Below are 144,179 nucleotides of genomic sequence, written 5' to 3'. Positions count from 1 at the left end.
AGGTGACGTCTTCTCTATAGTGAGGAGAATACACAATGATATCAGTGACTACAGGTGACGTCTTCTCTATAGTGAGGAGAATACACATTGATATCAGTGACTACAGGTGACGTCTTCTCTATAGTGAGGGGAATACACAATAATATCAGTGACTACAGGTGACGTCTTCTCTATAGTGAGGAGAATACACAATGATATCAGTGATTACAGGTGATGTCTTCTCTATAGTGAGGAGAATACACAATGATATCAGTGATTACAGGTGACGTCTTCTCTATAGTGAGGAGAATACACAATGATATCAGTGATTACAGGTGACGTCTTCTCTATAGTGAGGAGAATACACAATGATATCAGTGATTACAGGTGACGTCTTCTCTATAGTGAGGAGAATACACAATGATATCAGTGACTACAGGTGACGTCTTCTCTATAGTGAGGGGAATACACAATGATATCAGTGACTACAGGTGACGTCTTCTCTATAGTGAGAATACACAATGACATCAGTGACTATGGGTGACGTCTTTTCTATAGTGAGGAGAATACACAATGATATCAGTGATTACAGGTGACGTCTTCTCTATAGTGAGGAGAATACACAATGATATCAGTGACTACAGGTGACGTCTTCTCTATAGTGAGGAGAATACACATTGATATCAGTGACTACAGGTGACGTCTTCTCTATAGTGAGGGGAATACACAATAATATCAGTGACTACAGGTGACGTCTTCTCTATAGTGAGGAGAATACACAATGATATCAGTGATTACAGGTGACGTCTTCTCTATAGTGAGGAGAATACACAATGATATCAGTGATTACAGGTGACGTCTTCTCTATAGTGAGGAGAATACACAATGATATCAGTGATTACAGGTGACGTCTTCTCTATAGTGAGGAGAATACACAATGATATCAGTGACTACAGGTGACGTCTTCTCTATAGTCTTTCCTTATCTAATTCAGCTGGTACATACCGCTAGGATTTGTTCCAGCTAAATCTTCTCTCTGCAGAACTTGATGCCCAGACGTCTCCTCACTATGTCAGCGCATTCTGATCCTCTATATGAAAACAATAATTATTATAATACTGCCAAACACTGTATTCTTTGCATATAATACTGGCACACACCCTCTGAATATAATTCTGACACACTGTACCCCCTGAATATACAACACACTGTACCCTCTGAATATAATACCGCCATACACTGTACCCTCTGAATATAATACTATCACACACTTTGCCCTCTAAATATAATACTACCACACACTGCACCCTCTGAATATAATACTACTACACACTGTGCCCTCTAAATTTAATACTACCAAACACTGCACCCTCTGAATATAATACTATCACACACTGCACCCTCTAAATATAATACTATCACACACTGCACCCTCTAAATATAATACTATCACACACTGCACCCTCTAAATATAATACTATCACACACTGCACCCACTGAATATAATACTATCACACACTGTACCCACTGAATATAATACTACCACACACTGCACCCTCTAAATATAATACTATCACACACTGCACCCTCTAAATATAATACTATCACACACTGCACCCTCTAAATATAATACTATCACACACTGCACCCACTGAATATAATACTATCACACACTGTACCCACTGAATATAATACTATCACACACTGCACCCTCTAAATATAATACTATCACACACTGCACCCACTGAATATAATACTATCACACACTGCACCCTCTAAATATAATACTATCACACACTGTACCCACTGAATATAATACTACCACACACTGTGCCCTCTAAATTTAATACTACCAAACACTGCACCCTCTGAATATAATACTATCACACACTGCACCTTCAAAATATAATACTATCACAGACTGCACCCTCTAAATATAATACTATCACACAATGCACCCTCTAAATATAATACTATCACACACTGCACCCACTGAATATAATACTACCACACACTGTGCCCTCTAAATCTAATACTACCACACAGTGCATTCTCTGAATATAACTTGCTGTGCAGTGCACCCTCTTGAGTAAAATACCGTAATGTATTGTGGCCCCTAAAAAACTTACCACCCCAGAAATACCTCATAATATACACTATACTTCTGAAAGGCAAAACACTCTGTGCCTTCACATATAGTAATAATGCCCCATCTTGTGCCCCTACATATAATAATTATGACCTGTCCTGTTCCCCCCACATAATAATGCCCTCTGTGCTGTGCCCCTCACATATAATGCTCCTGTCATGTGCCCCACACATTTAATGCCCCCTGTGCTGTGCCCTTCACATATAATGCCCCCATTCTTTGTCCCTCACATATAATGCCTCCATCATGCGCCCCTCATATATAAAGCCCCCATCATGCGTCCTGCACATATAATGCCCCCATCATGCGTCCCGCATATAATGCCCCCTGTGCTGTGCCCCTCACATATAATGCCCCCATCATGCGCCCCTCACATATAATGCCCCCTGTGCTGTGCCCTTCACATATAAAGCCCCATGTCCTGTCCCCTCAGGGGGCATTATATGTGAGGGGCACAGCACAGGGGGCATTATATGTTTGGAGCACATGACAGGAACATTATATGTGAGGGGCACAGCACAGGGGACATTATATGTGAGGGGCGCATGATGGGGGCATTATATGTGAGGGGCACAGCACAGGGGGCATTATATGTGAGGGGCACATGATGGGGGCATTATATGTGAAGGGCACAGCACAGGGGGCATTATATATGAGGGGCGCATGATGGGGGCATTATATGTGAGGGGCAAAGAATGGGGGCATTATATGTGAGGGCCACATGACAGGAGCATTATATGTGAGGGGCACAGCACAGAGGGCATTATATGTGAGGGACGCATGATGGGGAATTATATGTGAGGGGCACAGCACAGGGGGCAATATATGGGAGGGGCACAGCACAGGGGGCATTATAAGTGTGGGGCACAGAACAGGGGGCATTATATCATATATTGCCCCCCTGTGCTGTGCCCCACACATATAATTTATATGTGTGGCACAGCACAGGGGGCATTATATGTGAGGGGCACAGCACAGGGGGCATTATATGTGGGGGGCACAGCACAGGGGGCATTATATGTGAGGGGCACAGCACAGGGGGCATTATATGTGGGGGGCACAGGACAGGGGGCATTATATGATATAATGCCCCCTGTTCTGTGCCCCACACATATAATGCCCCCTGTGCTGTGCCCCACACATATAATTTATATGTGTGGCACAGCACAGTGGGCATTATGTGAGGGGCACAGCACAGGGGACATTATATGTGAAGGGCACAGGACAGGGGGCCCCCCTGTCATGTGCTCTTCATATATAATGCCCCCTGTGCTTTGCCCTGCAGACCCTCATTAAATATTCCCTTTTCTCTGACCCCTCCCCCTCTCCTCCTAACAGTGGCGCATATCCTCTTTCCCTAATCCCCTGGGCCCTGAGCATACCCTTACTTACAGTATGCAGGCCGCGGGGACGGGTCCTCCAGGCGCCGGTGCAATGATGTGACGTCATCGCGCCGGCCTTTAGTGGATCTCGTCCCCGCAGCTCACACATTGTGCACAGCGTGTGTGTAAAGTTAGTGAATGGTGGAGCCGGAGCTTACAGCTTCGGCTCCACCATGCTAGGGAGCGGGGGGGCAGCAATCTGGGGGGGGGGGGGCAATTGCCCCGTTGCCCCCCCCCCCCTGGATCCGCCACTGCTTCCATGTGGACCTGATCCTAGTACAAGGACCAGTAGGATAACATTTGGAAGATGGCGAGATCAAAAACCATGGATCGCAAAAAGACCATGGAGATGCAGCGCCGTCCTCATAAGAATACTCTTAGAACAAGTGTTCAAATGTTTTATTGATCAGTGCAACATAAGTTTCGAACCCGACCCGGGTTCTTCGTCAGTCGACGGATACATTACTAGTGCAAGTGAGGCAATTTAAAACACTTATTTTCATTCACTTCCAGTTTGCCCGGGTCACAAAGTTACGTAAATGTCACAAAAAAAACACAGTCATTTTATACAGGTATATAATTAATTACAAGCTTTTACCATATAACAAAGTATTCTTATTTATTTACATTATTTGAATTTGGTTTTTATGTAAGTTTACAGCAGAATGATGCGTTTGTAGCGCATGCGCAGAACTGTACTGATCTTGTCGGTGATATGGATGTCACTGTGTTATTCAGAAGGTGTAAATGCTCTGATCGGTAAGTTATAGAATGGTTCCAGTGATTTCATTCAACCCTCTGGGAGTGATCATAGACAATTTGTATATCCAATATACCTCCCTTTTCTTTAAAGTTTCAAAACGGTTGGCTATATCTTCTTTTATTTGTTAGATGGGAATGATCTTAATCGGATTCATGTCCAGGGGATGAAGGATGGCGCAGTGTCGGGATACTCTGTGCCACTGAAATTTCTTTTTTCTGTTCTGCCGATGTTTATTCATCCGGCAGTGGAGTGGCTGCGTGGTTCTCCCCACATACTACATCCCACACTGACATTCTATGACAAAAGAAGATTGGCACGTAAGTCTGTTTTTTATTTTAAAGGATTCTCCTGTTTCTGTGGACGTTATTTCTATAGCCTTGTGTTTGATTTATTGGCAACACAGACACCGTCTAGTATTGCAGGGGTAGCTACCTGCCGGTAGATCTGAATTATTCTTATTTTCTCTGTGTTGCTTGATCTGGCTGGGAGCTAGAAAGTTTTAGTTTTTTCAGATCAAGCAAAACAGAGAAAGTAAGAACAATTCAGATCTCCCGGCGGTAGCTACCGCTGCAATACTAGACGGTGTCTGTGTTGCCAATAAATCAAACACAAGGCTATAGAAATAACGTCCACAGAAAAAGGAGAATCCTTTAACCCCTTAAGGACCCAGTGTTTTTCAGTTTTTGGACTTTCGTTTTTCCTCCTTGCCTTTAAAAGATCATAATTCTTTCAATTTTGCACCTAAAAATCCATAAGAAGGCTTATTTTTTGCACCACCAATTCTACTTTGTAATGACATCAGTCATTTTACCCAAAAATCTACAACGAAATGGGGAAAATAAATCATTGTGCGACAAAATTAAAGAAAAAAAATGCCATTTTGCACATTTTGGGGGGCTTCCGTTTCTACACAGTAAATTTTTTGGTTAACATGACACCTTATTATTCTGTAGGTCCATACGATTAAAATGATGCCGTAATTATATAGGTTTGATTTTGTCGCACTTCTGAAAAAAATCATAACTACATGCAGGAAAATTTATATGTTTAAAATTGTCATCTTCTGGCCCCTAAAACTTTTTTATTTTTCCACGTGTGGAGCAGTATGAGGGCTCATTTTTTGTGCAGTGATCTGAAGTTTTTGCGGTACCATTTTTGTATTGATCGGACTTATTGATCATGATATAAAAAGTGACCAAAAATACGCTATTTTGGACTTTGGAATTCTTTTGCGCGTATGCCATTGACTGTGCGGTTTAATTACCGATATATTTTTATAATTCAGACATTTCTGCATGTGGTAATACCACATTTATTTATTTTTTTACACTTTTTTTTAAATGGGAAAAGGGGGGTGATTCAAACTTTTATTAGGGAAAGGGTTAAATGATCTTTATTAACTTTTTTTTTGCAATGTTATAGCCCTTATAGGGGGCTATAACACTGCACACACTGATCTTTTACATTGATCATGGTTATCCCATAGGATAACATTGATCAATGATTCTGCCAATTGACTGCTCATGCCTGGATCTCAGGCACTTAGCAGTAATTCGGGACAGGACACAAGGAGGCAGGTAGGGGCGATCCCGAACAGTCCCCTGAACTAACCAGCAGCAGCTTAGTTTCACTTTAGACGCAGCGATTAACTTTGAGTGCCACGCGCTATTAGCCACAGGTCCAGGCCGCTATTAGAGGCCGGGCCCGACCCGCTATGCTGCACACCGTGGCCACGCATTATAGAAAGGGAGCGGACTCAGGGCGTACAGGTAAAATAAAAAACAGACTTACGTGCCAATCTTCTTTTGTAATCTGTCATAGAAAGTCAGTGTGGGATGTAGTATGTGGGGAGAACCACGCAGCCACTCCACTGCCGTATGAATAAACATCGTCAGAACATAAAAAAGAAATTTCAGTGGCACGGAGTATCCCGACACTGCGCCATCCTTCATCCCCTGGACATGAATCCGATTAAGATCATTCCCATCGAACAAATAAAAGAAGATATAGCCAACCGTTTTGAAACTTTAACCTGTTAAGGACCCAGGGCGTACGGGGAACCTCCTGACACCCTGGTACTTAAGGACCCAGGACGTACCTGTACGCCCGTGGGAATTTCGGTTCCCGCCGCACGCCGACTGGACCGGGGTGACTGCTGATATCGATCAGCAGGCACCCCGTGCAAATGCCGAGGGGGGGTCATCAGACCCCCCCATGTCGGCGATCGCCGCAAATTGCAGGTGTGATTCCGGTGATGCGGGTCACGTGTGACCCACTGACCCGGAGATACATTGTGATCACCTCCTGTATCTATGGGGAGGTGGCGATTTCGTCAACCCCCCGCCCCCCCCAGGATCGCCGGACAATAGCAGCCGGCAGGGGAGGGGTTAATAACCTCTTCTTGCTGCTCTGCCAGCTAACTGAGTTCAGTCAGCGGGCAGAGCTGCAAGAAGGAGCCAGGGACCCCCCCCCCTCTCTGACCAGATCGGAGCCAGTCAGGGAAGAAGACCCCCTCGTTAGAGCAGGGAAAGAATACACTAAAGAGACAGGTAGGACTGTAAAAAATAAAATAAAATCCCCCCTGACCCCCTAATAGGTCCCCAAGGGTCTGCTGCAGTTTTTTCAGCATGACCCAGGCCCTATTAAAGGTTTAGGGCGCTGCATTTGGCCCCCCCATTTTTTTTTGGGCCGCAGCTTTTCCCCCCCATATATAACAATGTGTGATTTATATTCAAACACCGTTATATCTAAAGTTCCACCAAGTTACCCCCCTCCCCCCGTAGAAAGGAGGCGATTGCTCGCTGGGCATTTTCGGCGGTGGAGGCATACGCATTACTTGCCTCCGACTCTGTCAGCGAGGACGAGGAAGATCCTACATTCCTGTGTTCTTTCTCGTCCTCCTCATCATCTAGTACTCATGTCCCCTGTACAGTGGCGGAGATGCCGCCAGGCGAGGCCATGCACTCCCCATGAAAGTGATCGAGTGGCCGGCATTAGTACGAGTGGCCATGCCGCTCGTCCTATGAGTCCGACCCCCCCAGACAAGTGTGCCAGAGCCCCCTTCCGGTGAACCTGTCTGGAGATTCCCAGAGGGTTATCGGCCACGGATTCCTGAGTTGTTGGCGACTCCGGAATCCGGATTGACCAGGCTGGATTCACTGAAATTGACTATATCAGTTATTTATTCAGTGACAGCTTGGTCAATCTGATGGTGGAGCAGACAAATCTGTAGGCCTAGCAGTTCATCGCCCACCACCCAGATTCTTTTTTGGCCAGGTCGAATGAATGGTACGCCATTGATGCAGCAGAAATGAGGACATTTTGGGGCCTCGTGCTGCATATGGGCCTGGTCAAAAAGTCAAGTGTCAGACAGTACTGGAGCGGGGACATCCTATACAAGACCCCACTTTACAGTATGGTCATGACATGGAAGCGGTTCAAGGCCATTCGGAAATGCCTGCATTATGCAGATAATGAGGCATGTCCCCCCCGAAGTGATCCTGCCTATGACCGGCTTTACAAAGTGAGGCCGGTGATCTATCAATTTAGGGCCAAATTTTTGGAGGCTTACGTACTGCTCAGAGAACTCTCGGTAGATGAGTCTTTTATCAGTTTTAAGGGGAGACTCATCTTCCGCCAGTATATTCCCTCGAAGGGGGCGCGGTATGGCGAGAAGCTCTACAAACTTTGTGAGAGTACCTCCGGGTACACTTACAAGTTTAGATATATTTAGTATATGAGGGACGAGATTCCCGTATTGAACCCCCAGAATGTTCCCCCACTCTGGGTGTTAGTGGGAAAATCGTTTGGGACCTTGTGCACCCATTGCTGGATAAGGGTTACCACGTGTACATGGACAACTTATATACCAGCATCCCTCTGTTCACATCCCTTGCTGCCAGATCCACGTCCGCTTGTGGGACCGTGCGGAAGAACCAGAGAGGCCTCCATCTAAATTTGATCCAGACACTTATGCCTAAGGGTCCCGTGGGTCCCCAGAGTCCCGTGCCCTCACCCATGAAAACCTGTTGCTGGTCAGGTATAAGAATAAGAGGGCTGACCTTATGCTCACCACAATTCATGTTAACGGCAGCACCCCTGTCCCTGTGCGAGGAACCACAACACCGGTCCTTAAGCCTGATTGTATTCTGGACTACAATCGGTATATGGGGGGAGTTTATCTTTCTGATCAAGTCTTCAAGCCATACATGGCCATGCGTAAAACACGAGTATGGTACAAAAAAGTTGCGGTCTACATGGTACAGGTTGCCATGTACAACTTTTTTGTACTGTACCAGAACGCTGGCAACACAGGGACATACCTTCAGTTCCAAGAAAAAGTCCTAAAGGTCCTGATCTTTGCCGACCGGGAAAGAGCATGCCGGACTTCCCAAGGAACTGAAGTTATAGGTGCCAGGATCGTCCCCGGCCAACACTTTCCAGGTGAAGTCCCCCACAATGGAAAGATCCATGAAAAAATGCAGAGTGTGTTACAAGAGGGGGATACGGAAGGACAAGAGGGGATACGGAAGGACAGGAGGGGGATACAGAAGGACACCAACACTCAATGTGACACTTGCCCTGATCATCCGGGCCTCTGCATTAAGGATTGGTTCACTTCCATGCAGTACTAAATTTTTCCTCTTCATTTAAATTTTCCATAATTTGACCCCAATGTACCAAGTCCAGAGTACATTCCAAATTTTAACCCCATAAAAACCACTAAATTGCCCAAAAAACACTTTTATAAAAAACTAAAAACTGATAAGACCTCTGAGGGTATTTTTTCCACCAATGGGTCACTGAGTCACTATCATCGGGGACTTTTTTATGTTGCCTCAAATACGCAGCACTCTCTCTCCACCTGAGCGGGGTGCGCATTTGAAGCAACAGGTTAGGGACGGCCACACAAATCACATTCCCAGAATGATGATTCAGAGCATAGGGTTTGGGGTGGGCATATTTTTTAGTTTTGGCTATGCTCTGGGTCATCATTCTGGGAGCATAATCTTTTTTATGATTTTACGTCCCACTGCACCCCACTTTAGTTAGTGTACCCCATTTTAGTAATTGTCCCATGTAACATTTAGTAATTACCCCATGTAACGCTCCTTAAGGGGGGGTTCCGCTGTTCTGGCTCAAGGCCCCTGACTGTGCTCCTGCTCCTCCGAGACCGGTGTGCACCCGCAGAGCTGCTAACATCCAGATATGAGGCATGTTCTTACTCCAAAGAAATGTATTTACAAATTTACAGTGACATTTTCTCCTGTTACCACTTGTGAAAATGAAAAATTTGGGGTAACCCCAGCATTTTAGTGTAAAAAAATTAAAAATTTTCCTTTTCACATCCCACTTAAGGAACATTTATCAAACACCTGTGGGGTGTTAAGGCTCAATGGACCCCTTGTTACGTTCCTTGAGAGGTGTAGTTTCCAAAATAGTATGCCACGTGTTTTTTTGCTGTTCTGGCACCATAGGGGCTCCCTAAATGGGACATGCCCCCCAAACCATTTCAGCAAAATTTGCTTTCCAAAAGCCAAACGTGACTCCTTCTCTTCTGAGCATTGTAGTGCGCCCGCAGTGCACTTGATGTCCACACATAGGGTATTTCCATACTCAGAAGAGATAGGGTTACACATTTTGGGGGTCATTTCTCCTATTTCACCTTGTAACAAATTTAAAATCATTTACACATCCAAAGTCATCAAACACCTGTGAGGTGTTAAGGCTCACTGTACCCCTTGTTATGTTCCTTGAGGGGTGTAGTTTCCAAAATGGTATGCCATGTGGTTTTTATTTTTTGCTGTCCTGGCACCATAGGGGCTTCTTAAATGGGACATGCCCCCCAAAAAACCATTTAAGCAAAATTAGCATTCCAAAGCCAAATGTGACTCCTTCTCTTCTGAGCATTGCAGTGCGCCCACAGTGCACTTGATGTCCACAAATGGGGTATTGCCATACTCCATACAAAATTTGGGGGAAAACTAGCATTTTAGTGAAAAAAAATTATTTACACATCCAACTTTAACGAAAAGTCGTCAAACACCTGTGGGGTGTTAAGGCTCACTGGACCCCTTGTTACGCTCCTTGAGGGGTGTAGTTTCCAAAATAGTATGCCAAGTGTTTTTGTTTTTTTGCTGTTCTGGCACCATAGGGGCTTCCTAAATGTGACATGCCCCCCAAAAACCATTTCAGAAAAACTCGCTCTCCAAAATCCCACTGTCGCTCCTTCCCTTCTGAGCCCTCTAGTGCACCCACCGAACACTTTACATACACATATGAGGTATTTCCTTACTCGAGAGAAATTGGGCTACACATTTTATGAAGATTTCTCTCCTTTTACCCCTTGTAGAAATTCAATAACTGGGTCTACAAGTACATGTCAGTGTAAAAAATCCACTTCAAAACTGAACTGGTCCCTGAAAAATTCAGATTTTGAAAATTTTGTGAAAAATTAGAAAATTGCTGCTGAACTTTGAAGCCTCTGATGTCTTCCAAAAGTAAAAACATCTCAACTTTATGATGCAAACATAAAATAGACATATTGTAAATGTGAATCAATATATAATTTATTTGGAATATCACTTTTCCTTACAAGCAGAGAGCTTCAAAGTTAAAAAAAAATGCTAAATGTTCAATTTTTCATCAAATTTTGGAATTTTTCACAAAGAAATGATGCAAATATCTACAAAATTTTACCACTAACATAAAGTAGACTATGTTACGAAAAAACTATCTCGGAATCAGAATGAAAGGTAAAAGCACCCCAGAGTTATTAATGCTTAACCCTTTAAGGACATGCGCCGTAAATGTACGGCGCTGCATAGCACCTCTTAGTGTACAGCGCTGTGATGCGACGAGGCTGTGATACAAGCGCAGGAGGACCCGCCGGTAATGGCGGACATCAGGTATCATGCTGATGTCTGCCATTAACCCCTCAGGTGCCATGATCAATACAGATCACAGCATTTGCGGCAGTGCGGCACTTATAATGGCTGATCTGATTGCCCGCGGCACTGCCACGGGGATCAGATCTGCCAAGATGGTGGACAGAGGTCCCCTCACCTGCCTCCCGTCCGTCTACCGGGGTCTTCTGCACTGATCTGCCTTCCAGCAGACCAGAGCAGAAGATCGCCGATCATACTGATCAGTGCAATGCCCTAAGTATAGCACTGAACAGTATTAGCAATCTAATGATTGGTATAAATAGTCCCCTATGGGGACTAAAAAAGTGTAAAATAAATGTAAAAAAAAGTATTAAAAAAAAGTTTTAAAAAATTGAAAAATCCCCTCCCCAATAAAGTTTTTCATCACCCTTTTCCCCCATATTAATACATAAAAGCGTAAAAAAAACAATAAATAATAGACATATTTGGTATGGTTGCATGTGGAAATGTCCGAACTATAAAAATATGTTAATGATCCCCTACGGCGAATGGAGTAAACTTAAAAAAAAAAAAAAGTCAAAAATGTCACATCAAACTGCAAAAATTTTTTATAAAAAGCGATCAAAAAGTCACAAATACGCAAATCTAGTACCAAAACAAACGACAGATCATGCTGCAAAATATGAGACATCACAAATCACAAATACAGTAAAATAAGAAAGGTGGTCAAATTAGGGCAATTTTAAACATACTGATTTTGTAAAAAAAAGTTAGAGATTTTTTTAAAGCAGGACAATAATTGAAATGTATGTAACCATGGGTATCATTTTAATCGCATTGACCCAGAGAATTAAGAAAACATGTATTTTTTACCGTAAAGTGTACAGCGCAAAAACGAAGCCCCCCAAATTTTCAAAATTATGATTTAAGTAAAAATTTCCTTACACAAAAATGTTTTGGGGGGGGGGTTACCATACATTTAAGGGTAAAATGAGTGATGTCATTACAAAGTGCAACTGGTCACACAAAAACAAGCCTCATATGGGCCTGGGAATGGAAATATAAAAGACTTATATAAATTACAGTTATATTTTAGAAGGCGAAGAGGAAAAAACAAAAAATGCTAAAATGAAATGGGCTGAGTCCTTAAGGGGTTAAAGTGACAGTGGTCAGATGTGCAAAAAATGGCCGGGTCCTAAACTGAAAATTGGCTGGGTCCTTAGGGGGTTTAAGAAAAGATTGTCTACGATCACTATGAAATCATTGGAACCATTCTATAACTTACCGATCAGAGCATTTACACCTTCTGAATAACACAGTGACATCCATATCACCGACAAGATCAGTACAGTTCTGCGCATGCGCTACAAATGCATCATTCTGCTGTAAACTTACATAAAAACCAAATTCAAATAATGTAAATAAATAAGAATACTTTGTTATATGGTAAAAGCTTGTAATTAATTATATACCTGTGTTTTTTATTTGACATTTACGTAACTTTGTGACCCGGGGAAACTGGAAGTGAATGAAAATAAGTGTTTTAAATTGCCTCACTTGCACTAGTAATGTATCCGTTGACTGACGAAGAACCCGGGTCGGGTTCGAAACTTATGTTGCACCGATCAATAAAACGTTTGAACACTTGTTCTAAGAGTATTCTTATGAGGACGGCGCTGCTCTATATCTGACCAGGAGACACAATGGTGTATGACCTGTGCTGATATCATGTGACTAGATTCTCTATCTCACCAGGAGACACAACAGTGTATGACCTGTGCTGATATCATGTGACTAGATTCTCTATCTCACCAGGAGACACAACAGTGTATGACCTGTACTGATACCATGTGACTAGATTCTATATCTGACGAGGAGACACAACAGTGTATGACCTGTACTGATATCATGTGACTAGATTCTATATCTGACGAGGAGACACAACAGTGTATGACCTGTGCTGATACCATGTGACTAGATTCTCTATCTCACCAGGAGACACAACAGTGTATGACCTGTACTGATACCATGTGACTAGATTCTATATCTGACGAGGAGACACAACAGTGTATGACCTGTACTGATACCATGTGACTAGATTCTATATCTGACGAGGAGACACAACAGTGTATGACCTGTACTGATATCATGTGACTAGATTCTATATCTGACGAGGAGACACAACAGTGTATGACCTGTACTGATACCATGTGACTAGATTCTATATCTGACGAGGAGATATGACCTGTACTGATATCATGTGACTAGATTTTATATCTGACCAAGAGACACATCTACACTTTGCTGCATTGCTCATACAATGGTTGTGTCATCCGTTTTCGCAGGTGTTGTTGCAGTGATCGGTCACCCCCTATGGCAGACATCCGATCATCAGCTCTGGATCCGCTGTCTCTTTTTCTCGGTTGTAGTCGCTTCTCAATGATGTCCTCTCTGCTCCCAACAACTCCTAAGCCTAGTAAGGTACCACTTGGCCTAGCAAGACGATTTGCACATTTTGTCATTTTTTACCTTGTCACATATTATTAGTGACACAGATTCAGTGCGAGAACATATGATATATATATATATATATATATATATATATATATATATTAGGGTAGCACAATATGGGGAAAAATATTGTGATTATGGGATCTCAATACAAAAAATTGTGAAATCCTCCCATTTTATGTCCAATGTCTCCAAATTTAATGTCCACACCCTGATGACATCTCTCCCACCATGCCACATCTCCCCCTCCCCCCAAGTAACATATCTCCCCCACCTCTCCCCCCATGTTAACTCTCCCCCAAGTCACCTCTCCCTCCAATGTCACCTCCCCCCTCAAGTAACCTCTCCCCCCCAATGTCACCTCTCCCCCCCAATGTCACCTCTCCCCTCCAATGTCACCTCCCCCCCCCATTGTCACCTCTCCCCTCCAATGTCACCTCTCCCCCCCAATGTCACCTCTCCCCAATGTCTCCTCTCTTCCCCCATGTCTCCTCTCTCTTCCCCCATGTCTCATCTCACTCCCCCCGTCTCATCTCTCCGCCCCCATGTCTCATCTCTGTCCCCCCAATGTCTCATCTCTCTCCCCCCAGGTCTCATCTCTCTCTCCCCCCATGTCTCATCTCACTCCCCCCCATGTCTCATCTCTCTCCCCCCCAGGTCTAATCTCACTCCCCCCACCCATGTCTCATCTCTCCCCCCCCCATGTCTCATCTCTTTCCCCCCAGGTCTCATCTCACTCTCCCCCCATGTCTCATCTCTGCCCCCCCAGGTCTCATCTCACTCCCCCCCCCATGTCTCATCTCTTTCCCCCCCATGTCTCATCTTTCTCCCCCATGTCTCATCTCTCTCTCCCCCCCCATGTTTCATCTCTCCCCCCCCATGTTTCATCTCTCCCCCCCATGTCTTATCTCCCCCCCCCCCATGTCTCATCTCCCCCCCCCATGTCTCATCTCTCCCCCACCAGGTCTCATCTCACCCCCCCCCCATGTCTCATCTCTCTCCCCCCCCCATGCCTCATCTCTGCCCCCCCAGGTCTCATCTCTCTCCCCCCCCAAGGTAACCTCCCATCATGTGACATCTCTCCACCATGTGACATCTCCTCCCCATGTCACCTCTCTCTTTCTCCCCAATGTCACATCCACCCCCCCCCCCGGTTGTCACATCTCCTCCATTACTGTTGCGGGAGTTGTAGTTTTGCAACAGCTGGAGGCATCCTAATTGGGAAACACTGACTTAGCATTTAAATATCCGAGGCAAATTTTTTGACATATCGCAAAAATCGCGATGCGGTTGCAATATATTATGCGGCCCTAATATATATCAAACAAAAAATTCTGCACAGAGAAGCCTATAGGGCAATGGAGTGAGTGCGGCACATGCGGGTACCTGCGACCCATACAACACCACGCGGTCTGGGTCACCATTTAATATGAATAACATCTCAGGTAATACAAAATAATATGGTCATTAGTCTATAGGACTGGATGCTGAAACCTCATGATAAAGCGAACGCTCGACCGCCCCCCCCCCCCCGATCATCTTATGCGGATGACCGCCTTGCAGATCTGGTGCTCAGCATATGGATCCATCTTGTCTACTGCGGCACAACCACCTGTACAGTGATGACCATCCACAAGGTGTACCCCATCTATAAAGCACCGTAGTCACATTATAAGGACAATAATCAGTCAATAAATCACAACACAAGTGATAACTCATCTTACAGAGTCCGGTGAGGAAAACTGCAAAGTAAACATGGAGGTAGAGAATGGGTATAAAATACCAGGTGAAGGCAAGTGTCCCCCGGGGAGGCTGTACAGTCAGGGTGTATACAGTATATATACAGTGGGGATCAAAAGTTTGGGCACCCCAGGTAAAAATTTGTATTAATGTGCATAAAGAAGCCAAGGAAAGATGGAAAAATCTCCAAAAGGCATCAAATTACAGATTAGATATTCTTATAATATGTCACCAAAAGTTACATTTTATTTCTATCATTTACACTTTCAAAATAACCGAAAACAAAAAAATGGCTACTGCAAATGTTTGTGCACCCTGCAGAGTTAATATCTTGTACTGCCTCCATTGGCAAGTATCACAGCTTGTAAACACTTTTTGTAGCAGCCAAGAGTCTTTCAATTCTTGTTTGAGGTATCTTTGCCCATTCTTCCTTACAAAAGTCTTCCAGTTCTTTGAGATTTCTGGGCTGTCTGTCATGCACTGCTCTTTTAAGGTCTATCCATAGATTTTCAATTATGTTGAGGTCAGGAGATTGTGAAGGCCATGGTAAAACCTTCAGTTTACGCCTCTTGATGTAATCCCCCGTGGATTTCGAGGTGTGTTTAGGATCATTATCCATTTGTAGAAGCCATCCTCTCTTTAACTTTCACAGATGGCATCAAGTTTAAGTTTATCAAATTTACTGAAATTTTATTGAATACATTTTTCCTTCTACTCGTGAGAAGTTCCCTGTGCCACTGGCTGCAGTACAACCCCAAAGCATGATTGATCCACCCCCATGCTTAACAGTTGGACAGAGGTTCTTTTCATTAAATTCTGTTCCCCTTCTTCTCCAAACGTACCTTTGCTCATTACAGCCAAAAAGTTCAATTTCAACCTCATCGGTCCACAGAACTTGTTTCCAAAATGCATCAGGCTTGTCTATATGTTCATTTGCAAAGTTCAAACGCTGATTTTTGTGGTGAGGACGTAGAAGAGGTTTTCTTCTGATGACTCTTCCATGAAGACCATATTTGTACAAGTATCTCCTTATAGTGGAATAGTGTACCACAACTCCAGTGTCTGCCAGATCTTTCTGGAGGGATTGTGCAGTCAAATGTGGGTTTTGAATTGTTTTTCTCACAATCCTGCGAGCTGTTCTGTCTGATATTTTTCTTGGTCTTCCAGATCTTGCTTTAATTTCCACTGTTCCTGATGACTACCAATTCTTAATTACATTCCGAACAGAGGATATTGACATCTGAAAACATTTTGCTATCTTCTTATAGCCTTCTCCAGCTTTGTGAGCGTCAACTATTTTCAGTTTCAGATTTCTAGACAACTGCTTAGAAGAACCCATGGTGCTGATTGTTGGGGCAAGGTCAGATGAGTCTGGGCATTTAAAACTTTGAGATTGACATCACGTGGTCTTCCCAGATGATGATTGAGAAGAATCCATGACACTGGCCGGTCTCAGCTTTGCAAAGGGGGCAGTGCATGCTATAAATTCTGCAGGGTGCCCAATCTTTTGCAGATGCCATTTTTTTGTTTTCTGTTATTTTGAAAGTGTAAATGATGGAAATAAAATGTAACTTTTGGTGACATATTATAAGAATGTCTAATCTGTAATTTGATGCCTTTTGGAGAATTTTACATCTTTCCTTGGCTTCTTTATGCACATTAATACAAATTTTTTCCTGGGGTGCCCAAACTTTTGATCCCCACTGTACAGTCCCCCCGGTGAGGCTGTACAGTCAGGGTGTATACAGTACGTATACAGTCCCCCCGGTGAGGCTGTACAGTCAGGGTGTATACAGTATACATACAGTCCCCCAGGTGAGGCTGTACAGTCAGGGTGTATACAGTATATATACAGTCCCCCCGGTGAGGCTTTACAGTCAGGGTGTATACAGTATATATACAGTCCCCCCGGTGAGGCTGTACAGTCAGGGTGTATACAGTATATATACAGTCCCCCCGGTGAGGCTGTACAGTCAGGGTGTATACAGTATATATACAGTCCCCCCGGTGAGGCTGTACAGTCAGGGTGTATACAGTATAAATACAGTCCCCTCGGTGAGGCTGTACAGTCAGGGTGTATACAGTATATATATACAGTCCCCTCGGTGAGGCTCTACAGTCAGGGTGTATACAATATAAATACAGTCCCCCGGTGAGGCTGTACAGTCAGGGTGTATACAGTATATATACAGTCCCCCCGGTGAGGCTGTACAATCAGGGTGTATACAGAATATATGTAGTCCCCCCGGTGAGGCTGTAGAGTCAGGGTGTATACAGTATATATACAGTCCCCCTGTGAGGCTGTACTGTCAGGGTGTATACAGTATATATACAGTCCCCCCGGTGAGGCTGTACAGTCAGGGTGTATACAGTATATATACAGTCCCCCCGGTGAGGCTGTACAGTCAGGGTGTATACAGTATATATACAGTCCCCCCGGTGAGGCTGTACAGTCAGGGTGTATACAGTATATATACAGTCCCCCGGTGAGGCTGTACAATCAGGGTGTATACAGTATATATACAGTCCCCCGATGAGGCTGTACAGTCAGGGTGTATACAGTATATATACAGTCCCCCCGGTGAGGCTGTACAGTCAGGGTGTATACAGTATATATACAGTCCCCCGGTGAGGCTGTACAATCAGGGTGTATACAGTATATATACAGTCCCCCCGGTGAGGCTGTACAGTCAGGGTGTATACAGTATAAATACAGTCCCCTCGGTGAGGCTGTACAGTCAGGGTGTATAGAGTATATAGCTCCTGCCCTTGGTCACCACACAGTGTACACTCTTCTGCTTGCTCAAGGATCAGCTCATTATATTAGTTAACCCTTTCCTGAGCCGGACATGTTCCCTGTATAGAGGAAACGCCTTTTTTTACTCCCTTTTCATGGTGGTTGTTTGCAGACTGTACCCCTTTATCTCTTTTCATGGTGGTTGTTTGCAGACTGTACCCCCTTATCTCTTTTCATGGAGGTTGTTTGCAGACTGTACCCCTTTATCTCTTTTCATGGAGGTTGTTTGCAGACTGTACCCCTTTATCTCTTTTCATGGAGGTTGTTTGCAGACTGTACCCCTTTATCTCTTTTCATGGTAGTTGTTTGCAGACTGTACCCCTTTATCTCTTTTCATGGAGGTTGTTTGCAGACTGTACCCCTTTATCTCTTTTCATGGAGGTTGTTTGCAGACTGTACTGTACCCCTTTATCTCTTTTCATGGCGGTTGTTTGCAGACTGCACCCCTTTATCTCTTTTCATGGAGGTTGTTTGCAGACTGTACCCCTTTATCTCTTTTCATGGTAGTTGTTTGCAGACTGTACCCCTTTATCTCTTTTCATGGAGGTTGTTTGCAGACTGTACCCCTTTATCTCTTTTCATGGAGGTTGTTTGCAGACTGTACTGTACCCCTTTATCTCTTTTCATGGCGGTTGTTTGCAGACTGCACCCCTTTATCTCTTTTCATGGAGGTTGTTTGCAGACTGTACCCCTTTATCTCTTTTCATGGTAGTTGTTTGCAGACTGTACCCCTTTATCTCTTTTCAAGGTAGTTGTTTGCAGACTGTACCCCTTTATCTCTTTTCATGGCAGTTGTTTGCAGACTGTACCCCTTTATCTCTTTTCATGGAGGTTGTTTGCAGACTGTACCCCCTTATCTCTTTTCATGGAGGTTGTTTGCAGACTGTACCCCTTTATCTCTTTTCATGGAGGTTGTTTGCAGACTGTACCCCTTTATCTCTTTTCATGGAGGTTGTTTGCAGACTGTACCCCTTTATCTCTTTTCATGGTAGTTGTTTGCAGACTGTACCCCTTTATCTCTTTTCATGGAGGTTGTTTGCAGACTGTACCCCTTTATCTCTTTTCATGGAGGTTGTTTGCAGACTGTACTGTACCCCTTTATCTCTTTTCATGGCGGTTGTTTGCAGACTGCACCCCTTTATCTCTTTTCATGGAGGTTGTTTGCAGACTGTACCCCTTTATCTCTTTTCATGGTAGTTGTTTGCAGACTGTACCCCTTTATCTCTTTTCATGGTGGTTGTTTGCAGACTGTACCCCTTTATCTCTTTTCATGGTAGTTGTTTGCAGACTGTACCCCTTTATCTCTTTTCATGGCAGTTGTTTGCAGACTGTACCCCTTTATCTCTTTTCATGGAGGTTGTTTGCAGACTGTACCCCTTTATCTCTTTTCATGGAGGTTGTTTGCAGACTGTACCCCTTTATCTCTTTTCATGGTAGTTGTTTGCAGACTGTACCCCTTTATCTCTTTTCATGGCGGTTGTTTGCAGACTGTACCCCTTTATCTCTTTTCATGGAGGTTGTTTGCAGACTGTACCCCTTTATCTCTTTTCATGGTGGTTGTTTGCAGACTGTACCCCTTTATCTCTTTTCATGGCAGTTGTTTGCAGACTGTACCCCTTTATCTCTTTTCATGGAGGTTGTTTGCAGACTGTACCCCTTTATTTCTTTTCATGGTAGTTGTTTGCAGACTGTACCCCTTTATCTCTTTTCATGGCAGTTGTTTGCAGACTGTACCCCTTTATCTCTTTTCATGGAGGTTGTTTGCAGACTGTACCCCTTTATCTCTTTTCATGGAGGTTGTTTGCAGACTGTACCCCTTTATCTCTTTTCATGGTAGTTGTTTGCAGACTGTACCCCTTTATCTCTTTTCATGGCGGTTGTTTGCAGACTGTACCCCTTTATCTCTTTTCATGGAGGTTGTTTGCAGACTGTACCCCTTTATCTCTTTTCATGGTGGTTGTTTGCAGACTGTACCCCTTTATCTCTTTTCATGGTGGTTGTTTGCAGACTGTACCCCTTTATCTCTTTTCATAGCGGTTGTTTGCAGACTGTACCCCTTTATCTCTTTTCATGGTGGTTGTTTGCAGACTGTACCCCCTTATCTCTTTTCATGGTAGTTGTTTGCAGACTGTACCCCTTTATCTCTTTTCATGGTAGTTGTTTGCAGACTGTACCCCTTTATCTCTTTTCATGGCAATTGTTTGCAGACTGTACCCCTTTAACTCTTTTCATGGCAGTTGTTTGCAGACTGTACCCCTTTAACTCTTTTCATGGCAGTTGTTTGCAGACTGTACCCCTTTATCTCTTTTCATGGTGGTTGTTTGCAGACTGTACCCCTTTATCTCTTTTCATGGTGGTTGTTTGCAGACTGTACCCCTTTATCTCTTTTCATAGCGGTTGTTTGCAGACTGTACCCCTTTATCTCTTTTCATGGTAGTTGTTTGCAGACTGTACCCCTTTATCTCTTTTCATGGTAGTTGTTTGCAGACTGTACCCCTTTATCTCTTTTCATGGTAGTTGTTTGCAGACTGTACCCCTTTATCTCTTTTCATGGCAATTGTTTGCAGACTGTACCCCTTTAACTCTTTTCATGGTGGTTGTTTGCAGACTGTACCCCTTTAACTCTTTTCATGGTAGTTGTTTGCAGACTGTACCCCTTTATCTCTTTTCATGGCAGTTGTTTGCAGACTGTACCCCTTTATCGCTTTTCATGGTGGTTGTTTGCAGACTGTACCCCTTTATCTCTTTTCATAGCGGTTGTTTGCAGACTGTACCCCTTTATCTCTTTTCATGGCAGTTGTTTGCAGACTGTACCCCTTTATCGCTTTTCATGGTGGTTGTTTGCAGACTGTACCCCTTTATCTCTTTTCATGGTGGTTGTTTGCAGACTGTACCCCTTTATCTCTTTTCATGGTAGTTGTTTGCAGACTGTACCCCTTTATCTCTTTTCATAGTAGTTGTTTGCAGACTGTACCCCCTTATCTCTTTTCATGGCAGTTGTTTGCAGACTGTACCCCTTTATCTCTTTTCATGGCAATTGTTTGCAGACTGTACCCCTTTAACTCTTTTCATGGCAGTCGTTTGCAGACTGTACCCCTTTAACTCTTTTCATGGCAGTTGTTTGCAGACTGTACCCCTTTATCTCTTTTCATGGCGGTTGTTTGCAGACTGTACCCCTTTATCTCTTTTCATGGCAGTTGTTTGCAGACTGTACCCCTTTATCTCTTTTCATGGTAGTTGTTTGCAGACTGTACCCCTTTATCTCTTTTCATAGTGGTTGTTTGCAGACTGTACCCCTTTAACTTTTCATGGCGGTTGTTTGCAGACTGTACCCCTTTATCTCTTTTCATGGCGGTTGTTTGCAGACTGTACCCCTTTATCTCTTTTCATGGTGGTTGTTTGCAGACTGTACCCCTTTATCTCTTTTCATGGCGGTTGTTTGCAGACTGTACCCCTTTATCTCTTTTCATGGTGGTTGTTTGCAGACTGTACCCCTTTATCTCTTTTCATAGCGGTTGTTTGCAGACTGTACCCCTTTATCTCTTTTCATGGTGGTTGTTTGCAGACTGTACCCCTTTATCTCTTTTCATGGTGGTTGTCTGCAGACTGTACCCCTTTATCTCTTTTCATGGTGGTTGTTTGCAGACTGTACCCCTTTATCTCTTTTCATGGTGGTTGTTTGCAGACTGTACCCCTTTATCTCTTTTCATGGTGGTTGTTTGCAGACTGTACCCCTTTATCTCTTTTCATGGTAGTTGTTTGCAGACTGTACCCCTTTATCTCTTTTCATGGTGGTTGTTTGCAGACTGTACCCCTTTATCTCTTTTCATGGTGGTTGTTTGCAGACTGTACCCCTTTATCTCTTTTCATGGTGGTTGTTTGCAGACTGTACCCCTTTATCTCTTTTCATGGTGGTTGTTTGCAGACTGTACCCCTTTATCTCTTTTCATGGTGGTTGTTTGCATACTGTACCCCTTTATCTCTTTTCATGGTGGTTGTTTGCAGACTGTACCCCTTTATCCCTCTTCATGGCGGTTGTTTGCAGACTGTACCCCTTTATCTCTTTTCATGGAAGTTGTTTGCAGACTGTACCCCTTTATCTCTTTTCATGGCAGTTGTTTGCAGACTGTACCCCTTTATTTCTTTTCATGGTGGTTGTTTGCAGACTGTACCCCTTTATCTCTTTTCATGGAAGTTGTTTGCAGACTGTACCCCTTTATCTCTTTTCATAGTGGTTGTTTGCAGACTGTACCCCTTTATCTCTTTTCATGGCAGTTGTTTGCAGACTGTACCCCTTTATTTCTTTTCATGGTGGTTGTTTGCAGACTGTACCCCTTTATCTCTTTTCATGGAAGTTGTTTGCAGACTGTACCCCTTTATCTCTTTTCATAGTGGTTGTTTGCAGACTGTACCCCTTTATCTCCAGACGGTTTTCATAGTGGTTGTTTACAGACTGTACCCCTTTTTCTCTTTTCATGGTGGTTGTTTGAAGCCTGTACCCCTTTATCTCTTTTCATGGTGGTTGTTTGCAGACTGTACCCCTTTATCTCTTTTCATGGTGGTTGTTTGCAGACTGTACCCCTTTATCTCTTTTCATGGTGGTTGTTTGCAGACTGTACCCCTTTATCTCTTTTCCTGGCGAATGTTTGCAGACTGTACCCCTTTATCTCTGTTCATGGTGGTTGTTTGCAGACTGTACCCCTTTATCTCTTTTCATGGCAGTTGTTTGCAGACTGTACCCCCTTATCTCTTTTCATGGTGGTTGTTTGCAGACTGTACCCCTTTATCTCTTTTCATGGTGGTTGTTTGCAGACTGTACCCCTTTATCGCTTTTCATGGTGGTTGTTTGCAGACTGTACCCCTTTATCTCTTTTCATGGTAGTTGTTTGCAGACTGTACCCCTTTATCTCTTTTCATGGTAGTTGTTTGCAGACTGTACCCCTTTATCTCTTTTCATGGTGGTTGTTTGCAGACTGTACCCCTTTATCTCTTTTCATGGTGGTTGTTTGCAGACTGTACCCCCTTATCTCTTTTCATGGAAGTTGTTTGCAGACTGTACCCCTTTATCTCTTTTCATGGAAGTTGTTTGCAGACTGTACCCCTTTATCTCTTTTCATGGTAGTTGTTTGCAGACTGTACCCCTTTATCTCTTTTCATGATGGTTGTTTGCAGACTGTACCCCTTATCTCTTTTCATGGTGGTTATTTGCAGACTATACCCCTTTATCTCTTTTCATAGTGGTTGTTTGCAGACTGTACCCCTTTATCTCTTTTCATGGCAGTTGTTTGCAGACTGTACCCCCTTATCTCTTTTCATGGTGGTTGTTTGCAGACTGTACCCCTTTATCTCTTTTCATGGTGGTTGTTTGCAGACTGTACCCCTTTATCTCTTTTCATGGTAGTTGTTTGCAGACTGTACCCCTTTATCTCTTTTCATGGCAGTTGTTTGCAGACTGTACCCCTTTATCTCTTTTCATGGTGGTTGTTTGCAGACTGTACCCCTTTATCTCTTTTCATGGTAGTTGTTTGCAGACTGTACCCCTTTATCTCTTTTCATGGTAGTTGTTTGCAGACTGTACCCCTTTATCTCTTTTCATGGTAGTTGTTTGCAGACTGTACCCCTTTATCTCTTTTCATGGTGGTTGTTTGCAGACTGTATCCCTTTATCTCTTTTCATGATGGTTGTTTGCAGACTGTACCCCTTTATCTCTTTTCATAGCGGTTGTTTGCAGACTGTACCCCTTTAACTCTTTTCATGGCAGTTGTTTGCAGACTGTACCCCTTTATCTCTTTTCATGGTGGTTGTTTGCAGACTGTACCCCTTTATCTCTTTTCATGGTGGTTGTTTGCAGACTGTACCCCTTTATCTCTTTTCATAGCGGTTGTTTGCAGACTGTACCCCTTTAACTCTTTTCATGGCAGTTGTTTGCAGACTGTACCCCTTTATCTCTTTTCATGGTGGTTGTTTGCAGACTGTACCCCTTTATCTCTTTTCATGATGGTTGTTTGCAGACTGTACCCCTTTATCTCTTTTCATAGCGGTTGTTTGCAGACTGTACCCCTTTAACTCTTTTCATGGCAGTTGTTTGCAGACTGTACCCCTTTATCTCTTTTCATGGTGGTTGTTTGCAGACTGTACCCCTTTATCTCTTTTCATGGTAGTTGTTTGCAGACTGTACCCCTTTATCTCTTTTCATGGCGGTTGTTTGCAGACTGTACCCCTTTATCTCTTTTCATGGAGGTTGTTTGCAGACTGTACCCCTTTATCTCTTTTCATGGCGGTTGTTTGCAGACTGTACCCCTTTATCTCTTTTCATGGCGGTTGTTTGCAGACTGTACCCCTTTATCTCTTTTCATAGCAGTTGTTTGCAGACTGTACCCCTTTATCTCTTTTCATGGTGGTTGTTTGCAGACTGTACCCCTTTATCTCTTTTCATAGCGGTTGTTTGCAGACTGTACCTCTTTATCTCTTTTCATGGTGGTTGTTTGCAGACTGTACCCCTTTATCTCTTTTCATGGTGGTTGTTTGCAGACTGTACCCCTTTATCTCTTTTCATGGTGGTTGTTTGCAGACTGTACCCCTTTATCTCTTTTCATGGTGGTTGTTTGCAGACTGTACCCCTTTATCTCTTTTCATGGTAGTTGTTTGCAGACTGTACCCCTTTATCTCCAGACGGATTTCATAGTGGTTGTTTGCAGACTGTACCCCTTTATCTCTTTTCATGGCGGTTGTTTGCAGACTGTACCCCTTTATCTCTTTTCATGGCGGTTGTTTGCAGACTGTACCCCTTTATCTCTTTTCATGATGGTTGTTTGCAGACTGTACCCCTTTATCTCTTTTCATGGTGGTTGTTTGCAGACTGTACCCCTTTATCTCTTTTCATGGTAGTTGTTTGCAGACTGTACCCCTTTATCTCTTTTCATAGCGGTTGTTTGCAGACTGTACCCCTTTATCTCTTTTCATGGCGGTTGTTTGCAGACTGTACCCCTTTATCTCCGGACGGTTTTCATAGTGGTTGTTTGCAGACTGTACCCCTTTTTCTCTTTTCATGGCGGTTGTTTGCAGACTGTACCCCTTTATCTCTTTTCATAGCGGTTGTTTGCAGACTGTACCCCTTTATCTCTTTTCATAGTAGTTGATTGCAGACTGTACCCCTTTATCTCTTTTCATGGTAGTTGTTTGCAGACTGTACCCCTTTATCTCTTTTCATGGTAGTTGTTTGCAGACTGTACCCCTTTATCTCTTTTCATGGTAGTTGTTTGCAGACTTTACCCCTTTATCTCTTTTCATGGTAGTTGTTTGCAGACTGTACCCCTTTATCTCCGGACGGTTTTCATAGCGTTTATTTGCAGACTGTACCCCTTTATCTCTTTTCATAGTGGTTGTTTGCAGACTGTACCCCTTTATCTCTTTTCATGATGGTTGTTTGCAGACTGTACCCCTTTATCTCTTTTCATAGCGGTTGTTTGCAGACTGTACCCCTTTAACTCTTTTCATGGCAGTTGTTTGCAGACTGTACCCCTTTATCTCTTTTCATGGTGGTTGTTTGCAGACTGTACCCCTTTATCTCTTTTCATGGTGGTTGTTTGCAGACTGTACCCCCTTATCGCTTTTCATGGCGGTTATTTGCAGACTGTACCCCTTTATCTCTTTTCATAGTGGTTGTTTGCAGACTGTACCCCTTTATCTCTTTTCATGGTGGTTGTTTGCAGACTGTACCCCTTTATCTCTTTTCATGTTGGTTGTTTGCAGACTGTACCCCTTTAACTCTTTTCATGGCGGTTGTTTGCAGACTGTACCCCTTTATCTCTTTTCATGGTAGTTGTTTGCAGACTGTATCCCTTTATCTCTTTTCATGGCGGTTGTTTGCAGACTGTACCCCTTTATCTCTTTTCATGGTAGTTGTTTGCAGACTGTACCCCTTTATCGCTTTTCATGGTGGTTGTTTGCAGACTGTACCCCTTTATCTCTTTTCATGGTAGTTGTTTGCAGACTGTACCCCTTTATCTCTTTTCATGGTGGTTGTTTGCAGACTGTACCCCTTTATCTCTTTTCATGGCGGTTGTTTGCAGACTGTACCCCTTTATCTCTTTTCATAGCGGTTGTTTGCAGACTGCACCCCTTTATCTCTTTTCATAGCGGTTGTTTGCAGACTGTACCCCTTTATCTCTTTTCATGGTGGTTGTTTGCAGACTGTACCCCTTTATCTCTTTTCATGTTGGTTGTTTGCAGACTGTACCCCTTTAACTCTTTTCATGGCGGTTGTTTGCAGACTATACCCCTTTATCTCTTTTCATGGCGGTTGTTTGCAGACTGTACCCCTTTATCTCTTTTCATGGTAGTTGTTTGCAGACTGTACCCCTTTATCTCTTTTCATGGCGGTTGTTTGCAGACTGTACCCCTTTATCTCCAGACGGTTGTTTGCAGACTGTACCCCTTTAACTCTTTTCATGGCGGTTGTTTGCAGACTATACCCCTTTATCTCTTTTCATGGCGGTTGTTTGCAGACTGTACCCCCTTTATCTCTTTTCATGGTGGTTGTTTGCAGACTGTACCCCTTTATCTCTTTTCATGGTAGTTGTTTGCAGACTGTACCCCTTTATCTCTTTTCATGGCGGTTGTTTGCAGACTGTACCCCTTTATCTCCAGACGGTTGTTTGCAGACTGTAACCCCTTTATCTCCGGACGGTTTTCCTGGCGAATGTTTGCAGACTGTACCCCTTTATGTCCAGCCTGACATGTTATCTCACAGGTCTGCAGCAGGAAGGGAAACACTGCCCGGATACCACTGAATGATCCAGACATGGCCAGGACCCTGGAGCCTGCGGTGGCCTCACATATCAATCTTTTTCAGTGTGATGTGACTTCTCACCAGGGCCTCCTGTAACGTCTGCCAATCCTGAGGGTTATTGCTGCAGATGGCCTTAGTGTAGAGGGCCACATGCTCCTGCAGCCGCTCCAGCTGTATCTGCGTGGCATGGTTCAGTCGAGCCAACTCCTTGGTTTTCATAGCAATGCTCAGCAGGCCGGAGCTGCGCAATATATCCAGTGTATTCTGAAAGCGGCGGCTCCTGTTCTGCTGCTGGACGGGGAGCACCTCATCCTTGGTGCAGGGGACATTTATTGAGGAGGCTACAGGTTCTCCTGTGTCTGTGGTGTCACCCGAGTGTTTTTCTGGGGTGGTCAGACCGTGCTGACAGCAGGACACATCCTCGCTCAGCACTACGCCCTTTTGTATGTTAGTTTCGGGGGCGGCTGACATTTTACCTTTGGCCGTAGGGCGCTGTGATCCTGACGGAAGCCTCTTGGCCTGACTCTGCTGGGATGGATCACACCCCCTCTTGTTGGCATTGGGACGGGGTAAATGGGAGGAGGAGAGCTGAGATGGATGAGGAGCAATCTTGGTGTAAGAGTTCAGGATAGGCAAGTAGTTGGTGGACTTTGTGCAGACGGGCGGAGGCCTAGAGGCTGGCACCGAGGGGGGAAATAACAGGATTTGTGGAGAAGATGGGAGCAGCTGATAGGAGGGATGGACGCAGCAGGACCGGACAGATGGGTCGGCTCTAGACCCCTGGAAGGAACAAAAACACTATTACCTGTGTAGATAAATAGATGATATATATATATATATATATATATATATATATATATATATATATTGGTGATATATAAATATGTATATGTAGATAGATGATATATATAGTGAGGCAAAAAAGTATTTAGTCAGCCACCAATTGTACAAGTTCTCCCCCTTATAAATATGAGAGGCTGTAATTATCATAGTTGAGGTTATAACCTATGAGACAGAATGAGAAAAAAAATCCATAAAATCCCATTGTCTGATTATTAAAGAATTTATTTACAAATTATGGTGGAAAATAAGTATTTGGTGAATAAGAAAAGATCATCTCAATACTTTGTTATATCCCCTTTGTTGGTAATAACAGAGGTCACATGTTTTCTGTCTTCACAAGGTTCTCACACACTGTTGGTAATGACAGAGGTCACATGTTTTCTGTCTTCACAAGGTTCTCACACACTGTTGGTAATGACAGAGGTCACATGTTTTCTGTCTTCACAAGGTTCTCACACACTGTTGCTGGTATTTTGGCCCATTCCTCCATGCAGATCTCCTCTAGAGCAGTGATGTTTTGGGGCTGTCACTGGGCAACATGGACTTTCAACTCCCTCCAAAGGTTTTCTATGGGGTTGAGGACCTTGAAATGCTTCTTACGAAGCCACTCCTTCATTGCCCGGGCGCTGTGTTTGGGATCATTGTCATGCTTAAAGACCCAGCAAAGTTTAATCTTCAATGCCCTTGCTGATGGAAGTAGGTTTTCACTCAAAATCTCACGATACATGGCCCCATTTATCCTTTCCTTTACACAGATCAGTCGTTCTGGTCCCTTTGCAGAAAAACAGCCCCAAAGCATGATGTTTCCATGCCCATGCTTCACAGTATGGTGTTCTTTGGATGCAACTCAGCATTCTTTCTCCTCCAAACATGACGAGTTGAGTTTTTACCAAAACGGTCTACTTTGGTTTCATCTGACCATATGACATTCTCCCAATCCTCTTCTGGAACATCCAAATGCTCTCTAGCAAACTTCAGACGGGCCCAGACATGTACTGACTTAAGCAGGGGGACACGTCCGGCACTGCATGATTTGAGTCCCTGGCAGTGTAGTGTGTTACTGATAGTAGCCTTTGTTACTTTGGTCCCAGCAATCTGCAGGTCATTCCCTAGGTCCCCCGTGTGGTTCTGGGATTTTTGCTCACCATTCTTGTGATCATTTTGACACCACGGGGTGAGATCTTGCGTGGAGCCCCAGATGGAGGGAGATTATCAGTGGTCTTGTATGTCTTCCATTTTCTAATAATTGCTCCCACAGTTGATTTCTTCACACCAAGCTGCTTGCCTATTGCAGATTCACTCTTCCCAGCCTGGTGCAGATCTACAATTTTGTTTCTGGTGTCCTTCGACAGCTCTTTGGTCTTGGCCATAGTGGAGTTTGGAGTGTGACTGAGGTTGTGGACAGGTGTCTTTTATACTGATAACAAGTTCAAACAGGAGCCATTAATACAGATAACGAGTGGAGGACAGAGGAGACTCTTATAGAAGAAGTAACAGGTCTGTGAGAGGCAGAAATCTTGCTTTAGATATAAATCACACAAAACAGTCAAATTAATTTTCTTAATGCTTTTTTTTAGTATTCAAATTTGATAGTACATGTATTGATCAGCAGATCACCAATTTCATATTCTTAAATAGATACAAAAGCTTTTCACCCAAAGTGCTCACTAAATATGCCCGACAGTCCTTGTTTAGCCAAGCCGGATGAGCTTCAACCGTTCACAGGCATCCCGGAGCTGACCTTCCTTCCTTCTGCTCACGAAGGGGTAGACAGGTGAGTAGTTGCCGGACACTTCTGACTTTTTGGAGGACACGCCCCCTTTCTCAAGTGACCCTATCGTGCACCCACCACCATTTACATAGTATTTCACATCTCGCACGAAGTCAGTTCTGTAACGAGAGATTTAATATTAAAATAGAAGCATAGGACGCTTCGTAATTAAAATCAAACATTCTATGATAATTCACAGCAGCAATATTAAGACGTTATATCACCAGAATAATGAACATTGTCAAAAAATTATAAATTTCCCTTTGGAACAATGACGAAAAATTGTAAATTTCTTTTACAGATGTTATTTTACAGGAACACCGAAAAGTTACAGATTTCATTGAGCCCAGCCGGGTTCAATTAATTTAATGTTTCAATCCAAAAGACTTCTCTTTGTAGTAACCTTCTTTTTACTTTTATATTGTCTTCTGAGCTCCCTTCTACTTCTTCAATAACCATCCAGCGTAATTTGCTGGCTTGGTGTCCATATTCGAAAAAATGTTTAGCTACCCCTGTTTCCCCAAACCTATTCATTGTTTATGTTTGATTTTCAAGAGTTGAAGTTTTCATATTCCGGATTGCGCAATGATGTTCGCTAATCCAGCACTTCACATTTCAAATTGTTTGGCCTACATACACATGGCCACAGGGGCATTTGAGCATGTAGACAACATGTTTCGAATTGCAATTGTGCAAACCCCTGAGGGGAATTTTAGTACTCCTCAGTGGATGATAAATTCAATCCGTTTTAATAATACTATTGCAATTCTGACAACCCAAACATGAAACAGTCCCTTTCTTTTCAGTATTCAAAAACGATTGTTTAGATTTTTTCTTATTTTTCATATCAGCTCGAACCAAAAAATTAGCTAGTGATTTACCTTTTTTATAAATAAATCTAGGTGGTCTCCCAAAGATCTTACCATATTTGGGGTCAGCTCGCAATATCCCCAAGTATTTACAGGGATGTGGAATTCCTATCGCCCGACGCCCGGGCACATGCAGTTCCGGGCACCTGGCAGGTGAATTTTTCCGGCTCTTAGCCTGGCTTCGGGCAAGCAGGGCCGGACCTGACAAGCGCTGTGGCACTCTGCAGGCTGTATGGAGCAGACTCCCGACTTGTGCCCGCTGCATACTCTGCAACCCCCGACTGTGGAAATTGCATCCTCCGAAGCAGAGCAGGGGAGATGAGAAGCTGTCTCTCCCCTGCTCTGTCTTCTTTCTGCCATGCAGACGTGCGAGGGGGAGATGAGGCGGCGTGGCTTTTTGCTCCCCGTGCAGACCTGCGTCCTCTGCCTTCGCTCCCCCCAGTTCTAGCTTCGGAGAGCTGAGGGAAGGAGCGGTCGCACGTCTGCACGGGGTTCAAGTTTCAAACTGCTTCTAATAGCCATCATGAAGCGCTCAGCAGTATGTATAGAGCAGGCTCCGGACTCCTACCCGCTCCACATTCTGCAGCCCCCCCTGCTGTTCTCAGTAGCCGGGGGCCGCCGCTAATAGCCAGCATGCTGCGATCGCCGCGGCTGGCTATTAACCCTTTAGATCGCCACTGTCAAAGCTGACAGCGGCATCTAAAGGGACATGTGAATGCTCCTTAGTGGGTAGGATCGCAAACCCCCCCCCCCCCCAGCAGCGCGATTGCAGGGGGAGATCCACTATAGAGGTAGCCGTAGGAATTACCTCTGTTCTCTGCTGTCCCGGCTCTGTCATTGATAGATCCTGGCTGGGCCAGACTCTATCAATGGATCACAGAGCTCACAGATCAATGAGTTCAATAGAATCTATTCATCTGTCTGAGGAATCTAATGATTCCTCCTATATGTCTAATAAAGTGTAAAAAAAAAAAAAGTTTTAATAAAAGTTTAAAAAACACACCTTAACCCCTTCCATGTTAAAATGACCCCCTTTTCCTACATAAAAACATGCAAACATCATAAAAATAAACATATTTGGTATCGCTTTGTGCGTAATTGTACGACCTATTAAAATATAACATTATGTATCCCGTACGGTAAATGTAAAAAAAAAAACAAAAAACACAGAATTGCAATTTTTATAATATCCCAGAAAAAAAAAAGGTAAAAAGCGATTGAAAAGTCAGATCAATACCAAAATGGTACCGATACAAAAAATGATTATGGCACAAAAAATGAGCCCTCATACAGCCTGGTATGTGGAAAAAAAGTAAAATTAAAGGGGTCAAAAAATGGCAAATAAAAAAATTCAAAAAAGTTCTGAATTTTTTCAAAATTTGTAAAACATGACGTAAACTATACAAATCTGGTATTGCTGTAATCAGGCCGGTGTAAAGTATGAAACTAACATGTTATCTCAACCACAAGGTAAATGGCGTAGAAAAGAAAAACACAAAATCTGCAAAATTATCTTTTACTATTTCAATTTCACTTCACCTAATATATATTTTTGGGTTCGGAGAATATGTTATTGAAAAATTAAAAGGTATCATTATACAGTGGTCCCTCAACATACGATGGTAATTCGTTCCAAACGGCCCATCGTTTGTCAAATCCATCATATGTTGAGGGATTCCCGCAATGTAAAGTAAAGGAAGTTATACACACCTGTCCCCGCCGCTTCGGACCGCGTCCTCTACTTATAAGCTGCTGAATACTACAGTGGAAATTCTTTTCCGTTTGAAACACAGAGCTCTCTGCTGACATCACAAGCACAGTGCTCTCTGCTGACATCTCTGTCCATTTTAGGAACTGCCAGAGTAAAAGGAAATCCCCATAGCAAACATATGCTGTTCTGGGCAGTTCCTAAAATGGACAGAGATGTCAGCAGAGAGCACTGTGCTCATGATGTCAGCAGACAGCTCTGTGTTTCAAAAAGAAAATAATTTCCGCTGTAGTATTCAGCAGCTAATAAGTACAGGAAGGATTAAGATTTTTTAATAGAAGTAATTTACAAATCTGTTTAACTTTCTGGCACCAGTTTTTCACCGGAGTACCCCTTTAACCCCTTAAGGACTCCTTAAGGACTCCTGTTTTTTCCTCCTTACCTTTTAAAAATCATAACCCTTTCAATTTCCCACCTAAAAATCCATATTATGGCTTATTTTTTGCATCACCAATTCTACTTTGCAGTGACATCAGTCATTTTACCCAAAAATTCACGACGAAACGGAAAAAAAAATCATTGTGCGACAAAATCTAAGAAAAAACGCCATTTTGTAACTTTTGGGGGCTTCCGTTTCTACGCAGTGCATATTTCGGTAAAAATGACACCTTATCATTATTCTGTAGGTCCATACGGTTAAAATGATCCCCTACTTATATAGGTTTGATTTTGTTGCACTTCTGGAAAAAATCATAACTACATGCAGGAAAATGTATACGTTTAAAAATGTCATCTTCCGACCCCTATAACTTTTATTTTTCCACGTCCAAGCTTGACAAAGGCTACACTATAGCCGAAACGTTGCATTGCTGATGACCTAAATAAAGACCACAGCCTTTTTGAAACTGGGAGTCTGCATACTTTTTGCTGTGACCTATACCAATTGGATGTTTTATTTTTCCACGTACAGGGCAGTATGAGGGCTCATTTTTTGCGCCGTGATCTGAAGTTTTTATCGGTACAATTTTTATTTTGATCTGACTTTTTGATCACTTTTTATTCATTTTTTAATGGTATAAAAAGTGATCAAAATACACTATTTTGGACTATGGAATTTTTTTGCGTGTACGCCATTGACCTTGCGGTTTAATTAACGATATATTTTTATAGTTCGGACATTTACGCACGCGGCGATTCCATATATGTATTTTTATTTACACTGTTTTATTTTTTTTTATGGGAAAAGGGGGGTGATTCAAACTTTTATTAGGGAAGGGGTTAAATGACCTTTATTAACCCCTTAAGGACCCGGGCTTTTTCCGTTTTTTCATTTTCAATTTTTCCTCCTTAACTTAAAAAAATCATAACTCTTAAAAATTTTCACCTAAAATTATATATAATGGCTTAATTTTTGCGTCACTAATTCTACTTTGTAATGACATTAGTCATTTTACCCAAAAATCTACGGTGAAACGGGAAAAAAAATCAATGTGCGACAAAATTGATGAAAAAACAATATTTTGTAAGTTTTGGGGGCTTCTGTTTTTACGCAGTACATTTTTTGTCAAAAATGATACCTTATCTTTATTCTGTAGGTCCATACGGTTAAAATGATCCCCTACTTGTATAGGTTTGAATTTGTATCACTTCCGAAAAAATTCAGGAATACATGCAGGAAAATTTATACGTTTAAAATGGTAATCTTTTGACCCCTATAACTTTTTTATTTTTCTGTGTTCAGGGTGCTTTGAGGACTCATTTTTTGCGCCATGATCTGAAGTTTTTAGCGGTACCATTTTTGTTCTGATCAGACTTTTTGATCACTTTTTATTCACTTTTTTGTGGTATAAAAAGTGATCAAAAATGCGCTATTTTGGACTTATTTTATTTTTTTGCGCGTACGCCATTGAACGAGCGGTTTAAAAAGTGGTATACTTTTATAATTCGGACATTTCCGCACGCGGCGATACCACATGTGTTTATTTTTATTATTATTTACATAATGTTTTTTTTATTTTTGGAAATGCCGGGTGATTCAAACTTTTATTAGGGGAAGGGATAATTGAAAGGGTTAATGATTTTTTTACACTTTTCTTATGCAATATTATAGCTCCTATAGGGGGGAGGGGCTATAACATTGCATGTACTGATCTTTTACACGGATTGATCCATCTCCATAGGAATGGATCAATCAGTGTTTTCGGCGATTGAATGCTCAAGCCTGGATCTCATTCGGCGATCGGACAGCACAGGAGAAGGTAAGAAGACCTTCCTCCTGTGCTACAGCTGTTCGGGATGCCGCGATTATACCGCGGCGATCCCGAACAGCTCCCTGAGCTAGCCGGGCACTTTTACTTTTGTTTTTAGTCGCGCGGCTCAGCTTTGAGCGCGCGGCTAAAGGGTTAATAGCGCGCGGCACAGCGATCAGTGCCGCGCGCTATTAGAGGCGGGTCCCGGCTTCACTATGACGTCGGGCCCCCCGCGATATGATGCGGGGTCACCGTGTGACCCCGCGTTATATCGCAGGACCGGGACTCATGACGTACGCATACGTCATTGGTCCTTAAGAGGTTAAAGGAGTACTCTAGTCCAGAGTATTCCTGCTCCGTTCTGCCCGGGCTGCAAAATAAATGAAAATGATCCATCACTCACCTCCCTGGGTTCCCGCGGAGCGCCACTACAGCTGTTCGGTCCTCCGGTCCATCCACTTCATACTTCCGGGTGTAACGAAGCGTCACATGGCGCTCAGCCTATCGCCGGCCACCGCGATGTTCAGCCTCGGCCGGCGATAGGCTGAGCGCCATGTGATGCTTCGTTACACCAGGAAGTATGAAGGAGATGGACCGGATGACCGAACAGCTGTAGTGGCGCTCCGCGGGAACCCAGGGAGGTGAGTGATGGATCATTTTCATTTATTTTGCAGCCATGGTAGAACGGAGCAGGAATACTCTGGACTAGAGTACTCCTTTAACACTTTTTTTTAAACTTTTTTTTGCAGTGTTATAGGTCCCATAGGGACCTATAACACTGCACACACTGATATCTTATACTGATCATTATTATCTCATAGGAGACTATAACACTGCACACACTGATCTCTTATACTGATCATTATTATCCCATAGGGACCTATAACACTGCACACACTGATCTCTAATACTGATCATTATTATCCCATAGGAGACTATAACACTGCACACACTGATCTCTTATACTGATCATTATTATCCCATAGGAGACTATAACACTGCACACACTGATCTCTTATACTGATCATTATTATCCCATAGGAGACTATAACACTGCACACAATGATCTCTTATACTGATCATTATTATCTCATAGGAGACTATAACACTGCACACACTGATCTCTTATACTGATCATTATTATCCCATAGGAGACTATAACACTGCACACACTGATCTCTTATACTGATCATTATTATCCCATAGGAGACTATAACACTGCACACACTGATCTCTTATACTGATCATTATTATCCCATAGGAGACTATAACACTGCACACACTGATCTCTTATACTGATCATTATTATCTCATAGGGACCTATAACACTGCACACACTGATCTCTTATACTGATCATTGTTATCCCATAGGGACCTATAACACTGCACACACTGATCTCTTATACTGATCATTATTATCTCATAGGGACCTATAACACTGCACACACTGATCTCTTATACTGATCATTATTATCTCATAGGGACCTATAACACTCCACACACTGATCTCTTATACTGATCATTATTATCCCATAGGAGACTATAACACTGCACACACTGATCTCTTATACTGATCATTATTATCCCATAGGGACCTATAACACTGCACACACTGATCTCTTATACTGATCATTATTATCCCATAGGAGACTATAACACTGCACACACTGATCTCTTATACTGATCATTATTACCCCATAGGAGACTATAACACTGCACACACTGATCTCTTATACTGATCATTGTTATCCCATAGGAGACTATAACACTGCACACACTGATCTCTTATACTGATCATTATTATCCCATAGGGACCTATAACACTGCACACACTGATCTCTTACACTGATCATTATTATCCCATAGGGACCTATAACACTGCACACACTGATCTCTTATACTGATCATTATTATCCCATAGGAGACTATAACACTGCACACACTGATCTCTTATACTGATCATTGTTATCACATAGGGGGGCTATAACACTGCACACACTGATCTCTTATACTGATCATTGTTATCACATAGGAGACTATAACACTGCACACACTGATCTCTTATACTGATCATTATTATCCCATAGGGACCTATAACACTGCACACACTGATCTCTTATACTGATCATTATTATCCCATAGGAGACTATAACACTGCACACACTGATCTCTTATACTGATCATTATTACCCCATAGGAGACTATAACACTGCACACACTGATCTCTTATACTGATCATTGTTATCCCATAGGAGACTATAACACTGCACACACTGATCTCTTATACTGATCATTATTATCCCATAGGGACCTATAACACTGCACACACTGATCTCTTACACTGATCATTATTATCCCATAGGGACCTATAACACTGCACACACTGAATCTCTTATACTGATCATTATTATCCCATAGGAGACTATAACACTGCACACACTGATCTCTTTATACTGATCATTATTATCCCATAGGGGACCTATAACACTGCACACACTGATCTCTTATATTGATAATTATTATCCCATAGGGAGACTATAACACTGCACACCACTGATCTCTTATACTGATCATTTTACCCCATAGGAGACTATAACACTGCACACACTGATCTCTTATACTGATCATTGTTATCCCATAGGAGACTATAACACTGCACACAACTGATCTCTTATACTGATCATTATTATCCCATAGGGACCTATAACACTGCACACACTGATCTCTATACTGATCATTATTATCCCATAGGAGACTATAACACTGCACACACTGATCTCTTATACTGATCATTATTATCCCATAGGAGACTATAACACTGCACACACATGATCTCTTATACTGATAATTGTTATCACATAGGGGGCTATAACACTGCACACACTGATCTCTTATACTGATCATTGTTATCACATAGGAGACTATAACACTGCACACACTGATCTCTTATACTGATCATTATTATCATAGGAGACTATAACACTGCACACACTGATCTCTTATACTGATCATTATTATCCCCATAGGGACCTATAACACTGCACACACTGATCTCTTATACTGATCATTATTATCCCATAGGAGACTATAACACTGCCACACACTGATCTCTTATACTGATCATTATTATCCCATAGGAGACTATAACACTGCACACACTGATCTCTTATACTGATCATTGTTATCCCATAGGAGACTATAACACTGCACACACTGATATCTTATACTGATCATTATTATTCCCATAGGGGACCTATAACACTGCACACACTGATCTCTTATACTGATCATTATTATCCCATAGGAGACTATAACACTGCACCACACTGATCTCTTATACTGATCATTATTATCCCCATAGGAGACTATAACACTGCACACACTGATCTCTTATACTGATCATATTATCACCCAGTAGGAGTACTATAACACTGCACACACTGATCTCTTATACTGATCATTAGTTAATCCCATAGGAGACTATAACACTGCACACTGATTCTCTTATACTGATCATTATTATCCCATAGGGGACCTATAACACTGCACACACTGATCTCTTATACTGATCATTATTATCCCATAGGAGACTATAACACTGCACACACTGATCTCTTATACTGATCATTATTATCCCATAGGAGACTATAACACTGCACACTGATCTCTTATACTGATCATTATTATCCCATAGGGACCTATAACACTGCACACACTGATCTCTTATACTGATCATTATTATCCCATAGGAGACTATAACACTGCACACACTGATCTCTTATACTGATCATTATTATCCCATAGGGACCTATAACACTGCACACACTGATCTCTTATACTGATCATTATTATCCCATAGGGACCTATAATACTGATCACACTGATCTCTTATACTGATCATTGTTATCCCATAGGAGACTATAACACTGCACACACTGATCTCTAATACTGATCATTCTTATCCCATAGGGACCTATAACACTGCACACACTGATCTCTTATACTGATCATTATTATCCCCATAGGGACCTATAACACTGCACACACTGATCTCTTATACTGATCATTATTATCATAGGAGACTACAACACTGCACACACTGATCTCTTATACTGATCATTATTATCATAGGGACCTATAACACTGCACACACTGATCTCTTATACTGATTATTATTATCCCATAGGAGACTATAACACTGCACACACTGATCTTATACTGATCATTATTATCCCATAGGGACCTATAACACTGCACACACTGATCTCTTATACTGATCAGTATAAGAGATCAGTGTGTGCAGTGTTATAGTCTCCTATGATAATAATGATCAGTATAAGAGATCAGTGTGTGCAGTGTTATAGGTCCCTATGGGATAATAATGATCAGTAGAAGAGATCAGTGTGTGCAGTGTTATAGTCTCCTATGGGATAATAATGATCAGTATAAGAGATCAGTGTGTGCAGTGTTATAGTCTCCTATGGGATAATAATGATCAGTATAAGAGATCAGTGTGTGCAGTGTTATAGTCTCCTATGGGATAAGAATGATCAGTATAAGAGATCAGTGTGTGCAGTGTTATAGTCTCCTATGGGATAATAATGATCAGTATAAGAGATCAGTGTGTGCAGTGTTATAGTCTCCTATGGGATAATAATGATCAGTATAAGAGATCAGTGTGTGCAGTGTTATAGTCTCCTATGATAATAATGATCAGTATAAGAGATCAGTGTGTGCAGTGTTATAGGTCCCTATGGGATGATAATGATCAGTATAAGAGATCAGTGTGTGCAGTGTTATAGGTCCCTACTATTATTATCCCATAGGGACCTATAACACTGCACACACTGATCTCTTATACTGATAATTATTATCCCATAGGAGACTATAACACTGCACACACTGATCTCTTATACTGATCATTATTACCCCATAGGAGACTATAATACTGCACACACTGATCTCTTATACTGATCATTATTATCCCATAGGGACCTATAACACTGCACACACTGATCTCTTATACTGATCATTATTATCCCATAGGGACCTATAACACTGCACACACTGATCTCTTATACTGATCATTATTATCCCATAGGAGACTATAACACTGCACACACTGATCTCTTATACTGATCATTTTTATACCATAGGGACCTATAACACTGCACACACTGATCTCTTATACTGATCATTATTATCCCATAGGGACCTATAACACTGCACACACTGATCTCTTATACTGATCATTTTTATACCATAGGGACCTATAACACTGCACACACTGATCTCTTATACTGATCATTATTATCCCATAGGGACCTATAACACTGCACACACTGATCTCTTATACTGATCATTATTATCCCATAGGAGACTATAACACTGCACACACTGATCTCTTATACTGATCATTATTATCCCATAGGGACCTATAACACTGCACACACTGATCTCTTATACTGATCATTTTTATACCATAGGGACCTATAACACTGCACACACTGATCTCCTATGCTGATCACTGGCGTGTATTAACACGCCTGTGATCAGCGTTAATCGGCGCTTGACTGCTCCTGCCTGGATCTCAGGCACGGAGCAGTCATTTGTCGATCGGACACCGAGGAGGCAGGTAAGGGCCCTCCCGGTGTCCTGCAAGCTGTTTGGGACACCGCGATTTCACCGCGGCGGTCCCGAACAGCCCGACTGACTAGCCAGGATACTTTCACTTTTGCTTCTAAAGGGTTAATACAGCACATTGCCGCGATCGGCGATGTGTGGTATTAGCCGCGTTGATGAGTGCCGGGACCGACGCGATGTGATGCGGGGTCGCAGCCGCGGGAGCCGGCGCAGGACGTAAATATACGTCCTGCGTCGTTAAGGGGTTAAGGACCGGGTTTTTTTTCCGTTTTTGCACTTTAATTTTTTCCTCCTTACCTTTTAAAAATCATAACTCTTTCAATTTTGCACCTAAAAATCCTTATGATGCTTATTTTTTGCGCCACTTCTTCTTTGTAATGACGTCAGTCATTTTACCCAAAAATCTTTTGGGTAAATGATCCCCTACTTATATAGGTTTGATTTTAAAATCATAACTACATGCAGGAAAATGTATACATTTAAAATTGTCATTTTCTGACCCCTATAACTTTTTTATTTTTCTGCATATGGGGTGGTATGAGGGCTCATTTTTTGCGCCGTGATCTGAAGTTTTTATCGGTACCATTTTTGTATTGATTGGATTTTTTGATCGCTTTTTATTCACTTGTTCATGATATAAAAAGTGACCAAAAATACGCTATTTTGGACTATGGAATTTTTTTGCGCGTACGCCATTGACCGTGCGGTTTAAATAATGATATATTTTTATAGTTCGGACATTTACACACGCGGCGATACCACATATGTTTATTTTTATTATGTTTATATATTATTTATATGGAATTTGTGAAAAGGGGGGTGATTTAAACTTTTAATAAGGAAGGGGTTAATGTGTGTGTGTGTTAAACTTTTTTTTACCTTTTTTTATTTTACACTTTTAGTCCCCTTAGGGGACTTTTAGGAGGAATCATTTGATTCCTCATACAGATGAATGGGATTACATACAACCCCATTCATCTGTGTGCTCTGCGCTCGATTGATAAAGCTTGGTCCTGCCAGGTTGTATCATTCAGAGAGCCAGAGCCAACACAGGAGGAGAGGTAAGTAGGAGAGGTATCTCAGTAGTGGATCGCTCCCCCGCGATCGCGCTGCGGGGGGGGGGGGGGGGGGGTGGAGGCGATACACCCCACTGGACCACCAGGGACTGGATACAGACACCTTTAGACGCCGCTGTCAGCTTTGACAGCGGCGATCTAAAGGGTTAATAGCCGGCCGCGGCGATCGCTGCATGTCGGCTATTAACGCCGGCCCCCAGCTGCAAGAATCAGCTGGGGGCCGGCCGGTATGACGCGGGCTCGAGTCGGGAGCTCGCGTCATACCTCGGTAATGGCCATTGGACGTGTATACACGTCCATGGTCGTTAAGGGGTTATGCATTTTGCGCTGTCGGATAGCAGTTAATGCGATGGCCCCGACATATAAAAGCATCGTATTTCGATGCTGACATCGACATGCGATGGCTTCTGAGAGGCCATCATATGTCGATTTGATCATTTGTCGGGGCCATCGCATGTCTGGGGGTTACTGTAGTAGGTAGTTATGGCTATTATAGGGCAAGGAGGAAAAAATCTGAGCGTAAAAGCGAAATTGGCGACAAGTGGATCGTCATGAGGGACAAGTAGATTTTGCTCCATTTTAGTCCCGTGGACAAGTAGTTTTTTATAAAATTTCCACACCCCTGATTTAATCAAAGTTCTCTTAATTAACTGAGCATGACAATCATAACTGGATATAAAGGAAACATTTTCTTCTCTTTTTTTATTGTTATTTCTATCCTTTTTTGTCTCAATTTTTCTTTTGGGATTTTTTGTACCTCGTCCCCCATTTTTTGCACCTCGTCAATTTTCTGATTAGCATTTCTTTATTGTTAACATAATCATCCTCCTTACTACAGATTCTCCTAGCTCTTATAAACTGTCCTCTGGGTATCCCCTTGAATGTTTGGGGGGCGTGTTGGCTCTGTCTTAGTAGAACGTTATTCCTGTCCGCCTCTTTTTTATATAACGTAGACCCCAATTTTGTCCCATCTTTATATACCTCTACGTCTAAATAATGGATCTGCTGGAGGTGTGCTTCCATGGTAAACTCGATAAGTGGATGACATCTATTGAGTAACATAACATATTCTTTCAACTGTTCCAAAGAACCTGACCATAGTAAGAAAACGTCATCCACGTATCAAATCCATTTTTTAACATAGATGTTTATCGGAAATGAATTCACAAATGATTCTTCAAATTTGGACATAAAAATATTTGCGACACTAGGTGCGACAGGGGACCCCATCGCAGTCCCCTGTATCTGTAAATAAAAATTCTCTCCAAACCTAAAATAATTTTTAAGCAGTACTATCTCCAGCAGATCCATTATAAACCCTATCTTGGAATTACACAATGTAGGGTCTTTAATCAATTCTTCTCTTACTGCTATTAAACCTTCATGAGTGGGGATGTTTGTGTCAAGGCTTTTGATGTCTAATGTACATAGTAATGTTTTATCTGTTACCTCTACATTTTCAATGTGGTTTAAGAAATCATAAGTATCACTTAGACAATTCTTAAATTTTCTCACAATCAATTTTTTGTAGGAAACCATCTACATACACTGCCAAAGGGTAAAGGATGGAGTCGACCCCCGAGACAATGGGGCATCCCGAGGGTCACTCCATATCCTTATGCACCTTCGGGAGCAGATATAGAATAGGTGTCCTAGGGTGGTTGCTGACTAAGGCTTTTTGGGTCACAGCATCTATTATCCCATTATTTAATGCTTCTTCTACCAATATGCAGATTTCCTTGGTTAATATATTTGTGGGATCTCCCTTTCATTTTTATAGACATTTTCATCTTTAAGCTTCTTGTGAATATAGCTCTTTGTCCCATATCAGCCTTTTTCACAACAACTCTGTCATCTTTAGTTAGTTCTGTTAATGCACACCTTTCTTGAAACGTAAGATTATTAACAGTTTTCTGATTGCACTTATCCCATTGTTCACACACGTCGTTCGCAACCGCCTTCTGAAAACTCTCAAGAAGAGGGCTGTGAACAACGGGGTTGAACAGACTCGTTTTTTTTTTATTTGTCTGGAATCTCACTCATAGTACACCCAGTACTGGACTTAGTTCTTTTCACATCATAAAAAAACATTTTTAACCGCAATACTCTACAGAATTTGAAGAAGTCCACTTTAATGTCAAATTTGTCCATTTCAAAGGTTGGTATGAAACTTAGATCTTTATTAATAACTTTTTTTTTCTTATCAGTTAGTTCAACAGATGATATATTTATTAAGAGCTCATCTCCTTGGTTTCCTGTAGTTTCTTTGCACTTCTCGTCTTTATTTCTCCTTTGTATCCCCCTTGATCTTTCTTTCTTGTACGGTCTTGCTCCTAAAAAATCTTTCTGACTCTTTAGCATTTTTAGAGTTCCTTTCTATTAAACTTTGTTCACTACCTGAGGAGATGCTATCACTTGTAGACAGTCTACTGATGTTCCACTCTTTTTGACGAAAACTTTGTCTCTCCTCCATCCAGGTGTAAACTCGATCCAGCTGGTAGTCCCAGGTGTCTCTTTCAAACTTAATTAATTTCGTTTGTAGAATAGATGTTTTTAGCTTAGATATATTATCTTGTACATTTTTATGGGTTTCTTCAACCAATTCAATAGTAGAATTCTTTTCAAAATCTTCTTCAATTTTTTTGATTTCCCCTTGTATATTCTGTATACCAGTTTGAAGGTGTTGTACTGTGAAGAGCATAAGATCTAATGAGTGACGATTACACAGGCATACCATTTTTCTGATTCTCTTGATCATCAGTTAGGAGGGCAGGTGTTAGAGTACTTCTTAAACCTCTCGGTATTCGCTGTACTTTTAAATATTCTGTAAGCGTTGGGGCGTGTAATACTAAACTGGTCTCCTTTTTTAGTTGCTATAATCCACTTTAATGCCATTTTTCTCATTACTTAAAGAGAACCCAGCCAATTCCGCCGATGATAATATATTTTTGCGCTCCACTTCAGTGAAAAGAAAGGTGTTGGCGTTTTTATCTGTGCTTTTTGATATAGCTTCAAACGACATTTTATGCAACCTTTATGTAATGTCATTCAGTCCTCTTTTTCTTTTTATGCAAGGTTTACGTAGAGCACATCACCCAGAAATCTTGCTTGTTTGTAGGTGACCAAATACTTATTTCCCACCATAATTTGTAAATAAATTCGTTAATAATCAGACAATGGGATTTATGGATTGTTCTCATTCTGTCTCATAGTTGAGGTTATAACCTATGATGATAATTACAGCCTCATCTTTATAAGGGGGAGAACTTGTACAATTGGGGACTGACTAAATACTTTTTTGCCCCACTGTATATATGTATATGTAGATAGATGATATATATTCGATAGATAGATAGATATATAGATATATTTGGACTGCATGATTTTAGGAAATTTGCAATGGTGATTATGGAGGTAAATATTGTAATTTCGATATAAAAAACAAATTCAAATTATGAAATCCCCGATGTCATGTCTAATATCCCCCATGTCACATCTCTCCCCCCAATGTCACATCTCTCCCCCCCATATTACATCTCCCCCCATGTCACATCTCTCCCCCCATATTACATCTCCCCCCAATGTCACATCTCTCCCCCCCATATTACATCTCCCCCCATGTCACATCTCTCCCCCCATATTACATCTCCCCCCATGTCACATCTCCCCCCCCATATTACATCTCCCCCCATGTCACATCTCCCCCCCATATTACATCCCCCCCCCCATGTCACATCTCTCCCCCCATATTACATCTCCCCCCCATATTACATCTCCCCCCCATGTCACATCTCCCCCCCATGTCACATCTCCCCCCCATGTCACATCTCCCCCCCATGTCACATCTCTCTCCCCCCATATTACATCTCCCCCCATGTCACATCTCTCCCCCCCCCCAATGTCACCTCTCCCCCCCAATGTCACATCTCCCCCCCATGTCACATCTCCCCCCCATGTCACATCTCTCTCCCCCCATATTACATCTCCCCCCATGTCACATCTCCCCCCCAATGTTACATCTCTCCCCCCCCCCCAATGTCACATCTCTCCCCCCCCAATGTCACATCTCTCCCCCCCAATGTCACATCTCTCCCCCCCCAATGTCACATCTCTCCCCCCCCCCCCATGTCACATCTCTCCCCCCCCAATGTCACATCTCTCCCCCCCCATGTTACATCTCTCTCCCCCATGTCACATCTCTCCCATGTCACATCTCTCCCCCCCCATGTTACATCTCTCTCCCCCATGTCACATCTCTCCCCCCCCATGTCACATCTCTCCCCCCCATGTCACATCTCTCCCCCCCATGTCACATCTCTCTCCCATGTCACATCTCTCCCCCCCATGTCACATCTCTCCCCCCCATGTCACATCTCTCTCCCCCATGTCACATCTCTCCCCCCAATGTCACATCTCTCTCCCCCATGTCACATCTCTCCCCATGTCACATCTCTCCCCCATGTCACATCTCTCCCCCCCATGTCCCATCTCTCCCCCCCATGTCACATCTCTCCCCCCCATGTCACATCTCTCCCCCCCATGTCACATCTCTCCCCCATGTCACATCTCTCCCCCCCATGTCACATCTCTCTCCCCCATGTCACATCTCTCCCCATGTCACATCTCTCCCCATGTCACATCTCTCCCCATGTCACATCTCTCCCCCCCATGTCACATCTCTCCCCCCATGTCACATCTCTCCCCCATGTCACATCTCTCTCCCCCATGTCACATCTCTCCCCCATGTCACATCTCTCCCCATGTCACATCTCTCCCCATGTCACATCTCCCCCCCCATGTCACATCTCCCCCCCATGTCACATCTCTCCCCCCCATGTCACATCTCTCCCCATGTCACATCTCTCCCCATGTCACATCTCCCCCCCATGTCACATCTCTCCCCCCCATGTCACATCTCTCCCCCATGTTACATCTCTCCCCCCCATGTCACATCTCTCCCCCCCATGTCACATCTCTCCCCCCCATGTCACATCTCTCCCCCATGTCACATCTCTCCCCCCCATGTCACATCTCTCCCCCATGTTACATCTCTCCCCCATGTCACATCTCTCCCCCCATGTCACATCTCTCCCCCCATGTTACATCTCTCCCCCATGTCACATCTCTCCCCCATGTCACATCTCTCCCCCATGTCACATCTCTCCCCCCATGTCACATCTCTCTCCCCCATGTTACATCTCTCCCCCATGTCACATCTCTCCCCCCCATGTCACATCTCTCCCCCATGTCACATCTCTCCCCCCCATGTCACATCTCTCCCCCATGTCACATCTCTCCCCCCCATGTCACATCTCTCCCCATGTTCACATCTCTCCCCCCATGTCACATCTCTCCCCCCATGTCACATCTCTCTCCCCCATGTCACATCTCTCCCCCCCATGTCACATCTCTCCCCCCCATGTTACATCTCTCCCCCATGTCACATCTCTCTCCCCCATGTCACATCTCTCCCCCCATGTCACATCTCTCCCCCCCCATGTCACATCTCTCCCCCATGTTACATCTCTCCCCCCCATGTCACATCTCTCCCCCCCATGTCACATCTCTCCCCCCCATGTCACATCTCCCCCCCATGTCACATCTCTCCCCCATGTCACATCTCTCTCCCCCATGTCACATCTCTCTCCCCCATGTCACATCTCTCCCCCCCCATGTCACATCTCTCCCCCCCATGTCACATCTCTCCCCCATGTTACATCTCTCCCCCCCCCCATGTCACATCTCTCCCCCCCATGTCACATCTCTCCCCCCCATGTCACATCTCTCCCCCATGTCACATCTCTCCCCCCATGTCACATCTCTCCCCCATGTCACATCTCTCTCCCCCATGTCACATCTCTCCCCCCCCATGTCACATCTCTCCCCCCCCATGTCACATCTCTCCCCCCCATGTCACATCTCTCCCCCATGTCACATCTCTCTCCCCCATGTCACATCTCTCCCCCCCATGTCACATCTCTCTCCCCCATGTCACATCTCTCCCCCCCCCCATGTCACATCTCTCCCCCATGTCACATCTCTCCCCCCCATGTCACATCTCTCCCCCATGTCACATCTCTCCCCCCATGTCACATCTCTCCCCCATGTTACATCTCTCCCCCATGTCACATCTCTCCCCCCCATGTCACATCTCTCTCCCCCCCATGTCACATCTCTCCCCCCATATTACATCTCCCCCCCATGTCACATCTCTCCCCCATATTACATCTCCCCCCCATGTCACATCTCTCCCACCCCAATGTCACCTCTCCCCCCCAATGTCACATCTCTCCCCCCCATGTCACCTCTCCCCCCCAATGTCACATCTCTCCCCCCCATATTACATCTCCCCCCCCCATGTCACATCTCTCCCCCCCCCATGTCACATCTCCCCCCCCATGTCACATCTCTCCCCCCATGTCACATCTCTCCCCCCATATTACATCTCCCCCCCATGTCACATCTCCCCCCCCCATGTCACATCTCCCCCCCATGTCACATCTCCCCCCCCCATGTCACATCTCTCCCCCCATATTACATCTCCCCCCCATGTCACATCTCTCCCCCCCCCCCCCCATGTCACCTCTCCCCCCCATGTTCCATCCTCCCCCCCACGTCACATCTCCTCCATTAATATTGTGATGGAGCGCGGGGGAAACAATAAACCTGGTGCTCCCGTTGCCCCGGTCCCTGTAGTTCTGCTGCAGATCCCGTTCTCCTCCGTGTGGTCTGGTGTCTTATGGGACTTACAGGACTTTTCTGCTCACCCAACCACTGGAACCTGGAATCCTGGAACCAGCTGCTCGTCAGGAGTCACGGAGAAGATACCGGGACCGCACGAAGGAGAACGGGATCTGTGGGAGACCTACGGGGACCGGGGCTAGGGGAGCATCAAGTTTTTTATGTTTCCCCTGGCCCCTATTATTGCTTAGGACAGTGTTTCCCAACTAGGGCTGTCTGGGCATGCTGGGAGTTGTAGTTTAGCAATGGTTGAAGGCACCCCAGCTGGGAAACACTGACTTAACATTAGAATTTTGGTGGCTGCCCAGCTCCTGTGTGCGTGGTATGATGTTGGGCCACCGCCACAGGTAATCGCTAATTTTCCAGGGAAATATATATATATATCAACCTCCCTCCACCGTCTTGGAGATGCGAATCTACAACCAAATAAAAATAAGCACATTCCTCCGTTATTTCTGACCAGGAAACGAATATAAGAAAACACGACAAGAATCTCCTCAGCAGGAACCATGAGAACCGGCCCGACGGGCACCCATATGACACATATGGGAGGAAAGCCCATTAACCCCTTAACCACCAGAGAAATTGTCATTTTTGAATTTTTATTTTGTCTCTAGAACCGGCCCAGGGAGGTGCATGTAAGACGTGGAACAGAAAAAAGTTTTGTATTTATTCCGTTTACTGCGCAGTATAGATGACGTAATCTGTATTCGGTTTATATATATATTTTATCACGTATTTACTCTCATGGTTTTTATTGCCACCATTTTGGCCCAGATCAGAGTTGCTGGCCGCTTTTCATTCCATCTCTTGGCTTCACCCCGGAGACCACCACACACACTCACCTGAGGGGGTTCCATAACACACAGGGTGAAGTCATTTTGGATGTAGCCTACGTGGCCCCGGATGGTGCACGGCCAACATGTGACTGTAAATCAGCTAGAAGGCATCCATACATAACCTGCCCTACCTGATCAACCAGCAAATTCTTCAAGACAAGCAGAGGGGGAGGGTGACCCCTCGGGGGCTTCTCAGCGCTGCTCCAGTGGGATGATGGGGGGCACTCCTCCATGTCAGTCTGCTCCACAGAGCTCAGGCACTCCGACGCTACATCTGGGGAAGAAAGCAGAAAATGTCACCACAACATCCACAGTCTGCAGAACCCGAGAGCAGAAGATGAGGGGCCCGAACAGCATCACAATGACAGGGCCGGCTCAGGGGCAGAAGATGAGGGGCCCGAACAGCATCACAATGACAGGGCCGGCTCAGGGGCAGAAGATGAGGGGCCCGAACAGCATCACAATGACAGGGCCGGCTCAGGGGCAGAAGATGAGGGGCCCGAACAGCATCACAATGACAGGGCCGGCTCAGGGGCAGAAGATGAGGGGCCCGAACAGCATGACAATGACAGGGCCGGCTCAGGGGCAGAAGATGAGGGGCCCGAACAGCATCACAATGACAGGGCCGGCTCAGGGGCAGAAGATGAGGGGCCCGAACAGCATGACAATGACAGGGCCGGCTCAGGGGCAGAAGATGAGGGGCCCGAACAGCATGACAATGACAGGGCCGGCTCAGGGGCAGAAGATGAGGGGCCCGAACAGCATGACAATGACAGGGCCGGCTCAGGGGCAGAAGATGAGGGGCCCGAACAGCATCACAATGACAGGGCCGGCTCAGGGGCAGAAGATGAGGGGCCCGAACAGCATCACAATGACAGGGCCGGCTCAGGGGCAGAAGATGAGGGGCCCGAACAGCATCACAATGACAGGGCCGGCTCAGGGGCAGAAGATGAGGGGCCCGAACAGCATGACAATGACAGGGCCGGCTCAGGGGCAGAAGATGAGGGGCCCGAACAGCATGACAATGACAGGGCCGGCTCAGGGGCAGAAGATGAGGGGCCCGAACAGCATGACAATGACAGGGCCGGCTCAGGGGCAGAAGATGAGGGGCCCGAACAGCATGACAATGACAGGGCCGGCTCAGGGGCAGAAGATGAGGGGCCCGAACAGCATCACAATGACAGGGCCGGCTCAGGGGCAGAAGATGAGGGGCCCGAACAGCATCACAATGACAGGGCCGGCTCAGGGGCAGAAGATGAGGGGCCCGAACAGCATCACAATGACAGGGCCGGCTCAGGGGCAGAAGATGAGGGGCCCGAACAGCATGACAATGACAGGGCCGGCTCAGGGGCAGAAGATGAGGGGCCCGAACAGCATGACAATGACAGGGCCGGCTCAGGGGCAGAAGATGAGGGGCCCGAACAGCATCACAATGACAGGGCCGGCTCAGGGGCAGAAGATGAGGGGCCCGAACAGCATCACAATGACAGGGCCGGCTCAGGGGCAGAAGATGAGGGGCCCAAACAGCATCACAATGACAGGGCCGGCTCAGGGGCAGAAGATGAGGGGCCCGAACAGCATCACAATGACAGGGCCGGCTCAGGGGCAGAAGATGAGGGGCCCGAACAGCATGACAATGACAGGGCCGGCTCAGGGGCAGAAGATGAGGGGCCCGAACAGCATCACAATGACAGGGCCGGCTCAGGGGCAGAAGATGAGGGGCCCGAACAGCATCACAATGACAGGGCCGGCTCAGGGGCAGAAGATGAGGGGCCCGAACAGCATCACAATGACAGGGCCGGCTCAGGGGCAGAAGATGAGGGGCCCGAACAGCATCACAATGACAGGGCCGGCTCAGGGGCAGAAGATGAGGGGCCCGAACAGCATCAAAATGACAGGGCCGGCTCAGGGGCCCACACAAGGCCTGGGCAGGACACAGTATGGGTGATACATTTGGTCACTGTATGTATGTGTGGGGGGTGTTATCTGGTCACTATATGACATCACACATAAGAGGATCACACATACACTATATGACATCACACATAAGAGGATCACACATACACTATATGACATCACACATAAGAAGATCACACATACGCTATATGACATCACACATAAGAGGATCACACATACACTATATGACATCACACATAAGAGGATCACACATACACTATATGACATCACACATAAGATCACACATACACTATATGACATCACACATAAGAGGATCACACATACACTATATGACATCACACATACACTATATGACATCACACATAAGATCACACATACACTATATGACATCACACATAAGAGGATCACACATACACTATATGACATCACACATACACTATATGACATCACACATAAGAGGATCACACATACACTATATGACATCACACATAAGATCACACATACACTATATGACATCACACATAAGAGGATCACACATACACTATATGACATCACACATAAGATCACACATACACTATATGACATCACACATAAGAAGATCACACATACACTATATGACATCACACATAAGAGGATCACACACACATACACTATATGACATCACACATAAACTATATGACATCACACATAAGAAGATCACACATACACTATATGACATCACACATAAGAGGATCACACACATACACTATATGACATCACACATACACTATATGACATCACACATACACTATATGACATCACACATAAGAGGATCACACATACACTATATGACATCACACATAAGAGGATCACACACATACACTATATGACATCACACATAAGAAGATCACACATACACTATATGACATCACACATAAGAGGATCACACACATACACTATATGACATCACACATACACTATATGACATCACACATACACTATATGACATCACACATAAGAGGATCACACATACACTATATGACATCACACATAAGAGGATCACACACATACACTATATGACATCACACATACACTATATGGCATCACACATACACTATATGACATCACACATAAGAGGATCACACACATACACTATATGACATCACACATACACTATATGACATCACACATAAGAGCATCACACATACACTATATGACATCACACATAAGAGGATCACACATACACTATATGACATCAAACATAAGAAGATCACACATACACTATATGGCATCACACATACACTATATGACATCACACATAAGAGGATCACACATACACTATATGACATCACACATAAGAAGATCACACATACACTATATGACATCACACATAAGAGGATCACACATACACTATATGGCATCACACATACACTATATGACATCACACATAAGAGTATCACACATACACTATATGACATCACACATAAGAGGATCACACATACACTATATGACATCACACATACACTATATGACATCACACATACACTATATGACATCACACATAAGAGGATCACACAAACACTATATGACATCACACATGAGAAGATCACACATACTCTATATGGCATCACACATACACTATATGACATCACACATAAGAGAATCACACATACACTATATGACATCACACATACACTATATGACATCACACATACACTATATGACATCACACATACACTATATGACATCACACATACACTATATGACATCACACATAAGAGGATCACACATACACTATATGACATCACACATAAGAGGATCACACATACACTATATGACATCACACATAAGAGGATCACACATACACTATATGACATCACACATAAGAGGATCACACATACACTATATGACATCACACATAAGAGGATCACACATACACTATATGACATCACACATACACTATATGACATCACACATAAGAGCATCACACATACACTATATGACATCACACATAAGAGGATCACACATACACTATATGGCATCACACATAAGAGGATCACACATACACTATATGACATCACACATACACTATATGACATCACACATACACCATATGGCATCACACATAAGAGGATCACACATACACTATATGACATCACACATACACTATATGACATCACACATACACTATATGACATCAGACACCGATATATATATATATCACAATCACTAAAGGGGTCCATCCATGATGACCCCCACTGTATGTCACCTGAAAATCCAGAGTCCTTGTCAGACTCCGGAGCTGTGGGAGCGTTTCTAGGCTGGCTCTTCTGTGTGGCCCTCGGCGGAGGCTTCTCCTGACTGGCCGAACCTGGCTGCAGTTTTTCCATGTTTGAAGACCCCCTGGGGAAACAAGGGATGTAAGGATCAAGGATCTGTGGGATATCCTGAGGGGTGCGGCACAACATTCCCTAATACATATAGAACATTCTATAGGATGGGACGTACGATTCACTGCACCCGCTTATTATTATAGATTGTTACATTGATCAAGTCTCCTATAGATTGTTACATTGATCAAGTCTCCTATAGATTGTTACATTGATCAAGTCTCCTATAGATTGTTACATTCATCAAGTCTCCTATAGATTGTTACATTGATCAAGTCTCCTATAGATTGTTACATTGATCAAGTCTCCTATAGATTGTTACATTGATCAAGTCTCCTATAGATTGTTACATTGATCAAGTCTCCTATAGATTGTTACATTCATCAAGTCTCCTATAGATTGTTACATTCATCAAGTCTCCTATAGATTGTTACATTCATCAAGTCTCCTATAGATTGTTACATTGATCAAGTCTCCTATAGATTGTTACATTGATCAAGTCTCCTATAGATTGTTACATTCATCAAGTCTCCTATAGATTGTTACATTGATCAAGTCTCCTATAGATTGTTACATTGATCAAGTCTCCTATAGATTGTTACATTCATCAAGTCTCCTATAGATTGCTACATTGATCAAGTCTCCTATAGATTGTTACATCCAGTGGGTCCCCTATAGATTGTTACATTCATCAAGTCTCCTATAGATTGTTACATTGATCAAGTCTCCTATAGATTGCTACATTGATCAAGTCTCCTATAGATTGCTACATTGATCAAGTCTCCTATAGATTGCTACATTGATCAAGTCTCCTATAGATTGCTACATTGATCAAGTCCCCTATAGATTGTTACATTGATCAAGTCTCCTATAGATTGTTACATTCATCAAGTCTCCTATAGATTGTTACATCCAGTGGGTCTCCTATAGATTGTTACATTCATCAAGTCTCCTATAGATTGTTACATCCAGTGGGTCCCCTATAGATAGTTACATTCATCAAGTCTCCTTTAGATTGTTACATTCATCAAGTCTCCTATAGATTGTTACATTCATCAAGTCTCCTATAGATTGTTACATTGATCAAGTCTCCTATAGATTGCTACATTGATCAAGTCTCCTATAGATTGTTACATTGAGCAAGTCTCCTATAGATTGCTACATTGATCAAGTCTCCTATAGATTGTTGCATTCATCAAGTCTCCTATAGATTGTTACATTCATCAAGTCTCCTATAGATTGCTACATTCATCAAGTCTCCTATAGATTGCTACATTGATCAAGTCTCCTATAGATTGCTACATTGATCAAGTCTCCTATAGATTGCTACATTGATCAAGTCTCCTATAGATTGCTACATTGATCAAGTCTCCTATAGATTGCTACATTCATCAAGTCTCCTATAGATTGTTACATTCATCAAGTCTCCTACAGATTTTTACATTCATCAAGTCTCCTATAGATTGTTACATTCATCAAGTCTCCTATAGATTGTTACATTCATCAAGTCTCCTATAGATGGTTACATTCATCAAGTCTCCTATAGATAGTTACATTCATCAAGTCTCCTTTAGATTGTTACATTCATCAAGTCTCCTATAGATTGTTACATTAATCAAGTCTGCTATAGATTGTTACATTCATCAAGTCTCCTATAGATTGTTACATTCATCAAGTCTTCTATAGATTGTTACATCCAGTGGGTCCCCTATAGATTGTTACATTCATCAAGTCTCCTGTAGATTGTTACATTCATCAAGTCTCCTGTAGATTGTTACATTCATCAAGTCTCCTGTAGATTGTTACATTCATCAAGTCTCCTATAGATTGTTACATCCAGTGGGTCCCCTATAGATAGTTACATTCATCAAGTCTCCTATAGATTGTTACATTCATCAAGTCTGCTATAGATTGTTACATTCATCAAGTCTCCTATAGATTGTTACATCCAGTGGGTCCCCTATAGATTGTTACATTCATCAAGTCTCCTATAGATTGTTACATTCATCAAGTCTCCTATAGATTGTTACATTCATCAAGTCTCCTGTAGATTGTTACATTCATCAAGTCTCCTGTAGATTGTTACATTCATCAAGTCTCCTATAGATTGTTACATTCATCAAGTCTCCTATAGATTGTTACATTCATCAAGTCTCCTATAGATTGTTACATTCATCAAGTCTCCTATAGATTGTTACATTCATCAAGTCTCCTGTAGATTGTTACATTGATCAAGTCTCCTATAGATTGTTACATTCATCGAGTCTCCTATAGATTGTTACATTCATCAAGTCTCCTGTAGATTGTTAAATTCATCAAGTCTCCTATAGATTGTTACATTGATCAAGTCTCCTATAGATTGTTACATTGATCAAGTCTCCTATACATTGTTACATTCATCAAGTCTCCTATAGATTGTTACATTCATCAAGTCTCCTGTAGATTGTTACATTCATCAAGTCTCCTATAGATTGTTACATTCATCAAGTCTCCTGTAGATTGTTACATTGATCAAGTCTCCTATAGATTGTTACATTCATCGAGTCTCCTATAGATTGTTACATTCATCAAGTCTCCTGTAGATTGTTAAATTCATCAAGTCTCCTATAGATTGTTACATTGATCAAGTCTCCTATAGATTGTTACATTGATCAAGTCTCCTATACATTGTTACATTCATCAAGTCTCCTATAGATTGTTACATTCATCAAGTCTCCTGTAGATTGTTACATTCATCAAGTCTCCTGTAGATTGTTACATTCATCAAGTCTCCTGTAGATTGTTACATTCATCACGTCCCCATAGATTGTTACATTCATCACATCCCCCATAGATTGTTACATTCATCTAGTCTGCTATAGATTGTTACATTCATCAAGTCCCCTATAGAGTTTTACATTCATCAAGTCTCCTATAGATTGTTACATGCAGTGGGTCTCCTATAGATTGTTACATTCATCAAGTCTCCTATAGATTGTTACATTCATCACATTCCCCATAGATTGTTACATTCATCAAGTCTGCTATAGATTGTTACATTCATCAAGTCCCCTATAGAGTTTTACATTCATCAAGTCCCCTATAGATTGTTACATTCATCAAGTCTCCTATAGAGTGTTACATTCATCACGTCCCCCATAGATTGTTACATTCATCAAGTCTCCTATAGATTGTTACATTCAGTGGGTCCCCTATAGATTGTTACATTCATCAAGTCTCCTATAGAGTGTTACATTTATCAAGTCTCCTATAGATTGTTACATCCAGTGTTTCCCCTATAGATCGTTACATTCATCAAGTCTCCTGTAGATTGTTACATCCAGTGGGTCCCCCATAGATTGTTACATTCATCAAGTCTCCTATAGATTGTTACATTCATCACGTCCCCCATAGATTGTTACATTCATCAAGTCTCCTATAGATTGTTACATCCAGTGGGTCCCCTATAGATTGTTACATTCATCAAGTCTCCTGTAGATTGTTACATTCATCAAGTCTCCTATAGATTGTTACATTAATCACGTCCCCCATAGATTGTTACATTCATCAAGTCCCCTATAGATTGTTACATTCATCAAGTCTCCTATAGATTGTTACATTCATCAAGTCTCCTATAGATTGTTACATGCAGTGGGCCCCCTATAGATTGTTACATTCATCAAGTCTTCTATAGATTGTTACATTCATCACGTCTCCTATAAAGTGTTACATTCATCAAGTCTCCTATAGACTGTTACATTCAGCTGGTCCCCTATAGATTGTTACATTCAGAAGATCCCTTACAGATTGTTACATTCAGCTGACCCCGTATAGATTGTTACATTCACCAGGTTCCCTGTAGATTGTTACATCCATCAAGTCTCTTATATATTGTTACATTCATCAAGTCCCTTATAGATTGTTACATTCAGCAGGTACCATATATTACTACATTCAGCAGGTCCCCTATAGATTGTTATATTCATCAAGTTCCCTATAGATTGTTACATTCATCAAGTCTCCTATAGATTGTTATATTCATCAAGTTCCTTATAGATTGTTACATTAAGCAGGTACCATATATATTACTTCATTCACCAGTTCCCCAATAGATTGTTACACCCACTAGGTCCCCTATAGATTGCTACAATCGTCAGGTCCCCCATAGATTGTTACATTCACCAGGTCCCCTATAGATTGTTACATTCATCAGGTCCCCCATAGATTGTTACTGTTACGCCGAGCGCTCCGGGTCCCTGCTCCTCCCCGGAGCGCTCGCGGTGTTTTCCTCTCTGCAGCGCCCCGGTCAGACCCGCTGACCAGGAGCGCTGCACTGACACCGACGACGGGGATGCGATTCGCATAGCGGGACGCGCCCGCTCGCGAATAGCATTCCAAGCCACTTACCTGTCCCGGTCCCCGGCTGTCACGTTCTGGCGCGCACGGCTCCGCTCTCTAGGGCGCGCGCACGCCAGCTCTCTAAGAATTAAAGGGCCAGTGCATCAGTCTAATTAGCTTCCACCTGCTCCCTGCTCATATAACCTCACTTCCCCTTCCCAGCATTGCCGGATCTTGTTGCCTTGTGCCAGAGAAAGCGTTTTGTGTATGTCCCAAGCCTGTGTTCCAGACCTTCTGCTGTTGCCCCTGACTACGACCCTTGCTGCCTGCCCTGACCTTCTGCTACGTCCGACCTTGCTCTTGCCTTGTCCTTTTGTACCGCGCCTGTCTCAGCAGTCAGAGAGGTTGAGCCGTTGCTGGTGGATACGACCTGGTTGCTACCGCCGCAGCAAGACGATCCGGCTTTGCGGTGGGCTCTGGTGAATACCAGTAGCAACTTAGAACCGGTCCACCGGTACGGTCCACGCCAATCCCTCTCTGACACAGAGGATCCACCTCCAGCCTGCCGAATCCTCACAGTTACATCCACTAGGTCCCTTGTAGATTGTTACATTCACCAGGTCCCCTATAGATTGTTACATCCACCAGGTCCCCTATAGATTGTTACATTTAGCAGGTCCCCAATAGATTGTTACATTCACCAGGCCCCTATAGATTGTTACATTCACCAGGACCCTATAGATTGTTACATTCAGCAGGTCCTCTATAGATTGTTACATTTACGAGGTCCCCTATAGATTGTTACATTCGCCATGTCCCTATAGATTGTTACATGAACTCGGTCCCATATAGATTGTTAAATTCACCAGGTCCCCTATAGATTGTTACATTCGTCGGGTCCCCTATAGATTGTTACATTCGATAGGTCCCCTATAGATTGTTACATTCAGCAGGTCCCCTATAGATTGTTATATCCCTCAGGTGTGGCCTAGCTGCTGTGTTACCTTAATAGTTTGAGTTAGGACCATATTCGGGAGCAAAGTGTTCTCTAGTACCCAAAACTGGCCCTGGTATAGGTAACAGCTGGCAAAGCCAGCCACACAGTACTGATGCCAGACACCTGGGACACAGGTGAACAGCCAAAGCAGCCTTATACCCTTCCTGCTGTATGAGGTGCATATATACATCATGGCTGGTAGGTAGATAACGCTATCCAGCACAGAGCCCTCGTAGGATCAGAGGCTGAGTGCAGGCCATCGGGTTGGGTTCTGCTCCCAGCAGTTGTCTACATGGCTGACAGAGCAGGGGCTACCCCTTAGCCCATCGGTAACCCTGTGATGTGGGGTTCTGATGGCAGCAGGATGATGAATCCAAGGCTCTGCTCTGCCACCTCCAGAGAGCCGTGAACCCCGGGAAACTATCAGGGGTGAACTGACTGAGAACGGATGTGAATCAAATAACAAAGTTATTGGTCGGAAAAAATAGATTTTTAGAAATTTTCATGAGAATGTGAAATTTTGCTGCAAAACTTTTGAGCCCTGTAATATCCTGAACACGGGGGGGAGGGGCGCTTACCGGACGTAAGTGACACGCGTCACAATTCTATGTATATTTAAATCCTTCCTTGTCCTCAGGTTGTCTGTGGTATTGCAGCCCAGTTCCATTGAAGTGAATGGAGTGGTAATACCACGCATAGCCTGAGGACAGGCGTGGCACTGTTGAAAGAAAGTAGCCATGTTTGTATAATTCTGGATGAATCCTTTACATAGGTAATACCAAGACACATTTAAGTTGCAGCTGTCCAGGAAGAAGAATATCCGTCTCGGTCTCCCGGAAGGGCCCCTTCTCCCTTCTGAGACTCAGCAGCAGCTGACATCGCTGCCTGGATGATGAAACAGTGGAGGAATATGCACAAGGCAGCAGCTCACCCGCAACCCGGAATGGACTGCGCCGTATGCGGGCACTCCTCTGTGCTCTCTCCTGTCTGATAGTACTCCTCTGTGCTCTCTCCTGTCTGATAGTACTCCTCTGTGCTCTCTCCTGTCTGATAGTACTCCTCTGTGCTCTCTCCTGTCTGATAGCACTCCTCTGTGCTCTCTCCTGTCTGATAGCACTCCTATGTGCTCTCTCCTGTCTGATAGCACTCCTCTGTGCTCTCTCCTGTCTGATAGCACTCCTCTGTGCTCTCTCCTGTCTGATAGCACTCCTCTGTGCTCTCTCCTGTCTGATAGCACTCCTCTGTGCTCTCTCCTGTCTGATAGCACTCCTCTGTGCTCTCTCCTGTCTGATAGCACTCCTCTGTGCTCTCTCCAGCAATCCTCTGTGCTCTTTCCTGTCTGATAGTACTCCTCTGTGCTCTCTCCTGTCTGATAGGACTCCTCTGTGCTCTCTCCTGTCTGAAAGGACTCCTCTGTGCTCTCTCCTGTCTGAAAGGACTCCTCTGTGCTCTCTCCTGTCTGATAGGACTCCTCTGTGCGCTCTCCTGTCTTATAGCACTCCTCTGTGCTCTCTCCTTTCTGACAGTACTCCTCTGATCTCTCCTGTCTGATGGTACTCCTCTGTTCTCTCCTGTCTGATAACACTCATCTGTGCTCTCTCCTGTCTGATACTACTCCTCTGTTCTCTCTCCTGTCTGATAGTACTCCTCTGTGCTCTCTCCTGTCTGATAGTACTCCTCTGTGTTCTCTCCTGTCTGATAGCATTCCTCTGTGCTCTCTCCTGTCTGATAGCACTCCTCTGTGCTCTTTCTCCTATCAGACAGGAGAGAGCACAGAGGAGTACTATCAGACAGGAGAGAACACAGAGGAGTACTATCAGACAGGAGAGAACACAGAGGAGTACTATCAGACAGGAGAGAGCAAAGAGGAGTTCTATCAGACAGGAGAGAGCACAGAGGAGTACTATCAGACAGGAGAGAGAACAGAGGAATACTATCAGACAGGAGAGAGCACAGAGGAGTACTATCAGACAGGAGAGAGAACTCAGAGGAGTGCTATCAGACAGTAGAGAGAGCTCAGAAGAGTGCTGTCAGACAGGAGAGAGCACAGAGGAGTACTATCAGACAGGAGAGAGCACAGAGGAGTTCTATCAGACAGGAGAGAGCACAGAGGACTACTATCAGACAGGAGAGAGCACAGAGGAGTACTATCAGACAGGAGAGAGCACAGAGGAGTACTATCATATAGGAAAGAGCACAGATGAGTTCTATACGGCAGGAGAGAGCACAGAGGACTGCTATCAGGCAGGAGAGAGCACAGATGAGTGCTATCAGACAGGAGAGAGTTGAGAGGAGTACTATCAGACAGAAGAGAGAACAGAGGAGTGCTATCAGACAGAAGAGAGCACAGAGGAGTGCTATCAGACAGGAGAGAGCACAGAGGAGTGCTATCAGACAGGAGAGAGCACAGAGGAGTACTATCAGACAGGAGAAAGCATAGAGGAGTACTATCAGACAGGAGAGAGCACAGAGGAGTACTATCATATAGGAAAGAGCACAGAGGAGTACTATCATATAGGAAAGAGCACAGAGGAGTTCTATCAGGCAGGAGAGAGCACAGAGGATTGCTATCAGGCAGGAGAGAGCACAGAGGAGTGCTATCAGACAGGAGAGAGCATACAGAGTACTATCAGACAGAAGAGAGAACAGAGGAGTGCTATCAGACAGAAGAGAGAACAGAGGAGTGCTATCAGACAGAAGAGAGAACAGAGGAGTGCTATCAGACAGGAGAGAGCACAGAGGAGTGCTATCAGACAGGAGAGAGCACAGAGGAGTCCTATCAGACAGAAGAGAGAAAGGAGGATTCCTGTCAGACAGAGTGCTATCAGACAGGAGAGAGAACAGAGGATTCCTATCATCCCCTCAGGTCTCCTATAGATAATATGTCCACTATAGAGTGTTATATATCCCCTCAGGTCTCCTATAGATATAGTAATATGTCCACTATAGATTTTTATACATCCCCTCAGGTCTCCTAGAGATAAAATATCCACTATAGAGTGTTATACATCCCCTCGGGTCTCCTATAGATAATATATCCACTATAGAGTGTTATACATCCCCTCGGGTCTCCTATAGATAATATATCCACTATAGAGTGTTATACATCCCCTCAGGTCTCCTATAGATAATATGTCCACTATAGAGTGTTATACCTCCCCTCAGGTCTCCTATAGATAATATGTTCACTATAGAGTGTTATACATCCCCTCAGGGCAATGTGTTAGATTTTTAGTTGTCTCACACTATAGATTGTGGACTGCAGCCACAATCTATCTTTTCATTTCACTTACTATAGCATGCAGTGTCATGCCAATCAATGCACTATGGATCAATATGTGTGAGGTTATTTTAATCTTGGCTCATTAAACGTTAAGTTTTATATTGGGTGGGAAATTTAGGGTCTTAGTGACCGCTTAGCGGTCAAATGTTAATAATATTGGATTCACCCTCCATCCATAGGTCCCCTTTGTTGCATACATCCCCTCAGGTCTCCTATAGATAATATATCCACTATAGAGTGTTATACACCCCCTCAGGTCTCCTATATATAATATATACACTATAGATTGTTGTACATCCCCCTCAGGTCTCCGATAGATAATATGTCCACTATAGAGTGTTATACATCCCCTCAGGTCTCCTATATATAATATATCCACTATAGAGTGTTATACGTCCCCTCAGGTCTCCTATAGATAATATATCCACTATAGAGTGTTATACACCCCCTCAGGTCTCCTATAGATAATATATCCACTATAGAGTGTTATACATCCCCTCAGGTCTCCTATAGATAATATGTCCACTATAGAGTGTTATACACCCCCTCAGGTCTCCTATAGATAATATGTCCACTATAGAGTGTTATACATCCCCTCAGGTCTCCTATAGATAATATATCCACTATAGAGTGTTATACACCCCCCCTCCGGTCTCCTATAGATAATATATCCACTATAGATTGTTATACACCCCCTCAGGTCTCCTATAGATAATATATCCACTATAGAGTCTTATACACCCCCTCAGGTCTCCTATAGATAATATGTCCACTATAGAGTGTTATACATCCCCTCAGGTCTCCTATAGCTAATATATCCACTATAGAGTGTTATACACCCCCTCAGGTCTCCTATATATAATATATACACTATAGATTGTTGTACATCCCCCTCAGGTCTCCTATAGATAATATATCCACTAGAGTGTTATACATCCCCTCAGGTCTACAATAGATAATATATCCACTATAGAGTGTTATACATCCCCTCAGGTCTCCTATAGATAATATGTCCACTATAGAGTGTTATACACCCCCTCAGGTCTCCTATATATAATATATACACTATAGATTGTTGTACATCCCCCTCAGGTCTCCTATAGATAATATGTCCACTATAGAGTGTTATACATCCCCTCAGGTCTCCTATATATAATATATCCACTATAGAGTGTTATACATCCCCTCAAGTCTCCTATATATAATATATCCACTATAGAGTGTTATACGCCCCCTCAGGTCTCCTATAGATAATATATCCACTATAGAGTGTTATACATCCCCCTCAGGTCTCCTATAGATAATATATCCACTATAGAGTGTTATACATCCCCTCAGGTCTTCTATAGATAATATATCCACTAGAGAGTGTTATACATCCCCCTCAGGTCTCCTATAGATAATATATACACTATAGATTGTTATACATCCCCTCAGGTCTCCTATAGATAATATATCCACTATAGAGTGTTATACATCCCCTCAGGTCTCCTATAGATAATATATCCACTATAGAGTGTTATATATCCCCTCAGGTCTCCTATATATAATATATCCACTATAGATTGTTATACATCCCCTCATGTCTCCTATAGATAATATATACACTATAGATTGTTATACATCCCCTCAGGTCTCCTATAGATAATATATCCACTATAGATTGTTATACGTCCCCTCATGTCTCCTATAGATAATATATACACTATAGATTGTTATACATCCCCTCAGGTCTCCTATAGATAATATATCCACTATAGAGTGTTATACACCCCCTCAGGTCTCCTATATATAATATATACACTATAGATTGTTATACATCCCCTCAGGTCTCCTATAGATAATATATCCACTATAGAGTGTTATACATCCCCTCAGGTATCCTATATATAATATATACACTATAGATTGTTATACATCCCCTCAGGTCTCCTATAGATAATATATACACTATAGAGTGTTATACATCCCCTCAGGTCTCCTATAGATAATATGTCCACTATAGTGTTATACACCCCCTCAGGTCTCCTATATATAATATATACACTATAGAGTGTTATACATCCCCTCAGGTCTCCTATAGATAATATATCCACTATAGAGTGTTATACATCCCCTCAGGTCTCCTATATATAATATATACACTATAGAGTGTTATACATCCCCTCAGGTCTCCTATAGATAATATATCCACTATAGAGTGTTATACATTCCCTCAGGTCTCCTATAGATAATATATCCACTATAGAGTGTTATACATCCCCTCAGGTCTCCTATAGATAATATATCCACTATAGAGTGTTATACATCCCCTCATGTCACCTATAGATAATATATACACTATAGAGTGTTATACACCCCCTCAGGTCTCCTATAGATAATATGTCCACTATAGAGTGTTATACATCCCCTCAGGTCTCCTATAGATAATATATCCACTATAGAGTGTTATACATCCCCTCGGGTCTCCTATAGATAATATATCCACTATAGAGTGTTATACATCCCCTCAGGTCTCCTTTAGATAATATGTCCACTATAGAGTGTTATACACCCCCTCAGGTCTCCTATAGATAATATATCCACTATAGAGTGTTATACATCCCCTCAGGTCTTCTATATATAATATATACACTATAGAGTGTTATACATCCCCTCAAGTCTCCTATATATAATATATCCACTATAGAGTGTTATACATCCCCTCAGGTCTCCTATATATAATATATACACTATAGAGTGTTATACATCCCCTCAAGTCTCCTATATATAATATATCCACTATAGAGTGTTATACATCCCCTCAGGTCTCCTATATATAATATATACACTATAGATTGTTATACACCCCCTCAGGTCTCCTATAGATAATATATCCACTATAGAGTGTTATACATCCCCTCAGGTCTCCTATAGATAATATATACACTATAGAGTGTTATACATCTCCTCAGGTCTCCTATAGATAATATATCCACTAGAGAGTGTTATACATCCCCTCAGGTCTCCTATAGATAATATATCCACTATAGAGTGTTATACATCCCCTCAGATCTCCTATAGATAATATATCCACTATAGAGTGTTATACATCCCCTCAGGTCTCCTATAGATAATATATACACTATAGAGTGTTATACACCCCCTCAGGTCTCCTATAGATAATATATCCACTAGAGAGTGTTATACACCCCCTCAGGTCTCCTATAGATAATATATCCACTATAGAGTGTTATATATCCCCTCAGGTCTCCTATATATAATATGTCCACTATAGAGTGTTATACACCCCCTCAGGTCTCCTATAGATAATATATCCACTATAGAGTGTTATACACCCCCTCAGGTCTCCTATAGATAATATATCCACTATAGAGTGTTATACACCCCCTCAGGTCTCCTATAGATAATATGTCCACTATAGAGTGTTATACATCCCCTCAGGTCTCCTATAGATAATATGTCCACTATAGAGTGTTATACATCCCCTCAGGTCTCCTATAGATAATATATCCACTATAGAGTGTTATACACCCCCTCAGGTCTCCTATAGATAATATATCCACTATAGAGTGTTATACATCCCCTCAGGTCTCCTATAGATAATATGTCCACTATAGAGTGTTATACATCCCCTCAGGTCTCCTATATATAATATATCCACTATAGAGTGTTATACACCCCCTCAGGTCTCCTATAGATAATATATATACTATAGATTGTTGTACATCCCCCTCAGGTCTCCTATAGATAATATATCCACTATAGAGTGTTATACACCCCCTCAGGTCTCCTATATATAATATATCCACTATAGAGTGTTATACATCCCCTCAGGTCTCCTATAGATAATATATACACTATAGAGTGTTATACATCTCCTCAGGTCTCCTATAGATAATATGTCCACTATAGAGTGTTATACATTCCCTCAGGTCTCCTATATATAATATATCCACTATAGAGTGTTATACATCCCCTCAGGTCTCCTATAGATAATATATCCACTATAGAGTGTTATACACCCCCTCAGGTCTCCTATAGATAATATATCCACTATAGAGTGTTATACATCCCCTCAGGTCTCCTATATATAATATATCCACTATAGAGTGTTATACATCCCCTCAGGTCTCCTATAGATAATATATCCACTATAGAGTGTTATACATCCCCTCAGGTCTCCTATAGATAATATATCCACTATAGAGTGTTATACATCCCCTCAGGTCTCCTATAGATAATATATCCACTATAGAGTGTTATACACCCCCTCAGGTCTCCTATATATAATATATCCACTATAGAGTGTTATACATCCCCCTCAGGTCTCCTATATATAATATATCCACTATAGAGTGTTATACATCTCCTCAGGTCTCCTATATATAATATATCCACTATAGAGTGTTATACATCCCCCTCAGGTCTCCTATATATAATATATACACTATAGAGTGTTATACACCCCCTCAGGTCTCCTATATATAATATATCCACTATAGAGTGTTATACATCCCCTCAGGTCTCCTATAGATAATATGTCCACTATAGAGTGTTATACATCCCCTCAGGTCTCCTATATATAATATATCCACTATAGAGTGTTATACACCCCCTCAGGTCTCCTATAGATAATATGTCCACTATAGAGTGTTATACATCCCCTCAGGTCTCCTATAGATAATATATCCACTATAGAGTGTTATACACCCCCTCAGGTCTCCTATATATAATATATCCACTATAGAGTGTTATACATCCCCCTCAGGTCTCCTATATATAATATATCCACTATAGAGTGTTATACATCTCCTCAGGTCTCCTATATATAATATATCCACTATAGAGTGTTATACATCCCCCTCAGGTCTCCTATATATAATATATCCACTATAGAGTGTTATACATCCCCTCAGGTCTCCTATAGATAATATGTCCACTATAGAGTGTTATACATCCCCTCAGGTCTCCTATATATAATATATCCACTATAGAGTGTTATACACCCCCTCAGGTCTCCTATAGATAATATGTCCACTATAGAGTGTTATACATCCCCTCAGGTCTCCTATAGATAATATGTCCACTATAGAGTGTTATACATCCCCTCAGGTCTCCTATATATAATATATCCACTATAGAGTGTTATACACCCCCTCAGGTCTCCTATAGATAATATGTCCACTATAGAGTGTTATACATCCCCTCAGGTCTCCTATAGATAATATGTCCACTATAGAGTGTTATACATCCCCTCAGGTCTCCTATATATAATATATCCACTATAGAGTGTTATACATCCCCTCAGGTCTCCTATAGATAATATGTCCACTATAGAGTGTTATACATCCCCTCAGGTCTCCTATAGATAATATGTCCACTATAGAGTGTTATACACCCCCTCAGGTCTCCTATATATAATATATCCACTATAGAGTGTTATACATCCCCTCAGGTCTCCTATAGATAATATGTCCACTATAGAGTGTTATACATCCCCTCAGGTCTCCTATAGATAATATGTCCACTATAGAGTGTTATACATCCCCCTCAGGTCTCCTATATATAATATATCCACTATAGATTGTTATACACCCCCTCAGGTCTCCTATAGATAATATATCCACTATAGAGTGTTATACATCCCCTCAGGTCTCCTATAGATAATATATCCACTATAGAGTGTTATACGCCCCCTCAGGTCTCCTATAGATAATATATCCACTATAGAGTGTTATACGCCCCCTCAGGTCTCCTATATATAATATATCCACTATAGAGTGTTATACACCCCCTCAGGTCTCCTATAGATAATATATCCACTATAGAGTGTTATACATCCCCTCAGGTCTCCTATAGATAATATATCCACTATAGAGTGTTATACATCCCCTCAGGTCTCCTATAGATAATATATCCACTATAGAGTGTTATACGCCCCCTCAGGTCTCCTATAGATAATATATCCACTATAGAGTGTTATACGCCCCCTCAGGTCTCCTATAGATAATATATCCACTATAGAGTGTTATACACCCCCTCAGGTCTCCTATAGATAATATATCCACTATAGAGTGTTATACATCTCCTCAGGTCTCCTATAGATAATATATACACTATAGAGTGTTATACACCCCCTCAGGTCTCCTATAGATAATATATCCACTATAGAGTGTTATACACCCCCTCAGGTCTCCTATAGATAATATATCCACTATAGAGTGTTATACATCCCCTCAGGTCTCCTATAGATAATATATCCACTATAGAGTGTTATACATCCCCTCAGGTCTCCTATAGATAATATATCCACTATAGAGTGTTATACATCCCCTCAGGTCTCCTATATATAATATATCCACTATAGAGTGTTATACATCCCCTCAGGTCTCCTATATATAATATATCCACTATAGAGTGTTATACATCCCCTCAGGTCTCCTATAGATAATATATCCACTATAGAGTGTTATACATCCCCTCAGGTCTCCTATAGATAATATATCCACTATAGAGTGTTATACATCCCCTCAGGTCTCCTATAGATAATATATTCACTATAGAGTGTTATACACCCCCTCAGGTCTCCTATAGATAATATATCCACTATAGAGTGTTATACATCCCCTCAGGTCTCCTATAGATAATATGTCCACTATAGAGTGTTATACACCCCCTCAGGTCTCCTATAGATAATATATCCACTATAGAGTGTTATACATCCCCCTCAGGTCTCCTATATATAATATATCCACTATAGAGTGTTATACATCCCCTCAGGTCTCCTATAGATAATATATCCACTATAGAGTGTTATACATCCCCCTCAGGTCTCCTATATATAATATATCCACTATAGATTGTTATACATCCCCTCATGTCTCCTATAGATAATATATCCACGATAGATTGTTATACATCCCCTCATGTCTCCTATAGATAATATATCCACTATAGAGTGTTATACATCCCCTCAGGTCTCCTATAGATAATATATCCACTATAGAGTGTTATACATCCCCCTCAGGTCTCCTATAGATAATATGTCCACTATAGAGTGTTATACATCCCCTCAGGTCTCCTATATATAATATATACACTATAGATTGTTATACACCCCCTCAGGTCTCCTATAGATAATATGTCCACTATAGAGTGTTATACACCCCCTCATGTCTCCTATATATAATATATCCACTATAGAGTGTTATACATCCCCCTCAGGTCTCCTATAGATAATATGTCCACTATAGAGTGTTATACATCCCCTCAGGTCTCCTATAGATAATATATACACTATAGAGTGTTATACATCCCCTCAGGTCTCCTATAGATAATATGTCCACTATAGAGTGTTATACATCCCCTCAGGTCTCCTATAGATAATATATCCACTATAGATTGTTATACATTCCCTCAGGTCTCCTATAGATAATATATCCACTATAGAGTGTTATACATCCCCCTCAGGTCTCCTATAGATAATATATCCACTATAGAGTGTTATACACCCCCTCAGGTCTCCTATAGATAATATATCCACTATAGATTGTTATACATCCCCTCAGGTCTCCTATAGATAATATATCCACTATAGAGTGTTATACACCCCCTCAGGTCTCCTATAGATAATATATCCACTATAGATTGTTATACATCCCCTCAGGTCTCCTATAGATAATATATCCACTATAGAGTGTTATACATCCCCCTCAGGTCTCCTATAGATAATATATCCACTATAGAGTGTTATACACCCCCTCAGGTCTCCTATATATAATATATCCACTATAGAGTGTTATACACCCCCTCAGGTCTCCTATAGATAATATATCCACTATAGAGTGTTATACATCCCCTCAGGTCTCCTATAGATAATATATCCACTATAGAGTGTTATACATCCCCCTCAGGTCTCCTATATATAATATATCCACTATAGAGTGTTATACACCCCCTCAGGTCTCCTATAGATAATATATACACTATAGAGTGTTATACATCCCCTCATGTCTCCTATAGATATGTCCACTATAGAGTGTTATACACCCCCTCAGGTCTCCTATAGATAATATATACACTATAGAGTGTTATACACCCCCTCAGGTCTCCTATAGATAATATATCCACTATAGAGTGTTATATATCCCCTCAGGTCTCCTATACATAATATGTCCACTATAGAGTGTTATACACCCCCTCAGGTCTCCTATAGATAATATGTCCACTATAGAGTGTTATACACCCCCTCAGGTCTCCTATACATAATATGTCCACTATAGAGTGTTATACACCCCCTCAGGTCTCCTATAGATAATATATCCACTATAGAGTGTTATACATCCCCTCAGGTCTCCTATAGATAATATGTCCACTATAGTGTTATACACCCCCTCAGGTCTCCTATAGATAATATATACACTATAGAGTGTTATACACCCCCTCAGGTCTCCTATAGATAATATATACACTATAGAGTGTTATACACCCCCTCAGGTCTCCTATAGATATGTCCACTATAGAGTGTTATACACCCCCTCAGGTCTCCTATAGATAATATATCCACTATAGAGTGTTATACATCCCCTCAGGTCTCCTATAGATAATATATACACTATAGAGTGTTATACACCCCTCAGGTCTCCTATAGATATGTCCACTATAGAGTGTTATACACCCCCTCAGGTCTCCTATAGATAATATATACACTATAGAGTGTTATACACCCCTCAGGTCTCCTATAGATAATATATCCACTATAGAGTGTTATACACCCCCTCAGGTCTCCTATAGATAATATGTCCACTATAGATTATATCACATATTGCATTACGTGTCAGGTGTGATATCCCGATAACCCCGCCCCCATTAATTACGATAGAATGGCGGTGTCGCCCCTCCCCATACCGTGTGGCCTCGGTTACTCCGGTCAGGCTCCAGCGCTGCACAGGCCTCGTTGCCGACGCTCCGTCACTATGACAACCGACAGATGACGTCACCCCTCCCGTCCCGCTCAGAGCGCCAAGTTGAGGTCTTGTCAGTCGGGGGAATCGGTGATGTGTTTTTGTTGCCGGTCGCGCTGGCCGCAGTGTAGTCGGTTCTCCAGGTCACACGAGCTGTCAATGAGAGGTATCCCCCCTATTTACCGCTACTGTGTAATAATGTATGCCACAATAAACATGGCCGCGTCTTCCCGACATTTTGAGGCCGGTCATGTGACGTGCCGCGCCGCTCTCGTGGAGGTGATGGAGCTGAGTAATGATGTGAGAACTAGTAATGTCTGAGGTAATGGTATAAGGACTGGTAATGTCTGAGGTAATTGTATAAGGACTGGTAATGTCTGAGGTAATGGTATAAGGACTGGTAATGTCTGAGGTAATGGTATAAGGACTGGTAATGTCTGAGGTAATTGTATAAGGACTGGTAATGTCTGAGGTAATGGTATAAGGACTGGTAATGTCTGAGGTAATGGTAGAAGGACTAATAATGTCTGAGACAATGGTGTGAGGAGAGGTAATGTCTGAGGTGATGGTATAAGGACTGGTGATGTCTGAGGTAATGGTGTGAGGAGAGGCAATGTCTGAGGTAATGGTGTGAGGAGAGGCAATGTCTGAGGTAATGGTGTGAGGAGAGGCAATGTCTGAGGTAATGGTGTGAGGAGAGGCAATGTCTGAGGTAATGGTGTGAGGAGAGGCAATGTCTGAGGTAATGGTGTGAGGAGAGGCAATGTCTGAGGTAATGGTGTGAGGAGAGGCAATGTCTGAGGTAATGGTGTGAGGAGAGGCAATGTATGAGGTAATGGTGGGAGGAGAGGCAATGTCTGAGGTAATGGTGGGAGGAGAGGCAATGTCTGAGGTAATGGTGGGAGGAGAGGCAATGTCTGAGGTAATGGTGGGAGGAGAGGCAATGTCTGAGGTAATGGTGGGAGGAGAGGCAATGTCTGAGGTAATGGTGTGAGGAGAGGCAATGTCTGAGGTAATGGTGTGAGGAGAGGCAATGTCTGAGGTAATGGTGTGAGGAGAGGCAATGTCTGAGGTAATGGTGTGAGGAGAGGCAATGTCTGAGGTAATGGTGTGAGGAGAGGCAATGTCTGAGGTAATGGTGTGAGGAGAGGCAATGTCTGAGGTAATGGTGTGAGGACTGGTAATGTATGAGGTAATGGTGTGAGGACTGGTAATGTATGAGGTAATGGTGTTAGGACTGGTAATGTCTGAGGTAATAGTGTAAGAAGATATAATGGTGTGAGGAGAGGCAATGTCTGAGGTAATGGTGTGAGGACTGGTAATATCTGAGGTAATGGTGGGAGGACTGGGAATGTCTGAGGTAATGGTGTAAGTAGAGGTAATGTCTGAGGCAATGATGTGAGGAGAGGCAATGTCTGAGGTAATGGTGGGAGGAGAGGCAATGTCTGAGGTAATTTTTTTGAGGACTGGTAATACCTAAGGTAATGGTGTGAGAATAGGCATTGTATGAGGTAATGGTGTGAGGACTGGTAATATCTGAGGTAATGGTGGGAGGAGAGGCAATGTCTGAGGTAATGGTGGGAGGAGAGGCAATGTCTGAGGTAATGGTGGGAGGAGAGGCAATGTCTGAGGTAATGGTGGGAGGAGAGGCAATGTCTGAGGTAATGGTGGGAGGAGAGGCAATGTCTGAGGTAATGGTGGGAGGAGAGGCAATGTCTGAGGTAATGGTGGGAGGAGAGGCAATGTCTGAGGTAATGGTGGGAGGAGAGGCAATGTCTGAGGTAATGGTGGGAGGAGAGGCAATGTCTGAGGTAATGGTGGGAGGAGAGGCAATGTATGAGGTAATGGTATGAGGAGAGGCAATGTCTGAGGTAATGGTGGGGAGATTTATACTATGAGGGGGTGTGCTGGACTCATAGGGGGAGGTTTATACTATGAGGGGGTGGGCTGGACACATCGGGGGGAGATTTATACTATGAGGGGGTGTGCTGGACTCATAGGGGGAGGTTTATACTATGAGGGGGTGTGCTGGACACATCGGGGGGGAGATTTATACTATGAGGGGGTGTGCTGGACTCATAGGGGGAGATTTATACTATGAGGGGGTGTGCTGGACTCATAGGGGGAGGTTTATACTATGAGGGGGTGTGCTGGACTCATAGGGGGAGGTTTATACTATGAGGGGGTGTGCTGGACACATAGGGGGAGATTTATACTATGAGGGGGTGTGCTGGACTCATAGGGGGAGGTTTATACTATGAGGGGGTGTGCTGGACACATCGGGGGGGAGATTTATACTATGAGGGGGTGTGCTGGACTCATAGGGGGAGATTTATACTATGAGGGGGTGTGCTGGACTCATAGGGGGAGGTTTATACTATGAGGGGGTGTGCTGGACACATCGGGGGGGAGATTTATACTATGAGGGGGTGTGCTGGACTCATAGGGGGAGATTTATACTATGAGGGGGTGTGCTGGACACACCGGGGGAGATTTATACTATGAGGGGGTGTGCTGGACACACCGGGGGAGATTTATACTATGAGGGGGTGTGCTGGACACACCGGGGGAGATTTATACTATGAGGGGGTGTGCTGGACACTCAGGGGGAGATTTATACTATGAGGGGGTGTGCTGGACACTCAGGGGGAGATTTATACTATGAGGGGGTGTGCTGGACACATAGGGGGAGATTTATACTATGAGGGGGTGTGCTGGACACATCGGGGGGAGATTTGTACTATGAGGGGGTGTGCTGGACACATCGGGGGGAGATTTATACTATGAGGGGGTGTGCTGGACACATCGGGGGAGATTTGTACTATGAGGGGGTGTGCTGGACACATCGGGGGAGATTTATACTATGAGGGGGTGTGCTGGACACATCGGGGGAGATTTATACTATGAGGGGGTGTGCTGGACATGCCGGGGGAGATTTATACTATGAGGGGGTGTGCTGGACTCATAGGGGGAGGTTTATACTATGAGGGGGTGTGCTGGACTCATAGGGGGAGGTTTATACTATGAGGGGGTGTGCTGGACACTCAGGGGGAGGTTTATACTATGAGGGGGTGTGCTGGACACATCGGGGGGAGATTTATACTATAAGGGGGTGTGCTGGACTCATAGGGGGAGGTTTATACTATGAGGGGGTGTGCTGGACACATAGGGGGAGATTTATACTATGAAGGGGTGTGCTGGACACATAGGGGGAGATTTATACTATGAGGGGGTGTGCTGGACACTCAGGGGGAGATTTATACTATGAGGGGGTGTGCTGGACACATCGGGGGGAGGTTTATACTATGAGGGGGTGTGCTGGACACATCGGGGGAGATTTATACTATGAGGGGGTGTGCTGGACACATAGGGGGAGATTTATACTATGAGGGGGTGTGCTGGACACATCGGGGGGAGATTTATACTATGAGGGGGTGTGCTGGACACATAGGGGGGGGAGATTTATACTATGAGGGGGTGTGCTGGACACTCCGGGGGAGATTTATACTATGAGGGGGTGTGCTGGACACATCGGGGGGGAGATTTATACTATGAGGGGGTGTGCTGGACACATCGGGGGGAGGTTTATACTATGAGGGGGTGTGCTCGACACATCGGGGGAGATTTATACTATGAGGGGGTGTGCTGGACACTCCGTGGGAGATTTATACTATGAGGGGGTGTGCTGGACACATAGGGGGAGATTTATACTATGAGGGGGTGTGCTGGACACACCGGGGGAGATTTATACTATGAGGGGGTGTGCTGGACACACCGGGGGAGATTTATACTATGAGGGGGTGTGCTGGACACACCGGGGGGGAGATTTATACTATGAGGAGGTGTGCTGGACACATAGGGGGGAGATTTATACTATGAGGGGTTGTGCTGGACACATCGGGGGAGATTAATACTATGAGGGGGTGTGCTGGACACATCGGGGGAGATTTATACTATGAGGGGGTGTGCTGGACTCATAGGGGGAGGTTTATACTATGAGGGGGTGTGCTGGACACATAGGGGGAGATTTATACTATGAGGGGGTGTGCTGGACACATCGGGGGGAGATTTGTACTATGAGGGGGTGTGCTGGACACATCGGGGGGAGATTTATACTATGAGGGGGTGTGCTGGACACATCGGGGGAGATTTGTACTATGAGGGGGTGTGCTGGACACATCGGGGGAGATTTATACTATGAGGGGGTGTGCTGGACACATCGGGGGAGATTTATACTATGAGGGGGTGTGCTGGACACATCGGGGGAGATTTATACTATGAGGGGGTGTGCTGGACTCATAGGGGGAGGTTTATACTATGAGGGGGTGTGCTGGACACATAGGGGGAGATTTATACTATGAGGGGGTGTGCTGGACACATCGGGGGGAGATTTGTACTATGAGGGGGTGTGCTGGACACATCGGGGGGAGATTTGTACTATGAGGGGGTGTGCTGGACACATCGGGGGAGATTTGTACTATGAGGGGGTGTGCTGGACACATCGGGGGAGATTTATACTATGAGGGGGTGTGCTGGACACATCGGGGGAGATTTATACTATGAGGGGGTGTGCTGGACTCATAGGGGGAGGTTTATACTATGAGGGGGTGTGCTGGACACTCAGGGGGAGGTTTATACTATGAGGGGGTGTGCTGGACACATCGGGGGGAGATTTATACTATGAGGGGGTGTGCTGGACTCATAGGGGGAGGTTTATACTATGAGGGGGTGTGCTGGACACATCGGGGGGAGATTTATACTATGAGGGGGTGTGCTGGACACATAGGGGGAGATTTATACTATGAGGGGGTGTGCTGGACACATAGGGGGAGATTTATACTATGAGGGGGTGTGCTGGACACATCGGGGGGAGGTTTATACTATGAGGGGGTGTGCTGAACACATTGGGGGGGAGATTTATACTATGAGGGGGTGTGCTGGACACATCGGGGGGAGGTTTATACTATGAGGGGGTGTGCTGGACACATCGGGGGGAGGTTTATACTATGAGGGGGTGTGCTGGACACATAGGGGGGGGAGATTTATACTATGAGGGGGTGTGCTGGACACATAGGGGGGAGATTTGTACTATGAGGGGGTGTGCTGGACACATAGGGGGGAGATTTATACTATGAGGGGGTGTGCTGGACACATCGGGGGGAGATTTATACTATGAGGGGGTGTGCTGGACACTCCGGGGGAGATTTATACTATGAGGGGGTGTGCTGGACACATCGGGGGGGAGATTTATACTATGAGGGGGTGTGCTGGACACATCGGGGGGAGGTTTATACTATGAGGGGGTGTGCTCGACACATCGGGGGAGATTTATACTATGAGGGGGTGTGCTGGACACACCGGGGGAGATTTATACTATGAGGGGGTGTGCTGGACACATAGGGGGGAGATTTATACTATGAGGGGGTGTGCTGGACACATCGGGGGGGAGATTTATACTATAAGGGGGTGTGCTGGACACATAGGGGGGAGATTTATACTATGAGGGGGTGTGCTGGACACACCGGGGGGGAGATTTATACTATGAGGAGGTGTGCTGGACACATAGGGGGAGATTTATACTATGAGGGGGTGTGCTGGACACATAGGGGGAGATTTATACTATGAGGGGGTGTGCTGGACACACCGGGGGAGATTTATACTATGAGGGGGTGTGCTGGACACATCGGGGGAGATTTATACTATGAGGGGGTGTGCTGGACTCATAGGGGGAGGTTTATACTATGAGGGGGTGTGCTGGACACATCGGGGGGAGATTTATACTATGAGGGGGTGTGCTGGACTCATAGGGGGAGGTTTATACTATGAGGGGGTGTGCTGGACACATCGGGGGGAGATTTATACTATGAGGGGGTGTGCTGGACTCATAGGGGGAGGTTTATACTATGAGGGGGTGTGCTGGACACACCGGGGGAGATTTATACTATGAGGGGGTGTGCTGGACACATCGGGGGGGAGATTTATACTATGAGGGGGTGTGCTGGACACATCGGGGGGAGGTTTATTCTATGAGGGGGTGTGCTGGACACATCGGGGGGGAGATTTATACTATGAGGGGGTGTGCTGGACACATAGGGGGAGATTTATACTATGAGGGGGTGTGCTGGACACATCGGGGGGAGATTTATACTATGAGGGGGTGTGCTGGACACATAGGGGGAGATTTATACTATGAGGGGGTGTGCTGGACACATCGGGGGGAGATTTATACTATGAGGGGGTGTGCTGGACACATAGGGGGAGATTTATACTATGAGGGGGTGTGCTGGACACATCGGGGGGAGATTTATACTATGAGGGGGTGTGCTGGACACATAGGGGGAGATTTATACTATGAGGGGGTGTGCTGGACACATAGGGGGAGATTTACACTATGAGGTGGGGGAGATTTATCATTTACCTGACAAATGACACCATTTTCCTGACAGGGTTTCTGTAAATTGCGCAACACATCATACATTTTTAGTAGGTTGCACAATGGAAGAAAACATGTGGAACATTAATCTTCCCATATCCTACAGAACCTGAGGAGTGGGGTGTACTTGTATGCAGGTGATAAATGCAACAAGTCCTTGTGTACAGACTAAGCCACGCCAAGTGCAAAAATACAAGCCTTTCATGCCAGAAAACCACTCAAAACACATCTGGCGGGCCACATTCAGAGCCGTACACTGTGTAAGTTGCCATGAGTAGAATTCATGTGTTGGGGTCTTTATAAGGACGTTTGCTTGACTTATCAGATCATGTCAGTTCTCTGTAGACATGCAGCATGGACACCAGGGAATTGCAGTTTATTCATCCATACCACAATAAACTCCATGCTTTTGTTTTACATAATGAGAACAGCAACGATTCAGGCTAGACCCTTCCTCATTTATTCCTCCGACCGTTCCTCAGGTATTCCTCAGGCACTTCATCCTGGCTGTACCAGCACAGTGTGGAAAGGAGGTTAGATGTGGTACAGTGCTTTGGACTTTTTGCCTATTTTGCTACTGCTAAATACTGGAACTTCAATAGACCTGAATAGACTTCCCATTTGATGAACACAAGTTTGCAGGGTACTGTGAGAGAGCAAAATACAGTATGTTCTAATGTGAGTAGAAACCAATATGGAGCTATGAATGGGGAGTGCACACTGGCATATATTACTGGTTATAGACACAGGACTGGATGACGATAACTGGGCGATCAAGCAGGGATGAACGGGTCCTCGTGGATGTGATGGCCTGCGGGGTGCATACGAAGCTGAACAGTATCATGTATAAACAACAAGAGAAGCGCAGTACGCACTCACCGCTGCCGTAGCTGTATCCGGTCCGGGAGTCCGGGGCTCAAGGTCTAACGAGCTGCATGCGGGAATGCTCGGAGGCTACGCCGGCCGTTTCGTACGTCAGATGCGTACTTCTTCTGGCCTGTAACATTCATATAAGGTGGTAGTGTGACGAATACATATATATAGGACTGAACTATATATGGTCAATAATAATATACTTGTGTCAGTAAAATGAGACCAACGATTAGTTGATAAAAAATACACATATTGATATGATATGTTTATATGTGTATTTTTTATCAACTAATCGTTGGTCTCATTTTATATGTGTATTTATCACACTACCACCTTATATGAATGTAAAAATAGTTGGTTGTCTGTTGTTTTAGCATTTTTATTGGACCTGAGGAAGGCATCAGAAGTATGCCGAAACGCGTTGTCCATCTCTACCAAAATAAAATCAATTGATATCCTGTGCCGATCTGCATTCTCGATTCTTGACGCCACACGAGCAGCGCCTCCACCAACCGCCATTTTTACCCTTTTTCCTTGCATTACTAATACTGGTCACCCTCTTGGTTCAACCAGTGGCGGTCGTGAGTGCGGCAGCTCATTTGCCTCTACCCACCTCCCAATAGCGGAAATTGCTGTTGGTTCATGGCCATCCTACAGAAACTACCATAAGGTTAGTATATCAATTGGGTGTGGTGGAGGGCACACACCTTTTTGATATACATTACAAGGGAGCGCCCCCTGTTTTTTCTTTTTGTCTCTGTTTCCGACTGTCCCACAAGTACAGGCAATAGCCTTTAACCCGATCACGATGCAGGGCTTATCGGTACTGGTACTTAAGGATGCAGGGCATACCTGTACACCTTGGTCCCATTACCGGTGTTTGAAGCGTGCTCACGAGCTGAGAACGCTTCAAACCCCATGAGTCCAGACAGCTATCAGCAGCCAGGTCCCAGCGTTAATGCCGGACATCGCCGATCGGGCCGATGCCCGGCATTAACAACTTAGACACCGCAATCAAAGTTAATCGCGGCATCTAAAATGCTGGCTTAACGCGTGGGTTAGCTCAACGGAGCTGATTTGGACCATCGCGGTGAAACCGCGATGTCCCACTCAGCTGAGCGATTGGTGCTCTGAAGCTCCCAGCCAGCCATAGCACTGATCAGTGCTATGCTATTGGTCACTTCATATACCATAAAAAATTAATAAAAAGTGATCATAAAGTCCCATCAAAACAATAAATGGTATGATAAAAACTACAGACCATGGCGCAAAACATTAGCCCTCATATAACCCTGTATGCGGAAAAATAAAGTTACAGGGGTCAGAAGATGACAATTTTAAAAATAAAAATTTTGGTGCATGTAGTTCTAATTATTTAAAGTAGTAAAATAAAACCTACATAAATTGGGTATCCTCGTAACTGTATGGACCTACAGAATAAAGATATCAACTCATTTTTACCGAAAAGTGCACTGCGTGGAATCGGAAGCCCCCAAAAGTTACAAAATGGCGTTTGTTTTTTATTTCACCACACAAATAAGTTTGTTTTTTGTTTCGCTGCAGATTGTTATAAAATAAGAAATGTCATTACAAAGTACAATTGGTGATGCAAAAAACAAGCCCTTATATGGGTCCCTAGGTGCAAAATTAGAAGCGTTATGACTTTTAGAAGGGGAGGAGGAAAAAACGAAAGTGCAAATACGAAAATGGATCCTTAAGGCCAAAATGAGCGAAGTCCTTAAAGGATTAATACATAAGACAGTATTTTTTGTTTTTTTGATGGGACTTTTTGATCATTCATTTTTTTTTTTCTGGTACATGAAGTGACCAAAAATCAGCCATTCTGGACTGTAGTATTTTTTTTAAGGCTACGTCACTCACCGCATAGGTTTATTTTTGTTAACTTTCTATTTGAAAATTGGGAAAAGGGGGAGTGAGGGGAGGAGCTTACTTACATTTATTGACATTTGTTTTGTTTTCACAAATTTTTTAAGTCCCCGTAGGGAATTATTACTGTACATTCAAATTTGATTGCTAATGCTGTTCATTGTTTTGCCATAGGAGCCTGCCATAGCATAGCACTGATGTGCGTTCTACTTATACGGGCGGACGGCATGGAGGCAAGTGAAGGCCCTCCGTCTGTTATGTCAGCTGATCGAGACACTGCAGACGTCCTGCTGGACCCTCTGGCACCAGTAATTTGCATTTTTAGATGCTAAAATCAACATAAGATTAAAAAGACAAAAAAAAACTTCAGTAATCCCTTTGGGAATCTGGTGACCAGCCATAGAGATGGGGACCGGGGTCCGCTATGCTCCAGGGCTGCATACCTTCTCTTATGTCGCGCTTGATTGACACACAGGGCTCTGAGGCCAAAAAGTTCAGTTTTTGTCTCATCTGACCAGAGGACCTTTTTTTTTTCTTTTTTTTATACACGTTTGTGTTGTTTCACACGTCTTCTTCTCATCGCTTTCACATACAGACCATATTTGTAGAGGCCACGACTATTGGTCATCCTGTGGACAGATTCTCCCACCTCAGCTGTTGATCTTCAGCTCCTTTGCCTTGTCTTGGTAGGTTTGTAGTTGTGCCGTATTTTTCCCATTTTCTGATAATGTTTTTTTTTTGGTGCACATGTACTGCTCTGCAACTTTATCCCTGACCTGTTTGGTGAGCTCCTTGGTCTTCATGCTGCTGTCTGTTCAGTAATGCTCTCTAACAAACTCTGAGGCCTTCACAAAACATGTGTGTTTGTACTGAGATTAAATTTAAAGGCAGGTGGAGCCTATTTACTGGTCATGTGACTTGTGAAGGTGATTGGTGGCACCAGATCTATGTTAGGGGTCTCACAGTAAGGGGGTGAATACATATTGGCTCAACACTTTTAACAGTAATTTAGAAATCTATGTAATATTTCACCCCTGTCCAAATGATGATCTAGTCTGTGATCCATTATATAGAATCACAATAAAATAAATGTGAATCTGTGGTGAGAACATTTAGAAAAGTCCAAGGGAGGCGAATACTTTTTAAAACACATAAGTGACTACTACCTATTCACCACCAGAGGGCGTCGATGGCACGTTCTGTATTCTCCCACAAAATGTCACCTGAATCACAGCAGAATGTGGTCAGAGCAGAGACTCTGTAGTCTATATACACCAGACTCTGTGTTCAGTGTCAGGACATGTGGTATGCTTCTCAGGATACATTGTGTCAGGTGAGGGTCTAGTCCACACAACCTGCCTCCTGCTATTCATGATTCAGGCAATGTCCCAGTAGCCTTTTGCAGACGGGCCGCTCACACTGTGACCGTGCATCCAGCTTCTCCTTTGCTTTTACCTAGATACAGCTGATGGCCCTTTGTGTATTCTCCCTATTGGGGGAGGTTTATCATCAGCAGCCAACCAGCTCGAAGCACGTAGAAGAGCACGGAGAGCTTATGTTACAGCCATGTTCAAATATAATAGCCATGCATATGTAATGTTCTCCTCGGTGCTGCCCACACCACAGGGGTGGGGCCCATCTCTACAGCCTGAGGTGCCAAAACTAGAAATAGGAGCTGCTATGGGTTGTGATGAGAGTTAGGCAATATGTGCAGGGCCTTGTAAAATTAGACAGCAGTGTCTGCGCAGACTAAATCCGCTAGAGCATTGAACAAATTCAATGTTCTGCAAAAAAATTTCGAGTGGATTTTCCAGGCAAAAAGTCCCCAAAACTCTGCAGTGTTCACTGTGCAGCGTAATCCAATTGCCTGCACTGGGACTCTGCTGCACATAAATTTCAGAGCAGAATTCCAAAACGGAATTCCGGTAGGAAATTCTGTAACGTGAACCTGGTCTTAAGGTTTAGAAAGTTTTGTTTGTAACTGAATTGATAACTTTTTTTTAATTAATTGTTATCACGGTATTAGAGCTTAGGGACTGCAGCCCTGGGCCAATGGCACATATGTGATACATGTCAGTGATGGGGCATCAGCCTTAGTGTTGGATACAAATATTTTCCAACACAACTTCACAGTGGGATACTTATTGAACATTTATACCGTGACAATATAGGTGTATTTTAATTCACGGCAATATTAACCCCTTAAGGACCAAGGGCGTACAGGTACGCCTTTGCTCCCTGGTACTTAAGGACCAAGGGCGTACCTGTACGCCCGTGGGAATTTCGGTCCCCCGCCGGGCGGGGACCGGACCGGGGTGACTGCTGATATCTATCAGCAGGCACCCCGTGCAAATGCCCAGGGGGGTCGGCGATCGGCGCAAATCGCAAGTGAATTCACACTTGCGATTTGCGCAATTACGGGTCTATGGTGACCTGGAATAGAAAGGGGATCGCGGGTGTCCATGACACCCACAACCCCACTGAAGAGAGAGGAGTGAGGTGGCAGGGGTGCCACCCCTCCTATCCCTGCTATTGGTGGTCTAGACGCGACCACCAATAGCAGATCGGGGGCAGGGGGGTTAACTTTCGTTTTTCCCGTTCTGCCCACCTACAATAGGCGGGGCAGAACGCGGAAACAATAGAGGACCGGCGCCGGAGTCCACTTACCGATCTGCGGAGGCTGCAGGCGTCAATCGGCGTCAGAGATCGGCGGGCGGCGATGTCGTGCAGCAGGCTCCCTGGATCCGACGGAAGCCGGTAAGTTGCCTAGCAACATCTGGAGGGCTTCAGTCCGAGACCACTATATAGTGGTCTCTATACTGTAGCACTCCAGATGTTGCAAAACTACAACTCCCAGCATGCCCAGACAGCTGTTTGGGCATGCTGGGAGTTGTAGTTTTGCAACAGCAGGAGGGCTACAGTTTCAGACCACTATATAGTAGTCTCTGAACTATAGCCCTCCAGATCTTTCAAAACTACAACTCCTAGCATGCCCACACAACTGTTTCCTGTCCGGGCATGCTGAGATTTGTAGTTTTGCAGCATCAGGAGGGCCACAGTTTGCAGTGGTCTCTATACTGTAGCTCTCCAGATGTAGCAAAACTGCAAATCCCAGGATGCTGGGAGTTGTAGTTGCGATCCCTCCAGCTGTTGCATAACTACATCTCCCAGCATGCCCTTCGGTGATCAGTACATGCTGGGGGTTGTCGTTTTGCAACAGCTGGAGGCACACTGGTTGGAAAATATTGAGTTAGATAACAGAACCTAACTGAAGGTTTTCCAACCAGTGTGCCTCCAGCTGTTGCAAAAGTACAACTCCCAGTATGCACGGTCTGTCAGTACATTCTGGGAGTTGTAGTTTTGAAACAGCTGGAGGTTTGCCCCCCCATGTGAACGTACATGGTACATTCACACGGCAGGCTTATAGTAAGTTTCCTGCTTCAAGATTGGGCTGCGGCAAATTTTTCGCCGCAGCTCAAACTCCTAGCGGGAAACTCACCGTAACACGCCAGTGTGAACGTACCCTAAAAACACTACACTACACTACACTAACACATAATAAAGGGTAAAACACTACATATACACCCCCTTACACTGCCCCCCCCCCAATAAAAATTAAAAACGTATTTTACAGCAGTGTTTCCAAAATGGAGCCTCCAGCTGTTGCAAAACAACAACTCCCAGCATTTCTGGACAGCCACTGACTGTCCAGGCATGCTGGGAGTTTAGCAACAGCTGGAGGCACCCTGTTTGGGAATCACTGGCGTAGAATACCCCTATGTCCACCCCTATGCAATCCCTAATTTAGTCCTCAAATGCGCATGGCGCTCTCACTTCGGAGCCCTGTCGTATTTCAAGAAACAGTTTAGGGCCACATATGGGGTATTTCCGTACTCGGGAGAAATTACACTACAAATTTTGGGAGGCTTTTTCTCCTTTTCCCCCTTATGAAAAGGAAAAGTTGAGGTCTACACCAGCCTGTTAGTGTAAGAAAAAATTTTTTTTACACTAACATGCTGGTGTTGCCCTTTACTTTTTAATTTCTCCTAAGTACGGAAATACCCCATATGTGGGTGTAAAATGCTCTGCGGGCGCACAACAAGGCTCAGGAGTGAGAGCGCACTTGGTACATTTGAAAAAAATAAATACCGACATGCGACCCCATTTTGGAAATTACACCCCTCACGGAATGTAACAAGGGGTATTACACACAGGTGTTTGACAAATTTTCGTTAAAGTAAGATGGGAAAATGAGAAAAATTATTATTTTTTTCACTAAAAGGCTGGTGTTACCCTAAATTTTTCATTTTCACAAGGGAAAATAGGAAAAAAGCCCCCCAAAATTTGTAGCCCCATTTCTTCTGAGTAAGAAAATATCCCAAATGTGGATGTAAAGTGCTCTGCGGGCGAACTACAATGCTCAGAACGGAAGGAGCGCCATTGGGATTTTGAAGAGAAAATGTGTCCGGAATTGAAGGCCACGTGTGTTTACAAAGCCCCCATAGTGCCAGAACAATGGACCCCCCCAACATGTGACCCCATTTTGGAAACTACACCCCTCACGTAATGTAATAAGGGGTACAGTGAGAATTTACGCCCCACAGGTATCTGACAGATTTTTGGAACAGTGGTCCGTGAAAATGAAAAATTAAATTTTTCATTTGCTCAGCCCACTGTTCCAAAGATCTGTCAAATGCCAGTGGGGTGTAAATACTCGCTGCACCCCTTATTAAATTCTGTGAGGGGTGTAGTTTCCAAAAGGGTCACATGTGGGGGGTCCACTGTTCTGGCACCACGGGGGGCTTTGTAAACGCACATGGCCCCTGAATACCATTCCAAACAAATTCACTCTTCCAAAGCTCAATGGCGCTCCTCCTCTTCTGAGCATTGTAGTTCGATGGCAGGGCACTTGACGTCCATGCATAGGGTATTTCCATACTCAGAAGAAATGGGGTTACAAATTTTGGGGGGTATCTTCTGCTATTAACCCTTGCAAAAATATGAAATTTGGGGGGAAACACACATTTTAGTGAAGAATTTTTTTTTTCTTTTTTTTTAACATATGCAAAAGTTGTGAAACCCCTGTGGGGTATTAAGGCTCACTTAATTCCTTGTTCTGTTCCTCAAGGGGTCTAGTTTCCAAAATGGTATGCCATGTGTTTTTTTTTTGTTTTTTTTTTGTTTTTTTTTTTGCTGTTCTGGCACCTTAGGGGCTTCCTAAATGCGACATGCCCCCCGACCAAAATTTGCTCTCAAAAAGCCAAATATGACTCCTTCTCTTCTGAGCATTGTAATTCGCCTGTAGTGCACTTCAGGTCAACTTATGGGGTACCTCCATACTCAGAAGAGATGGGGTTACAAATTTTGGGGGGTATTTTCTGCTATTAAGCCTTGCAAAAATGTGAAATTTGGGGGGAAACACAATTTTAGTGAATTTTTTTTTTATTTTATTTATTTTATTTTATTTTTTTACATATGCAAAAGTCGTGAAACACCTGTGGGGGGGGGGGGGGGGGTATTAAGGCTCACTTTATTCCTTGTTACGTTCCTCAAGGGGTCTAGTTTCCAAAATGGTATGCCATTGGGGGGGGGGGGGAGGTTGCTGTTCTAGCACCATAGGGGCTTCCTAAATGCAACATGCCCCCCAAAAACCATTTCAGAAAAACGTACTCTCCAAAATCCCCTTGTCGCTCCTTCCCTTCTGAGCCCTCTACTGTGCCCGCCGAACACTTTACATAGACATATGAGGTATGTGCTTACTCGAGAGAAATCAGGCTACAAATAGAAGTATACATTTTCTCCTTTTACCCCTTGTAAAAAATTCAAAAATTGGGTCTACAAGAACATGCAAGTGTAAAAAATTAAGATTGTGAATTTTCTCCTTCACTTTGCTGCTATTCCTGTGAAACACCTAAAGGGTTAAAACACTGACTGAATGTCCTTTTGAATACTTTGGGGGGTGCAGTTTTTATAATGGGGTCATTTATGGGGTATTTCTAATATGAAGACCCTTCAAATCCACTTCAAACCTGAACTGGTCCCTGAAAAATAGTGAGTTTGAAAATTGTGAAAAATTGGAAAATTGCTGCTGAACTTTGAAGCCTCTGGTGTCTTCCAAAAGTAAAAACTCATAAATTTTAAATTTTATGATGCAAACATAAAGTAGACATATTGTATATGTGATAAAAAAATAAACATTTTGAATATCCATTTTCCTTACAAGCAGAGAGCTTCAAAGTTAGAAAAATGCAAAATTTTCAATTTTTTTTCATCAAATTTTGGGATTTTTCACCAAGAATGGATGCAAGTTACCACAAAAATTTACCACTATGTTAAAGTAGAATATGTCCTGAAAAAACTATCTCAGAATCAGAATGATAACTAAAAGCATCAGAGTTATTAATGTTTAAAGTGACAGTGGTCAGATGTTCAAAAAAACGCTCTGGTCCTAAGGTGTAAAATGGCCTGGTCCTTTAGGGGGTTAAGTTATAACCAATAAAAGGGGTATACTGGCTCTTTTGTGCCTGGATGGCACTTGTTTTTGCATTTATTGCCTCCCCTAATAAGGGTATTTGTGGTATTGAATTGATAACTGGCTTTAGGACCATAGCCAAGGAATGGTGGTCAATGATTCCTACTCCAAATGGTCCCCGGTTAGAAGTGTTGACTCAAAGGTTCAGTACCGGGCCTGCTTTTATTTAACTTATTTAATAATGACATTGAGGATAGGGGTAATGAGGGAGATTTATCATAACCTGTGCAGAGGCAAAGTTGCCCAGTTGCCCATAGCAACCAATCAGATCGCTTCTTTCATTTTGCATAAGCCTTGTTAAGAAAGTAAGAAGAAAGCTGATTGGTTGCTATGGGCAACTGGGCAATTTTTCCTCTGCACAGGTTTTGATAAATCTCCCCCAATGTTCCTATCTTTGCAGATGACACAAGCTTTGTTTCATCCTCCCATACTACTTCCATTCATTGCCCCATACCCCTGCTCTTCATCTTCCCATACCCCTGCTCTTCATCCTCCCATACCCCTGCTCTACATCCTCCCATACCCCTGCTCTTCATCTTCCCATACCCCTGCTCTTCATCTTCCCATACCCCTGCTCTTCATCCTCCCATACCCCTGCTCTTCATCTTCCCATACCCCTGCTCTTCATCCTCCCATACCCCTGCTCTACATCCTCCCATACCCCTGCTCTTCTTCTTCCCATACCCCTGCTCTTCATCCTCCCATACCCCTGCTCTACATCCTCCCATACCCCAGCTCTTCTTCTTCCCATACCCCTGCTCTTCTTCTTCCCATACCCCTGCTCTTCATCCTCCCATACCCCTGCTCTTCATCCTCCCATACCCCTGCTCTTCTTCTTCCCATACCCCTGCTCTTCTTCTTCCCATACCCCTGCTCTTCTTCTTCCCATACCCCTGCTCTTCATCCTCCCATACCCCTGCTCTTCATCCTCCCATACCCCTGCTCTTCATCCTCCCATACCCCTGCTCTTCTTCCTCCCATACCCCTGCTCTTCTTCCTCCCATACCCCTGCTCTTCATCCTCCCATACCCCTGCTCTTCATCCTCCCATACCCCTGCTCTACATCCTCCCATACCCCTGCTCTTCATCCTCCCATACCCCTGCTCTTCATCCTCCCATACCCCTGCTCTTCATCCTCCCATACCCCTGCTCTTCATCCTCCCATACCCCTGCTCTTCATCCTCCCATACCCCTGCTCTTCATCCTCCCATACCCCTGCTCTTCATCCTCCCATACCCCTGCTCTTCTTCTTCCCATACCCCTGCTCTTCATCCTCCCATACCCCTGCTCTTCATCCTCCCATACCCCTGCTCTTCATCCTCCCATACCCCTGCTCTTCTTCTTCCCATACCCCTGCTCTTCATCCTCCCATACCCCTGCTCTTCATCCTCCCATACCCCTGCTCTTCATCCTCCCATACCCCTGCTCTTCTTCTTCCCATACCCCTGCTCTTCTTCTTCCCATACCCCTGCTCTTCTTCTTCCCATACCCCTGCTCTTCATCCTCCCATACCCCTGCTCTTCATCCTCCCATACCCCTGCTCTTCATCCTCCCATACCCCTGCTCTTCATCCTCCCATACCCCTGCTCTTCATCCTCCCATACCCCTGCTCTTCATCCTCCCATACCCCTGCTCTTCTTCCTCCCATACCCCTGCTCTTCTTCCTCCCATACCCCTGCTCTTCTTCCTCCCATACCCCTGCTCTTCTTCCTCCCATACCCCTGCTCTTCTTCCTCCCATACCCCTGCTCTTCTTCCTCCCATACCCCTGCTCTTCTTCCTCCCATACCCCTGCTCTACTTCCTCCCATACCCCTGCTCTACTTCCTCCCATACCCCTGCTCTTCTTCTTCCCATACCCCTGCTCTTCTTCTTCCCATACCCCTGCTCTTCTTCTTCCCATACCCCTGCTCTTCATCCTCCCATACCCCTGCTCTTCATCCTCCCATACCCCTGCTCTTCATCCTCCCATACCCCTGCTCTTCATCCTCCCATACCCCTGCTCTTCATCCTCCCATACCCCTGCTCTTCATCCTCCCATACCCCTGCTCTTCTTCCTCCCATACCCCTGCTCTTCTTCCTCCCATACCCCTGCTCTACATCCTCCCATACCCCTGCTCTACATCCTCCCATACCCCTGCTCTACATCCTCCCATACCCCTGCTCTACATCCTCCCATACCCCTGCTCTTCATCCTCCCATACCCCTGCTCTTCATCCTCCCATACCCCTGCTCTTCATCCTCCCATATACTTGCTTTTTATTCACCCATACCCCTCCCCTTCATCCACCCACCCATACCCCTGCTCTTCTTCCTCCCATATGCTTGCTCTTTATTTACCCATACCCCTCCCCTTCATCCACCCACCCATACCCAAACTTTTACACCACGTTTTGTACTTACGGTTCCCGAATACGGCTGGGAGGAGGGTGGGCGGGGTTTAATCGCGGCGCCCGCACTCAGCCGTATTCGGGAACCGTATTTAATGCATGTCTATGAGCCGACCGGAGTGAACCGCAGTCCGCGGTTGACCACGTTTTTGCCTGCGGTCGGGAAACCGCATACGGCCGAAAACACAGCCGACCGGAGGCTGCGGTTCACTCCGGTCGGCTCATAGACATGCATTAAATACGGTTCCCGAATAGGGTCAGTGCGGGCGCCGCGATTAAGCCCGGCCCCCCCTCCTCCCAGCCGTATTCGGGAACCGTAAGTACAAAATGTGGTGCTAAAGCACCCTAAACTGTATCAAAACATGTGTACAAAGTTTTATCTATATACAGTTTCAAACCCTATATGGTTTGAAAAATGATGTCCGGTTGCATCCGTTTTTTACGGGAAAAGCGCATATGTTTTGAACTTTTCACTCCATTATGAATAGTTTTTCTTGTTTGATTAAAATTACAAGAAAAAAAAACGTATGGTGAAAACTTACGCACATACGGTTCTGTACGGTTCCCATTGACTCCCATGTTAAAAAAAAGTATACAGTTTAATACAGTTTTTCACCCGGACCAAAAACCGTGGTAGGCTACAGTTTTCTGTCCGGAAAAAAAAAAGTAAAAAACCGTATGGTTTGAAAAACAGACAACCGTATACAATATAATATGGTGCATACGGTTTTGAATGGGAAGTCTATGGGCAAGGTTTTCTGTGCGGTTGCATACTTTTTTTTTTTTTTTTTTATGAAACCGTATGCCGAAACCGTATAGCAAAATTAACTTCTTAACCTCTTCAGGACACCGAGCGTATGGATACGCCCTGCATTCCGAGTCCTTAAGGACACAGGGCGTATCCATACGCCCGTGGGAAATCCGGTCCCAACCGCTAGCCGGTTGGGGACCGGAGCCAGATGCCTGCTGAAATCGTTCAGCAGGCATCGCGGCATATCGCCCAGGGGGGTCATTATGTCCCCCCCCCATGATCGCTGGACAATTCAGCCCATCGATCTGCGGCGGATTCCGGGTCAATCTGGTCTCCGGTGACCCGGATTTACTGGCTGAACGGGGTCGTCTCTGACAGCCCCGAACAGCCATAGCCAGCAGGGGTGAGGTGGCACTGGTGCCACCTCACGATCGCCCTGATTTGCCGGCCAATCAGGGCACCTGCTGCGGGTGTCACTCGCGCAACCCGCTCCGCTCCTCTTCCGGAGGACGTGATCGGGTGCGGGAAGAGGACCCCGGCAGCTGGGGACCCCGATCCCGGCATCCCTGTTGGGATTGGGGCCCCAGGAGCGGCGGCGAGGGACTGACCTTTGGAGCAGCAGTTGGAGCTGAGTGACAGCCTCCTGCTGTTGCTTAGCAACAGCTCCCAGCATGCAAAAAGGGCATGCTGGGAGCTGTAGTTATGCAACAGCAGGAGACAGACCACCACAACTCCCAGCATTCCCTTATGGGCATGCTGGGACTTATAGTTTTGCAACAGCTGGAGGGACATTTTTTCTATGGAAAAGTGTACCTTCAGCTGTTGTATAACTACAACTCCCAGCTTACACAAACAGCTAAAGTGCATACTGGGAGTAGTAGTTTTGCAACAGCTGGAGGCACACTGGTTGTGAAACACTGAGTTAGGTCACAACCAGTGATAATACATAACCATTGTGCCTCAAGCTGTTGCAAAACTAAAACTCTCAGCATGTACAGTCTGTCAGCGCATACTGGGAGTTGTAGTTTTGCAACAGCTGGATGTTCCCCCCCCCCCCCCCCCAATGTGAATGTACAGGGTACACTCACATGGGCGGAGGTTTACAGTAAGTATCCGGCTGCAAGTTTGAGCTGCGGCAAATTTTCTGCCACAGCTCAAACTGCCAGCGAGAAACTACTGTGAACCCCCGCCCGTGCGACTGTACCCTAAAAACACTACACTAACACAAAATAAAATAAAAAGTAAAAAACACTACATATACACATACCCCTACACAGCCCCCTCCCCAATAAAAATGAAAAACGTCTGGTACGCTACGGTTTCCAAAACGGAGCCTCCAGCTGTTGCAAAACAACTACTCCCAGTATTACCAGACAGCCACTAACTGTCCAGGCATGCTGGGAGTTTTACAACAGCTGGAGGCACACTGTTTGGGAATCACTGGCGTAGAATACCCCTATGTCCACCCCTATGCAAGTTCCTAATTTAGGCCTCAAATGCGCATGACGCTCTCACTTTGGAGCCCTGTCGTATTTCAAGGCAACAGTTCAGGGTCACATATGGGGTATCGCCGTACTCGGGAGAAATTGGGCTTGAAATTTTTTTGGGGGGGGGGGGTATTTTCAGCTTTTACCCTTTTTAAAAATGTAAAATTTTTGGGAAAACAAACATTTTAGGTAAAAAAAATATATATATATATATTTTTTTACATATGCAAAAGTCGTGAAACACCTGTGGGGTATAAAGGTTCACTTAACACCTTGTTACGTTCCCCGAGGGGTCTAGTTTCCAAAATGGTATGGCATGTGTTTTTTTTTTTTTTTTTTTTTTTTTTTTTTTTTTTTTTTGCTGTCCTGGCACCATAGGGGCTTCCTAAATGTGGCATGCCCCCAGAGCAAAATTTGCTTCCAAATGTGACTCCTTCTCCTCTGAGACCTGTAGTGCGCCAGCAGAGCACTTTTCACCCCCATATGGGGTGTATTCTGAATCGGGAGAAATTGGGCTTCAAATTTTGGGGGGTATTTTCTGCTATTACCCTTTTTAAAATGTAAAATATTTGGGAAAACAAGCATTTTAGGTCAAATATTTTTATTTATTTTTTTTAACATTTGCAAAAGTCATGAAACACATTTTGGGTATTAAGGCTCACTTTATCCCATGTTACATTCCCCGAGGGGTCTAGTTTCCAAAATGGTATGCCATGTGTTTTTTTTTTTTTTTTTGCTGTTTTGACACCTTAGGGGCTACCTAAAGGTGACATGCCCCCCAAAAACCATTTCAGAAAAATGTTCTCTCCAAAATCCCCTTGTCACTCCTTCCCTTCTGAGCCCTCTACTGCGCCCGCCGAACACTTTACATAGACATATGAGGTATTTCCTTACTCAAGAGAAATTGGGCTACAAATACAAGTAAAAAATTTCTCCTTTTACCACTTGCAAAAATTCAAAAATTGGGTCTACAAGAACATGTGTGTACAAAATGAAGATTTTGAATTTCTCCTTCACTTTGCTGCTATTCCTGTGAAACACCTAAAGGGTTAAAACACTGACTGAGTGTCATTTTGAATACTATGGGGGGTGCAGTTTTTATAATGGGGTCATTTATGGGGTATTTCTAATATGAAGACCCTTCAAATCCACTTCAAAACTCAACTGGTCACTGAAAAAAAGAGAGTTTGAAAATTTTGTGAAAAATTGGAAAATTGCTGCTGAACTTTGAAGCCTCTGGTGTCTCCAAAAGTAAAAACTCATCAATTTTATGATGCAAACATAAAGTAGACATATTGTATATGTGAATCAAAAAAAACATTTTTTAGAATATCCATTTTCCTTACAAGCAGAGAGCTTCAAAGTTAGAAAAATGCTAAATTTTCAAATTTTTCATAAAATTTTGGGATTTTTCACCAAGAATGGATGCAAGTTACCATAAAATATACTACTATGTTAAAGTAGAATATGTCACGAAAAAAACAATCTCGGAATCAGAATAACTAAAAGCATCAGAGTTATTAATGTTTAAAGTGACAGTGGTCAGATGTGCAAAAAACGCTCTGGTCCTTAAGGCCAAAATGGGCTTGGTCCTTAAGGGGTTAAAGATACATAGAAAACCATACCTTAAAACAATGCATAGACACAGTGCACAGAAATGAGTAAAAGGCAGGGGATACAGATGCACACATTGGGAGAGTAAATGCAAGCAAGTACATATGTGTGCACAAATACAGAGTACGCTGAAAAGGGTATATATGAGCCCTGACAGAATAGTTAGGAATGTATAAGCATACAGTGTGTAGAGCCATGTACCACCTGCACTTAACCCATAGGGCTCTACATTGGTGATTATTTCCTATTTTTTGGACACTGTATGCTTATACATTCCTAACTATTCTGTCAGGGCTCATATATACCCTTTTCAGCGTACTCTGTGTATTTGTGCACACATATGTACTTGCTTGCATTTACTCTCCCAATGTGTGCATCTGTATCCCCTGCCTTTTACTCATTTCTGTGCATTGTTTTTAACCCCTTAACGACCAAGGACATATATTTACGTCCTTGGCCGGCTCCCGCGATATAACGCGGGGTCACGCGGTGACCCCGTGTCATATCGGGTCTGTCCTGGCATGTAGGACCCTTTAGATGCGGCGTCTAAAACGAAAGTAAAAGCTTCCCGGCTGCTCAGTGGGGCTAATCGGGACCACCGCAGTGAAAATGTGGTGTCCCGATCAGCTAGGACGCGAGCGGAGGTCCTCTTACCTTCCACCGGCACGTCCGTTCGGCGATTGATTGCTCCAAGGCTGAGATACAGGCTTGTGCAATCGACTGCCGATAACACTGATCAATGCAAAGCTATGGCTTTGCAGTGATCAGTGTAAAAGATCAGTGTGTGCAGTGTTATAGCCCCCTGTGGGAGTTATAACACTGCAAAAAAAAAAGTTAATAAATGTGATTTAACCCTTTCCCTAATAAAAGTCCAAATCACCCCCCTATTCCCATAAAAAACAAACATGTAAATAAAAATAAATATAAACATATGTGGTATCGCCGCATGCAAAAAAAATAACCAGTCCAAAATAACATATTTTTGGTCACTTTTTATATCATGAAAAAATTAGTAAAAAGCGATCAAAAAGTCCAATCAATACAAAAATTGTACCGCTAAAAACTTCAGATCACGGCGCAAAAAATGAGTCCTCATACCGTCCCATACGCAGAAAAATAAAAAAGTTATATGGGTCAGAAAATGACAATTTTAAACATATAAATTTTCCTGCATGTAGTTATGGTTTTTTTCAGAAGTGCGACAAAATCAATATAAACCTACACTCTTCCTCTGAATTAGAACACCAATAGAAATGGCAACAAAAACTCCTATAATAATGCTCCTACAAATGTCACCACAAAAGTAACCACCAATAATGCAAAATTTAATGCAAACATGTATAAATTTTATTAATAATCTACCACAATTGACAATAAAAAAAAAAAGAGAAAGACAACCCCACCCCTAAAAAACATATACCCCAGAAATGGCACCGGTTCCCTGGTCCTGAATGTAACCAGATGGTGAATAACAGGAACACTGCACAATAATAATATATCCCCCTTTACATCGGTACGGCAATGTTTACATCAGTACAAAATCATGTATAAAAATATAACCATCATACATTACCTGTAGCAGGCATGTTCCCACAGGCCATCCAGGGACACCGTGTACCCTCAACGGACGTCGTTTTGTGGGTCTCCCCTCTTTGTCAGGAGGTGCTGTCATCTCACCCCTTTGCTCCTTATATATGCCTCCATAATCGGCGCACGGATCGCGCCCCGGAACCCGCCGCGCCACTGAGTATCCGCCGTCATGTGACCATGACAGCTTCCGCCCATACGTGGCACATAGGGATTCGAACTTCCGCCCAGAGTTACAATGTGCGCGCACCCAGAGGAAAACTAGTAGATGTAACCCATATAAATAGGAAATAGTTCCCTGGATGGCCAGTAGGTGTCACTACATCAAAACTAGTAGTATAATAAAAAGACCTAACGAGAGTAGACATATTATTACCAATTCTTAACAGAACTAATGTGTTAACAATTGCCATATGCCCGGAGAGGATGACATAATTATAAACATATCATAAATCATACAAACCGATATATTTCATATTCTAAATGTATAATAGACCAGGTCCATACTATTCCCCATAGGGGCTACACATAATACATTATTATTTAATATTTAATCTGAGGGCATAAACAATTCATATAAAATCCTCAAATTACTATAATGATCAATTAGAGGGCATATATAGTTCAAATCATACATACTGCAATCATAACTCTTCCACCTAATAATTCATAATAGTGCATATTAAACCTTAATAAAGAATCATAATAATTAGTCATTCATAATACTTAGTTCATAATAAATATCACATAATAAATAATCGATAATCCGTGAAATAATAAATAATAATAAAAATTAAATAAAATTTAGTATTAAAAGTAAAAATAAATTAACTCATGTGCATATACTTATACATACATCCATCACCTAAAAATTATACATAATAAATAAACAATTATTTATTTAATTATACAGTAAACCTACCAACCCCAAACCATACAATATACAAAAATGTGACAACACCCACATATATCTATATATATGTTATAAAAGTGAGAGATAACATGTCTATATACTACACATATCATAGTAAACCCCCTTCTCCTAGATCAATAACAGTACCTCCTAAGTCCTCCTGATCTCTCCACCCCTATCCATTGGATCATTCCATAGTATATACACAATACCCGTATTATATTCCTTATAAAGGCCTATATACCCCATGCAACTATTATAAAAATTAACTATAATAATAATTAATATAAAAATATAATAATATAATTAATCAATAATAGAATTACTAATCAATAATATAATTCATCAACAGACCTCTCCCCCCCCCCCCAGAGACTAAATTAAACCTATATAAGTAGGGGATCATTTTAATTGTATGGACCTACAGAATAAAGAGAAGGTGTCATTTTTACCGAAAAATGTTCTGTGTAGAAACGGAAGCCCCCAAAAGTTAGAGAAATGGCTTTTGTTCTTCAATTTCGTCACACAATTATTATTATTATTACTTTTTCGCTGTAGATTTTTGGGTAAAATGACTGTCACTGCAAAGTAGAATTGGTGGCGCAAAAAATAAGCCCTCATATGGATTTTTAGGTGCAAAATTGAAAGGGTTATGATTTTTAAAACGTAAGGAGGAAAAAACAAAAGTGCAAAAACGGAAGAACCCTGCGTCCTTAAGGGGTTAAAGTGTGTTTTTCTATGTATCTTTAATAAAGCTTTATATACTTTTGCATACCTTTTTTGTGTTGCTGAGTATTGAATTTTGGTGGTAAACATTTTTTTTTTACTTTGAAGCTCTCTGCTCATAAGGAAAAGGAATATTCCAAATAAATTATTTATTGATTCACATGTACAATAAGTCTACTTTATGTTTGCATCAAAAGGGTGCGTTCACACGGAGTAATTCAAGAGGAATTTACTCAAGTAATTCCTCTTAAACTCTCCGCTCCAAATTAATTCACATCTCCTCTGCCATTTGACTTTAATGTTTCTTCTGCTGTCCTGTTCACACTGCGGAAATTCTGCTAGCGGAATTCCAACGCTGTGAAGAAAGAACATGTTCATTCTTCAAGCGGAATCCGCTAGCAGAAATGAATAGAAGTAAAAAAAAAAACTCTGCCCGACATCGTTTTCGCGCGGAATTTACGCGGAATTGGCTGAAAAACCCTTCACTTCTTTCTCCACCATTTCTGCGCGCAATTCCGTGCGCGTTTCGCATGAATTTTGCGTGAAAATATAATTCTTTTTTCCGCCTGTAAATTTTTCAGTGTGAATTCCTCTTGATTTACTCCATGTGAACACACCCTAGAGTTAACATGTTTTTACTTTTGGAGACACCAGAGGCTTCAAAGTTTAGCAGCAATTTTCCAATTTTTCACAACATTTTCAAAATCGGAATTTTTCAGGGACCAGTTCAGGTTTGAAGTGGATTTGAAGGGTCTTCATATTAGAAATACCCCACAAAAGACCCCATTATAAAAACTGCACCCCCCAAAGTATTCAAAATGACATTCAGTAAGTGTGTTAACCCTTTAGGTGTTTCACAGGAATAGCAGCAAAGTGAAGGAGAAAATTCAAAATCTTCATTTTTTACACTTGCATGTTCTTGTAGACCCAGTTTTTTAATTTTTACAAGGGGTAATAGGAGGAAAAAGCCCCTCTCTCGAGTAAGGACATACCTCATGTGTGTGTCAAGTGTTCAGCGGGTGCACTAGAGGGCTCAGAAGGGAAGGAGCAACAATGGGATTTTGGAGAGTGAATTTTGCTGAAATGGTTTTTGGGGGGCATGTCTCATTTAGGAAGCCCCTATGGTGCCAGAACAGCAGAAAACCCCCACATGGCATACCATTTTGGAAACTACACCCCTCAAGGCACGTAACAAGGGATCCAGTGAGCCCTAAAGGGGTACTCCAGAGAAAAACTTTTTTTTTTTTTTTTTAAATCAACTGGTGCCAGAAAGTTAAACAGATTTGTAAATTACTTCTATTAAAAAATCTTAATCCTTCCTGTACTTATTAGCTGCTGAATACTACAGTGGAAATTATTTTCCGTTTGAAACACAGAGCTGTCTGCTGACATCATGAGCACAGTGCTCTCTACTGACATCTCTGTCCATTTTAGGAACTGACCAGAGTAAAAGGAAATCCCCATAGCAAACCTATGCTGTTCTGGACAGTTCCCAAAATGGACAGAGATGTCAGCAGAGAGCACTGTGTTTTAAAAAGAAAAGAATTTCTGTTGTAGTATTCAGCAGCTAATAAGTACAGGAAGGATTAAGATTTTTTAATAGAAGTAATTTACAAATCTGTTTTAACTTTCTGGCACCAGTTGATTTAAAAAAATAAAAAAAAGGGTTTCCCGGAGTACCCCTTTAACACCCCACAGGTGTATGACGACTTTTCATTAAAGTCGGATGTGTAAGTGAAAAAAAAAATTTCACTTAAGTGCAGTTTTTTACCCAAATTTACCATTTTTACAAAAGGTAATGGGAGAAAATGCCCCCCAAAATTTGTAACCCCATCTCTTCTGAGTATGGAAATGCCCCATGTTAGGATGTAAAATGCTCTGTGGGTGAACTACAATGCTCAGAAGAGGAGTCGTCACATTTGGCTTTTGGAAAGCAAATTTTGCTGAAATGGGTTTTTTGGGGGCATGTCTCATTTAGGAAGCCCCTATGGTGCCGGAACAGCAAAAAAAACACATGGCATACTATTTTGGAAACTACACACCTTAAGTAATGTAACAAGGGGTACAGTGAGCCTTAACACCCCACAGGTGTTTGATGACTTTTTGTTAAAGTTGGATGTGTAAATGAAAAAAAAAAATGTTTTCACTAAAATTGGTTTTTCCCAAAATTTTACATTTTTACAAGGGGTAATAGGAGAAAATTACCCCCAAAATTTGTAACACCATTTCATCTGAGTATGGAAATACCCCATGTGTGGACATCAAGTGCTCTGCTGGTGAACTACAATGCACAGAAGAGAAGGAGCGCCATTGAGCTTTTGGAGAGAGAATTTGTTTGGAATGGAAGTCAGGGGCCATGTGCAGCATTTGGAAAGCCCCCCCGTGGTGCCTGAACAGTGGACCCCCCCCCCCCCCACATGTGACCCATTTTGGAAACTACACCCCTCACAGAATTTTATAAGGGGTGCAGTGAGTGTTTACACCCCACTGACGTTTGACAGATCTTTGGAACAGTGGGCTGTGCAAATGAAACATAAAATTTTTCATTTTCACGGACCACTGTTCCAAAAATCTGGCAGACACCCGTGGGGTGAAAATGCTCACTGTTCCTTGAAATACGACAGGGCTCCGAAGTGAGAGAGCGCCATGCGCATTTGAGGACTAAATTAGGGATAGCATAGGGGGGACATAGGGGGTATTCTACGCCAGTGATTCCCAAACAGGGTGCCTCCAGCTGTTGCTAAACTCCCAGCATGCCTGGACAGTCGGTGTCTGTCTGGAAATGCTGGGAGTTGTTGTTTTGCAACAGCTGGTAGCTCCGTTTTAAACACTGCAGTACAACACATTTTTTATTGGGGGGGACTGTGTAAGGGGGTAGTGTTTTACCCTTTATTGTGTTAGTGTAATGTAGTGTTTTTAGGGTACATTCGCACTGGCGGGTTTACGGTGAGTTTTCCGCTAGGAGTTTGCAGAAAACTCGCTGTAAACCCGCCTGTGTGAATGTACCCTGTACATTAACATGGGGTGGGGGGGGGGGGGGGGGGGGCAAACCTCCAGCTTTTTCAAAACTACAACTCTCAGCATGTACTGACTGTGCATGCTGGGAGTTGTACTTTTGCATCAGCTGGAGGCACACTGGAAAACCTTCAGTTAGGTTCTGTTACCTAACTCAGTATTTTCCAACCAGTGTGCCTCCAGCTGTTACAAAACTAAAACTCCCAGCATGTACTGATCGCCGAAGGGCATGCTGGGAGATGTAGGTATGCAACAGCTGGAGATATGCAACTACAACTCCCAGCATGCTGAGACAGCTGTTTGGGCATGCTGGGCTACAGTTTAAAGACCACTGCAGAGTGATCTCCAAACTGTGGCCCTCCAGATGTTGTAAAACTACAAATCCCAGCATGCCCAAACAGCTGTCTGGGCATGCTGGGAGTTGTAGTTTTGCAACATCTGGAGGGCTACAGTTTAGAGACCACTGTATAGCGGTCTCAGACTGTAGCCCTCCAGATGTTGCTAGGCAACTCACCGGCTTCCGTAGGATCCAGGAAGCCGCAGTGCCGTCCTCTTCTGCCGCCGATCACCACATGCTGCCGCCGCCGGTAGTTAAGTGGCTCTTCGGCGCCGGTCCCCTTTGGTTTCCCTGTTCTGCCCCGCCTATTGTGGGTGGGCAGAAAGGGGAAACCGAAAGTTAACCCCGCCCCCAATCTGCTATTGGTCATCGCTTCTTGATGACCAATAGGAGGGGTTGCACCCCTGCCACCTCACTCCTATCCCTTCAGGGGGACCGTGGGTGTCTTGGACAACCCCGATCCCCCTTATATTCCGGGTCACCATAGACCCGTATGACCCGGAATTGGCGGTGTGCATTCACCGGCGATCTGTGTCGATCGCCGACATGGGGGGGAGGTGGTGTCTGATGACTCCCCTGGGCATTTGCGCGGGGTGCCTGCTGACTGATATCAGCAGTCACCCTGGTCCGGTCCCTGCCCGGCGGGGACCGAAATTCCCACGGGCGTACAGATACGCCCTGGGTCCTTATGTACCAGGGTGTCAAGGCGTACCTGTACGGCCTGAGTCCGTAACAGGTTAACATCTGCAGCGTATGTATCCTGTGTGAACATGCCTTTAAGGGGTTAGAAAAACAGAGGCGGCACCAGAACTGTCCACAGCTACGCCCTTTTTGTGCTATTTACTGATTGCAGAAAGAAGCTGCCAGTAGATGGCAGTTTGTACCTGCTGGATGGTTAATATTGAATTTGTTGCCTTATACCTACAAGCAGACTGCCAAGTGCTGGCAGCTACATAATACTGGTCTGACATCTACAGAATACAAGTTCAACAACTCACATGTCAGCCATGTGGTGATGACGGTGAAATGTCTCCAGGGTGAGGCCAGAACGTGGGGCCTGCAGCTTGAGGGGACACATTACCGTCTGAGAAGGGAGTGTGTAATAATGTGTGTAATATAACCCAATACCAGTCTTCATGTAATGCTAACATATTCTGGGAAGTAACAAATAAGTAGTCTGACAATCGCAACAAATAAAGTGGTTCCTGACCATAGGAGCTGACAATCGTATTGGAATGGGGGAGCTGACACAATTGGCACAGGGCACTGATTTTGTCCAGGGAAGACGCCCTTTGCCATGATGTGAAGCAGTCACTGAGCCAAGACAAACAGCAGCTTCATGGCCATGCTCCATGGCACCCTGGCCTTGTTATTCACTGTATTTGTTTGTTAGGGTTTTTTTTTGTCTTTTACAGTATTTTTCAGCATATTTTTTTCTGTGGGATTAAAATTAGAAATAATGTGCTATATCCAGTTTGGACTCCCAAAAAACTATGGCCCAGATTTATCAAACTGTGTGAGAGAAAAAATAGTGATCTTACCACAGCAGCCAATCACAGCTCAGCCAACGAGCTCTTGTAAAGTGAAAGCTGCTCTTGTGTGAAAATCAATCTCGCACAGTTTGAGAAATCTGGGCCTATGCGATTTATTGACACTGATATAAACAATGGACAAATTTACTAACACAGATCTATGTAAATTCTGATGTGGCATCTGCTACAGGCCTAATATACTCCGTATCTGTTGGGAAATGGGGGTCTGCCTGGTGTTATCTAACATGACAGCCTACACACTAGATAAGACAGCCTACACACACACACTATATATACATATATATATATATATATATATATATATATATATATATATATATATACAGTGCTCCCTCAACTTACAATGGCCTCAACATACAATAGTTTCAACATACAATGGTCTTTTCTGGACCATTGTAACTTGAAACCAGACTCAACATACAATGCTATGGAATCTGCAAAATGGACATTTCACTGGTAAAACCCCTGTATTACTGAAGTGTATGCACTGACTGGTGTCTGGTAGCGCTCCCTACAGTACAGGGAGGTATTACATGTTCTGTACTCTTTACCTGTATTACTGAAGTGTATGCACTGACTGGTGTCTGGTAGCGCCCCCTACAGTACAGGGAGGTATTACATGTTCTGTACACTTTACCTGTATTACTGAAGTGTATGCACTGACTGGTGTCTGGTAGCGCCCCCTACAGTACAGGGAGGTATTACATGTTCTGTACACTTTACCTGTATTACCGAAGTGTATGCACTGACTGGTGTCTGGTAGCGCCCCCCTACAGTACAGGGAGGTATTACATGTTCTGTACTCTTTACCTGTATTACTGAAGTGTATGCACTGACTGGTGTCTGGTAGCGCCCCCCTACAGTACAGGGAGGTATTACATGTTCTGTACTCTTTACCTGTATTACTGAAGTGTATGCACTGACTGGTGTCTGGTAGCGCCCCCTACAGTACAGGGAGGTATTACATGTTCTGTACACTTTACCTGTATTACTGAAGTGTATGCACTGACTGGTGTCTGGTAGCGCCCCCCTACAGTACAGGGAGGTATTACATGTTCTGTACTCTTTACCTGTATTACTGAAGTGTATGCACTGACTGATGTCTGGTAGCTCCCCCTACAGTTTAGGGAGGTATTACATGTTCTGTACTCTACCTGTACCAGGGTTAGCTGCTCCTTTTGGACACCATGGGAGGGCGACATTGCGTGTTCTGTACAGGACCCTGAAGAAGCTTCTGTCCTCTACATAGACCAGTGTTTCCCAAAGAGGGTGCCTCCAGCTGTTGCAAAACTACAACTACCAGCATGTCCGGACAGCCTTTGGCGGGTGGTGGCGGCGGCCTATGGCCCCGCAAAAGCCACTGCAGTGCATTGATTTAAAAGCGCCCGCTTTAAATCAATGTTCTGCAGCGGTGTCGAGGGGGGATAAATAGCCGATAACTTATACCGGAATATCGGTATAAGTTATCGGCTATCGGCCCTAACCTCCACCGATTGTCGGTATCGGCCCTAAAAAAAACTATATCTGTCGATCCCTAATATAAATATATATGAGCCTACACACTTGGGGAGATTTATCATTGCCTTCCTGACATTTTATTGGCTGAAATTTGGCACAAAATTTTTGCACAAACGTTAAAAAACAAAACCACAAATTCATACCACCTCTGCCTTGCCTTAGAAAATTACATCAGCACATTCTGAGATGATTTTTCATTTGTGCAAAATGTATCAAAGTTGTTGCGCCGTTTTGATAAATTTGAAGCACAGAAGCCAAAAATACAGCAAAAATAAAAGGCTGTGAAATGGCTGCACACACATATTGATAAATCTCCCCCACTAAGTATAAGAGAGCCTACATGCCATAGACTCATTGGCACTTCATAAGGTACAAATCTTCAATTGCTTACTAACATGGTTGAACTTGATGGACATATGTCTTTTTTCGACCGTACTAACTATGTAACTATGTAACATAAAATAGCTCATCAGCAAATCACATTTCAGCAACTCAATTTATTTAGGTATGTAGACGTGGTCAAGATAACTTGCTGACATTCAGTCTGGGCATCAGAATGGGGAAGAAAGGTTTAAAGGGGTAGGCCAGCGTTCGGAACATTTAGTTCCGAACGCTGTGTGCGTGCTGCGGGGGTTGACCATACCCTCTCATGATGTTAGGCCATGTCCCCTCAATGCAAGTCTTTGGGAGGGGGGGGGGGCATGGCAGACATGCTGCCACGCCCCCCTCCCAAAGACTTGCATTGAGGGAGCATGGCCTGACGTCATTGTGGCCGACCCCCGCTGCACACACACAGCATTCGGAACTAAATGTTCCGAACTAGTGGAGTACTCCTTTAATGTCTTTGAACATGGAATAATTGTTGGTACCAGGTGGACCGGTCTGAGGATTTTACAACTGCTGATATGGAAATTTCCAACAAAACCATCTCTAGGGGCAGTTGTGTGGAGGAAAAAGCCTTGTTGTTATCAGCGAATAGGCAGACTGTTTCGGAATAATAGAAAGGCAACAGTAACTTAAATAACCAGTGGTTACACCCTAGGTCTGCAGAATACTATCTCTGCCCACACAACATGTCTAACCTTAGAACAGATGGGCTACAGCAGCAGAAGACCACATTGGAGGTCACGCGTGTCAGCTAAGAACAGGAAACTAAGGCTATAATTCACATAGGTCAACAAAACTGCACAATGGAACAATGTTGTCTGGTCTAAGGAGTCTCTATTCCAGCTGTGACATTCAAATTGGTCAGTATTTGGTGTAAACAATATAAAAGCATGGATCCATCTTTCCTTATAGCAGCGGGTCAGGCTGCTGGTGGTGAAATGGTGTGGAGGACATTTTCTGGGCACTTAGTACCAATTGATCCTGATATAAACACAACAGTCTACCTGAGTATTTTTACTGCCCATGTCCATCCCTTTATGACCACAGTGGACCCATCTTCTGATGATACTTCTAGAAGGATAATGCACCATGTCACATGACATCATCTCATACAGGACAATGAGGTCACTGGACTCCAATGGCCTCCACAGTCACCAGATCTCAATCCAATATAACTGCGTGATGTCATCATGTCCATATTGAAGAACTGTGTGATGTCATCATGTCCATATGGAAGAACTGCGTGATGTCATCTTGTCCATATGGAGGAACTGTGTGATGTCATCATGTCCAAATGGAGGAGCTGTGTGATGTCATCATGTCTATATGGAGGAACTGTGTGATGTCATCATGTCCATAAGGAGGAACTGTGTGATGTCATCATGTCCATATGGAGGAACTGTGTGATGTCATCATGTCCAAATGGAGGAACTGTGTGATGTCATCATGTACAAATGGAGGAACTGTGTGATTTCATCATGTCCATATGGAAGAACTGTGTGAGGTCATCATGTCCATAAGGAGGAACTGTGTGATGTCATCATGTCCATATGGAGGAACTGTGTGATGTCATCTTGTCCATATGGAGGAACTGTGTGATGTCATCGTGTCCATATGGAAGAACTGTGTGATGTCATCGTGTCCATATGGAGGAGCTGTGTGATGTCATCGTGTCCATATGGAGGAGCTGTGTGATGTCATCGTGTCCATATGGAGGAGCTGTGTGATGTCATCGTGTCCATATGGAGGAGCTGTGTGATGTCATCGTGTCCATATGGAGGAGCTGTGTGATGTCATCGTGTCCATATGGAGGAGCTGTGTGATGTCATCGTGTCCATATGGAGGAGCTGTGTGATGTCATCGTGTCCATATGGAGGAGCTGTGTGATGTCATCGTGTCTATATGGAGGAGCTGTGTGATGTCATCGTGTCCATATGGAGGAACTGTGTGATGTCATCGTGTCCATATGGAGGAGCTGTGTGATGTCATCGTGTCCATATGGAGCGAAATCTCTGAGGAAATAAATAATACCTAATAAATTAATGAATATATATCTATCTATCCGAGTCCAACCTGGGACAAGGAAGGTGTACCTAATAACGGAGCGTGTATAGAAGACAGCCTACCCTCTATAGATAAGCCTTTATATGACATAAACTATAATTATTGCAAAGTAAAGACAAGGCGCACCTGTAGAGGATCTTATCAATCGGTGCATACGGTTCTGTTCACATTTAATACCAGGCCCCTGGTAGAGCAGGACGTGTCATATACCGTAGCGCGGACACTGTTCATGTGACTGTGTGATGTCGGGTACATTTGTGGGTGTCTACGGTTTCTTTGTGAGATCTCCACGTATAGACGTTGGCGCCTCTAGCAGCTGGATAGATCAGCGCGATTCTCCATGCATCATGCTGTGAGCTGAGGATGCTCTGATCAGATTTGTGTTGCCATGGAGATAGCATCGTTAGGATTAATTAGGCCGGGTCCCCAGTGAGTCCTGGGCTCTGTGTTGCTAGGTTACAGGCTCCAAGGAATGTCTACATTTTAACCCCTTGTATGTTGGTTAACACGTCCTGGGCTACAATATAACCATGTTCCTTCATGGATCCGTCTTTCCTCCAGCCATATTGTGGCCCCTCAGGTAGCAGGATTATCAGACCTGTTCTGGTCACAGAAATTTGATTCATCCAAAACACTTAAAGGGGTATTCCAGGCAAAAACTTTTTTTAAATATCGACTGGCTCCGGAAAGTTAAACAGATTTGTAAATTACTTCTATTAAAAAATCTTAATCCTTTCAATAGTTATTAGCTTCTGAAGTTTTCTGTCTAACTGCTCAATGATGATGTCACGTCACGGGAGCTGTGCATGATGGGAGAATATCCCCATAGGAACTGCACAGCTCCCGGGACGTGAGTCATCAGAAAGCAGTTAGACAGAAAACAGCAACTCAACTTCAGAAGCTAATAACTTGGAAGGATTAAGATTTTTTTAATTTTTTAATAAGTAATTTACAAATCTGTTTAACTTTCCGGAGCCAGTTGATATATCAAAAAAAGTTTTTGCCTGGAATACCCCTTTAAGGCCAATCCCCTATAGGAAGCCTGGAGCCCCCTATACACGTTAAGGATTAAGGTGCAGAATCCCCACCAAATCCATTAAGATTGCCTGATCTGATGCCAGTAAATGGGCTTTGTGTAACCTTGTTCACACACCGTGCCATAGAACAATAATTGGTCTTGTGACTTATTACTGCAGATCCTCCAAACATCCAGGAGATAGTCGACATATCAGAGTGCCAGCCTTGGTTTTGCAACAACTCTCATAAAATCTAGGTCAGATTTGACTTTGTGTTTATAGGTTGTTGCTTTACAGCAGTGGTCTCCAAACTGTGGATCTCCGGGTGTTGGAAAACTACAACCCCCAGCATACCTGCACAGCCAACGTCTGTCCGGGCATGCTGGAACTTATAGTTTTTCAACTACATCTCTCCCTATATGGGGCAGATATACAGTGCACATTAGGGCATAACTATAGAATGGTGGTCTCCAAACTGTGGACCTTCAGACATCCAACGGCTTTCCAAGCATGCTGGGAGTTATAGTTTTACGATTACAACTCTTCCTATATGGGGAAGATATAACAGTCACATTGGGGCGTAAATATAGGGCAGTGGTCTCCAAACTTTGGGCCTCCAGGTGTTGCAAAACTACACCTCTCAGCATGCCTGGACAGCCAACGGCTGTGTCACTTTTTTTTTTTTTTTTCTTCTTTTTTTTTTTTATTAAATATGAATAAAAGTAGAAAAACTTCAATAAGTGAATGCAACTTGGCCAAGTCACATGGTGGACAGGAATTATTTGCTTTGGCCACAGCAAGGGTTAAATGAGAGTTAGCATTCCTGTGGGGGTAGGAGGTATTTTGGGTGGGGCGGATGTCAGTGTAAGTGATACCATTGGAGGGGGAGGCTGGAGGAAACCCAGATAGTAAGGGCCTGAGGGGGTGCGAGCTGCAGCACTTTAGGGGGGAGGGTGACCTCTGTGCCTTCACACTGTACATTATTGCATACAATATTGTTTTATATAATGGATGAGGAGCAGAGAATGTATGATATATTGTATACATAGTGCAGCGTGTAATACATTGTGCATTGTTCAATACATTGTATGCATAGTGCAGTGTGTGTGTGATACATTGTATACATATTGCAGCCTGTGATACATTGTATATGTAGTGCAGCGTGTGATACATTGTATACGTAGTGCAGTGTGTGTGTGATACATTGTATACATATTGCAGCCTGTGATACATTGTATGTATAGTGCAGTGTGTGTGAGTGATACATTGTATACGTATTGCAGCACGTGATAAATTGTATACGTAGTGCAGCGTGTGATACATTGTATATGTAGTGCAGCGTGTGATACATTGTATGCATAGTGCAGTGTGTGTGTGATACATTGTATACATATTGCAGCCTGTGATACATTGTATATGTAGTGCAGCGTGTGATACATTGTATACGTAGTGCAGTGTGTGTGTGATACATTGTATACATATTGCAGCCTGTGATACATTGTATATGTAGTGCAGCGTGTGATACATTGTATATGTAGTGCAGCGTGTGATACATTGTATACGTAGTGCAGTGTGTGTGTGATACATTGTATACATATTGCAGCCTGTGATACATTGTATGCATAGTGCAGTGTGTGTGTGTGTGTGAGTGATACATTGTATATGTAGTGCAGCCTGTGATACATTGTATGCATAGTGCAGTGTGTGTGAGTGATACATTGTATACGTAGTGCAGCCTGTGATACATTGTATATGTAGTGCAGCCTGTGATACATTGTATGCATAGTGCAGTGTGTGTGTGTGATACATTGTATGCATAGTGCAGTGTGTGTGTGTGTGTGTGAGTGATACATTGTATACGTAGTGCAGCCTGTGATACATTGTATATGTAGTGCAGCCTGTGATACATTGTATGCATAGTGCAGTGTGTGTGTGATACATTGTATATGTAGTGCAGCCTGTGATACATTGTATATGTAGTGCAGCCTGTGATACATTGTATGCATAGTGCAGTGTGTGTGTGAGTGATACATTGTATACGTAGTGCAGCCTGTGATACATTGTATATGTAGTGCAGCCTGTGATACATTGTATGCATAGTGCAGTGTGTGTGTGATACATTGTATATGTAGTGCAGCCTGTGATACATTGTATATGTAGTGCAGCCTGTGATACATTGTATGTATAGTGCAGTGTGTGTGTGTGTGATACATTGTATACGTAGTGCAGCCTGTGATACATTGTATATGTAGTGCAGCCTGTGATACATTGTATATGTAGTGCAGCCTGTGATACATTGTATGCATAGTGCAGTGTGTGTATGTGTGTGTGATAAATTGTATACGTATTGCAGCGTGTGATACATTGTATACGTAGTGCAGTGTGTGTGTGTGTGATACATTGTATACATATTGTAGCCTGTGATACATTGTATGCATAGTGCAGTGTGTGTGTGAGTGATACATTGTATACGTATTGCAGCACGTGATAAATTGTATACGTAGTGCAGCGTGTGATACATTGTATATGTAGTGCAGCGTGTGATACATTGTATGCATAGTGCAGTGTGTGTGTGATACATTGTATGCATAGTGCAGTGTGTGTGTGTGTGATACATTGTATACATATTGCAGCCTGTGATACATTGTATGCATAGTGCAGTGTGTGTGTGTGTGTGAGTGATAAATTGTATACCTATTGCAGCGTGTGATTCATTGTATACGTAGTGCAGCGTGTGATACATTGTATACGTAGTGCAGTGTACAATATATTATATACATATTGCAGCCTGTGATACATTGTATGCATAGTGCAGTGTGTGTGTGTGTGTGAGTGATAAATTGTATACCTATTGCAGCGTGTGATACATTGTATACGTAGTGCAGCGTGTGATACATTGTATACGTAGTGCAGTGTACAATATATTATATACATAGTGCAGCATGTGATCCACTGTATACATAGTGCAGTGTATGATACATTGTATACATAGCGCAGAGAGTAATACACTGTATACATGGAGCAATGTCCCTCCAGCCTGGATGTGTCTGCTCTCCTCCCCATCCAGGCTTTCCTTCCCCCCTCCCTTCTCATTTCCTTCCCCTCTTACTGAGGCCACAACTGTGGAATTCATTGACGTCAGCAGATCTATTCCTGGCCAGGGCTTTAGATTCTGTTTATTTATTTCCTGACAGCTTCCATGAACACTGTGCACCCCCATCCTTCCTCCTGCCCCTGCTCCCTGCCTGCTCTCCCCTCACCCATGTAATTCCCTTATCTCTACCGCCCCCCCCCCCCCCCCCCAACCACCTGGATCGTTGTATGGCCCTGTACACAGTTGTGTTCCTCTGGATTTATGGCTCTTTTCCATCTCACTGCTGTTGTTGAATATTCACACAAAATCTCCTCCGCACGCTTCAGACATTATTATTAAGCTTCTTGTGTACGTCGCCGACTGGGCGCACAGATCCCTACATAACATGTATACACCATTCACATTGCTGCGTCTACAGTGGATCTGTAAATTTCACCAAAGTCTAAAGTAGTTTGATAAATAATTGTAGTGTTGGGGCTGCCTCCTGTAAGCGTCGTGTAATTCACAACCTAAGTTCCAAAGCTTCAGATTATTACATATTAAAGGTGACTGATAGGTGACTCTTAAAATGAACAGTTTCAGCTACCTGTAATGTGTAGTGAGACCTTTACACATATACCTTGCCTTAACACTCCTGCAAGGTATAAGACCACTCCTCCTTTCTACTTCAATAATACTATAATAATAATACATATACAGATATGACTATCCTGCAGGAGATATGAACCCTGTGCACCCGGCTATGCTCCAGATCACTGCACATAATGGTATATTTATATATGTGAGTCCTGTATACCTGGCTATCCTCTAGACTTTTGTAAATAATAAATTACCATTATTAATTCCTAGGAGTGACTGGCGGTCCTGTGATGTGTTCATTAGTTGAAGTGTCTGTCTTTGGTGCCTAGGATATGATGGGTCTGGTGCTGTATGTGTGTGAGGAACTATAGAATCAGTGATGCTCAGGCTTCCATGGTGCTGTATGTGTAGGAACTAGGGGATCAGTGATGCTCAGGCTTCCATGGTGCTGTATGTGTAGGAACTAGGGGATCAGTGATGCTCAGGCTTCCATGGTGCTGTATGTGTAGGAACTAGGGGATCAGTGATGCTCAGGCTTCCATGGTGCTGTATGTGTAGGAACTAGGGGATCAGTGATGCTCAGGCTTCCATGGCGCTGTATGTGTAGGAACTAGGGGATCAGTGAGGCTCAGGCTTCCATGGCGCTGTATGTGTAGGAACTAGGGGATCAGTGAGGCTCAGGCTTCCATGGCGCTGTATGTGTAGGAACTAGGGGATCAGTGAGGCTCAGGCTTCCATGGCGCTGTATGTGTAGGAACTAGGGGATCAATGATGCTCAGGCTTCCATGGCGCTGTATGTGTAGGAACTAGGGGATCAGTGATGCTCAGGCTTCCATGGCGCTGTATGTGTAGGAACTAGGGGATCAGTGATGCTCAGGCTTCCATGGCGCTGTATGTGTAGGAACTAGGGGATCAGTGATGCTCAGGCTTCCATGGCGCTGTATGTGTAGGAACTAGGGGATCAGTGATGCTCAGGCTTCCATGGCGCTGTATGTGTAGGAACTAGGGGCTCAATGATAGTCAGGCTTCCATGGTGCTGTATGTGTCAGAAATAGGGGACCTGTAAGGCTCAGGCTTCATTGGTGTTGTATGTGTAGGAACTAGGGGATCAGTGATGGTCAGGCTTCCGTGGTGCTGTATATGTAGGAACTAGGGGATCAGTGATGGTCAGGCTTCAATTGTGCTGTATGTGTAGGAACTATTAGATCAGTGATGCTCAGGCTTCCTTGGTGCTGTATGTGTAGGAACTATGGGATTAGTGATGTACAGGCTTCCATGGTGCTGTATGTTTAGGAACTTTGGGATCTGTGATGCTCACGCTTCCATGGTGCTGTATGTGTAGGAACTAGAGGATCAGTGATAGTCAGGCTTCCATGGTCCTGTTTGTGTAAAAACTAGGGCAGGGGTCTCAAACTCAAATTATCTGGGGGCCACTGGAGGTAGCAGCTGGGTGAGGCTGGGCCGCATGCGCCCCTCACATATAATGACCCCATCATGCGCCCCTCACATATAATGACCCCACATTGCGCCCCTCACATATAATGACCCCATCATGCGCCCCTCATCATCCACCAGCAACACCCCCCACCAGCAGCAACACCCCCCACCAGCAGTAGCACCCATCATCCACCAGCAAACCCCCCCCCCCCATTCCCCCTACCCCCATGTGGTAATGGCATGAGCTGACGGATGATAGTGTTTCTACTTCTGGGGGTTACCCATATTAGGTAGGCAGCAGGTTCCCCACATTAGATAGGCAGCAGGTTCCCCACATTTAAGTAGTAGCAGGTTCCCCATATTAGGTAGTAGCAGGTTCCCCACATTAGGTAGCATTGTCGTCGTCCCCCCGCCACCCCTGACTCACTCTTTTACACACACAGAGACAGACACCCACACGTGCACACACATAGAGACACACTTACCTGTCCTGCGCTTCTCTCCGGCGGCCTGACGAGTGACGTCACTGACGTCCTCCTGTGCGGGTCTGCAGGGGGACGTCACATGCGCGACGTCCCTCATCAGACTCGGGCCGGCCGACCAACCGAAGACTGGGAGGAGGAGGGCGGGGTAAGTGAAGCCTTCTGGCATTTAGCGCTGCTTGCCTGAAGCAGGGCTAAATGCCTGATGAAACCACCTGCCCGGCGCCCAGAACTGCTTGTCCCGGGCGTCAGGCAATACAAATCGCACATCCCTGGTGCGGGCCACAAACTTTCCTTCCGCGGGCCGCAATTGGAGTTTGAGACCCCTGAACTAGGGGATCAGTGATGCTCAGTCTTCCATGGTGCCGTATGTGTAGGAACTAGAGGATCAGTGATGCTCATGGTGCAGCCGAAGTATATTTTTCCTCTTTGTTTTTATGGGTGTCGCTCGTTCAGGAGATGAGGCTGGAGATTTCCAACCTGGCACAACCACATTAATTACAAGACTAGAAAAGGCAGCAAGAGGCATCTGGTATCACAAGGATTTGTCTAGAGCTGAATAATCTGGATTAGATGCACAGTTGGTCACCATGCTGTATGAGAAAAGTGTGCGGACACGAGCAGCTGTCACGTCTATAAATAGATCTCAAGGCATCAAAATGACTCCCGCTCTGCATATAGCAGCCTGACCGACCATCTACACAAGTGTCTAAAGACTCTTCTGCACCAACCCAATAATTTCAGTATAATCTGTAGAGTAAAGAAGTGTTCTACTGCAGGGAGAAGGCCGAAGAGCGACTCTGAAGCCTGCAGACTGAGGCCCATTTATTGGACATGGTGAGGGGTCGTACGTGTGAAGGGCGCGCTCCATGTTCATTCTTCTGAAACATTTATGTCAGTGATACATGATATACCACAGGATTACTGATCCATAAAAGGGTCCAAATGTGTATGGTGTCTCCTCAGCATCACCACCATCAGATCACAGGCTGGGAATTGGAGCAGATGGGAAAAGACATAGGAAGCACATGGTGTTTGGTCTTCTGGTCACTTCGAACAGCGGCCCATAGCTTGTATTTCCATGATGTTCTGTTACGTGCAGTAAGCAGCTTTCTACCTGGGACAACAAAGGGGTTAAGCTTTGGCTGTCACAGCTGGAACACCATTCCAGTACTGGATAATCCCTCCCAGTATTCCTGACATGCCTACAGCAGCCAGGAGTCTGGTAAACACGACTGGGACACAGACAATCCCAACACGGCCCAAAAAACAAGTTCCGAGCCTTAACCGAGTGCACTTATGAGACACGATCTAGTTATGGCTCCTTGACATAAGTCGCATTCACCTTATAGAAAGTGGGTTACAGAGTCACAAAAAATCTGGTTGTGATTCACTTATTATTTCAAGGAATAAAATCCCTCAATGATGCCCCTGCTATCTATTAAGGTAGCAGGGGCATAAACGGGGAAAAAATCAGACTCCATGTATACTCCTGGAAAAGCAGCCAAAACTTTACAGAGCGAGTATCCTATCAGACGTCTCAGCTGCTGAAAGGAATTCGGCTATGCCACCCCCTAGACATTTCTTTCCCCAGAAATAGTCCCTGTTTTAGGGGACAGAGAAGCTTTTGTTTTATATGGTGCTTGTACCTCATTGATAGGAATCCTTTGGATCTCCAGTGTTGTTACTAAGTAGGGGTATATATCCCACAAGGACACCATAATCTATGCTGGACAGTCCCTAACATTTGGCCTTTTGCTATCTTTAAAAGATAAATCTTTGTATTACCACCCTATAAACCTTATTTTTTTCTATAGGACAGCTGGAGAACATGGAGCTGCAGGGGAAGGTGAAGGTCACACAATGGATTTCTCTTATATTTTGGATCCATTTGACAAAACAATAATTAAAAAAGAGCAGACAATGAATGTGTGTGACCTTGGGCCCAGGATTGGGAAGTGTGTTACTGCATCATTCTACCAAGATAACACGACACCTGTGTGTATAAGCTAAAAGAAGTCTCTGTGCCCTCTGTAGGGCCACGGCTGCCACCCTCATGCCCTTTAGCTTGTTTCCTCCATCCCTGTCATCTCTATCCGCTCTGCCTCCCCATGTCTGTCCTCCACATGCCTCTGCAGCTCTCTCCCCTGCGTTTCTCTCCTCTCCCTCCCTTATTCTCCAGCTCTGTGATGTCTTCACCTCCCTCTCAGGCTTGTTGCCAACAGCAAATGGCTAGACAGGAAGGAGATAGAGACAGAATCTTTTCCACAGTGGAGGGGGAAGGAGAGCGAGCAATGAGGAAGACAAACCAATATTCATTTCTATCCTACCATGGCAAGTCATGTGCGGCCACCTCCTTCTCTATCATTTTTTTTTTTTTTCATTTTTTTTTTAGAAAGTGATGATATTTACTTGTTGGAAAGTCAATTGAATCAAAGGTTTATAGAAATGTTAATTATGGTTTGTACAAGTTGTTGTTGTTGTTAGGTAAATGTTTCCTTAAGACCGTCACACACTGCACCCAATATGGCATCGTAATGAAAAGCTACTCATAAGAATGAAAGAAGTCATGAAGATCTGCAAACAATGATAAATTGATAGAATTCTGGAAGCCATACTAGAGTTCACATTAATGTTACACACAAGGGGGGGAGATTTATCAATGTTGGTGTAAGGTAGAATAGATTTTACCCAAGTTTGCTTGGTGTATTGTTTGCACAGTTGCTAAAAATTTACCAAAAAAGGTGCACAGGGCTTGATAAATTTTGCACAATAATAGAAACCAGTGGGCTGCAGAGATAGGTTTAAGCTTTGTGCTCTAGCATAGACACTCTTGTACGTGTCCTATTAGTTGGTGTAGGTTTGCGCAAAAAAAGGTGGCTTCGCGTAAAAAAAAGAAAACTTCTAAATTTTATTTGCGCAAATAATAAATACAGCTACACTGCACAAATAGGGGTATGGTGCACCAAATAGACAACTTTGAAAGATGTTCTTCCGAAAATTGTGCGAAAATTTTTTACCAAAAAATGGAATTGCGCAAAATTTGCAGGGACATTTAGAGCAATAAAGTGGCGTAAAGCCAATGATGATAAATGCCCTCCAAGGAACTCACAAGAACACAGCAGGCAATGATAGAAATCAGGAGAATATTGCAGACAATCCTCAGAACACACTACAAGACAATGATAGCACCTATAAGGACACTGTTCACAACGATAACAACTCTCCAGAACTCTCCAGAAAACTGCTCACAATGGAAGAACTCTCCAGAACGCTGCTCACAATGATCTAACACTCCAGAATGCTGCTCACAATCGTAGATCTCTACAGAATGCTGCTCACGATCATAGATCTCTACAGAAGGCTGCTCACGATCATAGATCTCTACAGAAGGCTGCTCACAATCATAGAAATCTCTACAGAAGGCTGATCACAATCATAGATCTCTACAGAAGGCTTATCACAATCATAGATCTCTACAGAAGGCTGATCACAAATCATAGATCTCTACAGAAGGCTGCTCACAATCATAGAAATCTCTACAGAAGGCTGATCACAATCATAGATCTCTACAGAAGGCTGCTCACAATCATAGAAATCTCTACAGAAGGCTGATCACAATCATAGATCTCTACAGAAGGCTTATCACAATCATAGATCTCTACAGAAGGCTGATCACAAATCATAGATCTCTACAGAACGCTGCTCACAATCATAGATCTCTACAGAAGGCTGATCACAATCATAGATCTCTACAGAAGGCTGCTCACAATCATAGATCTCTACAGAAGGCTGATCACAATCAGATCTCTACAGAAGGCTGCTCACAATCATAGAAATCTCTACAGAAGGCTGATCACAATCATAGATCTCTACAGAAGGCTGATCACAATCATAGATCTCTACAGAAGGCTGCTCACAATCATAGATCTCTACAGAAGGCTGATCACAATCAGATCTCTACAGAAGGCTGCTCACAATCATAGAAATCTCTACAGAAGGCTGATCACAAATCATAGATCTCTACAGAAGGCTGATCACAATCATAGATCTCTACAGAAGGCTGATCACAATCATAGATCTACAGAAGGCTGATCACAATCATAGATCTCTACAGAAGGCTGATCACAATCAGATCTCTACAGAAGGCTGCTCACAATCATAGAAATCTCTACAGAAGGCTGATCACAATCATAGATCTCTACAGAAGGCTTATCACAATCATAGATCTCTACAGAAGGCTGATCACAAATCATAGATCTCTACAGAAGGCTGATCACAATCATAGATCTCTACAGAACGCTGATCACAATCATAGAAATCTCTACAGAACGCTGCTCACAATCATAGAAATCTCTACAGAACGCTGCTCACAATCATAGATCTCTACAGAAGGCTGATCACAATCATAGATCTCTACAGAAGGCTGCTCACAATCATAGAAATCTCTACAGAAGGCTGATCACAATCATAGAAATCTCTACAGAAGGCTGATCACAATCATAGAACTCTCCAGAAGGCTGATCACAAACATAGATCTCTACAGAACGCTGCTCACAATCATAGATCTCTACAGAAGGCTGATCACAATCATAGATCTCTACAGAAGGCTGATCACAATCATAGATCTCTACAGAAGGCTGATCACAATCATAGATCTACAGAAGGCTGATCACAATCATAGATCTCTACAGAAGGCTGATCACAATCATAGATCTCTACAGAAGGCTGCTCACAATCATAGAAATCTCTACAGAACGCTGATCACAATCATAGATCTCTACAGAAGGCTGATCACAATCATAGATCTCTACAGAAGGCTGATCACAATCATAGATCTCTACAGAAGGCTGATCACAATCATAGATCTCTACAGAAGGCTGATCACAATCATAGATCTCTACAGAAGGCTGATCACAATCATAGATCTCTACAGAAGGCTGATCACAATCATAGATCTCTACAGAACGCTGCTCACAATCATAGATCTCTACAGAAGGCTGCTCACAATCATAGATCTCTACAGAAGGCTGATCACAATCAGATCTCTACAGAACGCTGCTCACAATCATAGATCTCTACAGAAGGCTGATCACAATCATAGATCTCTACAGAAGGCTGATCACAATCATAGATCTCTACAGAAGGCTGCTCACAATCATAGATCTCTACAGAAGGCTGATCACAATCATAGATCTCTACAGAACGCTGCTCACAATCATAGATCTCTACAGAAGGCTGCTCACAATCATAGATCTCTACAGAAGGCTGATCACAATCAGATCTCTACAGAACGCTGCTCACAATCATAGATCTCTACAGAAGGCTGATCACAATCATAGATCTCTACAGAAGGCTGATCACAATCAGATCTCTACAGAACGCTGCTCACAATCATAGATCTCTACAGAAGGCTGATCACAATCATAGATCTCTACAGAAGGCTGATCACAATCAGATCTCTACAGAACGCTGCTCACAATCATAGATCTCTACAGAAGGCTGATCACAATCATAGATCTCTACAGAAGGCTTATCACAATCATAGATCTCTACAGAACGCTGCTCACAATCATAGATCTCTACAGAAGGCTGATCACAATCATAGAAATCTCCAGAATGCTGTTCACTATCATAGAACTCTCCAATGAGAATGCTGCACAGAATGGTATAACTCCCAAGAACACTTTGGACAATGGCAGAATTTGGGAGAACGCTTCTGACGGTGATATAAATCATAAGACAGCTGCAGACCACTCACAAGAATGCTGCACACACAATTATAGAATTTAAGAGAACACAGCAGATAGTGATAGAAATCATGGGAGCTCTGCAGTGGCAACTCACAAGAACACTGCAAAGTAATATAACTCCAGGAGAACACTGCACTGTATTATAACTCAGGAAAACACTGTGTACTGTAATAGAGTGAACTGTAATAGAAACTTACAAGAAAGCTGTACACACAATGCAGGCCTCAGGAGAACATGGTGCACTCTAATAAACTCACAAGAGTGCTGCAACCACAATGACAGAGAAAATTCCCCACATATTAGTGTTGATGCTCACCAAAATGTTTTGCACAGTTACGAAGCTGACAGACTACTGAACATGCAGCATAATGCTCATTTCTCATACAGACACATTGCTATATGAGTCTTTAAGCTTTGGTGGTGGTATCACTGGCATCAGTCCTGGAATAATTGCCGGTGCTCTGCTTACAGACTGGCACTGCACTGTGGGGACGATGCCAGCTGCACTGATCATGATTCATTTTACTTTATCTAGACTTGTTCTTCGCTGAGCTGGTTTCCATAGTGACAGCCATTCTCTAGTGTGGTTTCCTAGGTAACTGCTGCTTCGGTCTTCCTTTCGGCAAGCTAAGAAAAGCAAAGTTGAGGTACTCCCTTTTGGAGCATACTGCATTTGAGAGGGCATTCACAGCAGTAGTAGTGATTCTTTAGGTAACTGTAATTGTCCATTAACTTTACTTTTTAGGATGCATTTGCACAGCCATATTTTCAGTCCACTTTCATAGCTCCTTGTTGGCTCAGGCTGTTTCTCGACCCCTTGCGCTACACTATAGGAATGTATTATGTAAAAATGTAAGTGAGGGATGTATCATACCTAGAACCTTTCAAACCTAATTTTTATTAATAACGTTATTTTTCAATAGACTATATGCAGACGTGGACTGAAATAACTTCAAACTTACAAAAGTAGTAATGAATAAAAATTTACTGCAAATTACCTGATGAAAATTAGACATTGCTCTTAATTGTGGTTTAAAAGAATAATTTTACATAATAATGAACCCATCCTGGACACAAATGATGGTCTCTGAACATAATATTTGGTTTCAAAGCCATTTATGGCCATTACTACAATCCAGCGATTTCTGTAACTCTCAATGAGAATTCGGCACTTGTCTCCAGGTATCTTGGCCCACTCCTCATAAGATCCTGCTCCAACTGTCTCAGGGGTGAAGGTGTCTTCTCGAGACTGCAGGTATCTTGGCCTCCTCCTCATAAGATACTGCTCCAGATGTCTCAGGGGTGAAGGTGTCTTCTCGAGACTGCAGGTATCTTGGCCTCCTCCTCATAAGATACTGCTCCAGATGTCTCAGGGGTGATGACGTTTTCTCCAGACTGCAGGTATCTTGGCCTCCTCCTCATAAGATACTGCTCCAGATGTCTCAGGGGTGAAGGTGTCTTCTCCAGACTGCAGGTATCTTGGTCCACTCTTCATAAGATCCTTCTCCAGATGTCTCAGGGGTGAAGGTGTATTCTCCAGACTGCAGGTATCTTGGTCCACTCTTCATAAGATCCTGCTCCAGATGTCTCAGGGGTAAAGGTGTATTTAGACTGTAGGTTCCGCTCCTTCCATAGATGATCTATAATATTCAGGTCAGGGCTTATAGAAGCCACTTCAAAATAGTCCAATGTTTTGCTCTTAGGCATTTGTGAGTGTTTTTTGCTGTCACAGGTTTAACCTGTTGGGGACGGAGGACGTATGGATACACCCTCGTGTCCCGGTACTTAAGGACTGAGGGTATACAGGCATTTCCGCTCGCCGCCGCTCGACGGGCGGTTATCGGAACGGGATGCCTGCTGAAATCATTTAGCAGGCATCCCGTGACACTGCCGAGGGGGGGTCCCTAATTCATTACGGACGTTATACAGTGACGGAACATCGTGGCATGCAGTAATTTTTACGCCACGATGTACCGTCACTATATAATGTCCATAAGGAATTACTGGTGCAAACGGGCAGTTACAAAACCCCATAGGCTGCAATGCGATTTAGTCGCGGCCGTCAGGGGTTTTGTAACGGCCGGTTTTCCCCGATATAGTGACGGAACTTCTGACGGAAGTTCCTATACGGAACAATAATATAGTGTGAAAGGAGCCTTAGGCAGGGACAGCTTCCTATAAGTAAAAAAAAAAAAAATATATATATATATATATATATATATATATATATATATATTTATTTATTATTTTTGCAGAGTCCTCCGTCTGCTGGCGTTCTTTTTATTGCGTGCCCCAGCCCTTACGGGGGCTCTTTCTGGGGCATAAGCTTTTTTTTTCCCCTTATTCGCTAACTTTGGCTGGACCCTCTTCCCTATAAAGAGCGTCCTGCCACTGTTAGCGAATCGCCCACCCCACTGATTTTTTTTTTTTTTTTTTTTGGGTGGGATGCGGCGTTTTTTTGGGTTAAGCGTTTTTTCTTTTTTTCTTTAGCACCTTCTTTTGGGATTTGCGGTCTGTGCCACCAGCAGCAGGTCCGTGCTGTGTGGGGGGACGGTACCCCTGTGTGCGCCTGCCCTGACCACTGACAGTAATATATAACAGATCAGCGTTTTTTCTTAGGGTTCAGGTAGGTGCTTTTCTTCCCCCCCCCCCTTTTTGGTGTCTTCTGCGCCCCCTGCCACCACTGAGCCCTAATCTGTGGCGCACACAACTGATTAGGCATATGTTCTTTGGTGCAGGGTTTTTTGAGTTAGTAGCACGCACCCTTTTTTTTTCTTCTTTGTAAGGTTTGGTATAAAATAATAAAATAGTACCCCCCCCAAATACGCACACATATACACAAAGTAAAACACACATACACCCCCCCTCCTTTCCCATAAGTGTTAAGCAATGGCTCGCAGGGGGTTTTCAGCGGAGGAGGCATATGCCTTACTTGCCTCCGACTCTGAAAGCGCCAGTGAGGGCAAGGAAGAGCCGCCGCCGTGCGAGACCACAACCCCCCCCCCCCCCCCAATGCAACTGACCCTGTGCCCCATAGCGATCCTGTCGCCAGTACTAGTAAGGCAGCCCACCAGGCAAGTCCACTGATACCCTCTACCGGTGATCCTGTCTGGACTACCCCAGAGAACTTTGAGCCCGTGATTCCGGGGTTTGTTGGCAACCCAGGAATCCAAATGGACATCACCGGGTTCACTGAAATAGACTTTTTTAGGGCAAATCCCCACCTTAGGCCTCAAAGGTGCTCTCTCTCTCTCATTAGCCCAGTTGTGCACCAGCAGAGCACGTTACATCTACAGGGTGGGCCATTTATATGGGTACACCTTAATAAAATGCGGTGTATATAGCAGTGTATACGGATACTGGAAGCCTGTGCTAGCATTTCTCCTGCAGTGTATATAGTAGTATATAGCAGTGTATACTGGAAGCCTGTGCTAGCATTTCTCCTGCGGTGTATATAGTAGTATATAGTAGTGTATACAGATACTGGAAGCCTGTGCTAGCATTTCTCCTGCAGTGTATATAGTAGTATATAGCAGTGTATACAGATACTGGAAGCCTGTGCTAGCATTTCTCCTGCGGTGTATATAGTAGTGTATACAGATACTGGAAGCCTGTGCTAGCATTTCTCCTGCTGTGTATATAGTAGTATATAGCAGTGTATACGGATACTGGAAGCCTGTGCTAGCATTTCTCCTGCAGTGTATATAGTAGTATATAGCAGTGTATACAGATACTGGAAGCCTGTGCTAGCATTTCTCCTGTGGTGTATATAGTAGTATATAGCAGTGTATACGGATACTGGAAGCCTGTGCTAGCATTTATCCTGCAGTGTATATAGTAGTATATAGCAGTGTATACGGATACTGGAAGCCTGTTCTAGCATTTCTCCTGCGGTGTATATAGTAGTATATAGCAGTGTATACTGGAAGCCTGTGCTAGCATTTCTCCTGCGGTGTATATAGTAGTATATAGCAGTGTATACTGGAAGCCTGTGCTTGCATTTCTCCTGCGGTGTATATAGTAGTATATAGCAGTGTATACGGATACTGGAAGCCTGTGCTAGCATTTCTCCTGTGGTGTATATAGTAGTATATAGCAGTGTATACGGATACTGGAAGCCTGTGCTAGCATTTCTCCTGCGGTGTATATAGTAGTATATAGCAGTGTATACGGATACTGGAAGCCTGTACTAGCATTTCTCCTGCGGTGTATATAGTAGTATATAGCAGTGTATACAGATACTGGAAGCCTGCGCTAGCATTTCTCCTGCGTTGTATATAGTAGTATATAGCAGTGTATACTGGAAGCCTGTACTAGCATTTCTCCTGCGGTGTATATAGCAGTGTATACGGATACTGGAAGCCTGTGCTATCATTTCTCCTGCGGTGTATATAGTAGTATATAGCAGTGTATACGGATACTGGAAGCCTGTGCTAGCATTTCTCCTGCTGTGTATATAGTAGTATATAGCAGTGTATACAGATACTGGAAGCCTGTGCTAGCATTTCTCCTGTGGTGTATATAGTAGTATATAGCAGTGTATACGGATACTGGAAGCCTGTGCTAGCATTTATCCTGCAGTGTATATAGTAGTATATAGCAGTGTATACAGATACTGGAAGCCTGTGCTAGCATTTCTCCTGCGGTGTATATAGTAGTATATAGAGAAGAAGGTTGCATTGACAATCCAACACAATGGGCAGCACATTGAACACCTTTTATAAGTGATCAGAAACTTGTAAATAACTCATGAAAGAATAAAGTTACATTAAAACCAAGCACATAATTGTTTTTCTTGTGAAATTCCCAATATGTTTGATGTGTCACATGACCCTCTTCCTATTGAAAAAAACTAAAGTTGGATTCAAAATGGCCGACTTCAAAATGGCCGCCATGGTCACCACCCATCTTGAAAAGTTTTCCCCCTCACATATACTAATGTGCCACAAACAGGAAGTTATCACCGACCATTCCCATTTTATTAAGGTGTATCCATATAAATTGCCCACCCTGTATATATGTGGTATCTCCTTACTCATGACAAATTGGGCTCCAAACTTTGGGGGGCTTTTTCTCCTATAATCCCAGTTAAAAATGAAAAATTTTGTGTAACAGTAGCAATTCACTGTTAAAAATCTGATTTTTAATTATTATGGCCCACTGTTCACAAAACCTGTGAGTTGCAAATACTCACTGTACACCTTGTTATGTTCCTCGAAGGGTGTACTTTTCAAAAAGATGGCACAGTTGGGGGGGATCCTCTGTTCTGCCACCATGTGGGCTTTGAAAATGCACATGGCCCCCAACTACAATTCCAGCCAGAATAGCGCTCCTTCTCTTCTGAGACCTGTAGTGCGCTTTCCAAGCAATTTATGTCCACATATGAGGTATTTACTTATTCATGAGAAATTGGGCTACACATTTTGGGGGGATTTTTGTTCAATTACACTTTGTTAAAATGAAAAATTTGGGGTAACAAGAATTATAGTGTTAAAAATAAAATTTTTCACTTTTACAACCGATTGTTCAATAAACCAGTGAGGTATAAGTTCTTACTGTAATGCTTATAATGTTCCTTGAAGGGGTGTAGTTTCCAAAATGGTGTCACATGTGGGGGGTTTCCATTGTTCTGGCACTATGGGGGCTTTGTTAATGCACATTGCCCCCAACTTCAATTACAGCAAAATTCTCTCTCCTACAGCCAAACAGTGCTCCTTCTCTTCTGAGACCTGTAGTGCGCTCGCCGAGCAATTTACGTTCACATATGAGGTATTTACTTATTCATGAGAAATTGGGCTACAAATTATGGGGGGATTTTTGTTCAATTACACCTTGTTAAAATAAAAAATTTGGGGTAACAAGAATTTTAGTGATAAATCAAATTTTTTACTTTTACAACCCACTGTTCAATAAACCTGTGAGGTATAAGTTCTTACTGTAATGCTTATTACGTTCCTTGAGGGTTGTAGTTTCCAAAATAGTATGCCATGTGTTTTTTTTTTTTGCTGTTGGGGCTTCCTAAATGCAACATGCCCCCCAAAAACCATTTCAGCAAAATTTGTTTTCAAAAAACCAAATTTTGCTCATTGTCTTCTGAGCATTTAGTGTGTCAGTAGAGCACTTAACGTCCACATATGGGGTGTTTTCTTAATCTGGAGAAATTGGGCTTTAAACTTTGGTGTCCATTTTCTCCTATTACCCCTTGTGAAAAAGAAAATTTGGGGTAACACCATCATTTTAGTGTTAAAAATCTAATTTTCCATTTTCACGTCCAACTTCAACGCAAAGTCGTCAAACACCTGTGAAGTGTCAATATACCCCTTGTTAGTTTCCAAAATAGTATGCCATGTGTTTTTTTTTTTTTTGCTGTTCTGGCACCATGAGGCTACCTAAATTCGACATGCCACCAAAAACCATTCCAACAAAATTCTCTCTCCAAAATTGCAAAGCTGCTCCTTCCCTTCTGAGCCATGTTGTGCGTCCGCAGAGCAATTAACATCCACATATGAGGTATTTCCTTACTCAAGAGAAATTGGGCTACACATTTTAGGAGTCCTTTTCTCCTTTTACCCCTTGTAAAAAGTCTACAAGAACATGTTAGTGTAAAAAAATTACCGTATATACTCGAGTATAAGCCGAGTTTTTCAGCACGATTTTTCGTGCTGAAAACACCCCCCTCGGCTTATACTCGAGTGAACTCCCCCACCCGCAGTGGTCTTCAACCTGCGGACCTCCAGAGGTTTCAAAACTACAACTCCCAGCAAGCCCGGGCAGCCATCGGCTGTCCGGGCTTGCTGGGAGTTGTAGTTTTGAAACCTCCGGAGGTCCGCAGGTTGAAGACCACTGCGGCCTTCAACATCATCCAGCCCCCTCTCACCCCCTTTAGTTCTGAGTACTCACCTCCGCTCGGCGCTGGTCCGGTCCTGCAGGACTGTCCGGTGAGGAGGTGGTCCGGTGGGATAGTGGTTCCGGGCTGCTATCTTCACCGGGGAGGCCTCTTCTAAGCGCTTCGGGCCCGGCCTCAGAATAGTCACGTTGCCGTGACAACGACGCAGAGGTGCGTTCATTGCCAACGTACTTCTGCGTCATTGTCAAGGCAACGCCTCTATTCCGGGCCGGAAGCGCGGAGAAGAGGCGCCCCCGGTGAAGATAGCAGCCCGGACCACCTCCTCACCGGACCACCTCCTCACCGGACAGCCCTGCAGGACCGGACCAGCGCCGAGCGGAGGTGAGTACTCAGAACTAAAGGGGGTGAGAGGGGGGCTGGATGATGTTGAAGGCCGCAGTGGTCTTCAACCTGCGGACCTCCGGAGGTTTCAAAACTACAACTCCCAGCAAGCCCGGACAGCCGATGGCTGCCCGGGCTTGCTGGGAGTTGTAGTTTTGAAACCTCTGGAGGTCCGCAGGTTGAAGACCACTGAGGGCGAATGATGAGAAGAGGATGATGAAGGGGGGGTGTGGGGATGATGAAGGGGGGGGGGTGTGGGATGATTACAAGGGGATGATGAAGGGGGGATGTGTGGGATGATAAGGGGATGATGAAGGGGGGATGTGCGGGATGATAAGGGGATGATGAAGGGGGGATGTGTGGGATGATAAGGGGATGATGAAGGGGGGATGTGCGGGATGATAAGGGGATGATGAAGGGGGGATGTGTGGGATGATGACAAGGGGATGATGAAGGGGGATGTGTGGGATGATAAGGGGATGATGAAGGGGGGATGTGTGGGATGATGACAAGGGGATGATGAAGGGGGATGTGTGGGATGATAAGGGGATGATGAAGGGGGGATGTGTGGGATGATGATGAGGATGTTAATGACGGGTCTGGATGATGACAGGGGGGGATGAGGTATTTCCCACCCTAGGCTTATACTCGAGTCAATAACTTTTCCTGGGATTTTGGGTTGAAATTAGGGGTCTCGGCTTATACTCGGGTCGGCTTATACTCGAGTATATACGGTATTTGGATTTTTTTCCTCCAATTTGCTGCTATTCCTGTGAAACACCTATAGGATTAACAAAGTTTCTGAATGTCATTTTGAATACTTTGAGGGGTGCACTTTTCATAATGGGGTCCGTAAAGGGGGTTTCTTACAGAAAGGCCCCTCAAATCCACTTCAAACTTAACTAGTCCCTGAAAAAATCATATTTTGAATTTTTCATGAAAATTTTGAAAATTGCTGCTTTACTTTGAAGCCCTCTAATGTCTTCAAAAAGTAAAAACATGTCAACTTTCTGATTCCAACATATAGTAGACATATTGTATATGTGAGTCAGTATATAATTTATTTGCAATGTCTATTTTCCTTACAAGCAGAGAGCTTCAAAGATAGAAAAATGCGAAATTTTCAAAATTTTCATGAAATTTTAACGTTTTTCACCAAGAAATGATGCAAGTAACGCCGAAAATTTACCACTAACATGAAGTAGAATATTTCACAAAAAGACAGTCTTGGAATCAAATTAAAAAGTAAAAGCATCCCAGAGTTCTTAACCCCTTAAGGACTGAGCCCTTTTTCACCTTAAGTACCAGAGCATTTTTTGAACATCTGACCACTGACAGTTTAACCATTAATAACTCTGATGCTTTTACTTATCATTCTGATTCCGAGATTTTTTTTTCGTGACATATTCTACTTTAACATAGTGGTAAAATTTTGTGGTAACTTGCATCCTTTCTTGGTGAAAAATCCCCAAATTTGATCAAAAAAATGAAAATTTAGCATTTTTCTAACTTTGAAGCTCTCTGCTTGTAAGGAAAATGGATATTCTAAATACATTTTTTTTGGTTCACATATACAATATGTCTACTTTATGTTTGCATCATAAAATGTATGAGTTTTTACTTTTGGAAGACACCAGAGGCTTCAAAGTTCAGCAGCAATTTTGACATTTTTCACAAAATTTCCAAACTCAACTGAACTATTTTTCAGTGAAACAGTTCAGTTTTGAAGTGGATTTGAAGGGTCTTCATATTAGAAATACCCCACAAATGACCCCATTATAAAAACTGCACCCCCCAAAGTATTCAAAATGACATCCAGTAAGTGTTTTAACTCTTTAGGTGTTTCACAGGAATAGCAGCAAAGTGAAGGAGAAGATTAAAAATCTTCATTTTTTACACTCACATGTTCTTGTAGACCCAATTTTTTTATTTTTACAAGGGGTAAAAAGGAGAAAATGTTTACTTGTATTTGAAACCCAATTTCTCTCGAGTAAGGACATACCTCATATGTCTATGTAAAGTGTTCGACGGGCGTAGTAGAGGGCTCAGAAGGGAAGGAGCGACAAATGGTTTTTGGGGGGCATGTCACCTTTAGGAAGCCCCTATGGTGCCCGAACAGCAAAAAATAAAAAACACATGGCATACCATTTTGGAAACGAAACCCCTCGGGGAACATAACAAGGGCTAAAGTGAACCTTAATACCCCAGAGGTGATTCACGACTTTTGCAAATGTAAAAAAAAATTTTTTTTTTTTACCTAAAATGCTTGGTTTCCCAAAAATTTTACATTTTTAAAAAGGGTAATAGCAGAAAATACCCCCCAAATTTTGAAGCCCAATTCCTCCCGATTAAGAAAACACCCCATATGGGGGTGAAAAGTGCTCTGCTGGCGCACTACAGGTCTCAGAAGAGGAGTCACATTTGGCTTTTTGAAAGCAAATTTTGCTCTGGGGGCATGCCGCATTTAGGAAGCCCCTATGGTGCCAGAACAGCAAAAAAAAAAACACATGGCATAACCATTTTGGAAACTAGACCCCTCGGGGAACGTAACAAGGGGTAATGTGAACCTTAATACCCCACAGGTGATTCACGACTTTTGCATATGTAAAAAAAAATTTTTATTTTTTTTTACTTAAAATGCTTGGTTTCCCCAAAATTTAACATTTTTAAAAAGGGTAATAGCAGAAAATACCCCCCAAAATTTGTAACACAATTTCTCCCGAGTACGGAGATACCCCATATGTGACCCTAAACTGTTGCCTTGAAATACGACAGGGCTCCAAAGTGAGAGCGCCATGCGCATTTGAGTCCTAAATTAGGGATTTGCATAGGGGTGGACATAGGGGTATTCTACGCCAGTGATTTCCAAACAGGGGGCCTCCAGCTGTTGTAAAACTCCCAGCATGCCTGGACAGTCAGTGGCTATCTGGCAATACTGGGAGTAGTTGTTTTGCAACAGCTGGAGGCTCCGTTTTGGAAACAGTAGCGTACCAGACATTTTTCATTTTTATTGGGGAGGGGAGGGGGGCTGTGTAGGGGTATGTGTATATGTAGTGTTTTTTATTTTATTTTGTGTTAGTGTTTTTAGGGTACAGTCGCACGGGCGGGGGTTCACAGTAGTTTCTCGCTGGCAGTTTGAGCTGCGGCAGAAAATTTGCCGCAGCTCAAACTTGCAGCCGGATACTTACTGTACACCTCCGCCCATGTGAGTGTACCCTGTACGTTCACATTGGGGGGCGAAATACCTACAGCTGTTGCAAAACTACAACTCCCAGCATGTACGGTCTATCAGTGCATGCTGGGAGTTGTAGTTTTGCAACAGCTGGAGGCACACTGGTTGTGAAACACAGAGTTTGGTAACAAACTCAGTGTTTTGCAACCAGTGTGCCTTCAGCTGTTGCAAAAGCTACAACCCCCAGCATGTACGGACAGCGGAAGGGCATGCTGGGACTTGTAGTTATGCAACAGCTGGAGGCATACTACTTTGGCTGGGGATTGTATTTATGCAACAGCTGGAGACACACTGGTTTGCTACTTAACTCAGTGTTTCACAACCAGTGTGCCTCCAGCTGTTGCAAAACTACAACTCTCAGCAGTCACCGACAGGCAACGGGCATGCTGGGAGTTGTAGTTATGCAACCAGCAGATGCACCACTACAACTCCCAGCATGCACTTTAGCTGATTGTGCAAGCTGGGAGTTGTAGTTATACAACAGCTGAAGGTACACTTTTCCATAGAAAAAATGTGCCTCCAGCTGTTGCAAAACTATAAGTCCCAGCATGCCCATAAGGGAATGCTGGGAGTTGTGGTGGTCTGCCTCCTGCTGTTGCATAACTACAGCTCCCAGCATGCCCTTTTTGCACGCTGGGAGCTGTTGCTAAGCAACAGCAGGAGGCTGTCACTCACCTCCAACTGCTGCTCCACGCCGCCTGCAGGTCAGTCCCTCGCCGCCGCCGTCATCGCTCCTGGGGCCCCAATCCCCACAGGGACGCCGGGGATCGGGGTCCCCAGCTCCCGGGGTCTTCTTCCCGCACCCGCTTACGTCCTCCAGAAGAGGGGCGGAGCGGGTTGCGGGAGTGACACCGGCAGCAGGTGCCCTGATTGGTCGGCCGACGAATCAGGGCGATCGTGAGGTGGCACCAGTGCCACCTCACCCCTGCTGGCTATGGCTGTTCGGGGCCGTCAGAGACGGCCCCGATCAGCCAGTAATTCCGGGTCACTGGAGACCCGATTGACCCGGAATCCGCCGCAGATCGCTGAACTGAATTGTCCAGCGATCTGCGGCATGGGGGGACATAATGACCCCCCTGGGTAATATGCCGGGATGCCTGCTGAACGATTTCAGCAGGCATCCGGCTCCTCTCCGGCTAGCGGCGGGGGCCGGAAATGCGCAGGGCGTATCCATACGCCCTGTGTCTTTAGGGACTTGGAAACGGGGGCGTATGGATACACCCTGTGTCCTTAAGGGGTTAAGGACCAAGGACGTACCAGTATGTCTTGAGTCCTTTCCCTTTCTATAACGCGGGGCCACGACGTGGCCCGGCCTCTAACAACGGCCGTGGCTAATAGCGCGCGGCAGTGATCGCGGTGCCGCACGCTATTAACCCTTTAGACGCGGCGTTCAAAGTTGAACGCTGTATCTAAAGTGAAAGTGAAACCATGCCGGTTAGCTCAGGGAGCTGTTCGGGATCGCCGCGGCGTCCCGAACAGCTGTTAGACACGAGGAGGGTCCCTACCTGCCTCCTGGTGTCCGATCGCCGAATGACTGCTCAGTGCCTGAGATCCAGGTATGGGCAGTCAAGCGGCAGAATCATCGATCAGTGGTTTCCTATGAGAAACCAGTGATCAATGTGAAAGATCAGTGTGTGCAGTGTTATAGGTCCCTATGGGATGATAATGATCAGTATAACAGATCAGTGTGTGCAGTGTTATAGGTCCCTATGGGATGATAATGATCAGTATAAGAGATCAGTGTGTGCAGTGTTATAGGTCCCTATGGCATAATAATGATCATTATAAGAGATCAGTGTGTGCAGTGTTATAGGTCCCTATGGGATAATGATCAGTATAAGAGATCAGTGTGTGCAGTGTTATATTCTCCTATGGGATAACAATGATCAGTATAAGAGATCAGTGTGTGCAGTGTTATAGGTCCCTATGGCATAATAATGATCAGTATAAGAGATCAGTGTGTGCAGTGTTATAGGTCCCTATGGCATAATAATGATCATTATAAGAGATCAGTGTGTGTGCAGTGTTATAGGTCCCTATGGGATAATAATGATCAGTATAAGAGATCAGTGTGTGCAGTGTTATAGGTCCCTATGGGATAATAATGATCAGTATAAGAGATCAGTGTGTGCAGTGTTATATTCTCCTATAGGATAATAATGATCAGTATAAGAGATCAGTGTGTGCAGTGTTATAGGTCCCTATGGCATAATAATGATCAGTATAAGAGATCAGTGTGTGCAGTGTTATAAATCCCTATGGGAGCTATAACACTGCAAAAAAAAAAAGTGGAAAAAAAAAGTGAATAAAGATCATTTAACACCTCCCCTATTAAAAGTTTGAATCACCCCCCTTTAATCCCATTAAAAAAAAAAAAAAAAAAAACAGTGTAAATAAAAATAAACATATGTGGTATTGCCGCGTGCGGAAATGTCTGAATTAAAAAAATATATCGTTAATTAAACTGCACGGTTAATGGTGTACGCGAAAAAAAATTCCAAAATAGTGCATTTTTGGTCACTTTTTATATCATGAAAAAATGAATAAAGTGATCAACAAGTCCGATCAATACAAAAATGGTACCGCTAAAATCTTCAGATCACGGTGCAAAAAATGAGCCCTCATACCGACCCATACACGGAAAAATAAAAAAGTTATATGGGTCAGAAGATGACAATTTTAAACGTATAAATTTTCCGGCTTGTAGTTATGATTTTTTTCAGAAGTCCGACAAAATCAAACCGATATAAGTAGGGGCTCATTTTAACCGTATGGACCTACAGAATAAAGATAAGGTGTCATTTTTACCAAAAAATTTACTGCCTAGAAACAGAAGAAAAAAGAGGGATTCAGCTCACCACTGTGCGGTATTGGATACAGGAGCTCCGTAGTTGCAGGAGAGCAAGGCAGGCAGGACGCTGGCCGTGTCCCGGAGAACAATAGAAGAAAAAAGCACACGTGCAGGGGGGGCCTCCAGCTGCTCCAGAAAGTCCAATTAGAAAGTTAAAACTTCACCTTTAATATAGCACGTTAAAAACAGAGGATATCCATGGTGGAAATAAAAAGATGGAAGAGAAACCGATGCGTTTCAAGCTTGTACTGGCTCTTAGTCGTGGCACTATCGTAGAAACAGAAGCCCCCAAAAGTTACAAAATGGCGGGTTTTTTTTTTTTTCAATTTTGTCTCTATTTTTCCGTTTCACCGTAGATTTTTGGGTAAAATGACTGATGTCACTGCAAAAATTAGAATTGGTGGTGCAAAAAATAAGCCATAATATTAGGTGCAAAATTGAAAGGGTTATGATTTTTTAAAGGTAAGGAGGAAAAAACGAAAGTGCAAAAACAGAAAAACCCCTGGTCCTTAAGGGGTTAAAGGGGTAGTCCAGTGGTGAAAAACGTCTCCCCTATCTTAAGGATAGGGGATAAGTTTGAGATTGCGGGGGGTCCGACTGCTGGGGCCCCCTGCGATCTCTCTGTATGGGGGCCAGACTCTCCTGCCAGATAGCGGGTGTCGACCACCGCACGAAGCGGCGTCCGACACGCCCCCTCAATACATCGCTATGGCAGAGCCGGAGATTGCGCTCCAGCTCTGCCATAGTTTTATTGAGGGGGCGTGTTGGCCGCCGCTTCGTGAGGAGGTCGACACGCCCCCTTCCTGCGGGCTGTCGGGGCCCCGTACAGGAGATCGCGGGGGGCCTCAGCGGTTGGACCCCCCGCGATCTGCAACTTATCCCCTATCCTTAGGATAGGGGATAAGTTGTTCACCACTGGACTACTCCTTTAATGCTTAAAGTGACAGTGGTCAGAATTGCAAAGAATGCTCCCGTCCTTAGGGTCAAAATGGGCTCCGTCCCCAAGAATGCTTCGTCCCCCAGAATGCCTTAATAGTCTTGACATTTCATTGTACCCTGTACAGATCCAGCACACTCAATGCAAAATGCAGCAAATCCGCCACAAAACAAAACCCCAAGCCTCCTCCATGATTACAGTAGATACAGTCTTCTTTTCTCTGTAGGTTTCATTTTTTGTGTCTGAGAACAAAGAGCTGATGTGGCTTGTCAAAAAGCTCCTGTTTTGTCTCATCTGGTCACAGGACCTTCTCCCAGAAGCTTTGTGATTTGTCAATATGCATTTTGGCAAAATCCAGTCTGGCTTTTTTTCTGATCTGCTTTCAGCAGTGGTGTCCTCATCGGGCATCTTTCAATAAACTTCGATGGCTGGTGCGATCTGACACTGATGGACCTTGACTGTGAACTCTGTCTTTGGAAGTTGTTCTGGGCTCTTTGGTTACCATAGGTTGTCTACAGTCTAGGGGGTTGTCTACAGTCCACGGGGGGTTGTCTGCAGTTCGGGGAGGTTGTCTACAGTCCTATGGGCCTTAACCCCTTTAGGATGCAGCTCATTTTCACCTTAAGGACGGAGCCCTTTTTTGCAATTCTGACCACTGTCACTTTATACATTAATAACTCTGAGATGCTTTTACCTATTATTCTGTTTCTGAGATAGTTTTTTCGTGGCATATTCTACTTTAACATAGTTAAATTCACATAAACTTTTTACTTTTGGACGACATCAGAGGGCTTCAAAGTATAGCAGCAATTTTCAAAATGTTCAAAATCTGAATTTTTCAGGGACAAGTTAACCTCCTGAGCGGTATTCCCGAGCGTGACTCGGGGTTAATTTTCCCTGCCAGGATCGGTAACCCCGAGTCACGCTCGGGGTAGAATTGCAGAGTTCCCGGCCGGGCTGCACGATATATCGCAAAAGCAATGCGATATAGCGATGCGGCCCCCGGGAAAACATGCGATTATCTGCTCTGGTCGGCTCCCGTTGCGGGGGCCGGCCAGAGCAGGTAAAGAAAAATACTAAAAGTCAGTGTTTCCCTACCAGGGGGCCTCCAGCTGTTGCAAAACTACAACTCTCAGCATGCCCGAACAGCCAAAGGCTGTCCGGGCATGCTGGGAGTAGTAGTTTCACAACAGCTGGAGGCACCCTGTGAGAAAAACACTGAGCTAAATGTAAAAGGAAAAAGTAGTAAAATAAAAAAAACTTTTGCTCACCTAGTCCCGGTCCCTGAAGATGTCGTTCCCCTCTGTGCGCTCTGGTCCCTGCTCTCTTCATCTTACAGGACCTTTCACTTTTCAGCCAATCACAGGCCGCAGTGGTGTAAAGCCAGTGATTGGCTGAAGGGGAAAGGGCTTGTTCTGCAGCAAATACACTAGGTTTGAAATCTGCCGGCAAACCCAGTCTATACTGCTGCAGGACAAGAATGTGACAAGAGGGGGGGGGGGGGGGGGAAGAATGTGACAAAGGGGGAATGTGACAGAGGGGGGGATGTGACATGAAGGGGGGGGGGGAATGTGACAGGGGGGGAATGTGACAAGGGAGGGGGAATGTGATGGGGAGATGTGAAATGGGCGGGGGGGAGATGTGAAATTCAGTGCAAAAAAATTGTACTGCTTTTGGTACAAATTTCCAGAAAGAATCATACCGCCAGGGAGGTTAAGTTTGAAGTGGATTTGAGGGGCCTTTCTGTGAGAAATACCCCATTATAGAAACTTCACCCCTCAAAGTATACAAAATGACATTCAGAAAGTTTAACCCTTTAGATGTTTCACAAGAATAGCAGTAAAGTGGAGGAGAAAAATCAAAATCGGCTTTTTTTACACTAGCATGTTCTTGTGGCCCCATTTTTTTTTATTTTTAAAAGTGGTATTAGGTGAGAAAAAAAAATGTGTAGCCCAATTTCTCTCGAGTATGGAAATACCTAATATGTTGACGTAAAGTGCTCTGTGGTCTCACAGCATGGCTCAAGAGGGAAAGAGCAACTGTGAGATTTTTTTAAAACAAATTTTGCTGAAATAGTTTTTGGGGGCCATGTTGCATTTAGGAAGCCTCCATGGTGCCAGAACAGAAAAAAAAACACATGGCATACTATTTTGGAAACTACACCCCTCAAGAAATGTAACAAGGGGTATAGTGACCCTTAACACCTCACAGATGTTTGACGACTTTGCATTGAAGTTGGACGTGAAAATGGAAAATTAGATTTTTAACACTAAATTGATGTTGTTACCCCAAATTTTTCATTTTCACAAGGGATAATAGGAGAAAATGGACCCCAACATTTGAAGCCCAATTTCTCCCATTTTAGAAAATGCCCCATATGTGGACGTTAAGTGCTCTGCTGGTGCACTACTATGCTCAGAAGAGAAGGAGCAAAATGTGGCTTTTTGAAAGAATTTTGCTGAAAAGGTTTTTGGGGGGTATGTTGCATTTAGAAAGTCCCCAGGGTGCCAGAACAGCAAAAAAAAAAAAAAAAAACACATGGCATACTATCTTGGGATCTACACCCCTCAAGGAACGTAACAAGGGCCTTAACACCTCACAGGTGTTTGACGACTTTGCGTTGAAGTTGGACGTGAAAATGGAAAATTATATTTTTAACATTAAAATTATGGTGTTACTCCAAATTTTTCATTTTCACATGGTGTAATAGGAGAAAATGGACCACAAAATTTGAAGCCCAATTTCTCCCGAGTAAGAAAATGCCCCATATGTCTCAGAACAGAAGGAGCGCCATTGGTCTTTTGAAGAGAGAATTTTGCTGAAATTGAAGTCGGGGTCATGTACATTTTCAAACCTCCCATGGAGCCAGAACAGCAGAAACCCCCCACATGTGACACCATTTTGGAAACTAGACCCCTCCAGGAATGTAATAACGAGTACAAGTACAGTGAGTACTTACAGTTTTTTTTGAACAGTGGGCCGTAAAAGTGAAAAATTTGATTTTTAATACTAAATTGCTGGTATTAACCAAGTTTTTTTTTGTTTCACAAGTAGTAAGAGAAAAAAAGCTCCACAAAACTTGTAGCCCAATTTCTCCAGAATAAGAATCTACCCCATATATGGCGGTAAAGCACTATGTGGGTGCAAAACAGGGCTTAGGAGTGAGACAGCACTGATGAGATTTGAGGCCTAAAGTGGTGCTTTGCACTGGAATGGTTGATGGTCTGACGTAAAAGCTAAAAAAAAAACAAATTAACCCCAGCAAGTGACCACAATTTTGAACAGTGGGTAAAAAATGTGATTTCTTTACACTAAAATGCTGGGGTTACCCAATTTTTTTACATTTTCACAAGGGGTAATTGGAGTAATTGGGTTACAAATTTTGGAGGGCTTTTTCTCCTCACTATGGAAACATATCCACATATGGGGTAACGTGTTGGGCGGGTGCACAACAAGGCTCAGAAGTCATAGAGGTCTGTTTGCATTTGAGGCCTATGGCATATCAGTAGCTGACTGTTACATACATTCCGAGGAAAATACAAAAATGAAACACCCACATGTGACACCATTACAGAAAGTACCCACCCTGAGGAATGGGTATAGGGGTAAAGAGGACATTTTAAACGCACTGGTGTTTCCTAAATTTATTTTCCAGGAATGGATGAAGGGTAGCTTTTGAAAATTGCAATTTTCAACCTATACTCTGCTTCATCTTTCTGGGAACAACTAACATGTGACTCCGAATTGTCGCCTGGAAATACGACAGAGCTCATGACCGAGAACTCTTTGCATTTGACGCCGATGTTTCTTATGTATCTAACAGTTACATACATTCAGAGGACAATGCAAGAAAGGAACACCCACATGTGAGCCTATTACAAACAGTACACCTCCTAGCGAAGGTGTATAGGGGTGAAGTGGAGATTTGGGACAGATGGGTGTTCCCTAAATTTATTTTCCAGGAATGGGTGAAGTGTACTATGGGGGGGGGGGGGATGAAAATTGCAATTTTAATACTGATATGCCAATTCCCAGAATGATGACCCAGAGTGTAGCCGAAAGTAAGAATGATGCACGCCCCAAACCCTGTGCTCTGAGTCTTCATTCTGGCGATGTGTGGCCGTCCCTAACCTGTTACCTCAAATGCGCACCCCGCTCAGGTGGGGATAGAGCGCTGTGCATTTGAGCCAACTGCAAACACCGAATGCTGTTGACTCTGTGTCCCATGACCCTTTTTTTTGGGGGGGGGGGGTGAAGATATCAGGGGTATTGGGAAAGAGGTTTTGTTTTTTTGTTTTTTTTTGGGGGGGGGGTGTTTTGGTTTTTAAAATTTGGAAGGCAATATACTCTGGACTGGTACATTGGAGTCGAATTCTGGGGAATGAATATCAGGTGAAAGGATAAAAAATTTAGTACTCCATGGGAGTGTGATACTCCCTGAAGCAGTTTTTAATGCAGAGGCCCGGATGATCGGGGCAAGTGTCGCATTGAGTGGTGGTGTCCTTCCGAATCCCCCTCTTGCGACACACTCTGCATTTTTTCTGGGATCGGCCCTTCTTTCCAGTGTGGGCGACCTCACCTGGAAAGTGTTGGCCTGGGACGATCCGGGGGCCCACAGTTCCAGAGGTGCTCTGACCCGCTCTTTGGCGGTCACCAAAGATGAGGGCCTTTAGAACTTCCTCTCGGAACTGAAGGTATGTCCCTGTGTTGCCAGTGTACTGGGACAGTACAAAAGAGTTGTACATGGCAACCTGTACCATGTAGACCGCAACTTTTTTGTACCATACCTTTGTTTTGCGCATGGCGTTATATGGCTTGAGGACTTGATCAGAAAGATCAACTCCCCCCATATACCGATTGTAGTCCAGAATACAATCGGGCTTGAGGACCGGCCCCATGGTACCTCGCACAGGGACAGGGGTGCTGCCGTTCCCATGAATAGTGGTGAGCATAAGAACATCCCTCTTGTCCTTATACCTGACCAGCAACAGGTTTTCATGGGTAAGGGCACAGGACTCACGCCGGTGGATAGGAACGCAGGCCTCTTTGATTCTTCCGGACTGTCCCACAAGCGAACGTGGATCTGACGGCGGATGTGAAGAGAGGGATACTGGTATAAAAGTTGTTGTTAGACAGAGCGCGCCGGGTCCCTGCTCCTCCCCAGAGCGCTCGCGGCGTTCTCCTCTCTGCAGCGCCCCGGTCAGACCCGCTGACCGGGAGCGCTGCACTGACACTGCCAGCGGGGATGCGATCCGCATAGCGGGACGCGCCCGCTCATGGTTCACATCCCAATCTGCTCACCTGTCCCGGTCCCCGGCTGTCACGTCCTGGCGCGCGCGCACCTGCCAGCTCTCTAAGATTTAAAGGGCCAGTGCACCACTAATTGGTGCCTGGCCCAATCAGTATAATTAGCTCCCACCTGCTCCACGCCTTTATAACCTCACTTCCCCTTCCCAGCATTGCCGGATATTGTTGCCTTGTGCCAGTGAAAGCTTTTTGTGTATGTCCCAAGCCTGTGTTCCAGACCTTCTGCTCTTGCCCCTGACTACGACCCTTGCTGCCTGCCCTGACCTTCTACGTCCGACCTTGCTCTTGCCTTGTCCTTCTGTACCGCGCCTGTCTCAGCAGTCAGAGAGGTTGAGCCGTTACCGGAGGATACGACCTGGTTGCTACCACCGCAGCAAGACCATCCCGCTTTGAATACCAGTAGCAACTTAGAACCGGTCCACCGGTACGGTCCTCGCCAATCCCTCTCTGACACAGAGGATCCACCTCCAGCCTGCCGAATCCTAACAGTAGATCCGGCCATGGATCCCGCTGAGGTGCCGTTGCCAAGTCTCGCTGACCTATCCACGGTGGTTGCCCAGCAATCCCAACAGATCGCCCAACAAGGACAGCAGCTGTCGCAGTTGACTGCCATGCTGTAGCAACCTCAGCTACAGCAGCAACCATCTCCTACGCCAGCTCCTGCACCTCCTCCGCAGCGAGTGGCCGCTCCTAACCTCCGCTTGTCCCTGCCGGACAAATTTGATGGGGACTCTAAACTCTGCCGTGGTTTCCTGTCTCAATGTACCCTACATTTGGAGATGTTGTCGGGCCAATTTCCTACAGAACGGTCTAAGGTGGCTTTCGTAGTCAGTCTTTTGTCTGGAAAGGCCTTGTCATGGGTCACACCGCTCTGGGACCGCAATGATCCTGCCACAGCCACTGTCCAGTCCTTCTTCGCTGAAGTCCGTAGTGTCTTCGAGGAACCAGCCCGGGCCTCCTCTGCCGAGACTGCTTTGCTGAACCTAGTCCAAGGAAGTTCTTCCGTAGGCGAATACGCCATCCAGTTTCGTACCCTCGCTTCAGAGCTAGCCTGGAACAATGAGGCCCTCTGCGCGACCTTCAAGAAAGGCTTTTCCAGCAACATCAAAGATGTACTGGCCGCACGAGAAATTCCTGCTAACCTGTCTGAACTTATCCATTTGGCCACCTGCATCGACATGCGTTTTTCTGAGAGATACCAGGAACTCCGCCAGGAAAAGGACCTTGATCTCTGGGCACCTCTCTCCCTGTATCCTTTGCAATCTACCCCTGTGCCTCCCGCCGAGGAGGCTATGCAAGTGGATCTGTCTCGCCTGACCCACGAAGAGAGGTCTCGTCGCGGAGATAAAAACTTATGCCTGTACTGCGCTAGTACTGAACATTTCCTAGTGGACTGCCCTATTCGTCCTCCGTGTCTGGGAAACACACGCATCCTGTTCACATGGGAGTGGTGTCCCTTGGTGTGAGTTCTGCTTCTCCACGTCTCACTGTTCCTGAGCGGATTTCTCCTTCTGTCAACTCCTCCTTCTCAGCTGTAGCCTTCTTGGACTCTGGTTCTGCAGGAAATTTTATTTTGGCCTCTTTTGTTAATAGGTTCAGCATCCCAGTAACACGTCTCGTCAAGCCGCTCTACATTTCTTCTGTCAACGGAGAAAAATTGGACTACACTGTGTGTTATCGCACAGAACCCCTGCCTATGAGCATTGGACTGCATCACGAAAAAATAGAATTTTTTGTTCTGCCCAACTGCACCTCTGAAGTCCTCCTCGGTCTGCCATGGCTCCAACGTCATTCTCCCACCCTTGACTGGACCACTGGGGAGATCAAAAATTGGGGTCCTTCTTGTCGCAAACGGTGCCTCACATCTGCTCCCATTTGTCTAACTCCTGAGGTTCCACCCTTACCGGTCCCTCCCAAGGCTTACCAGGATTTTTCAGATTTTTTTTCAGCAAAAAGCAAGCAGAGATCTTGCCTCCTCATAGCCCCCTTCCTGGTAACACTCTGCCCCGTGGCAAGCTTCACCCTCCCCATTCCCACTTCTTCTGGATTGCCTGCCGTTGATGAAGTTGCCCAGGACTTCTCTTTCATCTGGAAGGAGACTCAAGAGTCACTCCCTATGGCCTTGTCTCATATGAAGGGACAAGCAGATAAAAAGAGGGGGAGACCTAAGGGGGGGTACTGTTACGCCGAGCACTCCGGGTCCCTGCTCCTCCCCGGAGCGCTCGCGGCGTTCTCCTCTTTGCAGCGCCCCGGTCAGACCCGCTGACCGGGAGCGCTGCACTGACACTGCCGGCGGGGATGCGATCCGCATAGCGGGACGCGCCCGCTCGCGGTTCGCATCCCAATCTGCTCACCTGTCCCGGTCCCCGGCTGCCACGTCCGCTCTCTAGGGCGCGCGCCAGCTCTCTAAGATTTAAAGGGCCAGTGCACCACTAATTGGTGCCTGGCCCAATCAGTGTAATTAGCTCCCACCTGCTCCACGCCTTTATAACCTCACTTCCCCTTCCCAGCATTGCCGGATCTTGTTGCCTTGTGCCAGTGAAAGCGTTTTGTGTATGTCCCAAGCCTGTGTTCCAGACCTTCTGCTGTTGCCCCTGACTACGACCCTTGCTGCCTGCCCTGACCTTCTGCTACGTCCGACCTTGCTCTTGCCTTGTCCTTCTGTACCGTGCCTGTCTCAGCAGTCAGAGAGGTTGAGCCGTTACCGGTGGATACGTCTTGGTTGCTACCGCCGCAGCAAGACCATCCCGCTTTGCGGCGGGCTCTGGTGAATACCAGTAGCAACTTAGAACCGGTCCACCGGTACGGTCCTCGCCAATCCCTCTCTGACACAGAGTATCCACCTCCAGCCTGCCGAATTCTAACAGTTGTCCACGTAAAGGTGGTAATCTTTATCTAGCAATGGGTGCAAATGAGCCTGGGTGTGCGGCTACGAACTGTTGGGCGTACAGATTCGTCTGCTCAACCATCAGATTGACAAAGTCGTCACTGAAAAAAAAAACTAAAATAGACCATTTCAGTGAACCCGACAATGTCGATCTTGATTCCTGAGTCGCCAACACACTCAGGAATCTCGGGCAAATGGTCCGCTGGCTCAGTCCAGACAAGTTCTCCGGTACGGGGCACCAGTGAACTTGCCTGGGGGGCTTGACTAGTATGAGCGCCAGGGGGACTCATACTAGCATGGGGCACAGGGTCAGGAGCAGAGGAGGTTTGCGGACCCGCTTGGCGGCGACTCCGCCACCTTGGTGGCTCATCATTAGAACTAGAGGATGAGGAAATAAGGAAGGTGGGGTCTTCCTCATCCTCTGAGATGCTTTCAGTGTCGGAGGCAATTAAGGCCTCCTCTCCTGAAAATGCCCTGCGGCCATTTCCCTGCTCTAATGGGGGGTGAAGTGTATATATGTGGGGGAGAAAACGTTATTTGTGCATGTGCTGCGTGTGGTGTGGTGCGCTAATACCTCCCTAACCTAACTAACTAAACCCAACGCTAACAGAAAAAATAATAAAATAAAAAGGGAAAAAAACTTTTTTTTTTTTTTAAAAGAACTTCTAGCGCAAAAAAAGCCCTGCGCCCCAAAAAAAAAGCGTGTACCTAATCAGTGGTGTGCGCACTGATTAGCGCTTGGTGGCGGCAGGGAGCGCAGAAGTCAGTGGGGGGTCCAACCACTCAGCCCAGAACAGTGGCTGGTGGCACGTACACAGATCCCCACACAAAATATCCGAAAAATAAAATGCTTAACCCCGAAAAAAATGCACAATGTGTCTGTTACACAACCGATCATCATCCTAATTGGGTCATGGGGTCACATATGACCCGGAAGCGCCGCAGACCGGCGGTGAGTATTTAACGGCGGACTGCGGCGATTGCCTGTATGAGGGGATCTCAGGATCCCCTCCGGCGATGAGACGGGATGCCTGCTGAATGATTTCAGCAGGCATCACAGTCCGGTCCTCGACCAGCTAGCGGCGGGGACCGGAATTCCCACGGGCGTATGCATACGCCCTCCGTCCTGAAGAGGTTAATCTTCTGAATAATATGTGACACTGTAGTAACAGGAACATCCAGCTGCTTGGAGATGTCTTATGGCCTATAACATGTTTTCTATCATTTTCATTCTAATCTCCTGAGACAACTCTTTTGACTTTCTGAGGTCCATGTATAATGTGGTTCCCACCATAATACCAAACAGCACAGTGACTTCTCTTCACCCTATAAATAGGAAAAATGACCCATGACAAGTCTGGAGACACCTGTGATGCTAATTGCAGGACACCCCTTAGTGTAATATGTCTCTTTTATCATGTGATTCCCTTAAATTTTTAGGGGTACCATCATTTTTGTCCAGGCCAGTATAATAATTTGGTTTTTCCAAAATAATTCTGTTGAACCACAATTCAAAAACAATGTCTGATTTTCATCAGGTAATTTTCAGAATTTTTTTTTATTCATTATTGCTTTTGTTCAAGTTATTTCAGGGGCTTTGTGGGTTGCTCTGTCTTTTACGGAAGTTGCCAAGGGTAACAATTTTGTCCATGTCTGTATATTTTTCATAGTTTTAGCAATAACATTGGTATTAATATTATCTATTTACAGCAGATACACCATGCTAGTTTGATCTCAGCTCTATCTCATCCTAGACTAATTTATTCAATCCAAGACTGATCCCTGCTCTACCCCATCCTAGACGGCTCTCCAATGTACCCCATCCTAGACGGATCTCCGATGTACCCAATCCTAGACTGATCCCTGTTCTATTCCATCCTAGACTGATCTCAGCTCTATACCATCCTGGACTGATCTCGGCTCTATACCATCCTGGACTGATCTCGGCTCTATACCATCCTGGACTGATCTCTGCTCTATACCATCCTGGACTGATCTCGGCTCTATACCATCCTGGACTGATCTCGTCTCTATACCATCTTAGACTGATCTCAGCTCTATACCATCCTGGACTGATCTCGGCTCTATACCATCCTGGACTGATCTCGGCTCTATACCATCCTGGACTGATCTCTGCTCTATACCATCCTGGACTGATCTCGGCTCTATACCATCCTGGACTGATCTCGGCTCTATACCATCCTGGACTGATCTCTGCTCTATACCATCCTGGACTGATCTCTGCTCTATACCATCCTGGACTGATCTCGGCTCTATACCATCCTGGACTGATCTCGTCTCTATACCATCCTGGACTGATCTCGTCTCTATACCATCCTGGACTGATCTCGGCTCTATTCCATCCTGGACTGATCTCGGCTCTATACCATCCTGGACTGATCTCGGCTCTATACCATCCTGGACTGATCTCGGCTCTATACCATCCTGGACTGATCTCGGCTCTATACCATCCTGGACTGATCTCGGCTCTATACCATCCTGGACTGATCTCGGCTCTATACCATCCTGGACTGATCTCGGCTCTATACCATCCTGGACTGATCTCGGCTCTATACCATCCTGGACTGATCTCGGCTCTATACCATCCTAGACTGATCCCTGTTCTATTCCATCCTAGACTGATCTCAGCTCTATACCATCTTAGACTGATAACAGCTCTATACCATCTTAGACTGATAACAGCTCTATACCATCCTGGACTGATCTCAGCTCTATACCATCCGGGACTGATCTCAGCTCTATACCATCCGGGACTGATCTCAGTTCTATACCATCCGGGACTGATCTCAGCTCTATACCATCCTAGACTGATCCCTGTTCTATTCCATCCTAGACTGATAACAGCTTTATACCATCCTGGACTGATCTCAGCTCTATACCATCCGGGACTGATCTCAGCTCTATACCTTCCTGGACTGATCTCAGCTCTATACCATCCGGGACTGATTTCAGCTCTATACCTTCCTGGACTGATCTCAGCTCTATACCATCTTAGACTGATCTCAGCTCTATACCATCCGGGACTGATCTCAGCTCTATACCATCTTAGACTGATCTCAGCTCTATACCATCCGGGACTGATCTCAGCTCTATACCTTCCTGGACTGATCTCAGCTCTATACCATCTTAGACTGATCTCAGCTCTATACCATCCTAGACTGATCTCAGCTCTATACCATCCTAGACTGATCCCTGTTCTATTCCATCCTAGACTGATCTCAGCTCTATACCATCTTAGACTGATAACAGCTCTATACCATCTTAGACTGATAACAGCTCTATACCATCCTGGACTGATCTCAGCTCTATACCATCCGGGACTGATCTCAGCTCTATACCATCCGGGACTGATCTCAGCTCTATACCATCCTAGACTGATCCCTGTTCTATTCCATCCTAGACTGATAACACCTTTATACCATCCTGGACTGATCTCAGCTCTATACCATCCGGGACTGATCTCAGCTCTATACCTTCCTGGACTGATCTCAGCTCTATACCATCCGGGACTGATCTCAGCTCTATACCTTCCTGGACTGATCTCAGCTCTATACCATCTTAGACTGATCTCAGCTCTATACCATCCGGGACTGATCTCAGCTCTATACCATCTTAGACTGATCTCAGCTCTATACCATCCGGGACTGATCTCAGCTCTATACCTTCCTGGACTGATCTCAGCTCTATACCATCTTAGACTGATCTCAGCTCTATACCATCCTAGACTGATCTCAGCTCTATACCATCTTAGACTGATCTCAGCTCTATACCATCCTAGACTGATCTCAGCTCTATACCATCCTAGACTGATCTCAGCTCTATGCCATCCTGGACTGATCTCAGCTCTATACCTTCCTGGACTGATCTCAGCTCTATACCATCTTAGACTGATCTCAGCTCTATACCATCCTAGACTGATCTCAGCTCTATACCATCTTAGACTGATCTCAGCTCTATACCATCCTAGACTGATCTCAGCTCTATACCATCTTAGACTGATCTCAGCTCTATACCATCCTAGACTGATCTCAGCTCTATACCATCTTAGACTGATCTCAGCTCTATACCATCCTAGACTGATCTCAGCTCTATACCATCCTAGACTGATCTCAGCTCTATGCCATCCTGGACTGATCTATCACATCCTAGACTAATTCCAACTTAAGTTTGTTATATACCTGTCCATGAACTAATCTAAATATGGGTCATTGAAGGCTGATTTATTCCATTGCCTGTGGGGTTGTCCTGTAATCCTGGAGTTCTGGAACAAGGTCATGTCCTTCAGCAGTTCTCTTTAAATCTTATTTACTCCTTCCTTTTTGGATATGTGTATCCTTTTATGTTCAGATACGACCCAGGCTGCTGCAAGGTGTTGCATATAGTAAATAGATTGGGTGAAAGCTTCCCTCCACAAGAAAAGGGAACACTTTTTCCAAGTATGGGACAGTTTTATCAACCTCTTAACTTAATTAACAAAGATTGCTTTCAGTGGGCAGTATTGTACAAAGGCTAATCACTGGGTAGTCACTGGTTATTGAGGGTTAGGAATGGGGTGAACCCTATGTCAACATGATAAAGGTTTCTTCATTATTCAATCTGACAGAGGTCGGCCATCTTACTGGAAAAAAAAAGTATTGTTCTGTCACATTGAGCTCTGTTGTTCTGCAGGGTTACTGTTTGCCCCACTCTGCTTTGTTTCTGCT

The 144,179-nt window shown here is 44.0% G+C and overlaps 1 protein-coding gene across 2 annotated transcripts; it reads right to left on the bottom strand.

Moving 5' to 3' along the window:
- Positions 1 to 26,405: 26,405 nt before the first annotated feature.
- CIPC (CLOCK interacting pacemaker) lies at positions 26,406 to 94,392 on the bottom strand. Of its 2 annotated transcripts, none has more exons than XM_056553292.1 (4): positions 94,126 to 94,392; positions 52,904 to 53,037; positions 48,870 to 49,012; positions 26,406 to 27,779 (listed from the first exon to the last, which is right to left on the bottom strand). In XM_056553292.1, the coding sequence occupies exons 2-4, from the start codon at positions 53,022 to 53,024 to the stop codon at positions 27,042 to 27,044; spliced, it is 1,002 nt and encodes a 333-aa protein (XP_056409267.1). In that variant the 5' UTR covers positions 53,025 to 53,037; positions 94,126 to 94,392; the 3' UTR covers positions 26,406 to 27,041. The 2 variants fall into 2 exon arrangements, with proteins under 2 accessions (XP_056409267.1, XP_056409266.1); XM_056553291.1 differs by lacking the exon at positions 94,126 to 94,392 and adding an exon at positions 70,532 to 70,664 and having other exon boundaries at positions 26,417 to 27,779.
- Positions 94,393 to 144,179: the final 49,787 nt, after the last annotated feature.

This window comes from Hyla sarda, unplaced genomic scaffold (assembly GCF_029499605.1).
Source record: "Hyla sarda isolate aHylSar1 unplaced genomic scaffold, aHylSar1.hap1 scaffold_269, whole genome shotgun sequence".
Taxonomy (NCBI): domain Eukaryota; kingdom Metazoa; phylum Chordata; class Amphibia; order Anura; family Hylidae; genus Hyla; species Hyla sarda.
Note: the sequence above shows the minus strand (reverse complement) of the source record. Positions and strands in the feature narration are given on the sequence as shown.

What these genes read in the sequence shown, in the direction of transcription:
- CIPC (XM_056553292.1), bottom strand. Translation starts at nt 53,024, where the DNA reads ATGGAAAAACTGCAGCCAGGTTCGGCCAGTCAGGAGAAGCCTCCGCCG. An exon ending in CAAGGACTCTGGATTTTCAG is followed by an intron (nt 49,013 to 52,903) that starts GTGACATACAGT and finishes TTTCTTCCCCAG; the next exon opens with ATGTAGCGTCGGAGTGCCTG. An exon ending in AGAATTTGCTGGTTGATCAG is followed by an intron (nt 27,780 to 48,869) that starts GTAGGGCAGGTT and finishes TGTTCCTTCCAG; the next exon opens with GGGTCTAGAGCCGACCCATC.